This window comes from Amblyomma maculatum, chromosome 6 (assembly GCF_055883805.1).
Source record: "Amblyomma maculatum isolate TAMU_Amacu chromosome 6, ASM5588380v1, whole genome shotgun sequence".
Classification (NCBI taxonomy): domain Eukaryota; kingdom Metazoa; phylum Arthropoda; class Arachnida; order Ixodida; family Ixodidae; genus Amblyomma; species Amblyomma maculatum.
Window position 1 is genome coordinate 151,073,508 of NC_139349.1, and position 144,179 is coordinate 151,217,686.

The 144,179-nt window shown below is 45.2% G+C and overlaps 1 protein-coding gene, 1 long non-coding RNA gene and 2 pseudogenes across 2 annotated transcripts; 2 read left to right on the plus strand and 2 right to left on the minus strand.

Moving 5' to 3' along the window:
* Window positions 1–7,860: 7,860 nt before the first annotated feature.
* LOC146187051 (uncharacterized) lies at window positions 7,861–8,871 on the plus strand. The gene is made up of 2 exons (XM_084608170.1): window positions 7,861–7,993; window positions 8,621–8,871. The coding sequence occupies exons 1-2, from the start codon at window positions 7,891–7,893 to the stop codon at window positions 8,869–8,871; spliced, it is 354 nt and encodes a 117-aa protein (XP_084464296.1). The 5' UTR covers window positions 7,861–7,890.
* A 15,170-nt stretch (window positions 8,872–24,041) lies between these two features.
* On the plus strand, window positions 24,042–53,066 carry LOC146187052 (uncharacterized; annotated as a pseudogene).
* LOC146187053 (uncharacterized) lies at window positions 30,118–37,671 on the minus strand. The gene is made up of 3 exons (XR_014708213.1): window positions 37,565–37,671; window positions 35,542–35,691; window positions 30,118–30,694 (listed from the first exon to the last, which is right to left on the minus strand). It is a non-coding gene; the product is annotated as an uncharacterized LOC146187053 (long non-coding RNA).
* A 5,694-nt stretch (window positions 53,067–58,760) lies between the features above and the next one.
* Window positions 58,761–64,723, minus strand: LOC146187054 (uncharacterized; annotated as a pseudogene).
* Window positions 64,724–144,179: the final 79,456 nt, after the last annotated feature.

Sequence of the window (144,179 nt, forward strand, 5' to 3'; positions counted from 1 at the left end):
CTCAAAGGTGTGAAAGTGTTGATGCAGATAAACCATATAACACAACACTAAAGCCCACTCAGATATGTATGCAACCTCCAAGCATTCTCAAGAAAGGCAATCTCCCTGTCACTTAGAAAACTTTTTTTGCCTACGCAGTTATCTTGGTCCAATATAGAAATCCTCAACCAGTTCCTGTGTTGTCTAATCATCATGGGTGTAGTGCAGGTGTAGTACAAATTTCATTCATTTCATATTAATTCTTTGCAGGCTCTTACAAGAGCGCCGAAAAAAAGATGCGCAAATATGAATTCACATCTGCTGTGGAGACGTCAGCAGTTTCTGGTAATTATAATTCCTGGAGTTATAATTAACAAAAGATTATTTGCATACTGAAGATGATATTACTGTGCAATTCTTTCTTTAGGAAACGAGGGCCATGAAGATTGGCCCGTGGAAGTGGAGCTGCCATCACCTCGTATGTTATGAATTGTCATCGACATTTAATCTATAAGCTTGATTTTAGTTCAGATTGTGAATATATGGCAGTAGGTGCTTGCAAGAGCTGCAAAAAAAAAAAAAACTGTAGCTCATTGCACTCTCAGAGAAATAGAACACATTTACCGTATATTCTCATGTCAGTATACAGATGTCAGTAACCATTTCTTGGTAAACTGCCAGTTGCCCGCAGTTCTAGGGTAATTTTAGTTTACTCAAGAGGTAAAGATGCAGTGTTGAAATTTCTAGTAGACTGCTTGAAATTGGAATAATTAAATTTCTTGAGTTAGGCAAGTATGGCCAGATGTACACGTGTCACATGCTCTTTAAGTATTGAGTGATTTTGGCTCCTTGAATAAGGAAAAAAATAGTAATATCTTGTTAATTTGGCTTTCAAGGGATCAAGAAAAATTTTCGAATTATTGAATGATACTATATACTGCCAAAAACCTCCTGCATCACAGTAGTTTTCTGTGATGAATGCCAGAAATATGGTTGTCTGTACTTGAGAGGTAAAAACTTATTAACATTGCTCATTTTCCATGGCTACATCAAGTACTTTGCTTTGGGCACAATGTCAGGATTGTTGAAGAATTGCTATATGATGCCTGCATAGCCCTTTTCACAGTGCAGTACAGTAGCACTGGCACTGCTGTGTTTCACAAATGGCACTGCTGTGTTTCAAAAATGCTTGCATGGACCATGGCTCTTGATGGCAGCGGCAGAATGTTGTGAATTTAACAAAAGTGAAACAGTGCTGCTGGGATATATTTGACAGACGGGGGACTTTTTATCCTAGTCACTCTTCTGCTATAGTGTGCATGATTGATGCGTGTGCACGGGCGCCACTGTTCCATGCGACTCAAGCTGGGAGGTCTATTTTGGGAATTGCTGTCTTTCTGGGTTGCATAAATTAACACAACTTGGGGTTTGAAATAGGTGCCCTTTACTGTTACCTGGCAAAGAATGGTCAAACAAAAGCACCACCTTACTTTAATCTGGACAGTATGAAGGAGCACTGAACAGGGTAAATGGGGTACACCTCAGTTTGCAGGTCGAGCCAACGTTTCGACAAGTGAATTTGTCTCCGCCTAGACGAAGACAAGTCCACTTATCGAAACGTTGGATCGACCTGCGAACTGAGGCGTACTCCACTTACCCTTGTTCAGTGCTCGTTCATACCGTGTAAACCATCTTCTTCCTCTCGTTCTACCTTTAATCTGGACAGTTTGTTTATTATTTTTTGTGCCTCCTGCATTACCACTAATGATGTTCGTGTTCCAGCACCTCTGAATGAAGGCGCTGAAGTGCCAGCAGTGACGCTTTCTGAAGCTGTCGGCAGTGAAAGTGCAGCCCTGAGCTCCGAGGCTGCCAATGAAAGTGGGACTGTTGAAGGTGAAATTTTCACATTGTTTTCTTTTTTTACTGCAAAATAACCTAGAGCAAAAAACAGGAATGCTAGCCAAACATGGGGACAATGTGAGAGGATGGGACAAATGCTTGTCCTGTCTTACCAATTTTTCCCTGTCTGATTTTCACTCCTATTTCTCTGCTATCAAGTAATGCTCTCAGCTAGAGGTTAGACCTGTTTAGCCTTAAAAAAAAAAAACAGCAAATTTTATTTTCCTCAGTATATCCTATGCTAGTGAACTGAAGTTGGCATTGCCAGAAATATCTAGAGAATAAATATTTAGGAAGGTATTACACGGAGTTCACGATCAGACTGAAATTATGTTCTTTGAAAGTGATAACTCTGAAAATGTTTACTGGTATTCTTCAAAGACAGTCCCTACTGAACCAAAGTAATGCTAAAACATACAACCTAGTATTTCGATTCGCTTTCAGCTTTTGTCATTCATACTGCACTGGCTGCTGTAGTTAGTAACTTTTGTTGTCATCTTTTGGATCCTGGCATTGCTGCTGCCTCTCTCTGCCTACGATCACCAGAAAGCCATCACCATTAATGTACTGCGTGCAGTGGTCCCATGTTCTGTGCTTTTTCTTCTTGCAGAATAATTTATTCACTTCCAGGGGCATACAGGTGCGAATGCAGTGCCTCAGATGGAGTGTAAAATGTGGAACAAAATTAATTTGGACATCATGCAGCCCCTGTGCACTCCCTTATAAGGTACCCAAAACCAACAGGGTGGCACGCTCTCATTTAGGAAAGATCTCAGCAGTCTAACCACCTTCTGCAGCATCCGCTGCCATTCATCTTTTCTTGCATACAGCAAGATTTATGTGTGATAAGCAATAATTACGATCTTTTTTATTTCTCAAACATTCGCCTGTGCCTAGCAAGAAATGTCAGTTGGTCGGCAAAAAACAGCCCGCTTTATAGAGATGGTGCCACATTTTCTGACTTAAAATTCCATTTTTATTTGCATATTTCAACTTAAAGTGGCAATAAGCTGAACAGCATTTACCACAAAATGCTTTCATTTAGTGCACACAAAAATGCTTGCACTATTTATTCTAATACTCTCAGAGCGTCTCACATAGGACTGTATGCCATGTATGACGTCATGTTTATCTTGCTGACAGATGCCAACAATGAGTCACTAGATGATCATGTTTGACATATATGCTGGCACAAGTTTGCTATTTGAAAGAGGCAGTTGTTTCAAGCTGATTTTCCAGCGAGTTCGCTTGTGGATTAATATTTGGGCATCGTTTGAGGCATATGTCTGCTTTATGCCATTGTGATTGAATACTTCATTTAAATGTTGCCAGCATATTCATGGAACAGGAGATATTAAAAGGGAGTCTTCCCAGTTGGCATGCAATATATTTTCCCCCGCCCCCCCCCCCCCCAACCTCCTTCTCAAATCGCTATCATCTGGTGTTGCTTGATCATGAACCCACCCTGGTTTTTTTTGTTGTTTAGTTCCCTTTTGTAAGCACTTGTTTGTATTCTTGCTTTTGGCAACTACCTTTTTATTCAATGCCTACCTCTCACTTATACTGGCAACTATAGGCAAAATCCAGATGGCAAAACTAGAAACAGTAAACTAGTCACAAGACGAGCACTACATTCAATTCTCGTGTCCAACCCAGCTGGACTGTGCATAGAATCACGCAGCAGCTCACACAGGTTATTGGCTGCCCCCTGCTTCTGCATCAGTGCGGCATAGGCATACTTTTGCTCTTTGGCAGTAGAAGCTCGTGGAACCCCTGAGCTCTGCAGAACCCAGTTTGAGAACCCCTGATTAGTGCATAAACAAAAAGAAAGCCTAGGAGTGGTACCTTGCAGCTTGCGCAGTTACTTTGTAAAAGGTATGCAAAACAAGATTACCTGCTTAGAGGTCTGATCAGAACTAAATTTTCTGTTTAGTGATATTGCAGATGACTATAGTGTAGCTCCTAGCCTTTGAAACATGTTACTGTGCATCACCCTTTATGGACTGCATTTTGCATTGGAATGTGATGAATTACTGTGGCAAATTTTTCTTAGCGTTCTTTTTTCAGAATTCTGTGTTGTTCCTTTTTGTCATAAGCAATAGGCAACTGTGTGCAGTGTCTGCAGTTCGATAGTGCAGAGATGTATGAAGAAAGCCTGTATGAAATATTGAACATAATATAGGGGTGCCAGCAGAAACACAAAGATGCGTACACAAGAACGAAGAGGTAGCTACAGCACAAAAACACACATCTGACGCATGCACATCTGCGGTGGTGCTGCAGATGCGCATGTGTCGGATGTGTATTTTTGCGCGGCAATGCTTCTTCAATAAACCACAGTTGATAGTCCAGCATCCGTCTGTAGCTACCTCTTCGTTCTTGTGTACGCACCTTTGTGTTTCCGCTGGCACCCCTGTAATTATGTTCAACATGCACCAACTGGCCCAAGAGCTAATGTTATTGTATCTTATATATTTCCTGTATTTATTTACGTCCACATGGTGGTGGGCTTATCTTGGATTTAATCTTTACTTTGTCCTCTGATGTGGAACTTGACACATGATTCACCTTTTTGTTGCATTTTGTTTATCAGCCAAGGACAACAGTGCAATAGGGATCTTTGCTGCAGCAAGTGTAATGCATTAGCTCCCAAAAGTACTTGTAGTTACACAGAACAGACTGCTACCTCCAGAATTTTTCTAATATAATCTTGCCATGAAAAACACTTTTCAAATGATGCAAAGGTAAATTACAGGCGAAGGCCTGCTCTGCTTTCTGACTTCCTATTAGCATGTGCGTCTCATGAGAGTAGAAGAATACATTAATCCTTTCCGCAATGCAGTAGCAGTGGAAATGCTTCTGAAGTGCCATAACCATTGGCAGAAGCCCAGACTGAGGAGGCATTTCCAGAACAATATCGCAGCTCTTTTGCTATCTGTCACACGTAGAGGAGCTCTGTTTGACCTAAGTGTTCATCAGTGTGATGACATTTATAACTTTTACATTAGGCTGGCAAGGAATAGATGCATGTGTTATGAGTGTCTCTGTGAAAGCTGTAGAAAGTTAAGCATGTTGCTTCTTGCTGTTTACACTCATACTGTTTTATTGGTGCCTAGGGCATAAGTGATGCTATCGGCCTTAGGAAGCTGTACTCTCACTGAATTTATTATTGATTGCTTCAATTACAGCTGCAGTGCTCAGGGTGCTGAGGATTTTGCTTTAGGTCCGACAGCAGCAGCGTGAGCTGATCCAGCGCGTGCAGCGCATTGAAGATAGCCTGCTGCTGCGGTCGGACCGAGAGCCAGTCTACCCACCAGCACCTCCTCCCACCCTTGCTCTGCCCGCCTACACTACAGAGGAGCTGGAGGCAGCCGACGCTGCCTTGCAAGATGATGGTGTGGCAGCTGCACTGGTAATCTAATGCTTTTCAATAATTCTTAACTGAGAAAAATGAGTACCTAGTTAGGGTTTGCAATATAAAGTAATTCAGATGTTTGTGAAAAAGGTGCATGCCATGCTCTGTGGATAACATGCTCATCATATTCATAATTCTTACTGATTTGCTTGAGTATGTTGTCACTTCTGCATGTATTATTAATGTAAATATCTTGTGCATGAAAGCTGCATATACAGATTACTGGGTGTTTCAGTGAACATTTTCAAAAATTCTGAATAAGGGGAGGCTAGAAAAAATAGATTGTAGGAACGCATTTCCTGATGCAACAGGCACAATGTACGGCTAAACTTTAGTAATTACATGGTTAACTAAACTCAGCTATTAAATCTTTTATTTAATTGCGATTTGGTGGTTAGTGACAGTGGGGAGTTCAATTCCATCAATCGTGCCATACTTTTTTTCAATGAACAAGTTTCAAAAGCACTGCAGCATAAGGAAATCACACACTTTTTCACTTGAAAATGGAAATTATTGTAAGAGGCGTGGAAGCTCAGTGAGGATGGCAACGTTTGCTGAAGCTTGTTGCAGTGACCATGGCACTAAATTCGAACTGTGCTTTATTTCTCTTTATTGCTCTAAGAAAGTAACGTCTACACATTTGGCTATTACTGTCCTTTTCTTTCCATGTAAATCTGATGCAAAAGTGATTGTAGTTTGAACTGAGCGCTGCAACATGTCCGCAGTGGGTGTCACATCTGCAACGACACTCCTGCATGTCTAATGCATAAAGTTTCAGTTTTGCTTCAGGAAGCATTACAATTGCTCGTGCTGCAGGGGTTTTGGCAATTACATTTTCATTTCAGGAATTGATACTACTACATGGTCTTGTATATGGCCTCAAACCGCTTTTGACACTATACCACCAAACTGTGCAACAACACTGATGTTTGGGCCCATTGATGTTGATTCATCAACGTATAGTGCTCACAGCACAAAAAAAATGAGGACATGAAGAAACACACAACAGGACGAACTTCCAACTAAATGGTAGTCAACCGTGTTTGTCCAGAAAGGCCATTTCATTATCATACAGAAACAATGAGGGGGGCTGACACATTGATCTCCCGCTTTTCTGATATGATATACCTCAACACTATCTCTTTCAGTCTGATCTTTCTCGCACCCAAGAAACTTGGTTTTTCGAAAAATTAGCTTACACCTACAGTTTCTGCATTCAGTGGCAAGATTACTCCCTTTACCGTCTTTGACTTAATCATATTGCTCCCTGGCTCTCTCATTAAAACAGTGTCCTGTTTGACCAATGTAAACTCTATTACAAGTGGGTGGAACACTGTAAACTACCTTTGTAGTGCACCGGGTGAACCAGAGTTGGTGCTTGATACTACAATACGGCTTTTGCTCTTTCATCATCATTGGACAAATATTTTAGAGCTTACTTGATGCAGAGAAGAGCATGTTTACATTGTATCTTTTTGCAACCTTCTTAAGATTATGGGATACTTTGCGAATGCACGGAATGACTTGTGTTGTCAGCCTCTGATCTTGCTTATCTTGCTTTTTACTGATCTTTTTCTTTTTTAGCAGGCTGTCTGCAACTGCTAAGTATCTGGAGGATAGCCGGACATGTGCAAACGCTGTGCTTGTATTTTAACGCTCTGAGATATTTGATGACATGATTTTTCCAACGTGTAATTGAGGCAATTCATGGCAACTGCTCATTTTACTACTTTCCAATGAGCACTACTATAGGGGAGGAGTGCCTTTTGTGATCTAGGATTATACATCCAGCATATGTGCCCTTTCAAAATTGAAATTCTTAGGTCACGGAACTGTATGCTGTCTTCATGGGCAGTTAATGCACAGCCCATGAGTTCACAGCCCTGTGTTTTGTTTATGTTGTGGTGTCAAGTCCTTGTTTTCGAGCTGTTTTTTATCCCCACTTTTTCCTCTCGCCCATATCATGCTTTCTTCCATTACTTGATCTGCTGCCAAAAACAGGAATGGTTGCTAGGCATGCAGCTTTACTCATGTGCTTGGGGTACATAATATTAGATCATGCTCAGTTTCGGGGTAATGGGCCCCACGGCAGCAGCTCAGTCACTCAACTGCTGAACCCAAAAAGAGTTCAAACCTGGCTGCAGCAACCACTTTTCCATGGAGGTGAAAAGCAAGGTGCACGTGTGCTGTGCGATGTCAGTGCACGTTAAGGATTCCAGAGGGTAAAATTTGCAAACCCCTCTTCTACAGCATGCTCCTAGCCCGAATTCCTTTGGGACTGCAGCCCAAATACATCCAGCACACATATCTGCTAAAAGCCTCAAGTTATAACATGATAAGAGCGACCACTTTTGCTCAGCACCTAAATTTGTCTGCTCCTAGCAAATTAGAAAAAAAAATGTCTTTGTTTGCAGTGGTAGAGAGCTGTTGCATCATACACGAATGATGCATTAAATAGCAGGCACAATTGTATGAGCTGCTGACAATTGGTCACACAATCTAATAGCATTTGCGCAACTATGATTTTCTTTCTTTTCAGCGACAGCAGCTGCTCCGCCTGGGGGGGGAAAGGGTTAAAGGAGGTGGCAGCCAACGCCATGACGGCCATCATGGGGGTGTCCGTACAGCGTCTGTACAGTCTGCACGGCCGGAAAGGGAAACTTTCCTTTATCGGCCTAAGATTGTGCAAGGGGGTCACAGGTATATTTTTTATTAATTACAGTAGCTTTTAATTTTAAAACATGAGCGAAAGCACATGTAACAGGCTTTGCTGCACTTTGTTTTCATCTGTAAAATCTGTTACCACTTTACACAGCTTACGACTTCTTTTTTTATAACAGATGAATATTTTGTTACTGCAATTGTTTGTGGGGCTGGTTGCAGTTTTCCTCAGTGGGCATCTAAAGAATGAACAGCAGATGTATTTTGAAAAAGTCCTCAAACCAGTCAAGTCCATCTTTTCTCGCAGCATTGCAGTCATGTTGCACTGGCCAGCTATTTGTGTTCCCTCTCTAGTCCTTGAAAGGTGGACCATAGTGTCATAGTAGCTATATACAGTTGGTTAGAAGAGCTTTCTTGCGAGAGCTTTTTCTAAAGTTGCATTTGGTTGCCTATAGTCCTTGAATTATGAGGCCCATTCCGTGTAACATTTACTTGTGTGTCCTCTTCTGTTTTTTTCAATAAAACTTGTTGCTGGGCTGGTTCCTCTGTCTTCGTCCTTTTGCGCTACCTTTTATTCTTCTGTTTTTATTTCAGTGAAATAAGCTTGATTTCTGTGAGCCAACAAAGTGTTCCTGTTGGCCTAAAATGTCCATTTTTCTTGTGCAGATGTCATCTGCCAAAAGACAGGCGTGGATGTTGCTGAAGCGCACGGCTTCATTAAGAAGTGGTTGCCAGGGTCAGTGGATCGTGGTGGCGGTAGAAAGCGGCGCTTTGCCGAAACACTGAATACAAGTTCTGCCGGCAGCCTGGCAACCACACCGAACCCCTGTGCTTCGGCGACGTCCAGTACGGCACCCTCACTGCCTCACCCGGCCCACACCTCCAGTGCTGCCTTGCAGGGCCCTGCTGGCACCTGAGCCTGCTCATGAGTTGCCTCGATGTGCCAGCCAAGGAATATATGTTATTTTTAAATAAATGATAACACTTTGATTTTTGTTGCGCCTCATTTTATGCATGTGTATATAAAGGGTGCAGTTTGGCAGTAGTAAAGCATGTGGCTTGTATGCACTGAAAATGCATGGCCTGAATTCTGGGCCAGCTCTAACAGATAGGCTAAACAATGGTCTAATTGTGGCATGTCCACTTTTGGTAGACTGGCTGAATGCAGGTTCAATCGTGGCATGAATGTCGGGCCAATGATATCACATCGGCATAACAGTGGTCTAATCATGGGTGAACAGCGGGCCAACATGAATATATGGGCAGTACAGTGGTTCAATCATGGGTGAACGGCGGGCCAACATGAATATATGGGCAGTACAGTGGTTCAATCATGGTATAGTGTCGGACAAATGTAGGCTGGAGAGCGGTCCAATCGTGGTATGAACGTCGGCCCAAGGTTGGAAAAAGTCTCTTTTGGCCTAAATGCCAATGACGGTCCTACTTTCGTGCCGTTTTTTACCAATGTAACGCCAGCGCTGGTCCATTGTTGGTGTGCTGCTTGGGAATAGCATCATTTGAGGCAACTCGCTGTTTATTTCAAATTCGTGTGTGCACTCATATCTCGATTGTCTCGCCTCCCATATGCACAGTGCCAACTTCATACTAGCTGACTCGCAGTCGCATTCGCAAAATATTTTGGATGTCAAGCCTTTGCACCCACCTGATATTAAGTGTTTGAGGCCTTTCTCAAGAGTGGCTGCAAATTCTGGTTCTGGGTATGTGCTTCGGCACATGCATGAATGCAGTCCACGTGTGAAGCACAATAAGAGTGTATAGTCTTCCATGGTTTTCTGTGCAGTGGAAATGTGCATATTATTCGAGAAATGGTAGAAAGTATATGAGAAGAATATGTGTTATAAATGCACTCATACTTCCTGTTTGACTTGTATGAATATAATTTCCCATTATGGATCATGCGCGTGCAGTAGGCGAGGCGCCTGTATGCAAGGCCAGATTGTTGTAGCACGTAATGGATAATACCAGATTAGTGTGTTATAGATAATGACGTAACCATGTGGAGAGGAAAATAGGGAGATCTTTGATGAAAAGAGGAAAAAAAATTTGGGGGCCTGTGCACAGAACGAAAAAAAAAGCAGAAAGGAGGCGGGGCAGCTCTCAATGCAGCCTGCGACCAGGAACTGATAACACATTTGTTTCTGCCAGAGTGATGGAAGGAACGCTGACAAAGGCTCCCGTGGTGTTTTCTTTCTTCTGTGTGTCTGTTTTGTGCTGAATACCGTGTAATTATGTACACAAAGTACGCCAGCGTAAAAACTGATAGGAATCACGTGCGTATTTTTACTTTCAACTCTAATTGCAACAACAGCACGCCTCTGCAATCGAACGAGCTGTATATCACATAATAATTCGCACCTTTCATGGACGAAAATTTAGAATGAAGCGGTCCTCCAGTGATCCTCGCTGGAGCGCCCGCATGCCGCAGTTTTGATCGTTCGCAGTCCTTATGGCAGCACATATGCACCGTACCGCTTCTCTTTCAGCAGCGATTAAAAAAGAAAAACGATATCAGCAAAGGCACCCGTTCGCACTTTTTGCCATCGTGTCCGTAGCCAGTAGAAGAGTTCGTTGCGGCTGTTAACAAGTTCCTTTTTTAATACTTCGCACAATAACAGTTACACCCCGCAGCGGCGGCGCAGTGGTTAGGGTGCTCGACTGCTGATCCCAAGGATGCGGGTTTGAATCGTGGCAGCGGCGGTAACTTTTTGGTTGAGGCGAAACGGGAAGGCGCCGAGGTGTTCTGCGATGTCAATACATATCAAAGAACCCCAGGTGGTCGAAATTTCTTAAGCCCTCCGCTAAAGCCTCTCTCCTAGTCGGAGTCGCATTGGGACGTTACAGCCCATAAATGATAAAGATAGGAACGGCATTGAAAAGCAACCATAATTCGCCATATATTAAATATTTGGAACATTCGCACTCGCATAAGACAAGCAGAAGGCGCAAATACACGAGACAAAATAGCGCCCTGTATCACTGTAATGTATATGCACGCATCACATCAAAATTAACGCCCTCCTCCCACCCTAGTTTTTGTTATCTCATTCCCCTCTCTGGCATCCTGCCTTGGGTGTCTGCCCCTCTCCTACGGTCTTTAACCAATTGTTCCCCTCTCGCAACGTCAAATCCCGTCTTTTGTGTGTTTAGAGGATACCTTAAAAGCGGCCGCCTGCACGTCCCCCTTGAAAACCTCATTTAATCTCATTAACACTTTCTCGTACAGGTACACGCGGTACATTGCCTGTCCCCTCCAAACTATTTCGGTGGACCATTGCCTTTGAGTACTGTGCCGCGTTCGGCGGCAAGTACCGGCAAACGACCTGCGGGTTGGCCAAGCTCAGAGTCGTTGAACTCCGTGATTTCTTTTTTCTTTCTTGTCTCTCCACTTCCCCCTTGCGTCCTTATATTTTGCAACACACGAAATAAGCTTTCAGTTCCAAGACAGCGCTCTTGCCAGTTTTACTCGTCCCGACGCCAGGGTCATTCAGCAGCTTCCCTATCTAGCCCAACGTCCGCATGGAATAGACAAGCCATCAATCGTTTTTTGCCCGCAATGTGGTATGCAGTGCGCGATAAAATGGAATTTGCTGCGGCCCATGATCAATGTGGACAAGAATATCCCCGAACCAATGCAGACATGTGACGAATGCGACGAGAAGTTTTTCACCTTAAATGAGCTAAGATCGCATCTCATCACCGGACATGACTTCCAGGTTGCGTTCCAGCAACACTATTTTCCGACAATGACAGGTGAGACAGCATACTCCTTTCAACCCGGTAAACAGTGGTGGCAACAATCAATTTCATTTTGCAGCACTCTTCAGTAAGCGAAAATACAATTTGAAGCATTTTTCTTATGTTTTATAGCTTTAGACCGACACTCTGAAGGTATGCATTTTAGCAAACTGATGGCAATGTTAAAAAAACGTTATCGAGATGCATGCAGATCTAAACAGTGAGGAATTGTAGGCATTCGTTTTGACCAAACACGAAGATTTTTAATGCACCTTATTTGCCAATTACAAGAAAGCAGAATTTTTACTCTTAACTTTGGCACAGGTTCATTTTCTAAAGCGCCATAAAGTGTTGAGGACTGTCCACTTCATCGTTTTCCTTCAATTTACCTTTAGCGGTGTTTTAAACACCTAAAATAACCGTGGGAAATGAAAAGAAAATGTTATGCGGATGTGCTCCCCCCGTGTCCCGATCTCAAGTGGTTTCTTCAATAATCTCTCAGCTTGGTAGAGGCCGCGTTACGAAAAGCCGCAAACAGTACACAGACTATTGGTCACAACAACCGTCCGCTAACTCCGTACACTCTCTTAGTAGGACGACTTCGGCTACCGCGGATTGAGGTGCCGAAAGGCGGCTAAATTATCGCGAAAATAAAAGACATGCTACTGTGTTTACAATTCCCTGGCTACAATAAAATGGTCGCTCTGTATTGCATTCCGCCGTAGGCGTACAAAAGGTGGCAGGACTGTATTTATGCGGCTTGAGTTCTGTAGATATTGCGCTTCTAGTTTGTGCTCTGATTTACCTAGCGTAATAATGCGGTTTCACCGACCGTACCACATGGAAGTATAAACGACCTCTTGTTTATTCGCTTATATAATTTTGAGTCTTAAATGAGAACGTAGAGTGAAGGGCGCACGTTTTATCCGTGCATGAGCTCGAAGTTCGTGCTCGGGCATCAGACCGCTGACCGTGGCTCGTGAGCTTGCGTGGGCCATTGCGAGATACAATAATATCGAACGCTGAGCTAGTTGGTCAGGTTTCTCTTAGAAGAAGGCAGTAGAGCAGGTAACAACACAAAACGTAAGAGGCACACACACGCACACTAGGACAACGCTGCACTGACAACGCTGCACTGACAAGTTAGCAAGGGAGATTTATGAAGCATATGCAATCTGTGACTTGGGAGACCAATGTGTCAGTATGCCATCAGTGGTTTTGTTGAAGGAAGTAGAATTTTTGCGCAAACCGGCAGGATGTTAAAGACAAGGAGAAAGTTGGCTGCAGACGTGAAGTGAAGGAAGAATAATATAGTTGTCAGTGCAGCCTTTTCCTTGTGTGCGTGTGTGTGCCTCTTACGCTTTGTGTTGTTACCTGCTCTGCTGCCTTCTTCAAAGAGACATAGCGAGATGGTCAGAAATAAGTACTGGTGTAGACCGACGTATGCGGAATTGTAGTACGAATGTGACGGCCATCTAGATAGCAAACAGAGGTAATAAGCTACCTATCCAAATGCGCAATTTTTTTTAATTAGAAGAGTGAAATAACGCATCAATTGACTTGCGTTGAGGAGTATTCCTGCAATAAACTGTGACCCCTTAAAATTTTGAGGTGCACCGTAAGTCAGCTGTGGTTCGCCGATTGCTTCAGGTAAAATATGCATTGCTTCAGGAGCACCAAGTGCACTTCTTGCTATCAAGATACTTAAATGTTTCATGTTGGCTACTTACGCATCGCTGAAAAAGTTCGTGCGATATTTGTTTCAGTCTACGAATGAATTTCTTGCGCATAGGTCGATTTCATTCAGTTCAGAAAAACTTGCCTCTTTTATTGTAAGAGGCGTGCGCAGGGTTCTCCATTAGGGTAGCTAAGTTTCACCGCAGACCATACCCCCCCCCCCCCCCTTCCACACGCCCGCCCCAACAGAAGACAGACCTTACGCGTGCCGATGCTGTATTGACAATGCCCTTTGCGCAACCTATTAGATGGCGCTAGCTCTGCGTGTAAAGGAAAAACAAGCTTCAACATTGACGCAAAAATGATGAGGATGACAAACGATGATGATATTGATGAAACTGGCGCGACGACGTGCATCTCACAACAACCTCGCTTTGGTCCGGGTTCCCGTGGGTAAATAAGGCAAAAGAACAGTTCCTAGAACGGAACATCACGGGTCCTCGGCCGCCGGTGTAGCAAAAAAAAATAAAATAATAAACAGCGCGGTGACAACCCTGCACTTTAAACAATGACGACACAGGTGCAATAAAGTAAAGGTATAACATGATTAGCTTCCCATCCTCATTTTTCCCACGCCTATGAATGTCCTGCTGTGCGGTCTGGCTGTAACACGATAAACGAGTGTTTTAATTGAATTACGGTGGTAGATTAGATATCGCCGTGTCTTTGCCGACTATCCAACGCAAGGGGCAAGGGGGGGAGGCATATGTTTGTTATAGCCTACTCCTCACGTCGTAACAGTGAGGCCCACCGCAGATTTTATATGAATCAGTGTAGAATACATAACTTTCGTTTGTGTAAGTTTGTACTGATTCTTATTTTTTTGCACTCATCGGTACTGATTGATTGGAACATTACCTAAATACCTATCGATGCAACTAATACTTGACTATCAGAAATAAAGAGCGAGCGCCCCCCCCCCCCCCCCCCCCCCCCCCCTCGCTCACAGTGGTGGCATCAAATCGAGTTTTTTAGATGAATGATTCGTTGCAGATACCGGTGTTGCCCACGTCGAATAATAATTAGATAAAATACAAGCATACGGCCGTGCTAGTCGTGTGAAGTCGTAAAGCGGTGTCTAAACGCGACGGCAGGTATTTGTTTCTTAGATATGTTTCATTGCTTCACCTTCGCAGACAGTGCATTATGTTTTGTGAATCAAAAGTGCCAGAAAAGTACCACATATGCTCGCTGTACCTAGCACTCACAGTAAGCGGGAAATCCGCCTGGATACTGAAATCACAAGACGACGTTTCATTTTGGCGTAAAATTACGACCAAAAGCCATCATGCAACGCCAAGATGCCGCTAGGAGCAACGGTAGGGCCATCTGTTGTTTGCAAAGAAATGCACCAGGACGAAAAAAGCGCCGTGGCAGCATTGCATGACTTGCAAGTCCCATGAAAAAAGAGATGGCTCTCAACCACCATCGTTTGGTGGCGATCAACCCAGGCTCCAGCGTTTGAAGTTTTCGGCTCCTGGATCTCGGCACAGGCGATTACGTGTTTGCATGTCGCAGCGCAACCGAAAAAAAATGCACCACGACACTAAATAATCCACCAAGGCAATAGAAAATAATTCCCTCTCAAATGATGGCACTAAAATTCCAGTACGAGGCACACAATTACCGAAGTTAAATGACGGCGTTGTTTCATGCTACTGACTAAAGCCCGATGATTGCGCATTAGCACAAAAACAACGCATTCCCAATTATGAAAACGGAGCTCTCCACATGCGATATCTGGCTTATCGATTAATTTCCTGCATGATAACGGTATATTTTTTCACGTGGCACTTGCATGCGTTTTTTTTTTTGGCACCACACACTTTATAGCTGCTAGAAGATTTTTTGCTGTCCAACAACGTCTGCCTCCTGAATACAGGTAAACAAACATATTGCTCCCCAAACTCAGGAAAAATGAGCTGCTTAGATTTATCATTTTGTTCACCATCAATTTTCACCGATTTTAAATGGGACGTTCTCGACAACCCATATGGAAGTGATCATTTACCTGTCATAATAAGTCTAACATCCTCACCATCCATCACTCTAACCAAACCACGGCGATGGAAACTTCACCTGGCAGATTGGACACTTTTCCAGTCCAAAGCTGACCTCATAAAAGTATTTTCAGAAAATCTCAGCATAGATGAGCTGAATGAAGAGATTACGGCTTATATTATTGCTGCAGCACACCTAGCTATTCCACAGTCCTCGGGAAATGTACAGCAAAACCATAAAGTGTGGTATACACAAGAGTGCAAACAGGCAAAAAGAAAACAAAATAAAGCTTGGGGAATATTCCGGAGATATCCCACACATGAGCACCTTATAACTTTTAAAAAGGCCAGGGCTAAAGCACGGTGCATTCGCCGCGAAGCTGAAAAAGCCTCGTGGCAAAATTATGTGTCATCTATAAATAGCTCAACCACATCTAAAAAAATGTGGGAGCAGGTTAATAAACTAGACGGCAAATACTATCCTTTCACGATTCCACTTTTAACAACTCCTGGTACACAAACGAGTGTAGAAGAACAAGCAAACATATTGGGGGAACATTTCGCTACAATCTCTAGTTCGGCACACTATACACATTCCTTTATAAAGTATAAAACAGCAGCTGAAAAACAAAGACTCCCAATAGCTGGAGGCACAAATGAACCGTTTAACTGTTTAATTACACTTGAAGAAATAACTAGAGTATTAAATGCCGGCAAACAAACTGCACCAGGACCAGATGAAATACATTATGAAATGCTTGCTCATTTGACTCCATTGTTAGTAGATGCATTATTGAAATTTTTTAATAAAATATGGATATCTGGAACAATACCAGAAGCCTGGAAGACAGCCGTTATAGTACCTCTCTTAAAGCCTGGGAAGCCCCCGGACTCCCCAGGCAGTTATAGGCCAATAGCCCTGACGAGCTGCCTTGCAAAAGCTTTTGAAAGCATTGTAAATACAAGGCTCATGTTTGTTCTTGAATCCCGGAAACTTCTTGATACTCATCAGTGCGGCTACAAAAAAACATGTTCAGCTATTGATCACCTTGTCCGACTGGAAAATACTATCCGAGAAGCCTTTATCCATAAACAGCATTGCCTTGCCGTATTTTTTGACCTCGAAAAAGCCTATGACACCACGTGGAGGTTTGGGATCCTGCGTGATTTGGGAGAGCTTGGCATTCGCGGCAGGATGCTAAAATGTATAAGCGACTTTCTCTCTCAACGCTCATTTAAAGTACGTCTCGGTTCTATCCTTTCTAAAACCTTCATACAAGAAAATGGTGTACCTCAAGGATGTATTTTAAGTACTACTCTGTTTATAGTAAAAATTAACAGTATAGCTAAAATAATCCCAAAATCCGTTATGTACTCTGTCTACGTAGACGACCTTCAGATTGCATGTACATCCTCCAATGTGTCAACATGTGAGAGGCAAATACAGCTCACAGTAAACAGACTGGCAACGTGGGCAGATAGGAATGGCTTCAGGTTTTCTACTCAAAAGTCGGTAGTTGTTTTGTTCTCTCTCAGAAGAGGACTGCACATTGATCCCACCATCCACCTTAATGATGTTAAGCTACCTGTAAAGCACGAACATAAATTTCTAGGGCTAACTTTTGACAGAAAGCTTTCATTCCTTCCCCACATAAACAACCTAAAAAAGAAAGCTTCGAAATCTCTCAATATATTGAAAGTCCTTTCACATAAACACTGGGGATCTGACAGAACATGTCTTTTAAAAATTTACCGCTCTGTGGTTCGCTCATGTTTAGATTATGGCTGGATAATATATGGATCTGCAAGGCCGTCATATTTAAAACGACTGGACTCTGTACACAATTCAGGCTTGCGTATTTCAACTGGTGCATATAGGACATCCCCCATAAACAGCTTATATGTAGAAACCAATGAACCATCTCTTACAAGCCGAAGAAACATGCTCACATGCTCATACATTTTAAAGATCCGTTCACTGCCAAACCATATCTGTTACCCAATAGTTACAAAATGCCAGTCTCGAACACTGTTCATAAACAAACCTCAAAAAATAAAACCACTTCTGCTCCGCTTTGAAGAAAAATGTCAAGTTTTAGACTTAATAGACTCATTACCTAATATTACCCGAAAACCTGATCCACTTCCACCATGGTACTGCCTGCCGTCTATATGTGACTTCACATTAAACCAATTCCAGAAAAACCAAACACCACTGAACACATATTGCAGGAATTTTTAGCCCTAAGTGAAAAGTACAGAGAATATGTGGCATTCTATACAGATGGTTCAAAATCTGCACAATACGTCGGAAGCGCAGTGGTCCAAAACAATTGGAATAGAACAGTACGGCTACCACAGTGTGCATCCATTTTCACTGCCGAGTGTTATGCAGTCCTCATGGCCCTAGAAAAAATTAAAATTGAAAACATAGAGAATAGTGTCATTTACACTGATTCTTTGAGCATACTAACAGCATACAATCATAAAAATGCAGGCAAATCGCTTATTGGTGACATCATACACAGCATAAAAATAGCCACAACCCAGGGACATACTGTAAAGCTTTGTTGGGTTCCAAGTCACATAGGAATTGATGGAAATGAAAGCGCTGATATATGCGCTGCACAAGCTCGACATATAGAAATGAAGAAAGTGCACGTTCCCTACAAAGAAGCAGTCAAGTTAATGCAGTCTAAGCTAAGAGATAGATGGCAGTCTAAATGGAATAATGAAGAAAATAATAAGCTACACCTAGTAAAACCTGTCATGTCTGAATGGAAGTCATGCACACACCAAGAACGATTCACTGAAGTCATTTTATGTCGCCTCCGTATTGGACATACACACCTTACACATGGTTATATTCTTAGAAAAGAGGAAATACCAACATGCGACCTTTGCGGAGAAACTATTACAATTAATTACATTTTATATTCCTGTACAAAGCTAGAAGAACTAAGAAAGAAGCATTTTCCAATATTTTATTCAGAATATATTCCTCTTCACCCTAGCTTACTCATAGGAGAAAATGCTCTTGTTAATATATCATGCGTTTTTATGTTCTTAAAAGATGCCAACCTTCTTAACAAATTATGAGTTTTAATTACCATATTACCATCTGCTGCATGGACAGCAGATCTCATCATGTGTTTGGCGCATGATAGCCTTAGATGCTTATGCGCCATAAAACACACACAAAAAAAAAAAACTTTATAGCTGCAGTTAGGTGAAAGCCATGGCATGGCCCATGTAACTCGGAATACAACATCAGCAGCTCAATTTAACTTGGCGGTTTCGCATTTCAGCTATAATATCCTGATGGTGTTGCATGAAACAGTGACAACAGCAGGGAGGAAATATTCATTACTGTCCATCTGAGAGCAGCTTTATGGTCACATGGGAATCCAGACAACTTTTTATTGAAATTCACAGTTGAAGAAAGATTTGTCCTTATCCTGGGTTCAAACTCGAGGCTGCCCTCTTTCTTTGCCAGGTTTTGTACCAACTGTGCTAACAGGGACAAATATGTTGTCCTCTAGTGTAGGCAGACTTTACAAATGAGAAGTTTAAAGGAGAATAGAAGTGATAGCCAAACACTAACTATTATAACTGCCTTATTATTTTCAATGTCTGTATAGGGTTCAAGAAACAATGGACAATCCATACATATTATGCAAAAGCTCGCAGCAGGATCTCTATAACCGCACAGGTTTTACGGCTCGTTCGTACATCATAGGGGAATTATGGCTTTCTGCAACTTTCACACACAGTACCTGCGGTCTTTTCCAATGAAATACTCCTACTGTTGGTAGCACATGCAGAGTTCTCTATTTCTGTCATAAACCACAAGGCGACTATTTCTTTCAGCCATGCAGCATAAGGGCAAACATCAGGTTTACTTCATGGTATTACGTATTTAATATTTAACTTAAACCACCTATTGACGCTAACCAAGCTAAATGCGCTAATACTAATCTCTTAAACATTTTTTACCATTAAACTGTATTCACATGCTCCAACAAAAACCTTTTGTACACTACACAAATTACTGCTGAGTCCAGTTGCCTGAATGAAGGTCAAAATTTAAACCTCTCATGCAAAGGCAGTAAAGATAAAAGCAGCCAAAGCTGAGTCAATTTATAATATTGGATCAGTTATTAAAAGCATGTCACCATGACAGCAATATGTCAGCACTATGAGGGGTGGCTCATTCAGATCACACTAATGCCCTGCATTCATGGCCACTCACTCTTGTCAATTTACTTACAGCTAGAAGATCAAATCAGTCGATATTGTCGACCATAAACCCTGACTGCTCATTGGAGGGTAAAATTATAGTTAAAGCTCGGTTACTTTGGTCACCTGATGAGAAGAGAAGAGTCGCTGCAGAAAGATTTGATGTTGGGAAAGGTTGAGGGTCGACGGAGAAGGGGTAGGCAGCGAACGCGATGGTTAGATGGCATCCTCGAGGCACTGCAGATGAAGTTATGTGATGTTAGGAAGATAGTGAGAGACCGGAAAGCGTGGCGTGACATGGTCCATAGGGTCACGAAGAGTCGGACACGACTGAACGACTGAACTGAGACTGAGACTCATTCTTGTTAAACCACAACCAGTCACTCCCACTTACAACTCACACGCACTCACGATAAATCACATTCAAATTCATTCACTTACATCAAAAATGTGAGCTAGTGAGTGTATATAAGTGTATTCAAGAATTAGAGTGCTGACCTACGCATCAGAGTTATTAAACAAGATAAGTGTCGTTTACCTGCGCAAGCATCAAGCCCCTTAGAGTTGTCGCTTCTGCACTCAGTGTTCCTGGATTTCATCCAGGAAGAACATGTCTCAATGAAGGCTGTAGAAAAGCATGAATTGCGCATTGCCTGTGGTTAGCTGCTCACATGATATCGATAGACAGATAATGACACTGAGCTTCTAAAATACAAGGTATAATGTATCATTACAGCTGGAGCAGCTCCACAGATGTAGAACCTTTACGCATGATGAGCTTGCTAACCAAGCGGTTGGCCGTCCAGGCATGGATTCCAAGTCAAGCCTTATTTTCAACATATTTTGGCACTGATTTTCACTTGCGTTACTGCCAGTGGCCTGCTTGGCTAAAAGAAAACTGATTAGAAATAAGCACCCTCTCTACAACAATAAAATATTTATTGCCATATCTGCAAACATACAAACATGTATCATCAAAAGCTTTAGCAAAAATTGTTGTAAAATGTGTGGTTTATTTCTCAGGACCTTTTCTTATACTTGAAAATCAAACTTTACTATAAGTATAAATATAACCATAATTATAAATTTATACATAAAGCCTCGTTGACATGTTTTTTTTTAAGTTAAAGAAAACATATCCAAACTGCCTGGTTTTGGAAGAAATTAACTGCTGAACCAGGCACAAAGGCGTTAGAATTGAGACTGACTACATAAAAGTGTAGGTTCGCATATATAGATATCAAGTGCGAACAGTTCCTTTCTTTAGCTCTTACAGATTTTAATCCATATTTGCGTTGTCCTAAGAGTGGAAGAGATTTAGTAACAAATCCGGTTCGTAGAAGGCAAGCTAGAACCATTTCCTTGATTGCTTCCGGATGCTTCACGCTTTGACATCAATGACAAATGGAGAAGCCAATAAAACGGCGCGTTTTTGCTCATGCTGCATCACCCAAGCTCCGGCCCGCTCATAGCGAATGGAATAATTGTAGCTATCAAATCGTTCACGCCTGTACCCCTAAGGTACTGTAAGGAACCCACCGCCTTTCTCCTCATGAAGACGTGTTCCTGTGGGAACGGGGCCTCGTGTGTGTTGGCTTGTTGGCTTTCTTTCACGCTTTGCCCCTTTGCACCTAGGTAGTGCAGAAAAGCAACCATGGCGAGAGAGCGCCACTGTTCAGTTTTTCACGTCGCGAGTGCTTGTTAGCACAATGCCTAGGTGATCGCAAAAACGTATTATAAGACCCCAATTCATCGCAATTCTGAGCGTAGTATCCAGGAAATCTAATCTGGGAACGTAATAACTTGGAGGAAAATAATGTAACAGTATGGGAGATTTTTTGCTGCCTGCGATTTTGCGAGCCACACCATATGCCTCATTGTGCGTTCCCAGCAATCACCTAAAATAAGATTTTGGTCCCGCTCTTTTCAGAAATCAGTCTTCCTAAAATGCTTAGCTGCTAGGCTCAAGTGCAGTCTCTTTGGGCTCTAAAACCTTTGACAAAGACTGTGCATTCATACCGCCCTATTGCAAAAACCAGTGCCACTGGGTGCCAGCGCCCCAGCGCCATACCTAATTATGGTCCCAGTATGAGGCTGGAAACTGGGCGCACTGGGACGCGTCATACTGGGACGCTCCGCACTGGCGGCACTGTTCGCCCGGAGAAAAAAGGCGTGGGATAAAAATTAAAAAGCAAAAAGTAACGAAACAAGTTAGATACATAAAAAAAACTTAAAAAAGTAAAAAGAAAAGAAAAAAATTTCTGCACCAAGCGCACCTCTAACTCATTCCCTAGGCACATATCAATCACTAGCTAAGCACGCTAACCACTCGGCCATGCCAAGAACTAGGTTTTTTTGAGACATTTCTGCATTTTATGTCATGAACCGCATTTATAAGGTTGGGACTTCATGTTTCTCAATCTACAGGCCATTGCTACCGCTCTAACAATTGCAACTTCTTGATCATTTTAGCTTGCTGTCTGCTCTCACGACTTGCAACTAATGTTCTGGGTGCCTATGCGCGCTATTTTGTACATTGGAATCATTTTAACATGTGGAGTTTGACATCGCTGGCAAATTTACCAACGCCGGCTCTTGGATGGTGCTCTGCTACCGTGGGCGTAATTTTCGCTGAACACGGAACTTTAGTAGAAGCCTTCAAGGAAAAAAGTGCGACCAAGCTTCAATACCGGCAAGCGCCGCAGCGATGACCCTATAATTGCGTGTAACTAAACCTTATTTGTATGTAAACATTGCGGGAAGCGTTGCGATGACCGAGGGCTCGGCTGCTTGATACGCAGAGTAAGAAGGAGCGCAAAGGCTTGGGAAACACGCCAAATATTATGTATTACAAGCGCTGTATGTTGTTGCTTTTTCTCTCATGGGCCCATCGCTCGGTAAACTACTCTCTTCCTGGTTTTAGTTTTTCTTTCTGCTGTTTATACTGGGCCGTGGTGCAGGCTACGCTCGCCTGCGATTGAGCCCGCATTGAACATTTTGGCAGTAATCATTGTGTTAGAGTGCCCTTAAGATCAGCTGTGAAGTTGGTTATGCATATGGTAGCCCACATTATTCAATTCCAGCTTTAGTTGTGCGTTAATCGCCAGTGTGTCATGAGATCGAGGCGCGGCGGTCGTTGTCTCTCTCGAAACGCTCGAAACGACCTATGGAAACTTGGAAACTCTAGAAAAAAGATACCGCCTTTGTTTTCTTACAAATGCGCAACGACTTCGCAGCAAAAAGCGCTTGCTTGAACCATATTTTTCATATGCCCCCCGATGGTCGATTGAAAGTACGCTGTTGCCGTGTTGGCCCCTGAGGGATGCTACTCCGGCTGACGGCGCAGGCCGCACCGGCTATACTGGGGCACTGGGACCAGTGCGGCCCCAGCGCACATACAGCGCTTCTCCCAGTGCATCCGGATGCCAGCGACACACCCAGCGTCAAAAGGCTAATCCCAGCGTTTTTCTTCCATCGCACCAGTGCAGCCAGTGTCTTCCCGTTACTGCTCCAGTGAATATCGCAGACCTCCAGCGTGCCCAGCAGATCCAGTGCAAAACCAGCGCGAAAATCTTACTGGTTTCGCACTGGAGACGCTGGTTTTTGCAATAGGGCGTGCACAGCTACTGATGTGTGGTCACCCAGAGTGCAGTGAAAATAATCCTTATGTGCCCACAACCTTGTGGCGATTAACATTGCCATGTGTTGGCAACAATGCCATGGGCATAAAGAAGCAGACAGGCAAACTAGCACGACCCCACAGTTTTCTTGCAAAAGTGATTGCTCTCAATAATATTGAGCGCTGCATGATGCTTCATCTTTCACACGAGTGCACGAGCTGCTTCATCTTCATCCTTTTCTCAAAAATGGATTCATCGTCATCGCGTAGTGTGATTCGCTTCGATGTGTGACTTCAGGTCTCTAATAAATCTGGACTACCAAGCCCGTCCTCACAAATGTATATTTCACGTTTTGATTATTCTTACTTTGCAAGAGCTCTTTTCTAGTGAAGCTAGCAATTTGCAGTGGGAACACAATAGTCTAGTAATGCAAGCCAATTTCAATTTGTAGTTAGTGTCAGTGGCCAGGGCAGAAAGATGCAGTCACCCAGTCTGTTATTTCAGTCAGTCTGTGAATAACCCCTTTGGGCACAACTCATTTACCATCGTGTATAAAAATTCTACATGAATTCCTTACCTTTCGGGATTTTGCTCTGGTACAGCAATTTCAGGCCTCAACACTTGCTTTAAAAAATAGTGTTTGTATGCAATATTGTTCTGCCTCCTTTACGCGCAGAGAAACGAAATCTAAAACGACCTGGAAGTGTCCAGTGCGTTAAATGGTGTTTTGCGGGAATGAACATTACTAAGGAGAGCAAAGCAGTGAGTGTGGTCTTCCAAAGCAATCACCGTGGCCACGACATTGAACTTCAGCACATTCTTTTTTCGAAGACTGAAAGGTATGCCATCGCTGGTAAGAAGCCACTTTTTCTAGCAATGACAGAGGCTGCGATTCCACGAAAGTCGCAGTAACCAAAGAGTGCAGATAAAATGCAAATCGTGTGCATATTTTAAAGATGCTTTGTCTTATAAATTTATATTCCACTGAACTTGTATCACTCATAATCATATCATCGAGATCGCATGGTAATTTGATGTCAGAAATGGATTGCATAAGGAACCTAGTATAAGTGATTTCCACTGGTTACTTGGACCTGAGCGCCTGAACCGGAATTTATTGACCCAAACCGCTACAGGGCGAATCAGCCTTGTCGGCCAGAGGAACATGCATGCAGAGCACACCGCACAGGAAATTCTGATCCTGTTCGGGAAGTTTAAGTCGTGTTCTAAAAATATGTTGCGATTGGTATATAGATGAGAGTGAAGCCCTTTGCAGTTTGCTTTCATACGCTTGTAATAAAACCCCGCAGGGGGCACCTGTTAAAGCAGGTGTTTGTGTGTTTTGTGCGACACCACGGACCCCGAGCACCCACGCTTAGCCGTGCGTGGCATCGTCGTGTCTGGGGAAAAGGGGATCCTGGTGGTTGAGCCGATGCCGAGTGTTTGGACCTTTAAGGCCCCTCGGCGGAGGCAACACACCACTTTGGCCCACGCTTCCCATAGACGGCACCTCCGGGCTGACCCACCCGGGGGAAATCGGCAGTCACCTTTTCCTGTCCTCCTCTCCATCTTTCACTTTCCTGTCATCTATCCTACAACTCTCCTGTCCTCTACTCTCTTCTTGGTTTTTTCCTTACTTCCCGGCGGCGAGGGTTAACCTTGTGTGGCTGACTACCCTGAGTTGAGCCATATTAGGTTATAGTTAAGGTATACAGCTGGCGTGGGCAGGGCTTTTTTTAGGCACCTGTCCCGTCCCCTTGTTGGACTCCATGGTGGGTGGCTGGTACCATAACCGAACAATAAAATAAATTTTATGGCTTCTTCCCTTTCCGCAGCTGATCGCCCTCCCGCCAAGAGAGGGCGCACCGATGTGACGAACAAGTTTTTCACTAAAAATGTAAACAGCTTCCCCCGCTTTCATGTCATTCACTCTGAACAAGCAGAAAAAACTGCCCGTCAAGTCTCACCGTTCCTTGTGACAAAGACTCTCACAGACACAATAGGTCCAGGCTACAAAGTCAAAAAGCTACCAAATGGTGACCTCCTCTTAGAAGTGCTGTACAACCACCAGTGCGAAAAGCTAGCAGCTGTTACATCATTCGGTGATGTCCCTGTCACAATCTCACCACACCGCTCACTCAATACAGTTCGTGGGGTCATTTCAGATAATGACCTCAAGTTTCTGACCGAAGAAGAATTGCTCGAAGGACTCAAGGACCAAAATGTCATCAACGTTTACCGAATCAAGATCAGGCGAGACAACAAAGAGATCCAAACTAAGCACATCGTCTTGACATTTGCGCTGAGCACCCTTCCAGACTCCGTTGAAGTAGGATACACAAAGCTGCAACTCAGACTGTACATACCTAACCCACGTCGCTGTTATAACTGCCAGAGATATGGCCACAGCTCCCAGAGCTGCCGAGGCCGACTCACCTGCGCAAAATGTGCTTCAAATGAACATGCCACTGACAACTGCCAAACTGAACCAAACCTTTGCGTAAACTGTGAGGGCAACCACCCAGCATACTCAAGATCCTGCCCAACATGGAAGAAAGAAAAAGAAATTGTAACCTTAAAAGTCACTGAGAACATTACATTCGGAGAGGCGAGAAAGCGGCTTTCATTGGTCCAAAGCCCAACTTACTCCGTTGTGACGCAACAGGGCGCAGCGTCACAGCGTGCTTCGGCACCCGCCCAGGTCACGGGTAGTGACCCTGGTGTGGAGCCATCCGCGCCCACGGTGGCTGCAGCTGGCGCTGCTCCACCACCCCCAAAGCAGGCTTCGCGACCTTCCAGGTCTGCGGGGCCCAAGGCCTCTTCTCACACGGGGAGGCCTACTTCAAGCGTTCCGCTGTGTTGTCCGCGGTCATCCAGCGTGTCTGAAGACGCGATGGACACGACAACACAGGGTAGTCCTGTGCCGTCAAGACGGCGGGACTCCTTAGAGCGTGCAAAAAAGGACAAGCCCCGAATCACGGGGCCAAAAACAACGTAGTCTCTATTTTACTCATATAGCTTAAGATGGCTTTTGTAATAAACTGGAATTGCAGGGGACTGCTTAATAACTTAAGCGACATAAAAGACATTTTAGCAACATATTCACCTGTGGCCTTATGTCTGCAGGAAACAAACCTGAGTCCTCTACATGTGAATATTCTTAAAAAATACAAAGTCTTCCGCTGTGATCGAGAGCAGGCATGCAGGCTCTCGGGCGGTGTTGCCATCATAGTTAAAAACAATATTGCATGTCGTGAACATAGGCTCAAAACTCGGCTAGAAGCAGTAGCTGCCACACTTATCACGTATAAAACAATCACAATTTGCAGTATTTATATAGAGCCACACTTAAAAATAACACTCCATGATATCGAAGACCTTTTCAGCCAACTGCCAGATCCATGCGTAGTAGTTGGCGATTTTAACGCCCACTCTTCTTTCTGGGGCAGTGAAAAAACTGACACGAGGGGCCAAATTTTAGAAGACTTTATTCTGTGCAATAATATCTGCTTACTTAACACCGGAAAACCCACTTACTGCTCCCCGAGCTCCGGTAAAATGAGTTTTATTGATTTATCTTTCTGCTCATCATCGGTTCTTAGCGATTTTAAATGGGATGTCTTAGATAATCCGCATGGAAGTGATCACCTACCTACAACAATCAGTCTAACATCATCACCATCTATAATTCAAACCAAACCAAGATGTTGGAAGCTGCATTTAGCAGACTGGAAGCTTTTTAAAGAGAAAGCCGACTTGAGAAAACTATTTGCCGAAGATTTTAATGTCGACGAGTTAAATGAAAGATTTACCTCTTGTATTTTAGCCGCCGCACGCCAAGCCATCCCTCAATCATCTGGAGTTGTGAGACAGAACTGTAAAGTGTGGTGGACAAAAGACTGCAGGGAGGCAAAGAAAAAACAAAATAAGGCGTGGAGTATATTTCGCAGGTACCCCACACAAGAAAATCTCCTAATTTTCAAAAAGGCTAGAGCTAAAGCCCGCTATGTGCGTCGTACTGCTGAAAAAGCTTCATGGCAGCATTACATCTCTTCTATAAACAGTCATATAACATCCAAGGATATGTGGGCACAAGTAAATAAATTAAATGGCAAGTACTCCCCGTTTACAGTTCCTCTCCTTACAGACCCAAATACCCAGACAAGCATTCAAGAGCAAGCGGACATTTTAGGTGAACATTTTTTCATGGTATCTAGCTCATCACATTATTCAGAATCATTTTTAAAGTATAAAAGCCAAGCAGAAAGACAGAAATTACCTACTACTGGCAGCGTTCACGAATCATACAACAGTACCCTTACACTACAAGAAATAAACACAGTTCTCTCTTCCGGCAAACGTACAGCACCAGGCCCAGATGAAATACACTATCAAATGCTAGCCCATCTTTCTGAATCCTCAGTTGAAGCACTCTTAAAATTTTTTAACAAGGTATGGATGTCAGGAGAAATACCGCAGGCCTGGAAGAAAGCCATTATTGTTCCGTTACTGAAACATGGAAAGCCACCAACATCCCCAAGCAGTTATAGGCCCATAGCACTAACGAGTTGTATCGCTAAATCGTTTGAAAGTGTTCTAAATATCAGGCTCATGTTTACACTTGAATCTCGCAAACTTCTCGACACCCGCCAATGTGGATTTAGAAAAGGATGTTCGACAACTGATCATCTTGTGCGCTTGGAAAATACGGTACGAGAAGCATTTATACGCAGACAACACTGCCTTGCCGTATTTTTTGATTTAGAAAAAGCTTATGACACGACGTGGAGGTATGGAATCCTACGTGACCTGGGAGACCTTGGCATCCGCGGCAGAATGTTAAAATGCTTGAAAGAGTTTTTGTCCGACCGTTCTTTCCAAGTTCGTCTCGGTGCTACTCTGTCAAAACGTTTCACTCAGGAGAATGGTGTCCCTCAGGGGTGCATCTTGAGTACCACGCTGTTTATAGTAAAAATGAACTCCATAGTAAAAATAATCCCAACGACCATCATGCATTCAGTCTATGTCGATGACCTACAAATAGCATGTACATCCTCTAATGTATCAACGTGTGAGAGACAAATTCAATTAACAGTGAATAAACTAGCGACATGGGCAGATAGAAATGGTTTCAGGTTCTCTGCACAGAAATCAATAGCCGTTTTATTCTCACTTAGACGAGGTTTGCAAGTGGACCCTACAGTTTACCTCAATGACATTGCTCTCCCAGTAAAACACGAACATAATTTTCTAGGCATTACTTTCGACAGAAAGCTTACTTTCCTCCCCCACATAAACACCCTTAAAAAGAAAGCCTCCCAATCTTTAAATATACTCAAAGTGCTGTCACGTAAACGCTGGGGAGCCGACAGGACATGCCTTCTGCAGATTTATCGTTCAGTTGTACGTTCGATCTTGGACTACGGTTGCATAGTCTACGGTTCCGCAAGACCCTCATACCTAAAACGACTAGACCCAGTCCACAACCTAGGTCTGCGTCTTTCGACCGGGGCATACAGGACGTCGCCTGTGCGAAGTCTGTATGTAGAAACCAACGAACCATCTCTTGAGGACAGAAGAACCATGCTAACTTGTTCATACATTCTTAAGATCCGTTCGCTACCAACACACCTCTGCTACCCCATAGTAACAAAGTGCCCGTCCAGAACCCTGTTCAACAACAAACCGCAAGCAGTCAGACCCCTCCTCCTCCGCTTCGAACAGATGTGCGAAGAAATAAAAATACTCGATACACTCCCCGACATTGCACAATGCCCTGATCCATTACCCCCTTGGTATAAATTTCCCTGTGTATGCGACCTTACTTTAACACAGTTTGACAAACAACAAACTCCACACGAACACATATTACAAGAATTCCTGACATTAGAGGAAAAATACAAAGACCACAATACATTTTATACCGACGGTTCTAAAACTACCTCATATGTTGGTAGTGGTGTCGTAGAAAACAATCGCCAGAAAACAGTTAGGTTGCCCAATTGTGCATCAGTGTTCACTGCAGAAAGTTATGCCATATCCATAGCTGTGGAAAAAATAATAAAATGCAATATTGAAAAGAGTATAATCTACACTGACTCCCTCAGCTTAATCACAGCATTACACTCTAAAAATGCAACAGAACCTGTAGTGGGAAAAATAATACATTGTATAACATCAGCCGAAACACGAGGTTACAAAATTAAATTCTGCTGGGTACCTAGCCATGTCGGAATCGTAGGTAACGAGACAGCTGACGAATGTGCAGCAGCTGCCCGAAAAGCAAAAATAGAAAAAGTAAATGTACCACGCAAAGATGTTTTGAAATTCATACAAAAAAAGCTCAGGGAAAAATGGCAAGCCTCATGGAAAAATGAAATAAACAACAAACTACACGTCGTGAAACCAGTTGTCGAAGAATGGAAGTCCCCAAGCAGCACACCAGCATTGGTCCAACAATGGTTCATCACTGGAAAAGAATGGCATCAATATTGGACTGATATTGGCATTTGGGCATTTTACTACATTCTCCATTCTTGGACCATCTTTCGTTCCAAGATTGGTCCAGTGTTCAACCAAGCTGGAGCCACCAATGTAGGCACAATATTAGACTTTCCATTCATGCACCATGATTCTTGCCAATACTGTCCAGCATTATACCATCATTGCATTACCAATATTTGTTTAATACCAGCTATTCCATTGATGGCCCATTGTCAATGCCAATATCATACCAATGGTTAGCCATTGCAGGTGCACTGGCTACTCCATTCATGCCGAATATTGTCGATACCAATATTAATCCAATGGTTTGAGTACACCGGCTACTCCATTCATGTGCCATTGATGATGTCAAGATTACACATTTTGTGGCACTGCCTGTGCAGGCCATAAAATGCAGCCTTTTTCATTCTAGCCATATTCGTGACAGCACATCGAACTTGCTGGGACAATGTTGGCCTTTCAAATAGGAGTGGCCATATAAATTCAAATTGTTGCTCATGAGCAACCAGTAGATATTCACAAAACAAGGGCATGGTTCACAAAAAGATAATATTTATTGCAATTGTTACTATAGACGGCAGTTGTTACTAGCCAGCGCTGAGGGCACACACAGCAGCAGTTAGCGGGGCAGTGGCAGGGTTGGTCAGGGCAGGGCGGGCTCTCGGGAAGTGGAAGGGGCCAGGGAGCTGGAGGGCACATTCATAGGCGTAGTGAGGAGGCTGACCCTGCAATTGCATTCACAGGTGGCATGCCTGGTCCGCCAGGGGAGGTTTCAGCATAACGCCTTTTTCTTCCACCCCCCCTGTCACAGGAACCAGGCAGCCACCTGCGAATAAATGCGTGTGCCTCCAAATCGTCCACCCCAACTTTTTCGCAAATGGCACCTGCACAAAAACAATGAGGAAACAAAATTTACAACACTATTACGAGGCATATAAAATCGCGCGCATTATTTTAGGAAGATGTAGAAAATTCCAGGATTCATGTACCGAAATTTATGGTCAATGAGAAACACTATACTGATGAGTTCCAGACTAGTTTCAGCTGCCTTAGGTTTATTAGGATGAAAGACGCACATACATTGCATAGCATGTGCCCTGTTGCATTTTGATCGCCTCCACAGCAATACGGCTGAGACAGCCAGTGTTTCATCCCACACTAGGAATTAGTGCTTGATTATCGGCTGTCTCCGCATATGACTGGCGCGCTAGTTTTTTGCCGCTCCTACGCTTTCTGCGATGTGCAAACAGTTTATACTAATAATCGTTACCAAGAGAATGTTCGGCGACCATTTTCATTTTTTTTTTAAATGGCTAGATATAATATACACAAGCGATCTAAGCCCACGACTGCTGCACTGGCCGCTGGTTAGCTGATATACGCTTTTGACTGGTTTTGTGGGTAGTACACTTAAACGAGAGCTCACTTAAACGGGTAGCTCACAGGTGCATCATTTTTACACATATACTGCTTGTCCAAGCAAATTTGATCCAAGGGATAAAAAAAAACATTTCGGAGGCAGGCAAAGGAAACCAGATATATATTGCTGGAAGCTACCTTGAGCGCCACAGAAAAGGTTTTGTTTGGAATCCTTATTGACATTATTTACCTAAATTCCAGATTAATGCCTTACACAATAAATGGTGTTGCTACTTTGAAGAGTACCGGCACAATACACGTTTGAATATTTGTGATAAAGAACCCTCACGTCTGCATTTTGAACGCCAGATACAATAGAAAACCACGAAAATACAGAAATCTGATTCCCGGACAATACAATTGAGGACTTGGCTTGGCTCGACAGCCCTGTGTAGCGTTAGAACTACAAGTTGCCTATGGTTTCTTCGTCCGCGCCAGCACATCGTCCAACAAGACTGTATTTGTATTTTACAGCTGAAAAATACTGTTAAACTCATTTATATCCTTACCGCTTTGTAGTCATTAGCCGCATTGCAAAGTTCGGCGCGCTCATTGTAACTCGAGCCTTCATGTGCGCCAAAGGGCCGACGCGAAGCAACCATCGCCAGCATATCACCCTTACTCATGCATGGGGCTAGTAATCTTAGCGGCAGGTTGTTTTGTCCGCTCAAAATCATGTTGTGAGCAGCACAGTTGAGGTGCGCGAATGGGCTGGTAACGGTTTCGGTATCTACATAACCCGGAATTTATCTACAGCTGGAAAAAAAGGTACACATGAGGTTTCTAACCGCAAATATTGAAACAGGGGTTTCCGAACGTGCTCACCGACTCTGTAAGTCCTATTTATTGTCTAAAGTGAATATTTAGTACTTGAAGCGAATAACCTCACTTCCCCACGTAAAAAAATAAAAATTTTCTGCGCTGTCCTAAGTGGCTGCCAGCAATGCACCACCGGTTTCCATCGTCTGTTTCTAATGGTTTATTTATAACCCTTGGCTCAAGCTATGGGGCGCAGCAGGTGTACTGTAGCTTGAGTAAAACCTGCAAGAGATCATATATATGGGTAGATTTGTAAGGTTTACAGATTTCACTTACAAATTCTACAGGAATCGCGTCACTGCGGCCTTTCTTTAAAATTGACACGTAATAGCGCTATATTCGTGGCTAAAATAAAGTAATCAACGCATTAATTCAGCTTAGCAAATGCAGCTGTAACAGAAAGTGAGGGCTGGCTACACCTAAGGTGTGCCTAGCTTTCTAATTTTCTTAGATGGCACAACCGTTCGAAATATGGCATATTAAAAAAATGCCCTTGATATTGGCTTTCTCACAGCGTATTATGGGTGCCTTAGATAAGAAACATAATCGAGGTCCCATGGCCATCTTTCGTTTCCAATGAAATTCTTATATGTGGTGAGCAAGTATCTAGACACAAAAGAATTAACCTTAGTTTTTCAAGATACGCGTAGTTTCCTCGAAAAAAAAAACAATTGTATGGTACATCTCTAGAGGTAGAAAACGCTGTTTTTGCCATTTCAAAATGTTGCAAGTTTGGATACCATGATTTTGTCATCTGCTCTTTTTTACTCACTAAATATATGCATGTTTTATATTTACAAACACTATTAGAAACCTATTTTGTTTTTGCAGTTGTGTTATTAAAAAATCGCAAACTTTTCTTCAGGAGCGATACGCTGCAAAAATATTCATTTTTAACCTTATGTACTGGCATATGATGCATTAGGTTGGTTGCACTAAATATGTTTTCACTTCCTGACGCATGTTTTTAATTCCAGGCAGTATCTGGAGCTCCAGACCACTAGGTGTGTTCTCCACAACGCATCAAAATTGTTCAGAATTCGAAAACAGCAGTAAAGGGCAAATTTGCTGCAATTAAAAAAAGATCATCTTCGATTTTCATTCAAATCCGTCTCAAAAATCTTCAGTACCTCAAAAATATCACGGACTAAAAAGTGTTGCGTTATACTGTTTAAAAATATAACATTAAATATTAAACCAAGTGCTTGTGCTGAAAATGGCCAAACTCAGCCTGCATTCTTGCAAGATCCAATAATATCTTGGCACAGAAACTATTTTTCTACATTATCTAGGTTCCATTCATTATTTCTGAAAAAATTTGAAGCTCTAGATTTGTGTGTGTATCTGCATATTATTTTGAAATTGGACAAAAGTAAGAAAATGGTAAAATAAGGAAAACTGATTAGAATTGAAGAAACGGCCGCAACATCAATTTTTATCAAAATCTGTGGAAACAATGCAAAGTACTTTGTTAATTTGAGTCACTAAATATATTGAATTCTGCAAAATGTAATATTAGAAATATAAAAATGCTTGTTTTTGTTCTATAGATGTGCTTATATCGCTCCCCCTTATGGAATAGGCATCAAAACTTCAATTTAGTATTTGCTTAATTTAGTAACATTTTACCTTAAGTAAAATTTAAAACATTGTCAGCGCTTAACACCGTTTTTCTGCTTCTGGGACAAATACTTAATATAGCTTAAAATGGTATTAATTCACTATTTCTGTCAATTTCATGGCAGAACGCAAGTGAAGGCTGAACTTTTTCTCTTTCCTGCATTCTTTTTATTGCTAGGTGCAATAGTATTCAATCTAGGTTATTAATATATTATTCCATTTGTCAGCTTTGACCACCACTAACAATACTATATTTTTGAAGATGATTTTTCAATGTGTAGTTTTTATAATTACAATCTTAAGCAAATCGCTTTCCAGCATAACTTTTGGTGGCGTTACAGAGAACACACATAGCAGCTTAGAGCTCCAAATTCTGCCTTAAATTAACAATATGACCTGCGTAATAAGCACAGAATATTTTAGTGCAAACAACGCAATGCGTCACGCCAGTATGTAAGGTTGAACATTAACATTTTTGTAGCGCGTTGTTCTTGAAGCAAAGTTTGCGATTTTTTACTAAATCAACTGCATCAATGAAACACACTTTTAATACTTCTTATACAAGTAAACGTTACCCAAATGCGGTGAGTAAAAAACAGTGGATGACAAAATTTTACGCAACCAGCCGGCCTCCAAACGTGCAACTTTTTGAAACGACAAAAACGGCGTTTTCCAGCTTTAGTGATAGGCGTTTTTTTTTTTTTCGAGAATACTACGCCGCATCTGGCAAACCTAAGGGTCATTCCTTTGTGTCGAGACATTAGCCCACGACATATGAAAATTTAATTAAATAAATGGTCATGGCACCACGATTACTGTTCCTGTCCGAAGACATCCATATTTGTTTTCATTTCGTCTCTTCAACAGGCTGGTTTAGCCAATGCGGTGAATAAAAATATCATCGCATATATTAAACATTTTCGCGCTATACGTTATACCTAAAGCTACCTATATTGTCACAACTGTCATACATTATTTGTAGCTGAAACATTACAAAAGGGATTCGATTGCAAATTGTTCGCTAGTTAAATAGACGTACGAGATGACACACGTATACTTTGTAGAATACAATTTAGGAAAGAGCAGATACAAACTACAGGCGAATAATGCTATGATATGGAGCATATGTATTACTCCGGTTAACAGTAAAAACATCAACTTTTAGCATAATAATATATTCGACAAACTATTGCATGCTCACATAGGAACACAATGAGCTCATCCACGCATCTAATGTCTATGGGCATTAGACGTGTGGATGACTTCGTTTTATTCTAATTCGTGCGTCACTCAAAATAATTGAACGAGAAAAAAGTTAATGTCTACACAATTTTCAGTGAGTATACCACAAATTATACTAAGGTGCTTCATATATGTCACATCACCTAGCAAGTGAAATGGGATAACAGAAGTAATCAGACTCTAACCCTGATCAGAATTTCGCTTTTGCACCATCTTTGTAAGTTTTTAGGCAGGCTTTTCCACTGATTATCCGCTTCTTTATACCCCTGCCACCCACAAGACACAAATCTTCTGGGGGTATACCGAACTGTTGGTTTTCGCACCAGTGATACAACTTAAACCATCCATCTATACGTAGAAAACACTCTCGATGCGCACCTAAAAAAAATGAAAGCATGTATGTGTAGGTGAAATCATTCACCGGCGATTTAATAATATGATTTGAACAATAAAATCAAAGGATCACACTCCAAGTAACAAAAAAGTGGTGGAGAGATAGGAATTGAAGCAATGAAAGGCGGTTGCTTTCTGCAAAAAGCCAATAGCAAGAGGTCCACCGTCTATAAGAATAGGCAATAAAAATAAGGCATATTTAAAGGTGCATGCAGCAGTTACAGTGATGCAGTGCTACCTTTTTTTAGGCAGGCTTTTCCGCTGATTTTCTTCTTCTTTATTGCCCTTCCAACCACAGGACACATATCTTCTGGGGGTTGTCGGTTTTCGCACCAGTGATACAACTCAATCGATCCACTTCTACGTAAAAAACGCTCCCGATGCGCATCTAAAAAAATGAAAGCATGTATGTGCAGGCTAAATCATTCACACATGATAAAACAATATGATTTGAACAATGAAATCAAATGATCACACCCAGAGCAACAAGAAAGTGGTGGAGAGATAGAAATTGAAGCAATGAAAGACGGTTGCTTACTGAACAAAGCCTATAGTAAGAGGTCCTGCGTCTATAAGAATAGGCAATAAATTAAGGCTCGTTTTTAGGTGCATGCAGCAGTTAATGTGACGCAGTGTTACCTTTCTGTTTCACTGCAGTGATTGGTATAAATATTACAGCAATTGCTAGGCATCTCAGGTAACCCCATTGAAAACTTCCTCCAAGGTACCGAGGAGCAGTGGCGTGTTATTTGCAGCTGTTAACGGAAAGACAGGCTATCCTATGAGTGCATGCGCATTTCCTCCTTTTTGTATACTTGAATAAAAGCGACTGAACAGTGAGTGTTGTAAGAGGTGCAGCGTCCCTAGGAATGGGGAACGAAATTAAGTTTTAGTAATCAGAGGTACAAAAAGAAGCAAATATGCCTGCAATAATAGCATGATGGCCTACCTTTTGATCAACAGCTGTAAACAACCTGTCACTGCCAGTCGGTTCTTTAGATAGGCTTATCAATGCCAGAGCTTAAAGCTAAGAGCAATATGAGTAATGTTTATTGCGGTCACGGCCGTAAACAATTCTAGCGGAACACTCCATTACTGTAACTATTCAACCGTCCATTTGTACATATCGTTCATTAAAGAACCATGCACATCATATTAAGTTGCTCTTTTCTACTCCCAAATGATTTCCTATAGAATTAGAATACGTGGATCGCTGCTTCGGTTTCAACATTCTTGCACGATGGCTATGGCGTGCACTTCATGCATACGGTACGGCACGTGAGGTACAAAGAGCTGTAATTGCCGAACAGGCTGACCTGACTTCCTGTCCCATTTCGCCTGAAAGTGCGCGCCGTCATCGAGCGCTTCGCGAGCAATATATTTCGGACGATATGGTTGCCTCATACCGGCCGTCAATGTTTTGTACATTGTGTCCCGCGTGCACGTTGTTTACTTTGCAGTGACAGGGACGCAGTGCACACACGGCTGATGTGCCTTTTTGCTTGTATTGTTATTTTCCCCCGCCCTCGAAGGGCGTCTGCGAAATCGCTCTCCTATTGTCGCCGCTTTCTGATAACGCCCTCACCTGAAGGCACGTGCTCAGAAGGGGGGCGTCGATTAAGAAAATTTTGAAAAGGGGCTCACTTGCGCTGTTCACGGCTTTCAATTCCTCAATATGATATTAACCATTATAAAAGTGGAGGTTCATTATGACTTAATTATAGCCTAGTCATCAAGCGGCATCACGCACATGTCTGCCCCACTGTAAAATTCGCTTGCACAGACGGCACGAACAGTTTTCAAAACTTCGTTTGTACATCTGAAAACAAAAAACTGCCCTTAACTCTTAACAAAATCCAAAAACTGTGTGAACATGGCTTCCTGCGCGCAGAAGAGAGGCTGTCCAAAATATATGTACAAAGCCGGGCGCATAGTATCTGGTTACTAATTGATTGCGGCGCGCTGCACAGTCAAAAAACTGCGCAAATGGCTGCCTGCAGTGTTCTGTCACGTGTTGGTGGCATACACACCTGTTACGCACGGCTCCTCTATTTTCGGCGCAAATGCTATTCATATCGCAGCCAGCAAATAAGTCCACGCACTTGCTTGCATGTAACCCGGACGAAAATTCGCTTAGTTCTTGAAGTCATGCTTCGCGCAGTTGTTTCGAGGAGAATAAGGAAAGAGAACATTTGGGACTGGTAGGAGATTATATAGAACCAATTATGAAGCAATGGCATGCTGCAAAGATATATACTCACGGTCTAAGATGACGGCGTTCACTGAGTCTGATAATGCCGATGGTATCCCGCCGTTGCTGTAATCCGTACTCCGGCGACATTTCACAGCTCAGCTATTCACTGATATGTAGCAAGCACCGACCGGACCACATGCACATGTATAGGCGCAAGAGAAAATTATGCACAGCACAATGAAAAACAAAATTAAGCGTCTCCAACAAGCTCTGAAATGAACGCTTCGGGAGGAGGCCGCACAGCAGCGCAGCTGGGGATGCTGTCTGTTGTGTCTTGCACGTAGACGCGTAGGCGAGGGGGAACAACGACCCGCTCAACCAGCGCGTGATTCCCGCCGCGGTGTTGTGTTCGCAAGGGCTGCGCGTGGGAACGTAAGACCAACGACCCTCTCAACATTCCATTCGTCCTTTACCCAGCCCTCTTCTGCTTGCACCGGCCAGCCGTGACTTCGGACCGTGCCGATGAGCGGCCGCCAGCGCGCACCGCTCGAGTCGAGTTCTAATAAATAGTTTTGTTCTGTGTGTTCGCAAACGCATTGTTTCTTCAAGCCAACCACGGACAAACATTTTCTAAAAAAATAGAAAGCCTCCCCATCTACCATCCACATTCTTGCGTAAATCTATACAGCTGGTGCATCGACAAATGCGCGCGTCCCCTCCCTTTCGCCACCTATGATCGAACAAAGGATGGTCGTTCGACCTTTTATATCTACTTCAAAATATTATATACTGTTGCGTGATGACTGATTAATAATGTCAAAGAGGCGGAGTTCCGAGCTTCTCTTCTATTCTGGCCAAATTTGGTTATAGATTATACAAATTATGCTCAAGTTAGCTAGCTGAAAATTATCCGACTAAATATATACATGTTTTTATTTGTATTCAGTTAATGTTCGCTTTTCGGGTATGAGTAGATGTTTTTATAAAAATTCTAAACATCGGCCCAGGAAACGAAAATTTTCTAATTTGCAGGCCTTTATTTCAGAAAAGGTTCATGGTAGAGCAGCAATAATTCCACAATATGTTCTCAGCATAATTATCCGCAAACAGCTAAAGCTCATATTTTATGACATTTGGATACAGAGATACAATCGCGCTAATTTACAGAAAACAGCGAACATTGAAAATTTTTAGGAAAACAAAAACAGTTTTCACATTGTTTAAACTTTTTCCACCTATTCTACACTACCTCAGCTTTCAAAACCATTAAAACACCTTGCATAATTTTGTTGCGCAAGTAATTATGGCCACATCGATAAAGCCTTTGTCCAATTATAGCGCACTGCGCTGTTCTGAACATTCTACGGAATTTGTGAATTGTTCAAGGTTTTTAAATTTTGGCATATAATTTTGTAACAGGGAGAAATATATTTACAAAAGAGGATTAAAGATATATACATTGAGGAACAGCCAAGGAGCCAGGCTACGAGGGCCGCCCATTCGACGCACTTCTTTTTCTTAATCTTCCACAAACGAGAGCGCCACTTCGTCCTCATCATTCTCTAGCTGTAACAATATTTCTTCGCTCATGTTTTGTCTCGACTTCGCAAATCGACGGTGACAGACACAGCAATGAATGATTGAGAATCAATTTTGTGCGCGTCGAGGTGCTGAAGCGCTGTGGCATCAGGCAATACACAGACGTTTTTCGCAATCACCTTCACCTTAACGCGGATTGCACAAAAAGACGATAACGTTCAATGAGCAAGCAACGTATTCCAAATCATTTTAGTAGAATGAAAGAATTGGAAAGGGCATGGAAAACTGCCTCATTAAAACAGTGTTTGTAGGCTGCATTCGTTTTTTCGAATGACTCGACAGCGCACATTATTTTCATTCCTGTACAGTTTTTTTTTATTCCTTTGCCACCGCCTAGCGCGGTTGGAATGGTCAAACTCTAAACTAATAGGCGGAAAAAACTATTTTTTTTTTGTTTATTGGCGATATATATGTTGTGCGCCATATAAATGTACCGGGGCCTTCATGCTCGCAGTCTGCACGAAAAACTGTCATTTTTTTTTACCACCGCGTGAATGCCCAAAACTAATATGGTAACCTCGCGAGTCTTCCGGCTTTTCATTTTCCAGTGATTGCGTCTAGAAAGTACACACATCGTATTCGGTCCTTTCTCCAGGTAAACAGACGATGCTGCGTGTAGTTCCTTATGGATAATACAAAAGCACTAGAACAAAAACATCGCTGAGAAAATGGTCATTTGTTCCTTCAACTTGAGGCATCGTTTTCCTTCTCGGCAATGAAAAAGCTACCTTCTAATCACTAATTTAATGTCACATGAACATGCTATGGCGACACGATTTCGTTTTTATGCGCGTTCTCACTGACAACTGGATTTGTACTATAGGTTACGTATAGATGCAGGGATGTAATCGGCGTCCAATACAGGCATATTGGGTCGTGAGTGCTAGCCGGTCTGGGGTATACTTATGTGGTCGCACGGTCGTGCTATAATTAGATATAATTGTGCGACAAGCATATGCGCCTGCGACAAAATCTGCATGCATGCCAATAGGCTAAAACCATAAACACATATAGCTGACCCCCAAAAATGCGCCGCATATAGGCGCACCGAAAAGACGAATCCAGACAGTTGCAGCGGTACGTGCTTGAATGCGTTATATTAATTGTCGTCCCGTGCGTGGTACTTGGTGAGGTCCGAACGATCGGCTGAAATGTTGTCGGAATTAAATGCCGCGGTTTGGCGTCCAGCGCACGTGTATTCAACCATAAAAATGGAGAATTTGTTTTGATTGAATGGTCAACGGAAAATATTCACTTCGGCAGCCCATTAAAGCTGTGTTTTTAGGATGGCAATGACATTTGCGAGATCAGGGGAAAAAGTGGTCCATCGTGGGCAGTTTTCATACAGGGATAGCTAATACTGGAAAAACACAAGACAAATTGCAATGGTCCATTACAGCCAGTTTAAAACAACGGAACGGTCAACGTCGGAAGAACACAGGACACCTTGGTCCATTGTAGCCAGTTTTAAAAACTGAACGGGCAACGCCGGAAGAACACTGGACAACATGGTCCATTGTAGCCAGTTTTAAAAAAGGAACGGCCAACGACGGCGGAACACAGGGCAACTTGGTCCATTGTAGCCATCTTTAAAAACTGAACATCCAATACTGGAAGAACAGAGGATAACATTGTCCATTGTAGCCATGTTTAAAAACCGGAACATCCAATGCCGGAAGAACACAGGACAACTTGGTCCGTTGTAGCCAGTTTTAAAAAACGGAAAACCCAATGACGGAGGAAGGCAGGACAGCTTGGCCCATTATAGCCAGTTTTAAAACCCGTGCGACCATTATTGGAGGAACAACGGCAATCTCGGTCCAACATAGACATTCTGTATGTACGGCAGTGCCAATATCGGGAACTCACTGTACATCTTGGCCCAAGCTAGCCAGTGTTGGCTACTGGCAGCGCCAACACTGGGAGAGCACTGGCTAGACTGGGCCATTGTTGGACATTGTGTTGACTGGCATGTCCTATGTTGGGAGCATGCTGGTTAGGCTGGCCCAATGTAGGGCCACTGCTTGCCGTCGTACTTACAACATTGGCCCAATGCTTTGTGCTGCCTGGGTCATGCAGTCACCAGAAACGCTTCATGGAGGTAATATTATGTCGCCTTCGAATAGGACACACGCATCTTACTCATAGTTACATTCTCAAAAAAGAAAATGAACCCATATGTGAAGACTGTGGACATGGACTGACGATAAACCACATTTTAATTTCATGTAAAAAACTCGAAAAGCTACGGAAAAAGCATTTCACTCTATTTTACACCAAACAGATACCATTCCATCCATCACTTCTCCTAGGAGAGAATGCAATTGTAGACATTTCATGTGTTTTTAGTTTCTTAGAAGAAACATCCTTCCTGAACAAACTATGATATCTTAACACTTCATTCCTTTTTAAAAAAACCATAATATACCTTGTGCTTGGCGCATGATAGCCTGAGTTGCTTATGCGCCATAAAACACAACAACACAACAACACAGCTTGTAATAAAACGCTGTAGATGTTTTTCGACAGACGTACTTTGCCATAAACGGTCAAAAAATCATCATCATCATCATCAGCCTGACTATACCCACTGCAGGGCGAAGGCCTCTTCCATATTTCTCTATTTAACCCGATTCTGTGCTAACTGCATCCCACTTGAAAATAAAGAAAAATAACTAGATGGTGATGCCCAGTGTCCTGCACTGACATCTCTGAATGCATAAAAGCAGCTAAAAATACTTTGCAACTAGCGGAAGTTGCAACATAACAGACTAGACCTTCCGCCGAGAACGGACTGGTCGGCGGATCACGCTAGAACGCGCAGCATCATTCCAAACGACCAGCGGAATATGTGCAGCTTATCTTGGTTGACCAGTGGAGTTAAAAATCGCCATTCTGGAGCAAGAAAACCTGTTCCAGAATGAGCAGTGAAATCATCATAAGTATTGAAATATTTTCACAAGCAAGTTATCATTTTCAAAAACACTGTACTACATCTCTTACTGTCAAATCCCAGATGCCTATTTTCACAAGTGGTAAAACTTTACATTTCCCTTTAAACATATGCATTTTGTTTTTATACTCCAAGCCATGCTTCGAGAAGTGGTCTCCCTAGATGCAATCCTGGATAAAGTCAGAAGCAGCCTAAATGAAACCTTCCAGCGTGTTCACCTACTGACCAGTCAAGACCTACACAACATTTTAAGGGACAGGAAAATCAATAACCACGAGAGTCTCCATCCTGTCGACTACATAAGCGTGAAGCTGTGGGTGGAGCGGATGCACAACGAGACGGACAACCAGTAGTGTTCTTTAAACACCAAGGACAACAAGACATTGGAAATCTGCTTGACAGGACAGAGCAGGAGCTTCTCGACGACAGTGATTTCATGGTGGCAATAATTACCGTGCCGCAGCAGGATTTGCTAAAGAAGTTTGGCACTGATCGCATATATGTTGATGGGACACACGGAACCACAGGTAATCACTGAAAATTACTTTTACAGTTCTTTCTGTTCAATGAATAGAAAATATAAAACACTACAGAAAAGTTTTAATAGTATCTTTTGAACCAGAAATTTTCTGGAGCAATATGTTTTAGTCAAGCCTGAATATGCTGAACCCAGGCACCTTGAATTATGACAATATAGAAAAGCCAAGCTCTTGAAAATCCTGTTTAAGGGTACAGAAACGTGGCCTAGTATACGCCAGCAGCATATACTGGGTGTCCCAAATAACTTCAACATGGCTTATCTTTGCTTATCTATTTTTTGCAAGGCTAAAAAATTCGATATTTGAAGCAGGTGATTAAAACCATTTGCATACAGCTGCTGGCCAACTTGTGCACCATAGGCAACTTTTCTTTTGCAATTAGTTGATTCTGTTCATTTTTCTACATTATTCAGCATTGACATTGGACTATAAATAGGGTTTGCAAAACTGAAGTGAGCACCTTCAGGAACTCCAATTTCAATCATCATCATCATCGTCATCAGCCTGATTATACCCACGGCAGGGCGAAGGGCTCTCCCATATTTCTCCACTTAACCCGGTTCTGTGCTAGCTGCATCCACTTGACCCCTGCGAACTTCTTAATCTCATCCGCCCACCTAACTTTCTGCCGCCCCCTGCTACGCTTTCCTTGCCTTGGAATCCAGTTTGTTACCCTCAGCGACCATCGGTTATCCTCTCTTCACACTATATGTCCTGCCCATGTCCATTTCTTCTTCTCAATTTCCGCTAGAATGTCGGTAACTTGAGTTATTTCTCTGACCCACTCTGCACGCTTTCTATCTCTTAATGTTACCCCTGCCATTTTTCGTTCCATAGCCCTCTGAGTTGTCCTCAACTTAAGTAGAGGTCTCTTGGTTAGCCTCCACGTTTCAGCCCCATAGGTGAGTACAGGCAAGATGCAAGTGTTGTATACTTTCCTCTTGAGCGATACCGGTAAGCTGCTAGTAATAATCTGCGAGTGCTTGCCAAATGCGCTCCATCCCAACCTTATTCTTCTTGTTATTTCCTTTTCAAGGTCCGGATCTGCGGGTACTAGCTGTCCTAAGTAGACATATTCGCCTATTACTTCCAGTATTTCGCTACCCAATGTGAACTGCTGTTCCTTCCCGAGACTGTTGAACATTACCTTAGTCTTCTGCATATTGATTTTCAAGCCTACCTTTCTACTTTTCATGTCTAGGTCATCAATCATTATTGGCAGTTCATCCCCCGAGTTGCTTAGCAAGGCAATGTCATCAACAAACCGCAGATTACTGAGGTATTCTCCATCTACCCTTATCCCTAACTGCTCCCATTCCAAGTCTCTGAATACTTCCTCTAAGCAATCTGTGAATAGTACTGGGGAGATTGTGTCTCGTTGCCTAACACCTTTCTTTATGGGAATTTTGTTACTTTCTTTATGCAGAACTATGGTTGCTGTACAGCCACTATAGGTATATATCCTCCAGCACTTTCACGTACGGCTCGTCTACACCCTGATTTCGCAATGACTGCATTACCGCCGAGGTTTCAACTGAGTCAAATCCTTTTTCGTAATCAATGAATGCTATGTATAAAGGCAAATTTCAATGGTGCTTTGCAATCCATTTTTGCACACGGGGGCGGGTTGGCTGGGCAGCTTCAGACATCTGCTGGCAGTACTAGTGCTATGAAACCATGTGCAAGGAGAATGTGGTGCGTGATCGATTGTGGCAATAATACGAACCTGGTGTATCCATTTTATACGCGACAGTACTGCGGCACAATGAACCAACCTAGACAAAGCGTAGTGGCACTTCACTGGTGTGCTTCAATCGCTTCACTTAGAAAGTTCATATTGTACTAGAAGCAGGATTAAGCGTCACATAATAACTACTTCCAAAGCACTGTTCATTGTAGCTTTGATATGAAAAGGATTAAACCTAAAAACGTCTACCGCTGTGCTGCCAACACGCCGATGACAGCATGTTCGCGTTTTTTTAACATCCCAAAGCAACTCAGCCTATGAGAGATGCCGTAGTGGAGTGCTCCGAAAATATTGACCACCTGGGATGGCAGAATGACTGTGCAAGAAACACGTAAATAATGTGGGTGTAATATACCCTTGCTTGTAGGTTTTAAGAAAGCTTATATCATGCCTTATTTAAATACTGCATTATCTATATATCAAACTATTTTGTGATCCCGGTCGGGCTCGATGTATAAGGCTTCAAGTGTATTTTTGAATTTTGCACGTAATAGAAGTAATCAGTATTTTGTACTAAAAAACTGCACCTGAACTTGTTATCATAATTTCAGAAATAGAGCTGACACATACTTTTACAGCAGCTTTCTGAATGATCTGCAGACAATGGGCACCATAAGTGGGCACCACTAGGGTGTCTATCAAGTTACGTTTCTAAGTTCCCCGAGTTTTGCAAGTTTGCCGTGTGCTTCTTAAAATTCCCTGCATGACGCAATGCCGCCCGATGCTACCACTCTCTACTGTACTAAGCATGCTTAAACAAAATAAAAAAATAGATTTTTCAATACAATCACTGACCGAATTATTGGAATCGGCGGCACCTGAAAACAGCCGAAATGATCGAACAGACTTAAATAATGAGTAAGTTAAAACAATATTTTGAGAGAAATCTGTTTTAAAAGTCTCTCGGATCCCCATGTTTTGTTTGCATGTCGAAAACAGAATTCTAGCCTATAGATTGGAGTAGGCTTCAATGAACCACCTGTGTGCACACTGGCATGATCTGACAACGCAGGTCGCCAGTGCAGATGTGTATTATACGGGCCATTCAAAGTACATCTTCCTTGTATACACAAGACTTGCATCTTTCATACCCTTTACTAACTGAAGTACAAATTCCCCTCCCTAGTTTTTCCAGATAATTTGAAAAGCTTGAGAATTCTATGTGTAGAATTCTATGTGATATCTCCAAAATGCTTCTACCACTTGGGTAGCACTGTTTTCAGTTTGTGCAGCACTGTAATCATAGAGCTGAACTGCACCTGTAAAGCTGTTTCCAAGTAATGAAGAAACATCAAAGATGACTGCTTTGTCAGTGTCATAAGCCACATTACAGTAGTGCGTGCACAAGACCGGTTGGATCTGACATGACTGGACCTAACAATATAAAAGCTGTCATATGCACTGTGCAATGTACAACATTACGCAAGTTAACATATTGTTACGATACGGCAAGCCGATGAAAACAGGAGAACAGAGGACAGAGAGATGGTCGATGACAGTGAGATGACGTTTTATGAAAATGTTGCCGGGCCTAGCGCGAGCGCTCCTGTCCGCGCCACTGCCCGCTTCTTCTTCCTTGGTGTCGTCCGTAACACGACCCAGGGCCACAGAGCGATCGTCCCGATCGTGGACGAGGAAATGCACGATGTTGATGATTCCATGGCATGATGATGGGCGTGTCTAGATGCTTGAAAAAGAAGAGGAAGAAGGAAGAATAGAATGGCTTTCCGGCACAATGATTCGCGATGAACCTTGGCAGGACACTCTCGGGCCACACGTTACCACGACTCGATGGCGGAGGCCAAGGCACGCACCGCATGGCATAGGCAGGGGAGAATGTCTTGAAATGTAGCGGTGTCTTGGGTCGTAGGGTCCTTGGTCGGCACATCAGGTCAGTGGGGTCACATTAATTCATTCGGGTCTCTCCTTGTGTCTTGTGGTCATGTGTGGCGTCTCGGGTCAGTCTCTCCTTCGTCGTGTCTTGTGGTCGGGGCGGGGGGGACGGGGCGGAGGAACGGCAAGGTCTTGATGGGTCCGGCAGGCTGGGGAACAGCCATGCTGTGCCTCCTAACCTTTCGCCGACGGCGCAAGAAGTCGCAGGTCGCTGATGCTCCGGACCAGGATGGGGGGGTGATGATGAAGCACCCAGCACCTCCACCAAATGTTACGATACGGCAAGCCGATGAAAACAGGAGAACAGAGGACAGAGAGATGGTCGATGACAGTGAGATGGCGTTTTATGAAAATGTTGCCGGGCCTAGCGCGAGCGCTCCTGTCCGCGCCACTGCCCCTTTCTTCTTCCTTGGTGTCGTCCGTAACAATATTCTGGGTGGCTTAGCCTACAACTGTCTTCTTTCAGGGTTCGACTTTCAACTGGTCACGGTGCTCTGTGTGGAGGAATTTGGTGCAGGCTTTCCAGTGGCCTATTGCATCACAGAGTTGACCAAAAATGTATGGAAACCTTTTCTAAGGCAATAAGGTGCACGACAGGACAAACTGCAGCCAAGGCCTTCATGACGGACGATGCACCTGCCTTCTATAATGCCTGGGAACAAGCGATGGGAAAGCCCATGCCTCGACTGCTGTGGGCCTGGCACATCGACAAAAACTGGCGGGAAAACCTGAAAAAACATATTATACACAAAAGCCTCTATGCCTTCACATACAAGGTATGTTGTTTTGTTTAACTGAATCGCACAATAACAATAAAAATTTAGAGACATGAATAAAACAGCACGCGCGGTTCCCTGAAATGTTGCCTGCAACTCCACAAATTTGACCAGTATGACACTGGTATGAAAATGCCCTGAAGGCTCTGCCTGAATGCTTTACAATGTAAAGTGAATGAACTTTCATTACATAGACAGGTATAAAGAACTAATTGGCTACAATACCCTTTCATTCCACTGGAACTATAGTTGTACCACTGTACAACAGAAGCTAAGCACACCTCAAACAATGTTCAGCTAACAAGTGGTAGCTAGACATCAAAACATAGTAGAATCCCTTTAAAACGAGTTTGAAGGAAAAAGAATTTGTTCGCCTTAAGGTCCCTTCAAATTTATGTGAGCAGGCTAGGGCGTCCGAATATCTTGCACGAAAACAATGCCTACCCCAGAAATGATAATTGAAACACAGCATTTACTGCACAGCGTATAAGTAAGCTTCAGAATTTTTTGACTCATTTTCCTTTTTGTATCCCATAGCGGCTGCGATTTATGCGCTTTTCCTTGATGTTAGCTTCCCATCCTACTCTGAGCATTGTTTGAAGGTGTCCAACAGTATGTAGCAATGCGTCTCCATATTATCTGGCTTAATATGCAGGTATAGCCATTACAAAAACTACAAGCAGCACACTATGCACCCTTCCATATGCCGCAGGCAGTGCTCATAGTGACGATATGTGGTCGAATTTCTATCACGATAACTAGGGTTGTGAAGCACTGTGAGCTAGATATTCAGCTTCAGAGTTTTCAGTGCTCAAGACACTAGCTGGGCATATGTGCTTTTTGTCTGGGGGGCAATGCACTGCTTGTTAGGCATCACAATGACAAACTCTCAACATGTCAGACCTTCGCTAGTGCCGGCACAACGGCGCTTCCCTTTCAGTACTGGCAAGAAAGCTTCGCCTCCAAAAAGTGCGCTCCCGCAATACAGCATTCATACAGTTCTTGACAACGGTGCTTCGGAAGCAAGTCATTCACATATTCTTTTCTTCGCCTTAATAGTACCACGCGTACCAGTGCCACTAGTTACTTTACACAAGCATGGTGCAAAACCTCATTTGAGTCAGATTTTTATTTATATTGAGTTTTATGCGAAATCAACCAATGGTCTCGCAAAGTACATCTTATCAAAACATCCACCTTAACTGATTTTATATCAATGCGAGTCTACTGTCAAATTTTACCTCCTAGTTAAAGATGCTATATACTGAGAATAAGCGGTCTTCGTTCTGAAGTAGGAGCAAAAATCGGTAAGGTCATGTGAACTTACCGCGTCAGCACAAAAATAACTGGACCAAACGCACGCAATAGAATCTCAGTAAAGGTGCATCCACATTACGGACCAGGGACCTGTTTTGGTCCGCGAACCAAGCGTCACGTGACGTCTTACTTCCGGTTTATGAGGTCCGCGTCAGGTCCGCGTCTCGGAGCGGGCAAAAATGGCCAGGCATTTTTCCCGGATCGCGTTGGAGGGGCCGCGTTGGCTCCCGATGAAAGCGTGTGAGCTAGCCCTTATTAACGTAAACTTTGCGCACGTTTTGAAGAGCCTCAAATAACATAGGCACTAGGCAGTGTGTAGAGTTGCATCCGATGGCATATTTACACAGCCTTCGCGAACCGCGCACCACGGTACGTGTAGCGCTGCGTACTGCTGTCCCGTCACGTCCCGGACGAGTCTTTTATAGCTGCGTGTTAAGTAAAAAGTGTCAAAAAACGTCGGGTCCCCGCTGCATCATGAAAGAGAAGTTCTCAAGTGAACACGTGCAACACCGAATGCCGCGAATTTGCTGGAGAAGTGCCGCCGCAAACGCGGTGGACGACGGCGCACTGGCCGTGTCCTACTACCTAGTCGTCACTAGGCCTAGATTCTTTTGCATCAAAGCTACAGCGAACGGTGATTTCGATTTGACTGGCGCTGTTGTGAATGGCCTGCCCATTGAAAAACAAAAGGAAGAGGTCTACCGACTGTCTTGTAAAAAAAAAGGATATGGCCATATCAGCGAGGCCTTAGCAGTGGAGATAGCATACAAGAAGGCCGGGTGAGCTGGTGCTGCACAAGCGGCAGCTGCTATGCAGAAACTTGCTTGTAAAACACTATACCAGTCACTGTCTATAAGTTAGTGATCCTCACCAAGTGGTCAGTTCTGATACGCCTTTATGCAGAATTATTATTCTAGGAAAGGACAGTTTCACTACACACAATGCCGCAAGGTATATCCGCTGCTTCCGTAGCGCGCCCGGACGCGGCGCTAGGGACAGTGCACAGGACGATGTTTAAGCGTGCTATTGCCGCCCGAGAGCGAAGAGACTCCGCGCATGGTGCTATAAATAAACACGATATTTGTAACTGCAACTTCGTTACGCTGATCGCCTAAAGGGTTACGGTTGCGAGCTGTGCAGCAGTGGAACTGCTGCTCAGTTAAGTTAGATCCATAGTTAAAGCGTCTGCGTAATGTGGTCCTTATTACCTACATCTTTGCGTTTGGAATTAAATGGATTAAGTGGAACGCTGTAAACTTGGGTACGTTATCAGCGCCACACTTCGTCTAGGGGCGTCCGTGTTTATATGACGCCAGCCTATAAACGAAGGCAAGTATACTGTACCTCAATATTGCCCAATGTACACCAAATTCGGCATTGTGAAATAATGTAAAACAATAATCTGAGGCAGTGTGCAACGAGCGCATCGCGAAACGGTGAGGGATATAGTGTATCCATTCGGCCCGCCCCATGATCCGGCTTGTCGGCTGCTATTTTGGCCTTTCATGTGGAAGCTGTTGCGGGCCAGACCGTGCGCGGTTGACACCACGTGACCGGTCCGCAGCCTTGTCTGTGGTCCGTCGTGTGAATACACCTTAATATGAATCTCATGACATTGCAAATAAGTTTGTATCATCCAAAAATTTACATAATCAAGATAAATAATAATCATTGTGCAGAAACAAGGCAAAGGCACTCACGCAGATTTGTTTACAGCTCAGGAGATTTATTTACGGCTGCATGGCCACAGTCTGCCACTTGAGGCATGCAAAGTGCGACAGGAGATTGCGGCATTGGCAGTGCGCCCGTCATCAACTGCTTGCGGTTCAGTTTCACTGGCGATCGGGATGTTGGTGATCTGTGGGCTGCACAATACAGCAGACTTCTCGCAGCCTGTAGAGCGCAAGAAGAAATCACATTAGCTACGTGCACAGCACCAAAAACTGCTTGTTACAATTCCAGCAGAAAGGACTAATGTATGTTGAAAACCTCACTCAAAACCATTGCACCTGTAAGACCGTAATACATTCGCTTGTCATAACCTAAAAGGACTCCAAGATTACTCTAAGTTCAACAGCAACGTGTAGCTTAGTCAGCTGGGCCTGCACGCAAAGGTGAGTTAACTGCACTCAGCTAGAAAAACACATGGTGGAGGCAGATTGCATTCCATTTTGTGACCTGCAAAAGTATCTTGTTTATCATTGAATGCTAGGATATGTGGATAATGGTAAATTTCAATCTGTCCTTGGTGTTGTTCTGCACTAAAAAAAGCCATTATTTGAGTGGCACCCACATTAGCATCAAACTGAGAAGTCCTGCACCTGATCCCTTTTTTTGCACGTTTACTTTCTATAAGGGCTGCCACAGCATTACCTCTTAAATTGTTATAAGCCGCCTTTCAGTGCCCACATTATGCAACACACTAGGCATTTGCAGCCCATGGCCATTGCAGCCCAATGTTATTAAGAAGCTGCTCTTACCCAATAGCTAATGGGCTTTGCATTTAAGCTCTCTCAAAGGATCAAAAAACAAAAAAGAACATTTACGAAAGCGCTGATCTCGGACATGAAGAAATGGATACCTGTGAATTTAGTTTGTAACTAAAATAAAACACAAAAGCAGAGGCTGTAAGGATGCAAACATCTACACAACCTTTACGTATTCATGATTTTACCGTGCAGCTGAAAGCAAACAGCTGTAAATAATTTACTAAAGCAATAACTGGTGAGACAGATGCAGTGTACTCACTTTGATGGTTTGTTTGCAGGTACTAAGAACCATCATGGAGGCGCCGAATAAAGAAGCACTCAGGACTTGCCAACTTTTCTGAATGGGGTAAACTACAAGAAAATCAAATGAGGGCTTGAAAAAATTCGTGCACTATTTCCAACAATATTACGCACAGCGACCAGAAGTATGGGCAGGTTGCTACCGAAAACTTGCTGGCATCAACACCATCATGTGCCTTGAGGCACTGCATAGAGTAATAAAGGTTATTTTCATAGAAAACAAACAGAAGTGTGGACAAACTAAGTTAGGTGCTGTTGAAATTGATGAGAAACAAAATTTTTGACAGATGGATTAAGTTTGTTAAGAATTCAGCAACAGAATTTGAAGAAGAAACATCAGAAAGGCACAACATTGGCATACACATCTGTAAAGAAGACATCAAGCCCACGGGCTATCAGGAATGAAGCATACAGTCGCAGTCATATCCGGGGACAATTTACACGGTAACATTTGAAAGCACGTGCCAAAATTGTAATTTTTCTTGCCTTATCTGCAAAGTCTGTGTACACACAGCAACATGCAGCTGCACTGGCAATGAACTGCGCAGAAACCTGTGCAAACACATTCATGCTGTATTTGCAAATTTGGCTATTGTTACCTCTGAAGAGAATACAAACAGTGAAGACCTCATGGCTACATAAAGGAGGCTATGTTACAGAACTGACAGGAGAGGTAAGCACACAGATTCGTGGAAAACTAGGCATCTCTCCACCACCCTATGTGCAGTTTTCAGAAATGCATAGAGCTCGTAGTCATCATAATCACACTGTAGCACCATACTTCACGCATACTAAACTTTTAAATTTTTTTCCAAGTATGATGAATGCCCTGCCTGTATGAGTAATACCGGCTGTTGATTCTGACAATGCATTTTTTGAGCTATTTTAGATTATATATGCAAAACATTAGATAACTTTATTGCTCTCTTTGTTTTGCTATGCAGCTGCTACTGTATTGAGGGAATGCATTTTGCTGCCCTCTTTGCTTGGACCTAAATTATGCACTGCAGTATTGTGGAAATAATGATTTAGAAGCTGCGATATCTCGGGCGCCCATGATACACTGATTAGGCTTAATAAGCTAGCTTGGCGGAATGGAATACATACTAACAATCTAAGTGGTCAATTCCTAAAGATAACCTAGGCCCACATTCATAGCTGTGTAACCGATATGTAAGCAAATAAATTTTTTTTTTCATTTTCACGTCGGGCAAGGTTATTGAGAGGCCTTAATACAGATAATCCAGTTTTGCATCTTGCTGTTTCTAGTAAAAGAATGAAAGGCAGCTTTCAGGTGATGCACTTTAAAATTTTGAGTATGAAATATACTTGTTTATCTTTTCAAAGAACAGAAATGTAGGCAGAACTCTCTTTCCAAGCGGTTACAAAACAAGCAGGTAATTCATGCAAGACTGTCAAACAAAATAAATAAAATTTTGGCAACACAAAATTTTAGAAAACGATACCAATCTACTCTACAAGCAAATATGACAATAAAAGAGGCGCAAAATGTAGCGTTTACATTTCTGCTGCATGAAGTCTCTGCATACTAATAACAGCACTTGCACACTCGATCATTTTGCAAACGAGATGATGCATATTTAATGTTTAACATTGCAGTTTTTATACCAAAGCATGCCCTTCTGATACTTATCCACAGCCGTGAGGCTTGTGTGGCTGTGGGAGCATGAGATTAACTATCAAGATATTTACCGATTTCTGTGCAAAACCTTGCCTTGAGATCACTCATCACAGTGCCCTGTATGACTTGCATAGCATATATCTATTTATTGCTTTTTACAGGGCACCAGTCACAAAGAAAAACGAATGAAATGGAAGCTGACGCACTGGAGCATGCCACGGGGATTGCCCAGCAATGCTGCGAGCCCTATCCGGGCATCTACAAAATCCAGCAGCAGCGGAAAAGGCTGCCCCTTGGCTCAGGCCAGTGGTTGAAAGAGTGCTCGAAAAGCTCCAGAAAATGCCTGCAATTGCGAACAAGTTTCCTATACCTTCAATATCAGTGACCAAAAATATAAATAAACAGGTTTGTTTCAGTTCCAAGAAACGTTAATCTGCTCGCCCAAGGTGCGCACGAACAGCAAAGCCCAATGTCATTGAGCAGAAAGCTATACATGATATTCCATCAGCTGCCAGTGGTTCAGGCCAGCACACTACATTTGACCACATTTAATGTAACAGCAGCGCCACTAGAAAATAATGCACAAAGAAAGGCTAGCCTCAGCAGCCTTACACTTTACCATACTAAAGAATACTGCAGGCCATAACTGCTTTCTCTCTACAATAAGTACTGGCACACTTTAAACAATATAACAACGTAAGGGAACGGCATGACAGATCATTTATTGTACTAGTATGACTAGGTGTGGTATATTCGATTTTATGACCCAAAGCAACATGTGCTATGAGGAACGTTGTAGTTGAGGGCCCCTGATTAAATTTGACTGCCTCTAGTTCTTTAATGTAAACCGATATTGCACAGAAAACGTGCGTCTGGCTCTTTGACTTCATGAAAAGGTAACAAGGTAGCCACTGAGCCACAATAGGGGATATTCAAAAAGGCGCCTTATTTAGGATGAAAAACGCGAACTACTGCGCGCCATATTGTCAAGGGTGTCTTTGGCTGCTCTATTGGCTCCACAGAGCTTGTATTAGCTCTATAATTGGCTCCATGCTGCAATAATTAAGATATAGGGGGAAACAAATGACCATGATAGCAACTGCTACCACACCGTTTACAAGGGTACGCACCTGGATTCCATTCATCCATTCAGGCTTCAGTGGAACAGTCTTAGCTTCCTCCATGGGTCGCAGTCACCCTCCCTCCCGCGAATGATGCCGTCCCACTGCTGTGCCCCCTTGTGTACGCAGCGAGGCTATAGGGATGAGTCAGGGAACAAGTTAGGAATTCTTTTTTTTTCACGCGCCACATTGAAAAAAACAATGCTGTTTGCCAGTTGTTCGGCGTCATGTCAACCTTGATTTCTTTTGTTGCCGTCGTGCGTCACCGTGTCAAATATGCGCTGTGTATTTGTAGTGTACGTACACTTGATTTTGTTCGACACAAACTGCTTCTTATGCGTGACGTTGCATGCCCGTGTGCACCACACTTGAATGGCACCATAAAGCGCCTGCGTAACGCTTCGCCTCGTTTCTAAAAATATTCCTACGAGTTAAGCTTGTAACAGGGAGGGAGAAGCCAGCAGCGTATATTTCGTAAGTGAACTGCGTTCGTGTACATCGTGTTTATAGTGATGCGGTTTTCCCGCGAGAAAAACGCCATGCAAGCGAAAACGCTGGCAATTTCTACCGCAGCTCGTGCTCGTTCAGTTGTATTTTAGCTTTCTTCGTCCGGTGCTAAGTTCGCGCTACAGTTTCGGGGCTTTCTTCTAGCCATCAGAGCAGCGCAATATTAGAATCGTGTCGATAATGTGCCTTTTCATCGCTGCGAAACCCTCTTGTACTTATTGTTCAGGTTTCTTACCAGAGATTTCCGCGAGATGCTGCTCTCCGCAGAATATGGATTATTGCCATAAAATGGGATGGAGGCCCTTTATTTCAGGTCACCATGCTTACACAGGTATGCGCAAAACACTCTAAAAAAATGATGTTATACCAGGAGTGGCAAATGGCAAAAGAATGCTTAGAGATGAAGGGGTTCGCAGCGTGTTCTTGTTAGCGCGCAAAAATAAAGAAAAGCTCCGAAAGCACGCACACCTTTGCCGTCAAGAAAGACAAAGCCACAAGAGCAACAGACACTAAAGGTCGCATATTGCTCACAATGGAAGCAAATGAGGTTTTTCCCAGGGCTGCCAAGGTTTCTCCAAGCTCTTTCACTGAGCCGAAAACTTGGCAACTGTCATCACTTTGGCATTAAGCGTCGAAACTTTCAGTGGCTTGGACACACTGCATCCACCATCGTGCACCCGTTGCCAGTCAATAGTCTGCACTATAGTCTGAGTCCTGTTAGCCGAGGGCGTCTTCACTGCTGGGGTAGCTCAGTGCAGGGTAGCGCAGGAGGCGCCTCTTTGTAGCCGCCTTTTTGAAGGGGGGTGAAGAGCAGCAGAAGAGCTAGCACATGGCTGCAGACTCCGTTTCCAGCCGGACACTCACAAGTGCTGTCAGTTATTTCATCTGTATCTCTCTTTAGTGTGAGTGTCACAGAGTAGGGTGCTCCAGTCTTCTTCTGGCTTCTGTAGCAGATGCCACAGGCAAGAACATCGGCGCGGCAGTAGAAAGTGAACGATGCAAGCAAATTAAAGATCAAGCATTATGTAAACCATTGTGCTGTTACCAAATGCAGTACAGTTCTCTTGGAATATTATCATAAGTGCTCAGATGGACGTCAACCAACCACCATTCTCTCAAACATTACACGCCATCTTTGCAACTACGTAAAAACTTGTAGAATGGAATATAAAAAGAAAATAGAGAACTGTTGTTTTACCTTCACGGGTGGATGTAATGAACGCGCTGAGTATGCGATGCCTTCAGCAACACAATACAGGTTGTTGGCATGAGATATTAAAAGCATAGTATTTGCCTGTCTAGTTATCGGCCGACATTCCCCCAGTCCGCAGCAGGCGAGTAAACACAAAACGAAGGACGCGGCATCACTCGGAAAATATGAGAGCGTGTACGTCGTATCAGCGTGCCCAGGTTATCCAAGGCGACTTCTGAAAAGCCAAGTATCATGCCCGAAGTTTCAATCTTCGTTACGGAACAGTTCAGAGGTATCTGAAGCTAACCAGGTCTTCAAGTTTCGCACAGCCTTGCTCTATGGAGCGTTTTGGCTTTACAGAAACTATGAGCGAACGACGGGACGGTTAGGAAAGCTCGTCCGGTAACTTTTCGCAAAGGTCCAGTTGTTCGTGAGAGCAAATCCTTGAGTGCCTATTTGGTTCAAACGTTGACTTCCTTACTGCTGTCAGCGGGGAGCTAAACAGCAGCACAACTCTGAAACTGAAGACTAGCAACAAGCACTAAGCATTTGCTCTGGATGGCAAACAATCTATAAGTGGAGGCAATGATTTTGAATTGCTTACCTCAGCTCTGGCATGCACGTTGACAAAGAATATTCGGCGTACGCCTCAACGACGAAATTGTATGCCTTCTGCTGCTGCCTGCCGGATGCATCACTATGCGTGCAAAATGCTGTCAGGGATGCATCGATTAGCTTCGAAATCATACTGATGTCTGGTGATCATTTCAGAACTGACGCTGAAGGCGTATGCTGCATGGTGGAAAGCTAAAAGATCTTCCAAGGCGGCACCTGCTGAACCTACCACATTCACAGCATCCAACGGCAAAAATCTGATCGCGCCCCTTATAACATGGCAATCGCTACCAGTGTTGCCAGAACAGTAAGCATTTTGAATATCTCCTATAGTTTGGTTTGGTTTTGGGGTTTAACGTCCCAAAACGACTCAGGCTATGAGAGACGCTGTAGTGGAGGACTCCGGAAATTTCGACCACCTGGGGTTCTTTAGCGTACACTGACATCGCACAGCACACGGGCGCCTAGCCTTTCGCCTTCATCGAAAATCGGCTGCCGAGGCCGAGATTTGATCCCGCGTCCTTGGGCACAGTAGTCGAGTGCCCTAACCACTGCGCCACCCCGGCGGGGCGAATATCCCCTATAGTGGGATGGTTAATATAGCAAGTGCTGAGTCGCATTTATAAAACTATATGCTCAACTTCATAGGCAGCTTAAAGGTGCACTATCAGACCATAGGAAATGTGGCGTGACTTTTTGCCAAACAATATATATAGGTTTGATTCGGTTGGCTAATGGGGTTTAACCCCTATAATGCCGTAGTGGATGGCTCCAGAAATTTTCTACACCTAGCATTTTTAACGGACACTAACATCGCCTGCGTACTTATTATTTCACCTCAAGTTATGTAATAGTTGCACATGTAAATATATAGCACTCCCTCAATTCTCTTCTCTGATGTACTGTAGCTGGTAATGAATGTCCAACAAGTTGTGACATGCACGCTAGAAATACTGTCCTTCTTCAGTTAAACCAATTTTCAAAAACTTGGCATACTTTAATCACTGTTTTCAGTTTGAGCCAAAAGTAACCAATGCTTAATTATGATAAACAATGCTTGATGAACAAGTACTACAGCCACTGGAAGCCTGCTTGCAAGTTGTGTTGTAGAAAAGTTTCGACCTGCGTTAATGTATGATAAATAGTGTTCTCACGCAACTTTGTCCTCCTCCTGTCTCCTTATGGATGTTCACCACTTCCTTGTCTGTTGTCAGTCATGATTATCAATTCCATTCCAAAGCAACACATGGGTAAGAGGGGTGCTGTAGTGAAGTGTTGTAGATGAATTGCAACTGCTGCGGTTTATTTGAATTGCAATTGAATTCGCATAGTGCACTCATAACAGCTATAAAACACTGCAGGCAGGGTGCCGAAGATAAAATACTATTGTTTTCCTTGGACATCCTACGAAACAGAAAAGAGGGAGCGCTAGGTTCCAGCAGCACTCTTGCACATTATTTTGTATCCTCGATAGCTAAGCCCTTTTCAGTACCAATAAAAAGAAAGTAGTTTGCACTTCTGTACATTTATTTCTTGCAGTTAAAAACACAAAACCATCTCTGAAATCAAAATACATGCAGTAGGAAAATAGAACCAAACTGTTTCACAAGGACACGTGCTTCATAAGGACACGTGTTGAATTGTGGTAATAGTTTATTAAAGAAAACAAACAAAAAGAAAAGGAAAAGAATGTCTGTCGCGGCAATTGCTGTGTAGTATCTGAAGCACCCGAACTGCGACCCGCGATAAAAAAAAAGAATAGGGAGAGGATAGCGAGTAGAAATACAAGCATGAAATAAGAAGGTTAGCTTTGTACATTATTTAAAAACATTAATGCCCTTGGACATTCATTTAATTAGTGCTTTCAGGATATAGCTAAAATAAAAAATCATCTAACTTTGGTAAATACACAGCAAGAAACGCTTCGTTTTTTTCTGTGGTTAGAGTTATGCTTCTTTGAGGACAATACACAAAGCAAATCAGTTACAATTCTTAGGACATAGAGTGCGTGTTGTAAAAATCTGTTGTACGCAACTGTAATAGACCATTCACATAGCGGATGTATGGTAGGTGATTTTTGGTCTGCGGCAACCAGGCACTTATTCCTCTGAGGAGTCTTAATCTCAAACAGTTCAAACATGCTACCCGATTTCACAATGCTGTCTGCAGGAGGTAGGCGCCTCTTTAAGGCGCATTTACTTTTCAGAGTCACGTGTCGTAGGGCGGGAAGCGTGAAAAATGGGACGAAAGCAGTCACGCTGGAGAAGCAAGGCACTGAACAATCCCCTTCACCATTTATTTTACCAATAAAAAGGGGGGGGGGGGAGAGGTGTAGTCAACCATGGTACTCTTAGGACACACTTCTTTCCTGGGTTATCTTGCAGTCGACCGGAAACATTCGCGAGTTTACATAGAAATAGGAGCTCGCTCTTTTCGCTTCTCCAAATAATGCGAGCGTGCCCTCGGACAACGATACTCTTTGGTTGGGAGGAAAGGCTTGTGCGCCTGTATGCATATTTGTGCACTACGTGCACATTTGCACCTGTATGACCTCTTTAAACCATGATCATGGCTTAATCACGTTCAATAATGTTTTGGAATGTACAAACATAACATATGCCTTCAGTTCTAAATTCAACAAACAAATATGGCATTTCAATTTCAGAGGGCCTGAGCACAACACACATGGTAACAGGTGAGCGAACACACTGTCTGATATGTGCAGGAAATTCTATGGTGCCCTCATCAGCAGCCAACTTCTGACAAACGAAGAGAACTGTCCCGGGAGTTTCAGCATCTGCTTCGAGCACATGCAGAATGCGGCGAACAAGCAAAAATCCACACTTTGAAGCAAGTACAGCCGATGAGTCACTTTTTTTTGCCAGTCGATATTGCTCACTGTGAATTATTGTCCCTTTGAAGCTGACTCTCTTAAATTCATTTATAATGTAGATCGGCATATTGAAAATGTTGTACACTGCATTCAATTCTTCTGGCATCAAGGATGCTCTTACTGGTACCCCAAATTGGCATACATCCCCAACTCGATGTGCTTTTTTCGTTACCTCATTGCCCAACAAGTTGGAACAGAAAGACATCACATTATCTGGCATAGATAGCATCTGCAGTGCTAGCTGTAACTCCTGCTCCATGATGACTCTCTCTATGATTTGAGCTGGGGCCCCCGTGGCTGCATTCACCATTTTTATCACTTTACCATTCCGACTTTCAAATGGAAAGGCTGAGTGTGCCCATAATGGCCCTAGGTTTCTGACACTAGAAGTAAGGTGCAAAACCTGATAGAGATTAAGTCATGAAGCGGGCTCCATAGAGTTCTTCTGCTTTCGTGACAAATGCTTTTAGTAGGCTTTCTGAAAAAGAAGATGCGCATACTAAAAAACATGAACAAACCAAGCATGCATGTTTTTGGGAGATGCCTCTAGTGTGCAGTAAACAAACAGGTCTTCTTATAAACATTTCTATCCAGACCACGCAACCTATCTTCTCACATCAATATTAAAATGATGCAAAAAAGACACAGACTGAACAAGTACAACATGAGCGCTGACTCACAGCAACTCATTGTTGAAATGGTGCATCTTGAAAAACTTTCAAGTGTCTTGTTGCTTTAGTATCTATGAGGCCAAACTATAATTTGTTAATGAGCCACATAGTTTACCACAACGGCAAGAATCCAACACTCTCAGCTGCTTACATAGGAAACAGGATTTAAACACCTTTCTCATTGACTTCATGCACAACAAAAAAAAAAAAGGAAACAATAATCATGTTTCCCGTATATCAGTCAAAATTACTTGCATGCTGAAGACGTGCAGATGAAGAGTAATGTGTAGATGCCTTCAATCAACAAATCTGCATGTTTCCAATACCGTGATTGTAACACTCCTAGAGTTACTGGAAGGCAGTAAAAAAGAAGCCAGTTTTTCCACTCGCTTACCTTCCAGAAGCACCGGTCAGCCAAAGATCTGGGAAGTCGTGTGAAGGAGTGAGGCGGTCGAATGCTCAGTAATCGCTTATCTAAGCTGGCTATAGTTGATGGAGCACCTGCAAAAAGAGCAATTATTACCGTTTATTTCATGTTATATTACAAGCGTTGATTTCTACAGCAGGCAAAATTCACCTTGAAACATGTCATAAAACAAAGCATATGTTTATTTCAAGAAAAAAAAAGGGCTTTAAAACTAAAGCTTGGGTCCAGACAAGATGTTTCAGCTTCCCCTATAGAAGCCTGTTCACAAACTATGTGTTTACAGTGGAATAATTAAATGGTATATAAAGCAATCCATCCTTACCTTCCCTTTTTACTATATCTTCATTATGGCATCTAAAGGTTTTACTTGACATGTATCGCAGAGTCCTAAAGCACTATTTGTAGCACTACTTTTGCTGTCAGGGGAGAGGCTACCAAGGTTGTATTTGCATTCTGAGAATGCAGCTACTGACCCAACATATTTTGTTTCATTATAAGTTTTTCTTCTGTGTCTGCTGTTGACCTCTCAGTGAGAGACGTGAGAGATGTAAGTAGATGTGCCCATAGCATTTCCTCAAAAGACCAAGCATTTCAGTGAGCATTCCAAAATTTCTAAAAATTTAGAGACAGAAAGAGAAAAAGAAATTCTTGTCAAACTCTTGGTGCCGTCATTTAGTGCAAACGTGTTATAGCGAACTCTCAGAAAATAACATTTTAATCAACCAAGGTAGGGGTTTGGTGCAAAGCCGTGTGAAGTGTGAAGCTGTGGACAAGAAAATGCAACATCAGATTGAAATTAAGAAATACTTATCAGATAATGTGGCACTTTTTTAGGCTAAAATAATGACTACATGAGACACACAGGAAGCCTGAGAGAAAAGGCTTGTCTGCTGCTTACGTGTTGCGGGGAATACTGCACTAAAACAAGCTTTTTATGATGTGGCGTGCTCTCTTGTTTGTTCCATCACACTAAAATTTAATGACCACGGATCGGCATTAACGTTGGTTGGCATTAACTTTAACTTTCCTTGCACAAAGGGGCAATGCTAAACATTATTCTTATCACTTCAAACAGGTAACTTATCACTTACTAACTGAACTTACTTAGTAATCACTTGCTACAGGTGAAATACCTCAGGATTGGATGAAAGCATGTGTGATTCCTGTTTACAAAAATGATGACTGCTTGTCTACCAAATTGTCATCCATTTTCAATAAACAATATGTGCTGTAAGCTCTTAGAGCATGTCATTGCCACCTACATCCGGGAATTCTTAGAAAGCCACAAACTGCTATCACAGTATCAGCACAGTTTCAAGAAGCACATGTCCACTGTTACCCAAATTGTTGGTACTGCTCATGAATTTGCACAAGTTCTTGACAACAATGGCCAGCTAGATGTGCTTTTTTTGACTCCTCGAAGGTCTTCGATTAAGTGCCACATGGAAAGTTATTGTACAAACTGGATTGTGTTAGCCTTCCCTTCTGTATCTTGCAGTCAATTTATGCCTCTCTTTGAAATAGGCAGCAGTTTGCTGAAATTATGAATTGCTAATCAAAATTGCTGTCTGTAACTTCGGTTGTGCCCCAAGGCAGTGTCTTGGGGCCACTAGTGTTGTTGATCTATATCAATGACTTGCCTGATGTCATTTATGCAGACGTTTCTATGCGACTGTTCGCAGATGACTGTGGGGTTTTTTAAAAACATTACAGCACCTACTGATCATACAATATTACAAGCAAACCTACAGGCTATTCATGAGTGATGTATACAATGGGGAATGCAACTTAATGCAGAGAAAACATTTATGTTCTGGGTTACCTGGAAGAGAACTATCCGCACCTTCTCCTATTTATTTTATTACAACAGACATAGACATGATACTGCCTTGGTGTCACACTTGCAAATAAGCTAACCTGGTCTCCTCACATATCCACAATTTGCTCTTCTGCTCTTAGTAAGCTGTGATACCTAAAGAGGAAACTAAAAGGTGCACCTGTTGAAGTTAAACATATAGCCTATAATGCCTACATCAGAAGCAAACTTGAATATGCCGCCAGTTTTCGAGATCAGAACAGTGAAAAGTATATACTGCAGCTCGAGTGAATCGAAATAAAAGCAATTCAGCATATTTTTAATAAATATAAAATAAGTGATTCTCCTTCCTTCCTAATGTGGTAGCAAAACATAGATTCTCTGGAGCCTTGCTGAAACTTTAGCCATCTCGCCTTTCTGCATAAGGGAAATTTACCAGCTTTCATAAAGTCACATTGCACCAGAAAGACCGGACACACATATCCTCAATCCTTGGCTCCAATTTTTGCAAGAACAAACACATTTAAGCAGTTTTTCCCCAGAGGTATCACTTACTGGAATTCCTTGCCCTTGCACATTTTTTCAGCCAGAGTTGGAGCATCAATTCTTGTGTTTTTGCACTTTGCTGGTTACAAATTTCTTACTTGTATGTGATTTGTTTGCACAACCATATACTTGTTCTGTGTATATTTACATTTTTCATGGATGTCCCTCCTGCTTGGACAATGTACATATGTGGTCTGCAGTATAATAAAGTAAAATAAATAAAGTAAAGCTTCAAGTTAGTGAGTAGAAATTAATACTCGCCAATGCAGAAAAGCTCAAGTGAGTTTGCTGAATCCAGCCAATACTCTGTCATCTGCCTGGTGACTCCAAGTAAAATGCAATGCATGTATTTTACCACCAGGCCACTGACGATGTCAAAGTGACTGAGATTGACTAATGGTGATGGTCCTTTCAATCCATTCACAGGTACGCCGTGCCTCAACGCCCTGTCCATATCACTGAGCACACTGACTGCTGCCCTTAAATCGTTCACGCTTGTGTCACGGTAACACCGAGCACCTGAAATCATCAACATGGCATTAGTTCTGGTGTCAAAATTTAAAAAAAAATGGGGAAGATTAAAAAATGCCCATCATGAATGTTGGCACTTCCTGCAACTGTTGTACTATATGGTGATCACTCACTAGAAGCAATGCATTTTTAATAACTCGTTACTTGTGTGTTACAGCATTGACAAAGCACATGTAAATAGGTTATTGTGCGTATGCATTCCAGAGTTATTTTTACCTCCCAAGATAACTTCTTCCAAACAATTAACTTTATTTTCAGAGAATCTAAGTGAAACCTAGATGTGTTAACCTCAAGTTAGGTTTCACCGTGACCTATGCATCTTTGCATATGCCTCCATCCATTCATAAACAGCTGGACTGTCATGAGCAGCTGCTCACTAAGTCTCTGACAATAATGTGAAGTATCATGCAATAGAGATTTCATCAAAAAAAGGAGGCTAGTACCTTGAAGCATTTCTCCACATGTTTCACACCATGGGCAGCCAAACCTTCCATTGAACTGAGTTTGGTTGGTCACTGATGCACGAGCAGGGGCATCAAGGGAGCAGAAAATGACGTGAATAGTTGACCTTATCATTTCCTGCCCACATGTCCACACAAGTGTCCCGATGGCCTCTATCACTTCCACAAATTTCTCAATAAAGACATCCATGTTCGGGTGTTTGGGCCAAACCAAAGTCCAGCAAGTATTGGAGCTTTCTGGTGAAGTTTTGGAGGCAGTTCATTGATTATAATTTGTATTGGCCATACAGGCGTTTTTGAAGACTTGTAAAGTGGGCTTTCATCAGTATTGAAAGTTACGGTTAAGTCTTCAGAAGTGATGTGTCCCTGACGCCGGAGGTTTCGGTAGATGGCTCCACTAGTGATGTCCTGAATTTCGTCGCCAGAGGTTTGTTCAAACATCCTTATTTGCCGGAATAGCAGATGTTTGCATGTTTCGATCTTTAAAAGGAGCTGCTGTTTTAGGTTCATTATTGAAAAAAAACAACCTCGCTCCTTTAACTGGGATGTCCTCTGGCTTCTCTGACACATATCACACTGCATTTCGTCTTCTGTGCTATTTCCAGTGTGAAAAACACTGCCGCAAACATCGCAATAGTAGTGATGTTGAACGCTGCCTGTCACTTGGGGCGCCCACAGTTTTCTAAGCAACTATTTGCTTCGAGGTAGCACATCATTTTTAAATCCAAACAGCCCATTGATAAGGCGCAGAAGGCCGTCAACTGTTTCCCAGGGCAGTCCGTGCGCAACCACGAACGCTAAAATCATCACGATCGCGGCCGCTTTTGTGGTTGAGGAGCCTGGTAGGGTGTCGTCGCCGTACTGATTGAAAGGAGCAGTGAGGGTTTCCTCGTAGTGCAAGCGTGTTCACTGCTCGCTCAGAGGTATTTCACCCACGCCAGCGCCACCTGTGCTCTCGTCGTCTTCGAGCAATGATTGCACATCGTCTTCAGGGCTGCCTAAACTTAAAGAGCATGTGGTGATCGCGGCAGCGACTACGCAAGCTCCGTTGCTGTGATCGTTCGTTGCAGCAGCAGTTCCGTTGTCGTCTGCTAGCCGCTGCCTGTAGCGGCGAGTCGATGGCGGCACAGCAAAATCTTGACTTTCGTGGAGGTATTGCTTCCGCCTCTTCCTAGCAGAGCGGTCGCTCATTGTGCTTCAGAAATACTTTCACTTCAAAAGTCACAGTTCAAGTATTAAATAACGGTACCATTGACAACGCCCCTTTCTTCTATCGACGATCACTCAAAGGAGAAGGCGAATTCCAGTTTCCCCCAAAAAGCTGTTGATTGGGTCAGCGAATAGAGATAGCGCGCGAAATGTGTCACAATGAAAAGCAAGGTACCCCTAAGCGATCACGGCTTCGCAGAAAAAGACTCGCGAGAGGCGTTGCGCGCATCAGGAAAATATTTTTGCAGATCCTGGGTGCGTAATCACGTGACACAAAGGTGACGTCACATACGCGTACTATGTGAATTTTTGTTTGCTTTCTTGAGAGACGCGTACATGATTTGGGCGTGCCATATTACCCTTTCTTTAAGCCCTCTCCCCCACCCCTGCATGGAAGATTGAGAAGCCGCCCTGCAGGACATTGCTGGCTCGCCGTGCAGTTACTGCATGCAGCCACGGCCAACGGGACCCTGGACTAAGCCCCCCCCCCCCCTTCCCGCTGACTAAATAAATATAAATAAAGATGTTTTGTCCGCCTCCTCAGTCCGCGGAGGTGTAGTGTGAGCACCGATACTGTGCGTTCGCAATTCTGTGTTTTACATATCAGATAGCAAATACCTGTGCCGGCTAACACGTTTTCCTTCAGTTTTCATATCTAACAATAACTACATGCTACTACTTTTTCTTTTGGCTGTTTAATCAGGTTCGTATAAGAAGCGACGCCGGGATTCGGACTCTTGAGTCGTGCGCTAGGGATAGAAATGAGGGGGGGAGGGGGGGGGCGTAAAGTTGGCCCGTATATTTACTTTGTCGCACCTCTCCCAGCATTTTTTATTAGTGCAGGGTATTATGGGCCATGCAATTTTTTTAAGATACTGGCGGCCAAGGACCCGTGATGTTGCTTTCCCCGAACTGCATGCTTACTCAGTTGTGAGAACCGAGAACCATTGTGAGAAGTCGCGATCGTCATTTCAACTTTGCATCCATGGCGAAGCTTGTTTAGTTTTTAACCGCAAAATCGTTTGCATTGGAAGGAGAAAAAACAAGCGGTTGAAAAACACGCACGGAAGGAAGAAAACGACAGAACAAGATTTAACTCTTATGAGAGCGCATATTGTCTGTAATTTTCTTCCTCCCCTGTGCGTTTAAGCACCTTTGCAACGAGCGCTTCCTAGGCGTCAGCATACTGATCGCTGGGCTGTTGTGTGCGCCTGACGTCAACACGGTAGAGGTGACAGCAGAACCAGTTCGCAACAGTCCAGAGAGGAGGCGTTTAGACAACCTCCTCGCCTGATGCAAAGGTCTTTAACAGTGAGCTTGTTATTACCTTTCCAAAGCTCTATGTATACCATCCAGCCCAAATACAAGTTTTCTCAATATTTTTATGTGCTGCAATTTCATTGCATCAGAATAAATCTCTTACCGCCATTCCTCGCCATTGCTTGGCGTTTTGAAAGTGAGAATCGGGGGGCTGCACTACGGTGAAAGTTGGCTTTGCCTAATGCAGAACCATGCGCACATCGCCTATGATCGTGATTTGCTCCTTCGCAGCGCGCTGCAGGGATTGTATGTTTGCTTTAAAGCAAACACACAATGAAAACATGCAAGAGTATACTGACCGTATGCGGGGTCGCAAAAATATAGTGACTACGTACGCGTGAGTTCTTTTCACAGACGCGCGCCCGCACGCGTGCAATTTTGTAGTGTCCGAAAAGAGAACTGTACACTGAGCGCATATATCTTCTAAAGGGCGCGTAAATGTTTACGTTTGGAAATAAGCTGTTAAATTATACGAGATATGTTGTTTCACTCAAAGGCTGAACTTAATGTACAGACTAAGCAGCCGATTGACCGCAGTGCGCGGGCCCACAAGCAGTCAAATTCTTAATGGTCTCTCCGCTGTCGCTCAGACATCACTGCGTTTAAATGCACTGACACGTGAGAAATAAAAAAAAAGTCAAGTTCAACTTTCTCTGAAAAAAAAAGTTTCTTGGTGTTCAGTTCAGTTCAGTCGTTCAGTCGTGTCCGACTCTTCGTGACCCTACGGACCATGTCACTCCACGCTTTCCGGTCTCTCACTATCTTCCTAACATCACATACCTTCATCTGCAGTGCCCCGAGGATGCCATCTAACCATCGCGTTCGCTGCCTACCCCTTCTCCGGCGACCCTCAACCTTTCCCAAAATCAAATCTTTCTCCAGCGACTCCTTTCTTCTCATCAGATGACCAAAGTAGCTGAGCTTTAACTTCAGAATTTGACCCTCCAATGAGCAGTCAGGGTTTATGGTCGACAATATCGACTGATTTGATCTTCTGGCAGTCCAAGGAACTCTCAAGAGTCTTCGCCAGGACCACAATTCAAACGCGTCAATTCTTCGGCGGTCAGCATTTTTTACAGTCCAACTGTCGCATCCATACATCACAACTGGAAAGACCATAGCACGAGTTATACGGATCTTGGTTGGGAGACTAATGTCTGTGCTCTTTACTAGGCGGTCAAGGCTAACCATTGCTCTCTTTCCGAGAAGCAGGCGTCTCCTAATTTCATGGCTGCAGTCTCCTTCCGAGGTAATCTTAGAGCCCTAGAAGAAAACATCTGTCACACCTTCCACTTCTTGTCCATTAATGCTCCAGGACATGATAGGGCAAGACGCCATGATCTTTGTCTCTTTAATGTTCAGTTTAAGCCCAAACTTCTCACTCTCTTCTTGTACGCGCATCAGAAGTCTCTTGAGTTCCACTTCACTTTCTGCCATTAAAGTGGTATCATCCGCATATCTAAGGTTGTTGATACATTTTCCAGCAATCTTCACTCCAGCTGAAGACTCGTCCAGACCGGCCTTCCTCATGATGCACTCTGCATATAGGTTAAATAGGCAGGGCGACAGTATGCAGCCTTGACTCACTCCTTTCTCAATCGGAAACCAATCAGTAAGACCATGCCCAGTTCTGACTGTGGCCTCTTGTCCTTCATACAGGTTCCTGAGGAGACAGATCAGGTGAATTAGATCTGCCATCTCTTGGAGAGCTTGCCACAATCTGCTGCGATCTACGCAGTCAAACGCTTTCGCATAATCAATAAAACAGAAGTAGATGGGTTTCTGGAACTCTCTTGCTTTTTCCATGATCCAGCGAAGGTTGGCAATTTGGTCTCTAGTTCCTCTGCCCTTGCAAACCCAGCTTGCACGTCCGGAAGCTCCCGATCCACATACTGCTGGAGCCTACCTTGGAGGATTTTCAACATCACCTTGCTAGCATGCGAAGTAAGCGCAATCGTGCAGTAGTTGGAACAATCTTTGGCACTGCCTTTCTTTGGAATGGGGATGTAAACTGACCTCCTCCAATCCTGTGGCCACTACAGGGTTGTCCAAATCTTCTGACATAATGTATGCACAATGTTAACAGCGCCATGGTTGAGGTTTTGAAGCAACTCAGTTGGAATGCCGTCAATTCCTCTAGCTTTGTTCTTAGCACGGCTGGCTAAGGCCCATTCAACTTCGCTCTTCAGGATGCCCGGCTCGAGATCAGTAATCACAACCGTCCTATGTTGGATTTGCAGATTCGAGTCCTACTTGTACAGTTCTTTTGTGTATTCCTGCCACCTATTCTTTATCTCTGAGGCTTCAGTGAGGTCCTTGCCTCGTTTGTCCTTTATCACGCCCAGCTTAGCACAGAAGCTTCCTTTGATATATTTGATTGTCTTATACAGAGCTCTTGTGTTCCTTAATTGCCTGTTCTCAACTGCTTGGCACTGTATGTTCAGGAAGGCATTCTTATCTCTCCTTGCTATTTTCTGAAAATCCGCATTGAGAACCTTGTATCTTTCTCTTTCCCCCATAACTTTTGCCATCCTCCTTTCCTCAGCTATTTGAAAAACCTCTTCAGATAACCAGTTTTCTTTCTTGCATTTCGTTTGATTTGGAACTACTTTAGTAGCAACTTCTTGTATTATATGACGAACACCAGTACACATCTCTTCGGGCTCTCTGTCTTCTAGATCTAATTCTTGAAATCGATTCCTCACTTCCACAGCATATTCTAATGGAATCTGATCCAGATCATACCTGAAAGGCCTTCTAGTTTTCTGCGTTTTCCTCAATCGAAGCTTAATTTTGGCAACAAGAAGCTGATGATCGGTGCCACAATCGGCCCCAGGCCTTGTTTTTACTGCTTGTATAGCGCTTCTCCATCTCTGCCGGCAAAGAATATAATAGATCTGATTCCTGTACAGACCGTCCGGTGAAGTCCATGTGTACAGGCGCCTCTTATGCTGTTGAAAATGAGTATTCGCTATGGTCAGGTTGTTTTCTTGACAAAACTCTACTAGCCTCTGCACAGCTTCATTTGGCTCGCCAAGACCGAACTTGCCTATAATCCCGGATATTTCTTCACTCCCGACCTTAGCATTCCAGTCTCCTATGAGAAAAACGACGTCTGATGATGGGGTGCGGTCTAAAAGACATGGTAGGTCCGCATAAAATCTCTCAACGTCAGCTTCTTCAGCAGTAGTGGTCAGTGCATAGACTTGGATAACTGTTATGTTGAAAAGGTGACCTTGGATCCGAAGTGAAATCAATCGGTCGTTTTTGGGGTTGTACCCTTTGATGGGCTACATACCCCCCAAATAAAACGGAGCACAGGCCTGTGGGATAAGTGCTCTCCTTCGTCCGGGCTGCTGATGAGGCAAACACCATGAGGGACAAGCTGAATATCCTGGTATCCCACAAATACCTAAGCATCCGCTTGTAGGGCGCGTCGCGAAACGAGATATTTTGTTCCTTCGTCTGCTCCGTTTTATTCCGGGGCACTATGTATACATCAGCAGCAGCGTTCTTGTCCTTTGATTGTATAAAAGCTATACTTGGTTTACTACCTTGCAGGTTCAGTACTCTGCTACTGTTACGGTTTTATGTAGCATTCTAAACGAGACGTTCGAGCCTTGTTTTTTCTTATACGCCCGTCAGCACTTGAACTGATTTCCATGCATATTCTACCCTTTTTATTGTGCCAACTTTTTCGGTCACTTGGAATCGCTGATGATTTTTCGCTTACTTCTGCGTCGGCTGCCTTACTTGAATCTTTGAATCGTAAGTAAATGCATGCACTAAGCTGTGCGGCATCTCGTGCTCGCGCCCTAATGGTGATCCAGAATTAGAGTTGGACATCGCCCACTCATGAATTACCGCATTTTATCCTTCTCACAAGCTGCTGTAGTCATGAGTCTGCTTTGATGGTGCCGGACTCTGGTACGAAGACGACTAGCCGCTAACTGATGTTGGCTACCCTTCTTCGACAACGCAAGCGCGAGCCTTTCCGAAATTTGCGTAATTCATTGAAATGCGAGCTGCAATGTGCAGAATACTTTGCTTTTGTGCTTGGCTGCTATTTCTTTCTTCCAATTACCTTGAGCCATCTTTCCTGGAGCTAAACGTCGGCAGGAAATTCATGGGAAACTGAGGGCTTCTTGTTTCAATGACCATGACGTGCAAGACGGAATGTTGTATCAATGCGGTTGCTCGCTTTTCGCTCCAGCAACTACAATATTGCAAGGGGAACTGGTTAAGCGGTTCAGAACTCACAATACAAGCTAAATTAAAGAATCATCGCACTTAAAGAATCAGCGACTGCAACAGCAGTCGCAAAAAAAAAAAGCTTTGTTGTTTGCTGGAGGAATGTCTAGAGGATCACCCTGTTACGGTGCTTCCACACGACGTATGCGCGCTCAATGCTGGACCGAAGCGCCTGACGGTTAAATACAGCGGAGGGAAAAAAAACTTAACGATTAGAAATAAGCGCGGGATTTATCTGATTGCTAGCTAGAATAATCAAGGCTATAATAAGTCGAAAATATATTACCAGTTTTTTGCTTAAGTGACGTGTCACCGCCACCCAAGTAAGCTTAATAACAAAGAACAGTTAAAGATAAAAAAAAAATGGGGGAGGGCTATACAAAAGACTGGCAAAGCTGCCCACTTCACTTTATTCAGCAACGTAGACCCGTAGACTTGTTGAAGCAGAGAGTTGTCAGTCATTATTTGTCTACATCTCTATACATTCAAGGCGTTTATTCATCCACCCGTGGCATGCACATTCGCAAGTCAAGTGCTATACTGTTCTAGAATTCTAGAACACTATGCAGGTGCTCAGGACGTCGTTCCCTCCCCCATTTTTTCGCTTTCCGAGTTAGGTTTGATGCCGGTATGTATTAACGCGCGCGGCTACTCTGGTAGCCCTGGCGCGGGCGTGCGGCTGTCTGCTGTGGCGAGCATGGGTTACCCCGGTGCTGCGCGCGCGGCCGACCCCATGCGGCGCCGATTCGCATGCGGGCGCGCGCAGCTGTAGTGGAAAATAACCGCACGCTGTCACGTGGTCTAATAAACGTGAATGCATCAACAGTATTGCCTCGCGCTCCTTTCGCGCCTTTTTCTCCTCCGTGCTCGGGTCGGTTCGTCAAAATTCTTGCTGCGGTCGAGTCGGAGTCGAATTTTCTCGTGTTCCAGGAGGTTTACGATGGCATCGCGAAAGTATGCCTACGTAGAATATAAGGACGGCGGAAGAACCATTATCCCCGTCTCGATGGGGAAAGATTTCGCTCCGAAAGATGTTAGCGAAGTTCGCAAAAACATCAAGGCATACTGGCGGTCGGGCGATGGGTGCCACGAAGGAGATGAAGGGTTCTACGACGGTGATGTCGTGGTGCTAGGATGTAAGTACGCATTTCAAATGTCATTTATTCTAGTGTCCGCAAAATTACTCTTGCAGCACTGCGAAATTCAGGGGCGGCTTGTTTGCCTGCCCACGTACACAATGAAAGCACGGCTACGCAAACATGCAAGGACTGAGACGAGACGACAAAGCGCTTATCGCCTCGTTGTCATCCTGTCATATCTGTTTCAGCTGTTTTTAATAGAATGTGGTATCGTTTGATTTCATGATAATGTGTGTTTGTGAGATAATAGAGGCACACATTAAATTATTAGTAGCCAGGTGAGCAGGAAAGTGCATTTATGTGAGCAGTGATCCAGAAGGGGATCCAGCAAATGCGAGCCATTAGTATTGTCCCATCATATGCATAAAGGCAGAGATTAGGTGTCCCCCTGGTAGAACAGGTAGGCAGAATTGAAAACGACAAACCATTCCAAGGTGTGGATTACGCAGTGCTTCATACAGAGCAAGCGATCAGGCAGCCAAACAGACTTGTATATAAGACACACATGTGCGTAGTCACTAACAGACTTGTATATAAGACACACATGTGCGTAGTCACTGCTCAGCACAGCCTTGATGTGAACACTGCAGCACCTGGTGACCCAGAGGCAGCTTGAAACAGCACTGCATCATCTCACAAATTTTGTCATGACTGTACAAGCATGACGAAAATTCCAGCAAAAACTGCTAAGCAGTAATAAAGCAAATGAAGCTTTAGAGACTGAATATGGGTGTAAGACTCTTGCAGGGCAACATGCCATTTTATGACTGTGGGTCCTATGCTCTGATGTTTTGATTGCACCGTAGTCATACTAAAAATTGCTCCATGTTTACCTTGTGAGTGCATTTAAGAGCTTAGCCAGCCTGGGAGGTTATCATTGCTGTCATCAATCGTGCAGACAAAAGAGTCGATATTTTTAAGAGCAACTTGTCCATAATGTAACAGGTCTATGTGCCTCAATAATTTTGCATTGTGGGTTGTACTATGGTGCAAATGAAATGTAAAAGTTTTTAAAAAGGGGCAGTAAGCATGTCATGCATTCTCTTTAGCCGTCACCTGCTTTCTGGTAGCCTTCTCCAAAAAACATACCGAAGCAGTGGTGCACTGGCTTCCTGGCTCTGCATCTTCTACCATAGCTTTTCTAACTGTTGCTTTAAAAGCACCTTTACATTGAAATGCAGATGACCAGTTGCATTTAAATAGATTGCTTGTGCACACTTTGTGAACCATAAACGAGGCAGCCACATCTGAAAGTGAGCATGAAATGGTAAGGGTAATAAAAAATAAAGGCAATAAGTCATTATTTCACTTTTAAGATTATAGGTAATGATTCCATGACCTGCGCCATCTCATGGTACCGAATACATTGTCGGCGGGGGGGGGGGGTGCTAAGTTTCCAGGAGGAGGTGAGGAATTTCCTGCAGTAATTGTCATGGCTGCCGCAGAACACACGACCTTCTTTTTTGTATACAAGAAAATAGTAGAATGTTCTGTTTCTGAATGAAATGCATCAATAAGCCATTTTTTCGCACAGTCCAACAAATATTGTGACAAAATTACTTTATTACAGTGAACATGGCAGACCTCATCGATAAACTGACGAAGAAAAGGAAGGTGGTTCCTCGAGCTGTAATTGAGGGAGCTGGATACCAGGGCCCCAGTCAACCCTTGGAGGTAGCCCTATTAGTCATGTGGAGCGTGTAGCATTTGAATCAACATGCTAGTGTAATTTTGTTTTCATTTTTGCTTTCCTTTACCAGGCGGACCTCACCACTAAAGAAAAAAGAATACGAATAGCAAGAGCAAAAGAAAATAACAATGAGGCGCATTGCAAAAAAGCGGGCACGAGCTGCTGAGTCAGAAAGTGACAGTGAAGATGAGCTCGTGCCCGAAAGACTGCTCCGCAGAGCTAAAAAGAGAGTAGCCTCTCTTGAAGAAAGGCTGAGATTATCTGAAAAGAGCCGGCTTGAGGAGGTGAGACTGAATCATCGGCTCCAGGACCTTCTGGACACCGCCATTAGTAAGTGGCTGTTACCGCACAAAAATAGTCCTATCGAAAAGAGTAAAACATTTGAATTAACTATTGAATGCTGTATCCGCTAGATAGCACAAAAAAGATTCACCAGATACATGCCAGCACAAGAACGTGCACTACGTAAGGTTTGGTGAAGCCGGGCCATGTCTCCAGTACTGTTTTACTACTTATTTAGTTGTTCAATGCTGTCTAGAAGTGCATCAGGAGGACATTAAAGCACCCTTTTGTAGTGCAGGGGGAACCGCCTGTGAAAGCTCTTGCTGCATGGGGTTCGTGGTGGTGGTGGTGGTAGTTATTTATATACAGAAGAAAGAAAAAGATGTTTGCCAGCACCGGTATCTGCTATCTGATATTTAAAGCACCCGAACTGGGGCAGCGGGAATAAAGGGTTAGTGAGGAAGTGGTAGAGGAAATTAAAGAGGTGAGCGATTGGGAGAAAGGAAAGGGTAGGTAAAAAAAAAAGATATATACACACTATAGAACAACATACAGTAGTTTGCTTGAGGCCCACCCGCAAATGTCTTAGGTAACTGAGCACTCGGCACATCGGGCGGGCCTCCGCACTAGCTCTGCGTCAGTGTAAGTGTTTAAGACGCCCGGAGCTACATACATCACAAAGCAATGACTGCCAACGTGGGGCGATCGACCGTTATAGTCCAGAATAGCACACGCGGAGCGTACGGTCACAGCGCACACTATCCGGCGTGGATCAGGGTGCTGCATCCGGAGGTAGTGGGGTTTGCGGCTGTTAGTGATTACACTATTTAACGTGGTTGTTGGATCGTGTCAGGACATCAAGATATGACAGGACATGGCTGAATTGGCCTGAGTTGCCAAATTGGCTCCTGCTTTTAGATGGGAGGATGAATCGAATCCTTTAGTACCCTTGTATCAAGAGTCGATACCCATACGCTACACAGGCACATTTTTAAGGCTTGGTTAAGTAGGGCTTTGGCTTTGTATGTACTTGCTTGCACATCATGTGGTAGCTTACAACTTTGTGTTAAACAGCATGTGTAAGATAGTAAAAGATAAAAATTGAGGTTTGCTAATAAACAGCTAGCAAAGTCATCATCATCATCAGCAGCCTGATTATACCCACTGCAGGGCGAAGGCCTCTCCCATATTTCTCCACTTAACCCGGTTCTGTGCTAGCTGCATCCACTTGACCCCTGCGAACTTCTTAATCTCGTCCGCGCACCTAACTTTCTGCCGCCCCCTGCTACGCTTTCCTTCCCTTGGAATCCAGTTTGTTACCCTCAGCGACCATCGGTTATCCTCTCTTCGCACTACATGTCCTGCCCATGTCCATTTCTTCTTCTTAATTTCCAGCTTAATGTCGGTAACTTGAGTTATTTCTCTGACCCACTCTGCACGCTTTCTATCTCTTAATGTTACCCCTACCATTTTTCGTTCCATAGCCCTCTGGGTTGTCCTCAACTTAAGTAGAACTCTCTTGGTTAGCCTCCACGTTTCAGCCCCATAGGTAAGTACAGGCAAGATGCAACTGTTGTATACTTTCCTCTTCAGCGATACCGGTAAGCTGCTAGTCATAATCTGCGAGTGCTTGCCAAATGCGCTCCATCCCAATCGTATTCTTCTCGTTATTTCCTTTTCGTGGTCCGGATCAGCGGTTACTACCTGTCCTAAGTAGACATATTCGCCGACTACTTCCAGTATTTCGCTACGTAATGTAAACTGCTGTTCCTTCCCGAGGCTGTTGAACATTACCTTAGTCTTCTGCCTATTGATTTTCAAGCCTACCTTTCTACTTTTCCTGTCTAGGTCATCAATCATTATTTGCAGTTCATCCCCCGAGTTGCTTAGCAAGGCAATGTCATCAGCAAATCGCAGATTACTGAGGTATTCTCCATCTACCCTTATCCCTAACTGCTCCCATTCCATGTCTCTGAATACTTCCTCTAAACAAGCTGTGAATAGTACTGGGGAGATTGTGTCTCCTTGCCTAACACCTTTCTTTATGGGAATTTTGTTACTTTCTTTATGCCGAACTATGGTTGCTGTGCAGCCACTATATATATCTTCCAGCACTTTCACGTACGGCTCGTCTACCCCCTGATTTCGCAATGCCTGCTTCACCGCCGAGGTTTCAACTGAGTCAAATGCTTTTTCGTAATCAATGAATGCTATGTATAAGGGCTGATTATATTCCGAGCATTTTTCTATCACCTGATTGATGGTATGGATATGATCGATAGTAGAGTACCGTTTCCAGAACCCTGCTTGATCCTTTGCTTGATTGCAGTCTAAGGTTGTCCTGATTCTATTAACGATTACCTGTAGCAAATCAGTAGTTATCTGATCCTCTCCAGCTGATTTCCCCCTTTTCATAGTTTCTAGTGCTTTCTTGACCTCGTCCTTCGTCACTGGTGGAACGTCTGACTGTTTTTCCCTACCGCCAATCTCATTACCGTCCTGACTACTTTGGCTACTGTAGAGATCTGTATAGAACTCCTCGGCTACTTTGACTATCTTTTCCATATTAGTGATGACGTTCCCGCCTAGTCCCTTATCGCATACATCTGGTTTTTGCCTATGCCCAATTTCTTCTTTACCGCTCTAAGGCTTCCCCCGTTCTTTACAGCATGCTCAATTTTCTCCATGTTATACTTCCTTATATCGGCCACCTTGCGCTTATTGATTAGCTTTGGTATCTCGGCCAATTCGATCTGGTCTGTTGGATTGGAAGCTTTCAAACTCTGGCGTTTCTTAATCAAATCTTTCGTCTCCTTAGACAGCTTGCCGGTATCCTCTCTAACTTTCCTACCGCCTATTTCTACCGCGCACTCAGTAATGATATCTCTGAAATTATTGTTCCTTGCCTCTAGGGTAACATTTTGAAGGTAGCGCGAAAAACGAGGACCAAGAGTAGAAGGACACAACACGAGCGCTTTTTCACAACTAAACTTTTTATTGAAAAACACGGAATAAATACCCATCTCGCGAAACTAAAACACAAGAAACAAAAGTGATAGCATCAAGTACAGGAAAAGTGTAGGGCATGATACAGCTGATGGGGGTGCTTACTGGCTAAGATAAGATGTAAAAGCAAAAGCACAAAAGCCTCATAGTCACGAAAGCAAACAGGACTTACCAAAAAAGATGAAGGAAGCGATGGGAGATATTAGTTCCTTGCGTGATCCAGATATGCGAGTTCTTTTTTTGTTAGAACAATCGACGGTGCGCTTATGCATGTACTCCCTTGTCTTGATATGTAAAAAGCCTCCGTGATTTCACGCTGAAGTCGTTCCTTATGAGTTGACAATATTTCTGCTTCCTCGTAAAGGGGCTCACATTTTTTCTTGCACAACGGCTTACACTCCGGCTTACAGTACGGCTTACAATCTTGACATCCCTGGCAATGGTCAACCAAATGCGAGGACTTTGACCCTGATAGCGATTTTTCGTGTTCCTTTAGCCGTACATTTACACAACATCCTGTCTGACCTATGTAGGTCTTTCCACAGGAAACTGGCAGCTCGTATACCACCCCCGTTTTGCAAGGAATGAACCATGAAGCATGGCATACTTTAGATCTTTTCTTATTTTTGTTTTGTCCGTTCCGATTAGCCATCATTCTGCCTACTAAGCCACACACTTTCTTGAGCTTGTTTGGAGCGGAAAAGATTACCTTTACACCAAAACGCTTGGCCACGTTGCTGAGATTGTGTGAAAGTCGATGCTTGTATGGTATCACCACCATTTTCTTTTTTGCCATATCGTCAGATGACTTCTTTGGTGCGTTACCTTTTACCCAGCGGATAAGTTTATCACATGCGAACCTGATTGCGCTGTCCGGATAACCTGATGTCTTTATTCTATTCGCCTGTTCATGAAAGCTTTTCACCATGTCGTGGATGCAAGATTTTACCAGAACTGAACGCAGACAAGAAAGAACAATTCTGTTTTTTACAACTTTCGAGTGGGCTGAGGCGTTATGTAGTAAGGGTTTGATTGATCTCGGATGATAGCACCAGCAAACATGACTGTGGTTGAAGGATATCAGCAAATCTAAAAACTGCAATTTGTCTCCGGTTGGCAACTCAAAAGTAAAATCGAGACCTAGACCACACATGGAACTAATATCTCCCGTCGCTTCCTTCATCTTTTTTGGTAAGTCCTGTTTGCTTTCGTGACTATGAGGCTTTTGTGCTCTTCTTTTTACATCTTATCTTAGCCAGTAAGTACCCCCCCCCCCCCCCAGCTGTATCATGCCCTACACTTTTCCTGTACTTGATGCTACCACTTTTGTTTCTTGTGTTTTAGTTTCGCGAGATGGGTATTTATTCCGTGTTTTTCAATAAAAAGTTTAGTTGTGAAAAAGCGCTCGTGTTGTGTCCTTCTACTCTTGGTCCTCGTTTTTCGCGCTACCTTCAAAATGAACCAGATTGAACTCGCCCAACTTTCAGCCTTACTACTCTAGGGTAATGTCGCCATCTTCAGTTAGAGCTGAAAACCTATTCTGTAGCGAGATCCTGAACTCTTCTGCCCTCCCCCTCAACGCTAATTCGTTGATGGGTTTCTTTCTTACTAATTTGTTGCGTTCCTTCTTCAGATTTAGGCCAATTCGGGACCTCACCATCCTGTGGTCACTGCATCGCACTTTCCCGATTACCTCTACATCTTGCATAATGGCGGGGGTTGAACACATTATGAAGTCGATTTCATTTTTAGTCTCTCTCCGTTAGGACTTTTCCATGTCCATTTCCGGTTCTTCCGTTTGCTGAAGAAGGTATTCATCATTCGTAAGGTATTGCGCTCTGCAAACTCAACTAGTAACTCCCCCCTGCTATTCCTAGAACCAATGCCATAGTCACCTACTGCCTTCGTCTCCTGCCTGTTTTTTCCCTACCTTGGCATTGAAATCGCCGATTAGTACAGTATACTGCGTCTTTACTTTTCGCATTGCCGATTCTACATCGTCATAGAAGCTTTCAACTGCCTGGTCATCATAACTACATGTAGGTGCATAGGCCTGTACAATCTTCAGTTTATACCGCTTATTAAGCCTAATTACGATGCCTGCAACCCTCTCATTAATACTATAGAATTCATCTATATTACCCGCTATGTACTTATTGACAAGGAAACCTACTCCTAGTTGCCGCCTCTCTGGTAAGCCTCGATAACACAGTACATGCCCATCCTTCAGTGCAGTATATGCCTCATTCGGCCTCCTGACCTCACTAAGCCCTATGACATTCCACTTCATGCCTTCTAGTTCCTCTAACAGCACTGCTAAGCTAGCTTCACTAGCTAGGGTTCTAGCATTAAACGTTGCCAGGGTCAGTTTCCAATGGCGGCCTGTCCAGCGGAGCCAGGCTTTCTTAGCACCCCCTGCTGAGTCACAGGTCTGACCGCCACCGTGGTCAGTTGTTCCGCAGCCGCTGGTGACTGAGGGCCGGGGTTTTATGGAGCTTATCATAGGAGGTTGCGGCCAATTACTGCACCAGGGTGGCCAACTCCTGTTCTGGCGAGGGAGTGCGTTGCCGGAGGTGTTCACCCGCATCAGGTCGCACCCCAAACCTGCTTATGCAATTCCATCGACACGCGGATATTTTTTTTTCATCCGGTGAAGAATTGCGCGGCACCGGGATTTGAACCCCGGTCCTCTTGCATGTGAGGCGGATGTTCTACCTCTACGCCATCGCTACCATACCTTTAGAAAAAAACTGTATGGTGCAACACCATTAATAGCTCCTTCTGTGTTTCTCTTGCAAATCCTCATTTGCCTATGAGTACTTTGCTAGCTGTTCATTAACAAACCTCGATTTTTATCCTTTACTATCTCACACATGCTGTTTAACACATAGTTGTAAGCTACCATATGATGTGCAAGCACTCAGTAGATCCAAAGCCCCAATTAACCAAGCCGTAAGTGACTCCCTAATTAAAACATGCAACATTTTCTATAGTTGCATATGCTTTGCACTCTGCAAGCCATACGCGGTTTATTTCTGTGCGAACCTCGGATTGATCTTATTCACATTACCGATAACAATGCTTAGAATACATTGGTCTACTTAAGTGTTCACTGTGGTGTGTTTGAGTTGTCGGTGCTTTGGCTGCTTGTGCAGGAAAACTGGATGAAAACCTTTCGGTTGCCGTCGAGTGCATGAGCAAGTGCACAGAACCAAGACAGCCATCAGAGGTATTCTTAATTTTTTTTTATAGCTGAAGATATAAGTTTGTAGTGAAAGCTATTGGAGGACATGTGTAGGGCATTTGAATTTTCAAGTACGATTTGTTTTCTTATCATTTGTGAACCAGAAGGTGATTTCATAAAAGGGTGCAGAAAATCTTGCTTACTGTTGAACAAAGCTGAAGGTGCTGCACGGGAATTGCTGGATGTCTTCCACGTGTTCTAGAGCAATGTTCTCTCTTTTATTTTTTTTCTGAGGCTAATTTTCAGAGTCAGACTTTAATAAAAAGACAAGTTAAAAGTATGCTTTGGAATCTTCAGACCAAGACAAGGAGGCTTACCAAACTCTTTCTTCAAGTGTACAGCTTTCATATCTTTATCATACAGCATGGTGACATTGCATTCAAATAATTTTCATTTGCTTTTTGATGTGTGCAAGGCTTTCTGATACTGCTTTCAGGATGCTGTATATGGCAAGCTCATGCCAGGCAAGGACAGAGAAATGGCGAGGTCTTTGTCATTGTTTGAAGAGCCATGTGGAGGGAGCTATCTTCCGGAGGCCCCTGTCACACCTGGACCACAGACCCCTTCAGTGCCTCTTGCATGTGCAAGCAGAGCTGCAGGTGTAGCTACAGGGCAGCAAAATGCCACCTTGCCCTGCGTGCTGCCCTCCATAGATGGAAATGGCAGGCAGCATAGAAGTCAAGAACCTGAGGAGTACCACTCCCCACCCAGGACACAGACTGAAGTAAGCACTCCTGTTTTGAAACATCTATGGCTTGCTGTATTTTTGTAAGGCTGTTAAACACCTCATTATGGCATACCTATATATATATATATATATATATATATATATATTGATCAACATTTTACTAGAATTCCCATAGGTGCAGTAGATGTGTAATAGGGGTAATTACTTGAGCATCCACTTCAGAGCAGCTGTGCATGCCTCTGTAGAGGAAATAAAATGTATACAGCTAGCGTTCTCATGAAATTTGCAGTTGAAACATGAAATGATACCTCAAACCAGGACGAATTTTTAAACCGTAAAGTTTCCAAGGAAGCTGTATACTTGCCCTTTGTAATCGTATGACTGCTGTTGGGTGGATGACAATGAATAATTGCTCCCTTATTGCAATATATGTACCGTATTTTCCAGAATGAGCCTGCATGTTCATTCAGAAAAAGGCAGATGACATAACAGTGATGCTGTGTAGCCAGCTTGCCCACTTAGAGAAAAAACCTTCTTGACATGAAGCTGCGCCAGTGCTATCTTTTTTTATTTATAGATATCTTGCAATGGGGGGGGGGGGGGGTCAATAAATACCAAGGGCAAGCTGGCTGTTTTTGAGGAAAACAATGTTGTGTTAGCAGTTTACATTGCCAGCAGCCTGGTCCACCCTCTTACACTGTGATGCTATAAAGAAAACAAAAAAGCTCAGTGAGGGCTGTGGTAAGAAGTGAGGACAAAGTATCACGTCGCGTGCTTTGAAGACTGTTCGAAGCTTTTGGGCCAAGTGGGCAGTGCTCTAAAATGTGTAATTGTACAGTACTGTAGACAGGGTCGAGGCCATTTTCTTGGGGTTTGCAAAGGTCAAAGACCTTTTTGCTATGAAAACCAGACAGGTGTTAGATCTGTTTATCGCCACTATTAACTGTTTCTGAATTGCACATGCTGCTTGGCTAGGTAATGTTTTCCTTTCCCAGGTGAAACTGACATGGATGCGCTATGCCCTGCAGTGCATATAAAACTGAGCATAGGCTTCGGTGCAGAGTCATGTTCGTAGAGCTGTGACGAGCCTTAGACCTCTTCCATTTATGTGAATCTTCTATAATGTGCTGCATTTGGATGAAGTTAGCACAAAATAGTGCTACTGTACTAAGCTAACAAGGGTTCTGAAAAAGCTGCAAATAAAGAAGTAGGAAAGCACACATAGTTGTGGCCGCTTTTTAAATGCATTCCTAAATGCCATTACTAAGTTGGAAGTTTGTTGCCCTAATTGATGATGCTCTTTCCTTATAAAAAAACCAAGACAAGAATTTCTTTGTATTATACCTATACCAATCACCATCTATTGTGCCACCATTAATTTGCCACCTTTGATCACCCAATTAAATTTCATAGACATAGGTATACGTTCATAGACTGAACGTATACCACCTAATGCAGCGGATGCAACTAGCACACAACTGGTTAATATGAGAAATGTGGGAGAGGTTTTCGCCCTGCAGTGGGTATAGTCAGGCTGATGATGATGATACCTTCTAATCAGTACAGTAGAGTCTAACCAATTTTTTTTTGTGGCTGTTGAGAAACAATGGGAAAAGGGAAAACAGGAAAGGGGGTTGGCATTTCCACAAAAATAAAACAACATTGAGAAGTAATAAGGGGGGAATGAAAGCATAAGAATGTTCTGTGGTTAATACAGGTAAACCTCGATACAATGAAGTAGGTAAAATCCACAGTTTACTTTGTCAAATTGAAATTTTGCAGTCAAAAATTCTCTTGGCACATAGATCACCCTTTGGAAGGTTTCATAGAGTGTTCACAAGGAAACTTTTAATTGTGGGGGAAAAGGACATTATGTGCGTGTTAGGGTGATGAGTCTGTATTAGTTTTCGTTTCAACATCGCCGTCAGCCTTTTGAACTGTGTCTCTGATAATTTCGCCAATTCGTTAGCATTGCCAGTGCAGCCATGTAGGAAGGAGTCAGGGAAATGAAGGCCGGCAACAGTAGGTGATGCCTGCTTTCCTACCTCGCTTTATTCATGTCAAAAACATTGAGAACTGGCTACCATCACACTAGAAGCACTAAAACATGGTTCAGTGTGAGCATCATCACTTTGCCGCAGGCATGAAAATGCTTGTGTTTGCTCATGTGTCCATATATAGTCAGTGGGTCTACCTGGGGTAAACTGCTGGAACATGTTATTCATAAACACATTATTGAATGCTTAGCTAATGACATCCTTTCAAAGCATCAGCATAGTTTTCGTGCAGGTTTTCTACTGTTACTCAGTTAATTTGAAAGGGGGTGTTTCTGTCCTTTAACAGGGATAATAGCCCTCTCCAAGTTGCACAAAGAACCACACAAGAGCACAGCCAGTCTAGGCCTTCCACAAGCGAGCTCGAGCAGCGCAGCGGCACTTTGTCGTCCTTATCCTCGTCTTCGTGGTATTCTCGCCTACTTCATCCTTGTCTTCGTATATCCTCGTGTAGTTCACTACAATTTCCCCCGGGGCGAGGTGGAGCCATCCTGGCGACCTATGGTGAGGGCAAGAGGAGCGGATCGTAGTACGTTTTAAGGCGGCTCACGTGCACAGTTTCGCGGCCGCGATGACGCATGTCCGAAGAGGTAGTGAGTGGCTCCACGATGTAATTCACAGGAGAGGTTTGACGGATAATGCGGTAGGGGCCGTGATACTCGGTTCGAAATTTTGATGACAGTCCCGGTGGGGTGCCGGGAACCCAAAGCCAAACAAGGGATCCTGCAGGAAAAACGTGTGGCGTCTCATCTTTGTCGTGGTGATGCTTTTGGCGGCCTTGAGATTCCGATGTAAAACACCGGGCCAACTGGCGACATTCCTCCGCATGTTTGGCAACGTCTGAAAGGAGAGTACACTCGGAGGAGTCAGGACGATATGGTAAAATAGTGTCCATCGTGGACGACGCCTCACGCCCATAAAGGAGGAAAAAAGGGCTAAATCCAGTAGTTGACTGCGTGGCGGTGTTGTAAGCGTATGTCACGAAAGGAAGAACAGCGTCCCAGTTCGTCTGATCGGCGGCAACGTACATCGTCAGCATATTTCCGGGAGTACGATTGAAGCGCTCAGTCAGCCCGTTAGTTTGAGGGTGGTAGGCCGTTGTGGTCCGATGTATGACGCGACATTCGGCCAGTAGAGCTTCAACGACGTTGGATAGGAAGACGCGTCCTCGGTCACTTAGCAGCTCTCGCGGTGCGCCGTGGCGAAGAACAAAATGATGGAGTAAGAACAGGGCAACTTCACGCGCAGTAGCGGCGGGTAAAGCGGCGGTCTCGGCATACCGGGTGAGGTGGTCGATGCCGACGATAATCCACCGGTTCCCAGAAACCGTGCAGGGAAGTGGCCCGTAAAGGTCAACGCCAATGCGGTCAAAAGACCGGGCCGGGCATGGAAGTGGTTGTAAGGGGCCAGAAGGACGAGGTGTGGATGACTTCCGGCGCTGACAGGCGATGCAGGAGCGGACGTATTTGCGAATATAACCGTACATGCCGCGCCAATAGTAGCGTTGAGAGATTCTTTGAAACGTCTTGACGACACCAGGATGGGCACACTGAGGGTCGGCATGGAAAGAGGCGCAAATTTCATGTCGTAAATGGCGAGGAATGACGAGAAGCCATCGTCGACCATCAGTCATATAATTGCGGCGGTAGAGAAGACCATCTCGTAGGGCAAAGTGTGGTGCTTGACGGCGTAAAGCCCGAGAAGGTGCAGCAGCGTTAGAAGTGGACACGACGTCGATAAGAGAGGCGAGCCACGGGTCTTTGCGCTGCTCCGCAGGCATGTCAGCGATGGTTAGAGAGGAGAGGACGGGATCAGCCGCCGTAGAGCAAGCAGGTTCGTTGGAGAGGGGAGAACGAGACAGTGCGTCGGCGTCCATGTGTTTACGGCCAGAGCGATATATAACGCGGATGTCAAATTCCTGTAGGCGGAGAGCCCATCGTGCGAGGCGGCGGGACGGGTCTTTAAGAGAGGACAGCCAACATAACGCGTGGTGGTCCGTGACGACGTCAAACTGGCGACCGTAAAGGTAGGGTCGGAATTTCGTCAATGCCCACACAATTGCCAAACACTCCTTTTCCGTAACTGAGTAGTTGCATTCGGCTTTAGAGAGGACACGACTCGCGTACGCGACGACGTATTCGTGAAAACCGTTTTTCCGTTGTGCCAAGACAGCTCCGAGGCCAACGCCACTCGCATCAGTATGGACCTCGGTGGGTGCTGTCGGGTCGTAGTGGCGAAGGATTGGTGGCGAAGTCAAAAGACGGCGCAATGCGTTGAACGCTTCGTCGCACTCGACCGACCACGCAGTTAAGTCATTGTTTCCTCCGAGTAGTTTTGTCAGGGGTGCAATTATTGAAGCAAAATTCTGCACGAAGCGCCGAAAATAGGAGCATAGACCTATGAAGCTTCGAAGTTGCTTGAGCGAAACCGGCTTAGGAAACTCCGCCACTGCGCGCAGCTTGGCCGGATCAGGGCGAACACCTTCCTTAGAGACGATGTGCCCCAAAATAGTCAACTCCCTGGCATCGAAGTGGCACTTCTTGAGATTCAGTTGCAGGCCGGCGTCAGTAAGGCAAACCAAAACTTGCCGCAAGCGCTCTAGGTGCGTAGCGAAGTCGGTGGAAAAGACAACAATGTCGTCCAAGTAACAGAGGCAGATGTGCCACTTGAACTTCCGCAAGATGTTATCCATCATCCTTTCGAATGTGGCGGGCGCATTGCACAGACCGAAGGGCATCACATTAAATTCATAGAGGCCATCCGGCGTCACAAATGCGGTCTTCTCTCTGTCACAGGCGGCCATTGGTACTTGCCAGTAACCTGAACGTAAATCAAGAGATGAAAAGTACTCGGCACCTTGGAGGCAATCAAGAGCGTCGTCTATACGCGGAAGGGGGTAATTGTCCTTGTGGGTAATCTTGTTGAGGTGCCGGTAGTCGATACAAAAGCGAAACGAGCCATCTTTCTTTTTCACTAGCACCACTGGTGAAGACCAGGGGCTTTGTGATGGACGGATTACACCACATTGTAGCATGTCCTCAACTTGCTCATTGATCACGCGACGCTCTGCCGCTGACACACGATAGGGGCGCTGTCGAAAAGGCGAGTTAGAGCCGGTCTGAATGTGATGCGCGACTGTGGAAGTACGGCCGAGAGGTGTGTGGGCGGCGTCGAAGGCGAAGCGAAATGTCTGTAAAAGGGCCACAAGCTGAGTCCGGTAGGTGGAAGGAAGAGCGTCATCGATGGCGGTTCGGAAGGAGTCGTCTGGCAACGAATCAGGTGTCGGATCGGACTGCAGAGCATCAATGTAGTTGCTGCGGTAGGTCTCGGAGGCGTCCAGGTCAGAGAGAAGGTGGGCTGGTTGAATAGAACCCGGAGATTCCCCACGTAGCAGAGTAATCGGGTGCGGAGACGGATTGTAGATGAGTAGCTTCGTGAAGCCACCGTGAACATCGAGAACAGCAGATGGCAGCGGTAGGTGCTTGCGGTGGATGAAGGATGCAGACGGCGTAAATAAAACACTAACGTCTGACACAGCAGGACACAAAAGAGGCACAAGGGCACAAGCCTCTGGTGCTACGTCGACATCTTCAGCGATGGTGAGCTTTTGAGGACACACTGAACGGTTGTCGTCGGGCAGTGCGTCTCACAGTACAGAAAATTCTACTTCAGCTCGGGCGCAATCGATCACGGCGTTATGTTTAGACAAGAAGTCCCATCCGAGGATCACGTCGTGGGAACAAGATGACTAAACGACGAACTCGACACTGTACAAAATACCTTCAATGACGACACGCGCTGTACATGCTGCTAAAGGTGCAATTCTCTCTTCACTGGCAGTGCGGGGCGACAAACCGTTAAATGACGTCGTAACTTTTCGTAATCGTCGGCGGAGTTGCTCATGAATCACTGACACTGCAGCACCCGTATCGACCAGCGCATATACGGACAGACCATCGATAGAAATCATTATAACGTTCGTGGGAGAAATATGAGGCCTTGAGCTTTTCGCAGAGTACGCAGTTCTTGCCTCAGGAACCGCGGAGCTTAGTTTCCCTCATCAGCAGGGGGTGGTCGCCGGCGCATTGGTGACAGTGACCTGCGACGTGGAGAAGGAGAACGATTGGTCGTGTACGAATGCTGTTCGGCGGCGTATGCAGGAGAAGACGGAGCAGAACGAAGCAGCGGTGGGGAGTACTCTGAAGACGCAGGCTCGGGACGCGCAGCCATGCGGCGACGGCACCGACGGGCCACGTGTCCAGGGCAACCACAGTAGTAACAAATTGGGCGATTGTCAGAAGTACGCCACGGGTTGTAATAGCGCGGAGTCGCAGGATGAAGCGGAGCCGTTTGAGGAAGCGGTGCATGGCGTAGGACAGGCTGCACGGGTGGTAACGGCTCAGGCGGAGGCCGCGCAGCCACTGCCGCGTAGGTCAATGGGGCTGGGACAGACGGTTGGCTATATTGTAGTGGTGCTCCGACGTATGTCAAAGGAGCGACGGCAGGAGCTTCAGGAAGCGTAGGAAGTGCTTCTGCGACTTGTTTCTGCGACTGTGCTTCTGCGACTCATTCAAATCGTTTCTAGCGCTCCTGTTATGCTTCGTTCGTACACTGATGGTTGTGTTCTGTATTCCAATGTTTATGATGTCAATGATCAGGCTCTACTAAATTATGATGATGACCTAGACAGGAAAAGTAGAAAGGTAGGCTTGAAAATCAATATGCAGAAGACTAAGGTAATGGTCAATAGCCTCGGGAAAGAACAGCAGTTTACATTAGGTAGTGAAATACTGGAAGTAGTAGGCGAATATGTCTACTTAGGGACATGTAGTAACCGCCGATCCGGACCACGAAAAGGAAATAACAAGAAGAATACGATTGGGATGGAGCGCATTTGGCAAGCACTCGCAGATTATTACTAGCAGCTTACCGGTATCGCTCAAGAGGAAAGTATACAACAGTTGCATCTTGCCTGTACTCACCTCCGGGGCTGAAACGTGGAGGCTAACCAAGAGAGTTCTACTTAAGTTGAGGACAACCCAGAGGGCTATGGAACGAAAAACGGTAGGGGTAACTTTAAGAGAGAAAGCGTGCAGAGTGGGTCAGAGAAATAACTCAAGTTACCGACATTCTAGTAGAAATTAAGAAGAAATGGCCATGGGCAGGACATGTAGTGCGAAGAGAGGATAACCGATGGTCGCTGAGGGTAACAAACTGGATTCCAAGGGAAGTAAAGCATAGCAGGGGGCGGCAGAAAGTTAGGTGGGCGGATGAGATTAAGAAGTTCGCAGGGGTCAAGTGGATGCAGCTAGCAAAGAACCGGGTTAAGTGGAGAAATATGGGAGAGGCCTTCGCCCTGCAGTGGGTATAATCAGGCTGATGATGATGATGACTAGATTATGTGTTCTTTTCTTTTGACGACTGGAGTAAAACTTGGAAAATCGAGATTAAATATCAGAAATAGGTGACGATGGCCTTTACAAATACAAGCAACAATTGCATTTCAAGTACACCAATGCAGAACACACATTAGAAAGTGTCCACAAATTCAGGTACCTTGCCGTAGTATTCTTCCCGAACCTAAAATGGCATAAGCATAAGCTTTTCCACGAAAGGGTTACTGCTCTAAAAAATACACAGACAAAAGAAGTGGACAGGACGTGCAGAGACTCACAACTGAAGCTTAATGGATGAAAGATGACATATATACGTTGAACAAAAAGACATCATGCCGCCGGGAATCAAAACGCAAGATCAGCGCTGTTGTCACATGTTTGCATCCAAATATTTTACTTCACTCCCACCTTCATCCCTTCCCTTACGGCGCGGTTCAGGTGTCCACAGAGCAAGTGTGACAGATACTGCGCCTTTCCCTTCCTATGAACCAACCAACCAACCAACCAACCAACCAACCAACCAACCAACCAACCAACCAACCAACCAACCAACCAACCAACCAACCAATCTGCAAGTGAGCCGAAAGATCATTAATACACCCACGTGCTCTCTTCTTAATAATGTACGCCTCGAAAAGGTATCGTGTGCAGCGGTCCCACGACGGTACAAAGCCCTTGTCTTCTCTAGAAGCCGAGGGTATACCTTGTTTGTCTTTTTGTAGGCCCTACAATGTTCTGCCACGTTGGAATGCTCATGAGATCACCGGCTGTTAGAATGTTCCTGTAAACGCATATTAATATTTCCTGTGGGCGTGTATATGTTGGGCAGACGGGACGTTGTGTTAATGTGCGTTTACAGGAACATTCTAACTACCAGTGATCTGATGAGCATTCCAATGTGACAAAACATTGCAGGACCTGCAAAAAAGAGACAAATAAGGTATACCCTCCGCTTTTTGAATACAAGGGTTTTGTACCGTAGTGGGACCACCACACACGAGAGCTTATCAAAGCGTACACTATCAAGAAGAGCATTAGGTTGTATTAGCTATCCTTCAGTCGCACTTGCAGATTGTTAAGTTGAATATTTGGACGCAAACATGTGACAATAGCGCTGATTTTGTGTTTTGATTCCCGGCGGCATGATGTCTTTTTGTTCAATGTATATATGTCATCTTTCATTCATTAAAATTCAGTTATGAGTCTGTGCACATCCTGTCCACTTCTTTTGTCTGTGTATTTTTAAGAGCAGTAACCCTTTTGTGAAAAAGATAAACATTAACCAATTAGCCCAGCTTATCGCTCTATGGCATAAGCATGTTTATAATATGTACGCAAAATCATTACAAAAATTAGGCGGCCTAAGAACTTTACAAGGTGCTACTAAAGAATGTAAACAGCTTATAAATCCCTGGTCAGGCCACTTCTTGAACGCGTGTCATTCATGTGGTCACCTCACCTTGTGCATGACAAAGATAAACTTGAGTAGATACAGAAAAAAAGCAATTAGATATATTTTTAGCCGGTATCATCACAACTTTTTTCCTTCACAACATTACCATGTTTCATCATTGAATTTTCCCTTAAGCATCAACGAAAATGTGACCAGCTTGTAATGGTACACAAAATTGTGCACAAACCCGTTTCTTTAGCTGCCCCCATTTCATTCATTAGTCGTTCTGCACGTGTGACCAGCCGGACGGATCCCGATGAACATCACACCATTCAGATCTTTCCTCGATTGTCATAAATTTTTCTTTTTATTGCGAAAGCAATACTTCTCGAGGCTTCGAGCCTTTAGCGTAGCGCGGCCGTTAGCCATGTCTTACCCACACGACACTGTGACGTCACATCCCACATCACACTAGGGTGAGAGCTGGGCTACCAACTCAAGTGGTCAGCAGGAACTGCCAACTGGGGTCTCTCGTTCCACATGGGATGGTTATGTCAGAGTCATCCTGCTAGGACCCTGGCATTCACATTACCCCTATATGCCACTAAGGCAAGTTCATAGGGCGTGGTTAAAGGGGGGCTTTATATGTGGGCTGAGGAAGCAGAAAAAGAGAAGAATGCTCGGTCATCCGCAGCTAATGCTTTTGCTCAGTATTTGGTTTTCGAGTAATGAAAAATTTTGCTTGTAGTTTTGTTTCCCATACATAGTTGGGATGTGGAATTCACTTGGTGGTGCGTTGCAGCAGCTTCCAGCGGTGCAATTTCTCAAACAAGTGCCTTTTCATGGGTTATGATTTCCTTTTTTTATATGTTGACCACTCCTGCTACGTCTGAAACCTGAGACAGCAGTATCTGTAAATAAATAAATAAATATTTGCATAGTGTCTCAGCGGAAAAGGTTGTCAGGCACACCCATTACCCTTACAGTTCTTTTACTGAGCTTTATAGGAATAAATAAATGCAATAATTGCAGTGCGGTTTCTTTTGATCATAGGCAGCACACCACAACTGGCACCTATTTGTAGCGAGATTGCAGCACACTGAGAGAGCTGCTTCCAGTCTTGCCAGGTGCATGTTGCAAGATACTTGTGTTTAAAGTGACATCCTTGAAAGTTGGACTTCCTGTTTCATATGCTCTGCATTATCTTCAACCCTGATAGAGGGTTTTGCGAAAGGCATATGAAGTACATTCATATTTGAAATCCAGAGCTCAGAATTTTATGTGTTCTTAGTGTCAGTCATGCTGACAAACCTTTCTATATATAATTATTTGCCACAGGGTGCAGCTATTGTTTGCATTAAAATTGGTGTAATGTATTACAGACACCTCAACCCCAGCCAGCAGCTCCTGGAGATGCGGTGGTTAATGCGGCAGAAGCCCCACTCTTTGTGGCTGTTGATGGAAAGGCAAGTTCACTTTTATACTCCTTAGTAAAATGCTTTCTACATATTTATGCTATGGGTGATGGTAAAAGATCTAGGGTTGAAACAGATATCGGTTTCTTATTTTCTTCTTGGCGCATCATTATGTGCAAGAGAATACTATATATGCACATATGAAGGTGCACTGAACAAGGGCAGCTTGTAGTTCAAGCCACCGTTTCAACAAGTGTACTTGTCTTCATCTGGGCAAAGCGAACATCACTGGCGGTGGTTAAAATATGCTCTTGCATCCGAAGAAGAAAAACTGGGGGGCGAAAAGTGAGTGGGAAGAAAGTAGGTCAAGGAATGTGGAGGGGGCGATGGGTGAGAAGAAAGTAGGTCATGAAGGGAGAAAAAAAATGTTTCTTCAGTATATATTTCTCAGCCTGTGGCCTGGAAAAAAAACTGCAGTACCAGGAAAAACTACAAGCAGAGACACCTTCTTACAAAGAGACAGGCTTTGCAAAGGGCCCTGAGAAGGAATATATCTAAGGGGAACAATTCTTAAAACATTCTGCAAAGGGGGGGGGGGGGGGGGGGGGGGCGAAGAACCAGAGAGAGAGGGAGAGAAGGCAGAGAGGTTAACCAGGAAAGCTTCCGGTTTGCTACCCTGCACTGGGGAAGGGGAATGAGGAGTTTAAAGGAGAAAGATAGAAGAGAATGATAGGAAAGGTAAGGCGGCGAAGAGCACAGTCACAGTTTCTCAATCAAGTTTGTGTCTCTCATAAAACACATAAGTGCTTTGAAGGCTTTGCCGTTAGACGCCTTCTGTGGCCATGGGCCAAGGATTTTCTCCTCTGTGAAAGGACGGCTGTCAAGATGGTCTAGAGCCGAACGCAGAGCATATCTTTCGCTTGAAAAAGCAGGGCACTCGCAAAGGAGATGCTGTGTGGTCTCTTCGCAGCCGCATCTTTCACAGTTGGGGCTATCCGCCATTCTCATCACATAAGCGTATTTTTTGGTGAATGCAACACCGAGCCACATAAGGCACATCAGTGTTGTTTCGCGCCGCCCTTTGTTAGGGGGAACATGAAGGCGCAGCCCAGGGTCTAGTTCCCTGAGGCGTTGATTGGAAACTTCTCCTTTGTTCCAGGCTGAAAGCGTTAGCTCCGCCGCTAAGGAACGAAGTCGACAAGCTGCGTCAACTCTAGATATAGGAATGTTCACTGTAGTTCCGTCGTTGTGTGCAGAACGGGCAACTGGGTCTGCCTGGTGGTTTCCCTCAATACCGCAATGTCCAGGTAGCCACTGGAAAATTATATCATGACCTTGTGATGTAGCGTCGTGGTATAGCACGCGGATCTCTGCAGTTAGTTGTTCATGTGATCCACGACGTAGCGCAGCTTGAACGCCTTGAAGCGCTGCTTTCGAGTCCGTCAAAATGGACCAGACACCTGGAAGTTCCTGGCCTATGTATTCAATAGCTGCACGTAAGGCAGCCAGTTCCGCACCAGTTGAAGAGGTGGGGTACGTCGTCTTCATCCTCAGCACGATGGACCTCGACGGTATCACTACGGACCCCGCGGAGCTTGTTGAAGCAACTGAGCCATCGGTGTAGACGTGTTCACGATTATTGTACATAGAATACAGGTGACCCAACGTCATTTACTTCAAGGCAGGCAATGGTACACCCGTTTTCTTTTTTACTCCGGAATAGATAGGTAAACTTTCGGTTCATGTAGGCTCCATATGGAAGAACCAGAATAATAACCACACAGTGAACCACAACTGACATGCAAAAAAAAAGTTCACGGCAAACTTGAGTAGCAAGTGATATGGAGGAAATGTGTTTGGAGAAACATGTGCAGCTTTTGCTATTGCAGAGGGGAATAGAGTGTGCATGGGCTGTGAATAAACTACAATGTGGGATTGTTCTCCCGAATAGTTATGGTGCAGAGGGAATATACTTAAGGGATTCTAACATTCCTTTAGAGATATTTATTCCTGCTGTTTCCAATGTTCTAAATTGATGAATTAGATATGTCTCTCTATATCTTCTGTCCCTTGAAAATTTAAAGCCTGACTGGAGAATGCATAAATTAATTTCCTCAAACTTATTGTCTTTCTGATTGAAATACTGGGAAATGGCTTTCGGGAGGTTTTCGCCTCTGTCTGTCCGATAGCCATTAAGGTTTATGTTCACTGGTGGCCCTGTCTCTCCAATGTGCTGTTTATGGCAGAAGGAGCATTCTAGAACGCGAATTTAGTATATTAGATTCGAGAACCCCCATGAATATATTCGTGTAAGTCGGCATGAATGGAGTATCTATAATGGTTCCGAATACAGTTAAATCTCGTTACAAGACACTGTTACATGAGATACTCGGTTATAAGAGACATTTGAAAATGGTTTGGTTGGTTTTCCTGTCTGCCATGTTAACAACATTGCATACAAGAGACATGGTTACAAGAGACACTCAGTTACTAAGGACAACTTTTTCAGGTCCGTGGAGTAAATTCTTCACTATTTAGAAGAGACACAACCCAAGTATGCTCATGCAATGCAACTGAAGCGTACCAACTCATACATGATGCACTTCAGATTCGCTTAGCTAAATTCTGTTCCATATCAGCGTCCTTTCTGTTGCGTATGTCAGGAACTGAGGAGCGCTTCTCCATGATTGGAAAGTCAAAGTGGCATCGCATTACTGTTACCTATGAAGCAAATCAAAATGCATAAATGACATCCAGCATTTTTAACTCCTCACTGTTAAAAATTGATCACAAGGTGAAAGCTTAGAATCATGATGTCTTTCTCTTTGTGAATCATCTGAGGGTGACGAACATGTAAGCATCTGAGGTTGACGAGCATGTAAGCGTGCCTCAAAGGTATTAGAGCAACAGGAAGGCTTGCAACGTGAAGTGCTTTACCTCCAGAATTTGGGATGGAATACACGCTGCACTCACAAAAATACATACTAGTATGAATAACTTGTTTAAGCTTTCCTTAACAATTACCTGTTAATGCATGTGAATGCATTTATATACTGATGCGCAGTAAACTGATCAACACGGTGATTTTAGAACTTTTGGTTACAAGAGACTTGCTTAAAAGAGACATGTTTTTCGGGTCCCCTCAGTTCCTCTCGTAACGAGGTTTTACTATCTTCAAATAATAGGATGAATTAAACTCAAAATACCTTAAAAGTTCTTATTATATGCAGATATTTGGAACCAGTATGGGTACTCAATTCGCGACGATTTACGCGAGTATATTCATGGAAGTTCTAGAATCCAATACACTACCGCGAAACCTTCGAAACTGTATTTGTTGTTTTTTAAGAGCCGCCGGCATACATGCTTATCACTCTGATTCTGGACCTCGTATCAGGTCCGTAATCTTTGTTTGTTAATGCTCGATGTCGCGAGTCACACCTTTATCAGTTTCGTTGTAGCGCAAGGTGCACCAAGATCTGTCTCGAAGGTTCTGGCCACTCGGGTGTCTTTCCACAATGTTCCAGCCTGTGCTGGTAGCTGTTTGCGACGTTATCTAGACTGCTCTGTGCAGCCTTTAAGTTGATCGTTGACGAGTGTGACGGGCATTCTTTGTTCGACAATCGACGAGCACGTTTGTTTCTATCGCCGCCGCCGAGTTGCTTAGTTCTTTTGCGGGCGCAAGAGAGCCCAATAAAGAGTTTCTTTAGTGCAATCATCTACCCTTCATTTGTGTCGTCGACCTTTTCACCCCTACGTTACATCTGGTGGAGATGCGGCCTTTGATCCTTCAAGCGAAGACCCAAGCTGTGTTCCTGTCGCCCTGGAGGACCAGCCTACAGGTCACCGAGCCAGCCGCCGACTTCAAGGCCTACAACCCGAACACGGTCTGCTGCCTGACCCCATTCAATCTCGGAAGGCATCGACGCTGACAATGGCCCAGCCTACAGCACTGGTTGTTTTCGTCCAACCCCGTGAGCCCCCCTGCTTCCATGGACGACCGGATGAAGATGCTGGAGACTGGATGGACCTTTTCGACCGTATGGCAGAATTCAACAGCTGGAACGACGCTGCGAAACTCAGGCAGGTCTACTTTGTTCTCCAAGGGTATGCCCGAGTTTGGTTCGAAAATCATGAGGCAGCTATGAAGGATTCGGACATTTTCAAGGAAGCGTTTTTGAACACCTTTTCACGCGTCGTCCGAAAGGAAAGAGCCCAGGCCCTCCTTCAGTCAAGACTTCAGCTTCCTAACGAGCCTGTCCTGGCGTACGGTGAAGAGATGAAGCGCCTCTTTCGCCGCGCCGACCCTAACATGACTGAAGGTGAGCGAGTCAAATGTTTAATGCGAGGCGTCAAAGAATCACTTTTTGCAAATCTTGTTCAAAATCCGCCAAAAACCGTGGCGGAATTTGAAACGGAAGCGTCTGCCATCGAGAAGACGTTGTACACCCGGATGCGCCACTACGAGCGACCACTTCAGCCAGACCACTCAAGCCACTACCCCAGCGCATCTGCAAGTGGAAAGAACCTTCGCGACCTCATCCGGGAGATCGTGCGAGAGGAGCTCCGCCGATTGATGTCATCATCGCAACAACCCCAGGTGGCGACGCTCGCGGACGTCGTCCGTGAAGAAGTCCAGCAGGCGCTGGGCGTTCCTCAAGTGACGTCTGCGACTGTTCCAGCACAAGAGGCAACAGCAATGAACTACGCTGGTGCATTACTTCGCCCTGCGCCCCGACGTGATGACTTTCCGAGCCTTCGCCGCTACCATCCTGTTCCTGAAAACCGCCCCTTAGCCCCCGCCCGCCAGCCTACCAACGACCCCCAAACCCCAGGAAGTGCGACGCCTGGAGGACTGCAAACAACCGGCCATAATGCTTCCACTTCGGTGAGGCCGGCCACATTCTGCTCCACTGCCCGTACCGACGAATCGGTCTCCGCGGATCTGCAGTCGACGCTCCACGACCACGCCCAGGTGAACGACCACAAGAAATTGACAACTATCTGCGTAGCGGTGAGATTGCGCCACCAAGCCGTCGGTTCAGATCTCCATTGCCGTACAGGGCCTACTTTGCGTCGCCAGGCCGTACCTATGATAAGAGTATGCGCGGAAGGTCCCCAAGCCCGCGCAGAGGAAACTAAACAGCGCAACCTTTGGAGGTGAGGTTGCTCAACGGCGAAAAGACGAACATCCTCCGCCGCCGACGACCACTAACGACCACGCAGCCATTTCACCGCCGCTCCACACGACGTCAGCGACAACACGACCAGAGTGCAAGCAGACACCGCCGCCCAGCGAAGTAACAACGGTATGCCCCGGCCATGACCTGAAGAAACGACAGAGCCGAGATCGGACACTAAGGCCCACGTGCAATGCGAGGACGCCAACAAGTGTCCTTGAAGTTGATATCGAGGGTCGCAGAGTCACTGCCCTAGTAGACACCGGAGCTGACTATTCAGTCATTAGTGGACCATTAGCCTCTCAGCTCAGAAAAGTTACCACCGCTTGGGATGGCCCGCTGATTCGCACCGCAGGTGGCAACCTGATTACTCCATCGGGACGATGCACTGCAAGAATAACCGTAAATGGGCGTACTTACCCCACCAGCTTTGTGGTCTTGCAGCAGTGCTCCCGCGACGTGATTTTAGGCATTGACCTCCTAAATGAAAATAGGGCTGTCATCGATCTCCGATCCAAGCTCATCAAGCTCTCTGCAGACAAAGCCATACCTGCTACGACGACTTCGATGCAACACGTCGCTCTAAACGTCCTCGACGGAGAATTGACCGTGCCGCCCCGATCAAGCGTCGCCGTCAGCGTAGGTAGCACAGACATCGAAACCGCCGAAGGAAATATCCAATTGCTCTTGGAACAAGGTATTGGCATCGCAAGAGGCATCGCGAAATTCCGGAGAGGACAAGCTCAGGTGCTGGTAACAAACTTCACTGAAGAATACCGGCATCTCAACAAGGGCACGACCATTGCTTTTCTCCACAAATTAACGGACCTTAAAGATGTATTCACCCTCCACGATCAAACGCTGGAAGACGCACAGAACCAATTCCGTCAGCCCACATTTGACATCAACCCAGTATTGACCCACAGCAGGAAAAACCAGATTCGCAGTCTTCTTCGAAACTACAGGGAGTGCTTCTCGTCATCATCGAAGGTACGACAAACCCCACTGGCCAAGCACCGCATTATAACGGACGAACACGACCGGCCTCTGCGCCAAAGCCCTTATCGTGTATCGCCGCGAGAACGGCAGGCCATTCGCGATCAAGTTGAGGAAATGCTGCGTGATGACGTAATCCAGCCATCGAACAGCCCCTGGGCGGCACCAGTCATTTTTGGTCAAGAAGAAAGATACACTGCGCTTCTGCGTTGATTACCGCCGCTTGAATAGCATAACGAAGAAGGATGTCTACTCGCATCCCCGAATCGACGACACTCTCGACAGGCTCTGCAATGCAAGGTACTTTTCATCGATGGGCCTGAAGAGCGGATATTGGCAAATTGAGGTCGATGAAAGAGATCGCGAGAAGACCGCATTCATCACACCGGACGGCCTTTATGAGTTCAAGGTGATGCCATTCTGCTCCGTACCAGCCACGTTTCAACGAGTAATGTACACAGTTCTGGCAGGCTTGAAGTGGCAAATTTGTTTGGTGTATTTGGACGACGTTGTTGTCTTCTCGTCAAACCTTGAAGACCACCTAAAACGACTACAGACAGTGCTGGAAGACATCAAGTCATCGGGACTAACGCCAAAAGCAGAGAAGTGTCACTTCGCCTACGAAGAACTCCGGTTCCTAGGTCACATCGTTAGCAAGGACGGTATTCGCCCAGACCCGGAGAAAACAGCTACAATTGCACAATTCCCACCGCCTGCCGACAAGAAAGCTGTGCGCCGATTCCTTGGGCTGTGCGCTTATTATCGACGATTTGTCAGAAACTTTTCGCGGATCGCCGAACCGTTGACGCAGCTTACAAAGGCTGACGTACCTTTTAAATGGGAAGCACCGCAAGAGAAGCCTTCAACAAACTTAGGCGCCGCCTGCAATGCCCTCCTGTACTTGGCCACTTTGATGAAAACGCCGAGACCGAAAATCACACCGACGCGAGCAGTGTGGGCCTAGGAGCCGTTCTCGTCCAGAAGAGTGCCGGACAGGAGAAAGTAATCGCCTACGCGAGCAGGTTCCTCACAAAAGCCGAAGTCAATTACTCGACGACCGAGAAGGAGTGCCTCGCGATCATCTGGGCCACTTCTAAGTTTCGTCCATACCTATACGGCCGACCATTCAAGGTGGTAAGCAACAATCATGCGCTCTGCTGGCTGGCTAATTTGAAAGATCCCTCCGGCCGCCTTGCCAGATGGAGCCTAAGACTTCAAGAATTTGACTTGGCTGTAGTTAAGTCGGGCCGGGAGCATTCCGACGCAGACTCCTTATCACGCGCTCCCGTCGACGCTCCCCCGAAGGACGATGACAATGACGCCTTTTTAGGACAGGTAAGCGCCAGCAGTTTCGCAGAACAACAGCGAGCAGACCCTGAGCTGAAAGCGCTAGCCGATTACTTGGAAGGAAAGACCGCCTCCCCTCCTGGTGTGTTCAGGCGACATTTATCATCGTTCGCGTTAAGCAATGGCCTCCTCGTGAAGAACTTCGCACCCAACAAGACCGCGCAGCTTTCCGCAGTGGCTAAAACCCTCCGGCAGGAAATTCTGCAGGCGTTGCACGACGAGCCCACAGCAGGTCACCTCGGATTTGTGCGCACGTTGCATCGAGTCCAGGAGAAGTACTACTGGCCGCGACTGCCTGCCGAAGTTGCCCACTACGTGAAGACGTGACGTGAGTGCCAACGACGCAAGACGCCGCCGATCAGACCAGCAGGACTGCTAAACCTGATTCCGCCCCCAATCATGCCCTTTCAACAAATTGGGATGGATCTCCTTGGCCCCTTTCCAGCTTCTTCTAAGGGTAACAAGTGGATCATCGTGGCCACTGACTACCTTACCCGTTACGCCGAAGCAAAAGCACTACCAAATGGCACCGCGGCAGAAGTCGGTAATTTTTTGTCGAACAAATTCTCCTGCGACATGGCGCCCCAGAAATGCTCATCACGGACAGGGGAACGGTTTTTACGGCAGAGTTGACGGAAGCCATTTTAGAATACAGTCGTACAAGCCATCGACGAACAACTGCGTACCATCCCCAGACCAATGGCCTTACGGAGCGCCTGAATAAAACGATCGCGGACATGATCGTCATGCACGTCGACGCTGAACACAAGACCTGGGACGCCATCTTGCCGTACGTGATCTTCGCGTATAACACGGCAGTCCAGGAGACGACCAGAGCGACCCCGTTCAAGCTTGTGTACGGTAGGGAGCCCACGACGACGCTCGGTGCAATGCTGCCGCACGTAACCAGCGAGGACAACCTCGACGTCGCCGCCTACCTGCAGCGTGCAGAGGAAGCCCGACGACTCGCACGGCTACGTATTAAAGACCTACAGCGCACCGACAGCCGATGATACAACTTACGACGACGCCACGCAGAGTACAATCCAGGAGACCAAGTGTGGGTTTCGACGCCAATTCGCCGTCGCGGATTAAGTGAAATGTTGTTGCGCCGATACTTTGGGCCGTACAAAATCATTCGCCGCGTCGGACCACTGGACTATGAAGTCATTCCCGACGGAACGTCAGCATCACAACGGCGACATGCCCGCCCAGAAATTGTACATGTTGTACGACTGAAGCCATATTACGCGCGTTAAAGAATCTTTGGTGTTTAAACTTCGCACTGTTTATGTTTAGGTTGCTTTGTTTTGGAACATCGAGGCGATGTTTTTTTAAGGGGGGAGTAATGCCGCGAAACCTTCAGAACTGTATTTGTTGTTTTTTAACAGCCGCCGGCATACAGGCTTATCACTCTGATTCTGGACCACGTATCAGTTCCGTATTCTTTGCTTAGTTCTTTTGCGGGCGCAAGTCAGCCCAAATAGAGTTTCTTTAGTGCATTCATCGACCCTTCATTCGTGTCGTCGACCTCGTCACCACTACGTGACAATACAGAGATTATTTCCATGAAAGCCACTTATATACCTTCGCTATATTGACGATATCTTCATGATACGGCAGCATGGATCAGAATCACTCCAGTCGTTCGTCTCTCATCTTAATAATCATCACACTAGCATTAAATTCACTTGTCAGTCACGGTTAAAAGTTGACTTTTCGACACTATGATGTCAGTGGAAAATGGAAAACTTAAAACTTCTTTGTACAAAAAGCCAGTGGGTAGGCAACAATACTTAGATTTTACGAGTCATCATCCGAGACATTGTAAGTAAGAAATATATGTAGGATAGGCGACACGGGTTAGAAGAATATGCAGGGATGATAATGACTGCCTAAACGAACTACATTAATTGAAAGCAACTCTAATCTAGAGGAACTATCGAAGTAACTTCCTTAATATGGCCCTCGAAAAAACAAGCACATTAAACCACAACGATGTGCTCACGAAACGACCAAAGCCCAACACTGAACGCCAGCCTTCTTTTGTAACTAAATACTGCAGTGCCCTTCCAAACCTAAACAATTCCCAGCTGAGTTTAAATAATATCTTCTGCTTTTTTTAGGTACACATTGGCGATGGCTGTTTCGTCGACGAGGAAAGGTGGAAATGGATTTGTGCAGCAGCCACCGACTCACAGTTCACAAGAGAATTGATGCGGCACCTGTGCGACACGATGACCCTCAAGACCCGCAGTGTTACTGGAAGGGCTTGCCAGTACAAGTTAAAAGAGGGCGCCCAAGCGAAGCCAGCTTTGACGCCAGAAAAGCTGAATGCAGTGCGGAGTGAGTACCCTTCCTGCTTGCAGAAAAGCTCAGATATTTTAGTACCTAATGAGTTTCGCGGAAGCTACTGATTTGTCACTCTGCCACAGCTGGCTACAGCATAGTGGCCTGTGCTCATATGCCACTTTCCTCCAAAAAGGGACCAAAATTGCAGTATGTTCCTAGAAAATTTTGCTGTCTTATAATAAAGCGAAGTGAAGGAAAATTGTAACTATAGTGCTTGATTTTCACTTTCCACATTTGTTTTTAGTGCGCTGTGCATGATTGACAACTGCTTGATGTTAGAGCATGCCATTTTGCTGTACCATGAGAGCAGTACAAAATATGTTTTACGTTTGACCCTCTGCTGTGTACAGCTGAGCCACAGGTGCCAATCTCATTTCTTAGCATGCAGGATATTGAGACCACTTTAATCTAGTGAATCATATTCAGTGGCTGGTGCCTAACACTTAAAATGTTTGAGTTAAAACTATCGCTAATTAAAAGCAAAATATTTGCAGAATTTCAGTTGTGCACACAGCTAGATTAGGTCTTCAAGCAGTTAAAGTAAGCACATGAATTTGTGCACAAAAGCCTTGTTTGCGCTTGATAAGAAGTTGAAAAAAAACGCTATTGAAAACTACTAAAAGGTTCACTGCAACACCTCGGTTGTGGCAGTGAAAATACTCTTTCTGTTGTAACTTGTTGCTGATGTAAAGCAGCGAAGCCAGCATTGAGGAGAAAAGACAGTGCTTCAACCAGTCCTAATTGTGGCTGACACAGTGGCCTGACACATCATGGGCACTGCTCCTCTCATATCTCATAGCTGCTTTGAATGCTTTCACTGTGTTTTAATAATTTCATGACCATTTCCTATTCTTGATTTCTTCACATGTGAAAGAGGAACGATCAAGATTGTTCAATAGTAAAATTGATTTGCTTGCCATTATTTGACATGCATGCCCCTTCTATTTTCTTTTAATTGCATGCGAATATTTCTTATAATTCGATGTAAAATGACTAAAATTAGCTTTCTGTTTTGTATTTTTCATTTGCAGAGGCATATGGTGATTATGTACACAATCACCCAAGCGACAAGCGTCCGGAGGGAGACCGGCTGAAATCACTGAAGAAGCACCTAGCTTCTATGCTTAGAGATTTGGAATAAAGAGAAAGGATGCATTCAATGGAAGCTTTGCAGTCTTTCAAGCTAAGCTTTAACACCACTATCTTTTACACACCTGTCATGCAACAGTACTATAATACATATTTTCAAAACATAATGATGCAAATCAAAAATTGTAACGCTGACTGAAAGTTCCTCCAGACATGCATTGTGTGACATTCCACTCCTGATATGTATTAAGGTTCACACTTGATAGACTATGTCGAAGTCATGACAAAAGGAAGCGCATCTTCCTGATTCAACCTGGAAAGGTGAAGGTCAGAAGAGGCGGTGATAAACTGATTAAACTTTGGCATGCAGCAGACCTCAAGAAGCAGAAGAAAATAGGACGGGAAACATCTGGCCCACAGACCAGTGGCAGCTCTTAACATACAGCTCTACATATATACGCGTTTAGTTTTGTGATGGGATTACGCAGTCATGCATGTCATGTATGTCTCGTACACTTCACGTAGGTTGTACGGCTACGTTGGGTGTACGTTCACCTAGGCTGTACGTTTACCTAGGCTGTACGCAGCAATAATTGCGTACAAACAGTCTTGTACAAATCTCGTACAATTTTTCCAGTAGGGAAACCCTCGACGTCCTAGTAATTTGCGTCCAATCGCCCTGACTTCCCATCTCTGTAAACTCGTCGAGCGCCTGCTGCATACCCGAATTATTCACTACATTGAATACGTGTCCTAGATTTCATCCAGCTCAAGCCGGCTTCTGCCCTAACCTCGGAACGCATGACTGCCTTTGGCTTTTGCGAAGAGTTCTGAATAGAGCTCATCGTAAAGCGCTGTCTGACTATCTCCTGGCTGTCGATATACACAAAGCCTTTGACAATGTTCGCCATGAGGTTATCCTGGAGGAACTCGCCATACGCTTTCCTAGTGCTCGTGCCAAATCTGCATCCGCAATTTTTTGACATCTAGACCCATTCAGCTACATGGCAAAGCTCCTGGATGGGTGCCCAAAACCTATTACTTGGATAGGGGTGTACCTCATAACTACATTCTCGGACCCATATTGTTCAACTTGGCCATGACACGCATCGCCTAGAATCTGGAAATCAGCACAAGCGCAAGATTCGCTATATACGCCGATGATAATGTTGCGTGGAAGATTTACAGTCCCAAAGCTGTCCGCACAACTAACGTTGATGAGGGCACCGATTTCACAACACTCAGTGTCGTCGCCTTCTCGGAGTCTGTTGCACTTCTTCATCCTCATCACGAACGGCGAATACAGCTAAGTAACACTACCCCCCCCCCCCCCCCGCGGGAAAAGCACAGTCGCGGTGCGGTCTATGTTAGCGAAATAGAACGTTGATAATAGGGCTTTATACGGGACACATGCACTATTTCGGAGGTTGGAGCTGTGGACGGGGACTTCGGAACCACAGATTAAACTTCGTAGGTGACGTCGGTCACGGGGCGCCAAACACTGTAAGGGCCGGTGTAACGAGGCAAAAGTTTTTCACACAAGCCCACTCGACGGCACGGGAGCCACCGCAAAACGAGAGATCCAGGAGTGTAGTGCACATCACGGGGGCGGCCGTCGTACCGCATCTTTTGGGAGTCTTGGGATGCAGAGAGCCTGGCATGAGCTATCCGGCGGGCATCATGAGCGCGGGTAACGGCATCACTGGTGTAAGTACTGGTGGCGTCTGCTGCGGGTAGAGAGGTGTCGAAGGGTAGTAACGGGTGTCGGCCAAATAATAAATAAAATGGGGAGTATCCAGCGGTAGAATGGACAGATGAATTGTAGGCGAATGTGACAAAGGGGAGATGAACGTCCCAATCTCGATGGTCGTCAGACACGTACATGGCCAGCAAGTCTGTGAGGGTACGGTTTAGACGTTCCGTGAGGCCGTTGGTCTGGGGGTGATATGCGGTGGTGAATTTGTGGCGGACGGAGCACGAACGGAGAATTTCGTCAACCACTCGCGACAGGAAACAGCGGCCACGGTCAGTTAGTAGTTCACGAGGAGCACTATGATGAAGAATTACGTTTTCTAGAAGGAAGTCAGCGACGTCTGTGGCGCAGCTGGTCGGGATGGCTCGGGTAATAGCGTACCGAGTAGCGTAATTGGCGGCGACGGCGATCCATTTGTTCTCCGAGTTGGAAACTGGAAAGGGGCCAAGGAGGTCAACGACTATACGGGAAAACGGGTCAGTTGGTATGGGTATCGGCTGCATATGACCTGAAGGCAAAATTGTGGGCTTCTTCCGACGCTGACACAGTTCACATGCAGCAATGTACTGCTGGACAGAGCGGTAGAGCCCCGGCCAGTAGAAACGTCGGCGCAGGCTGTCGTATGTGCGAGAGACACCCAAGTGGCCAGCCGTGGGAGCATCATGGAACTGTTCAAGGATGGTGGAACGCAGGTGTTGGGGAACGACGAGCAAACGGTCTGTGCCATCTGGTCGCACATTACGTCGGTATTGGGTGTTGTCGTGGAGCACAAATAAGGCGAGAGATGGGTCAGGGCGGTTGGAGGTAAGACGGAGGATAATGGAATGCAGAGAAGGATCTACGTGCTGTTCCTTGGCAATGTTACTAAAGGCGGAGACAGACAAGACACATGCATGATCGTCAGAGTCTGTAGGACTAGGGGAGTCGACGGGATGACGTGACAAACAGTCTGCATCTTGGTGAAGCCGGCCGGACTTGTAGACGATGGAAAAGGTGTATTCTTGTATTCGTAGCGCCCAGCGCCCCAAACGGCCAGTAGGATCTTTCAGAGAGGAAAGCCAGCACAAGGCAGGATGGTCTGTTATCATAGTAAAATGGCGGCCAAATAAATAAGGGCGGAATTTTCTAATAGCCCAGACAAGCGCCAGGCACTCTCGCTTTGTAATAGAATAATTTTGTTCGGGTGTTGAGAGGAGACGGCTGCCATACGCAATCACCCTTGTACGGCCGATTTGCCGCTGAGCGAGTATAGCTCCTATTTTATGGCCACTTGCGTCGGTACGGAGTTCAGTATTGGCGGAAGGGTTGAAGTGGGCCAAGACTGGTGGAGTAGTTAGAGCAGCAATAAGCTCTGAGAAAGCTGTAACTTGTTCAGGCCCCCAATAGAATGAAACGTCTTTCTTGAGGAGTTAGGTGAGCGGACGAGCAAGGATTGCGAAGTTCGGGACAAATCGTCGGAAATAGGAACATAGGCCAATAAAGCTTCGGACATCGCTGGATGAACGCGGAGTGGGAAAATCTCTGACGGCACGTATCTTGTCAGTGTCAGGCTGAACACTGGAAGCATTAACCAAGTGACCAAGCACTTTGATTTCCCGATAGCCGAAACTGCATTTATTTGAGTTGAGTTGAAGGCCGGCGCGGCAGAATAGCTCGAGAATGGTAGAAAGGCGAGAGAGATGGCTGTCAAAAGTGGACGAGAAAACAATGACGTCGTCTCAGTAACAAAGACAAGTCGCCCACTTGCAGCTGCACAGCAATGAGTCCATCATCCGTTCGAAAGTTGCAGGGGCGTTACATAGGCCAAAAGGCTTGACTTTGAATTGATGAACGCTGTTTTTTCACGGTCTCTCTCGTCGACAGAAATCTGCCAGTAGCCGGAGCGAAGGGCGATGGATGAAAAGTAGCTGGCTCCGTGCAAACTATCAAGCGCGTCGTCGATGCGCGGAAGAGGATATACATCTTTTTTGGTTATTTTATTCAAATGACGGTAGTCAACGCAGAATCTCCAACTGGTATCCTTCTTCTTGACCAACACGACAGGGGATGCCCAGGGGCTACTGGAAGGCTCGATTATGTCGTTCGCTAACATCTTTTCGACCTCCGTTTGAATGACGCGTCGCTGGGCAAGCGAATCACGATAGGGCCGCCTGTGAATAGGACTGGCGTCACCGGTGTCAATGCTGTTGGCGACAACTGTCGTTTGACCCAATGGGCGGGTACCGAAGTCTAAAAGGTCACTGTAGGTAAACAAAAGCTTGTGTAATTCAGCGGCGAATTCAGGTTGCAGATCAGCTGCAATCATGCTGTTAAGTGGATCAGGGCACGATGTGGACGACGAGGGGTTGTTGGCAGGGACGACAGTTGTATGATCTGTAGACTGAGCTGAAATGGCACAATCGGTAATCAGGGACAGGGCAGCTAATGAAATTCCCTCGAGCAGAACTTGAGTTGAAAAGCTGAAGTTAAGGACAGGGAGAGTGGTGCGGTTCTGGGAGATGTGCACAATGAGATGAGGAAGGGTGACGTGCCGCGGCAGCATGACATCAATAATGGGACAAGCGAGATAATCGCCATCTGGGACGGGTGGAAATGGCGACATAGAGATGTAAACGGCAGTTTCAGGAGGAAGGCATGCCTTGGTCGACTTTGCTGCATAGAGACAGGACGTCTTGGATGTAAGTGAGATAAGGCTCCGTAGACGTTTGGGCGCGAGAGGCGAGCGCTTTTTTGGCGGCAATGTGGCGGCCAATAGGCTTTCCGAATAGGTCGTGGAGATTCTGTTTGCAAATATCCTAAGATGTTAGCTCGTCTTCGTAGGTATCAAACCACACCCGCGCGGTCCCAGCCAAGTAAAATATTACATTCGCGAGCATGAGTGTGGCATCCCACCTGTTGTACTAGCTCACGCGCACGTAGGGCTAGCCAGTCGTCTATGTCGACGTCGTCGGTTTCGCACAAGGTTCCGGGGTTACGGGGGTTGGCCATTACAACAGCAGGTGCGGCGGCTGTAGAGGTAGAGGCGTCTGTGGTCATTGTGGTGGCTCCGATGTGGCGGCCGCTGCGGAGATCCAGCTTGTGACAGGGGTTCGAATAGATTCACTTCCACCAAGAGATGTTACGTGGAAGATTTACAGTCCAAAAGCTGTCCGCACAGCTAACGTTGATGAGGGCACCGATTTCACAACACTCAGCGTCGTCGTCTTCTCGGAGTCTGTTGCACTTGTTCATCCTCATCACGAACAGCGAATACAGCTAAGTAATAATATTACCGTCTGGACTGAGGCAGCGGATTACGTAGACAAATATTCTATGCAGACTGAACTTCAGACGGCCCTTTGTCTTGAAGATACACTAACCAAAATTGGCCTCGAACTCGCACCACATAAAAGAGAATTGATTAGTATCGACGGAAAACATAAAACCAATTGCCCCAGTATGTAGATCCATCTTCACATCGGAGGACACATCATCACCTCCTCAAATGGGGAAATCCGCATTCTTGGCCTGCCCATCTCAAGCTGCAACAGTTCCCAGAAATGGGTTCATCAGCTACAACGCCTTTGGCTAGCACTGCTACACACTATTCGTCGCCTGTCCAACCGGCTCGGCGGTGCGCGGCAACATGCCTGCCGTGCGATGGCTCGAGCAGCGGCGGTCGGAAAAATCCTCTATGGCACACCCGTCCTCCACCTGTCGAAGACTGACTTCGCTAAGGTCGAACGCCTTCATCGCGCAACACTACACACTATTACCGGTCTACCTAAGCACACTCCTATAGCCGAACTTGAGCGTTTGGCCGCTCTTCCACCGCTCACTACCATCGTTACCGAGTCACAGACGCGTCATCGAATATGTCTAGAGAACACTGTCCAAGGGCGTCGCCTATTGGCCTGAGATGAACAGCGTAACGACAAAACACCAGCCCTATATGCATCTCTTCCTCCTTGGGAGATGCCAGTAGTCACACGCCTCCATCGCCGACCTATAAACCACGATTTTGTCATTCCCCGAGAGCTCCTCGCTGTCCATTACCGACAAGAGCGAATCCTTGATACGACTGACATATACACCGACGCATCGATTACAAGCGAATTAGCATCCATGGGCTGGGTATGCAATGACAACCCTTCCATTTCAGGCGCTTATGCCTGCCACCTACCTCAAGGTACCCCTGTTCATGCTAAGTCCTCGCGATTTGGGGAGCCTTTTCCGAAGTGCCTTGCACCGGAACTGGTTCAATACGTATTCTTACTGATTCCTATGAAGCTTACAAGGAAATCGCTACTCCGGGTTTACAAGATGCAACAGCTACGGCCATACAGCGCCTCCTTAAACGCCACCAACTCGCGACCAGAACTGTCACTATTCACTGGACCCCACGTCACTCGGACGAATCAAGGGGCAATGCGGCGGCACAGGCCGCGGCTGCCTTGGCAGGTGGGATGTCCACATTTACTTCCCCACCCCCCTTGATTAATGCTTACTCGACCTTGGCCGGGCAATTCGCCCATTGTCTTGCCCTTATGCACTATACTCGGACCAGTCTTCGTAGCCTCAGTCAGCATCGCATGTAGGTGGGCCCACCAGACCCATTTTTTACGAGAAAAACCCACCTCACCCGAAGTCAAGAAGTCTTTTTGAATAAGCTTACACGGCGGCTTACACGCCACGTATTATGACCCGCTGGCGTCAGTATATAGAGAAAATGATTACGTGCCCCCACTGCACGACTCTAACTCGCGGCGGCATATCTCTCTACTCTGGGATTGCCCTGCTTTTTCTACTGGACACTCAGAGATCAAACCCTACCGCCTGAACTACCGTTCCGTTCTAGAAACTGATGCTAACACACAGATAATATTTGCCAAGTTTGGCTCGCTTAGTGGCTTCATGAAAGCAATGTGATTTGAGTAACGACCTAAGCTATGAAGATTCTGTCTACTCCCCTTTATACCCATCCATGGCCATGAGCCTTCCCATTCCATAAAGGACATTCAATTAATCAATCAATCGCTGCAGCCAAGTGGCCAGGCACACAGTATACAGCTTTGAGATCGTTGACCCGAGGGCAACGGGGCGCCAGTTCGTGACGTCCTCCGGAGGTCCTTTCTTGTGGATCAAGATGGTCCCGGATACCTTCCACGTGGGGGCCCGTTCTTGTTCTTTCAGGCAGGTGTTGAACGCCGCTGTCAAGAAGGCCGCTTAAGGGTCTGTCATTTTCCAGCACTGGATATACGAAGGTTTTGACAGCGTCCAATCTCTGCCAAGGGGCGAGCATTGAGCTAAGCTGGCGGCGGCCGGTGTCGATGGCCTTGGCCGCGGTGGCTGTGTCGGGGAACGCGTTGACTCTCACAGGGCGGCCCAGGAACGTCTGCCTCTCCTGGATCATGGCGATCTTTCAGGACTTGCCTCGGTCCATCTTCTGCTGGAGATTTAGTAGGGAATTGGTACAATGTTGAAGCCAGGTATGCCAAGTACAGTAGCATTATGAATCATTTCAAGGAAGCATCTCTCAAGCAGAAATACAAAAAAATCTCTTTCGCCACGCTGGCTTAGAGTGTTTCGTACTTGAAGCAAGGCTTTTCTGGGTTTTCGCGTGTGCAGGGCACGACTCGTTTTCAATTTTGAACCCCGTGAAACACGGTAACTCGAACCACTTTTACAGGCTGATGTGTTCAAAACTATTTTGCCCCAGAAGGAGCGCAGCGGGGTTTGCGGAGTCTCTTCCAAGCGCACACTCCTCTAAGAGCCGGGCGCCAGGCCGGGGGACGCTTGTACCCATTTTTACCGGTGGGTGTACGGCGGAGAGTTTCGAACGAACCCGCCGCAGTCGAGACCGACGCCCTAACCACAAGGCTATGACTGCGGCTAATGAACCTCATGCCCTTTTTTGCTTGTTGTCCGCTACTACCTGCTTACGATATGATTGGCTCAGGCAATGACTTGCTTTGGTCTGTACGTCTAATTCTGGTTATTTGTCCACAACCGAATTTGCTTCGATGGCTGCGCCGCTATTATGTAATTACTATCGCCTATTTAGCATACCTTTATTTGCAGCTAGCATCAGTATACGTCTTCTAGTCACGCAATTAGGTCGACGACTAATCTCATCCACGAGTTCCTTCCTTACACCCTTAAGCTTAAGAGCTTTAGTGGTATGGGGAGCTTGCTATCTCGCAATCAAAGGGCCTGAGTTCGACTCCACTTACCCGTCCTAGATACCAATTTATTCTTCGATATTCTTAGTTCTAGTTCGCACGATTCTCCTCACTAAATATGACATCGTTTGGATGGGCATTTCCCTGTTCTGTTTTTAGGGTTTTCACGCGTTGACATCCAAATACCTTTCTTTTTGGAAGGAACCTTTGAAAAGGACATCGAACCTTCACCCGTTGAGCACGTCTTCTCAATCGTGGCATATGCCATAGACGAGTGTTCCCACAAGGCCATTAGTAGGCTGCTGAAGCGTCAGCACGAGCACTAGCGAATGGCATCTGCCGCCGCGACTAATTTTCTTGGGGTTAATTTTCGCACCCGCTTTTTCTTTTTGCTGGTAGGCTCCACCGCGTATGAATCTGTCGAAAAGTTATGCCGGTCACACCCAGAAATAGTGCCACTGGCCTCCCTCAGTTCCTCGCCAAGCCGTAGAAACGAAGCTGCTCGGATTTGCAGTTAAAGCATGAAATTTCTTCTTAGTGGTCTTGCGCGACGATAAGTCGCGGGGATTGAGACCGAGGGGAATTGACCTACGAGGTTCTATCTGGGAGACTGGACTTCGTTGTCCATTGTACAACCCGCTGGAAATGCTTTTTAGGCCAGCATTGACCGCCTTACATGCTCAGACTTCGTTTTCTTTTTAATTATTATCATTTTACTGTTTCCCAAAAAAACCTGGGAAAGCAGAAAAGAAAAATAACACTGGCTGTGAAACATCGACCGGTGGTCTTTGAGACGTAATCAGGATAAAAGCAGCTGCATCAGACTAAGAAAGGTGCGACTAAATGAAGTGTGGATATTACATTGCAGTGAATTGGAGGCGTTGCATAGTTTTATGAAAATAAAATTGCCGCCATCGTCGGGAAGAATGAGCTTTGAACGCTCATTACTTCAACGTAGCTGCTAAGAGTAGAAAAAAAAAGACAAGCACGATATTACGTTTCTTCCGCCCATCAGGCTCGTCATAGCGATTCCGGCTTCCGACAATGTTCTATTCAACTTTACTTGGGATAGGGGCACCTATACCAATTCGATGTATTATCTTTGGTTAAAGCTAGCAAGAGACCCACCGCTAGCTCGGTCGCTAAGGCTAACTTCGGGGTCCTCGGCACAGAATGATTGACAGCGCCGCTGCTAAATTTGGGTGGTTGTTGGCTCCGCCCATCCGTCAAACTCTCTCGAAGGGGATATACGGCTCTGCGCATTTCCTTCCCGCTATTCCGCTAATCCCGCAATCACCGCAAAGCCCTCTAAACTAAAGCTCTCTATTATCATTTTACTGTTCTCCAAAAAAAAGAAAAAGCCTGAGAAAGCAGAAGGAGCAAATAACACTGGCTGTGAAACATCGACCAGCAGTCTGTTGAGACGTAACGAGGATAAAAGCAGCTGCTTTGGACTAAGAAAGAAGCGACTGAATGAAGTGTAGATATTGCATTGCAGTAAATCGCAGGGGTTACATAGTTTGATGAAAATAAAATTGCCGCCACCGTCTCAAAGAAGGAGCTTTGAACGCTGATTACTTCAACGGAGCTGCCTAGAGTAGAATAAAAAAGATAAGCACGATATTACGTTTATTCCGCTCAGCAGGCTCGTCATGGCACTTCCGGCTAAGCCGCCAATGTTCCATTCTGCTTTTTTTTACAGTTCTGTGGTTAAGCGTCAGCGTTACGCATCGCTTCTCATTTCGGAATCAAATTGAAAACACATCGCAGCAAAGAGAAGCTTACCAGTCATATGAATTATATTTGTACGGTAGTAGCCACCACGATTATTTTTGTCGCCTTCACAAAATCTTCATACAACGAAGTTTTCAATGTCCAGCGGGTTGACGCATTGTGTCCCCACGGACGACATAATGCTCGCTGTCGTGCTCAATGAGCAAGGACGTGAACGTCGTAGCTGCAACAGACACCAAGCACAATGGCGACTGCACTGTCCTGATCGCGTCGAACAGCGTGGCATCGACCTTGGCGAAAGGGTGTTGCGTAAAAAGGGAGAGAGCATCATCAATTTGAGATCCATGCACTAATGATCTTATCAACCAGCTAGAAATGACTCAGAACAACGCAGCTCGCTTCATGTTCTCTATCACCGCACTGCCAGCGTATCCACGATGAAATCTAATCTCAACCTGCTAACTCTCGCAATTCGTCGAAAGCTCGCACGTATATGCCTCTTTCATAATATATTTTATCATGATGACCTACGCAATAAACTGCTCAATCCGCCTTCTTATATAATCTCGCATAGACCACATTCACAAAATGGGCATAACTGCATGCAATAGTAGAAGTTTGCTTGACTCATTCATACCCCGCACATCGAAAGAATGGAATCTCCTGCCCACTTCTATTGCAACCATCAGTAATTTTTCATTATTCCAGTCTGCGGTGCGCAATGTCGACCATGCAAATTTTCGTTATTACTGTATAACGTTTGCTTAAAGGGCCACTGTCCAGGGAAGGCCCTTTTAAGAAAAAGAGCCCAGTGTTTTGATCAGGTACCGGAGATAGTCTGTGCAAAATTCTACAGCGACACGCGCGCCGCAAAGCATCGAAAATACAATTCAAAGCTCCCTCATGCTCTCCTTTGAGAAGCCAGCTTTACCGCTTCCTGCGCTGGCCCGACGGGCCCCCGATAATGACGTACGTATCGGGAACGACGTCCATTGGTCCGTCTCGCTGACTGACGGGAGAAGGATGGGTGTCTACCGCTCGCAGCGCGCTTTTCCCTCGCCACGGCCAGACTGAATCCAGCGGCGCGCGCTCCCTCGACCGTTTTTTTTTTCGCGCTCGCGGAGAGCCACGCCCCAACTCCCGCCAAACGCGGAGGAGGAAGGGGAATTTGTATTGCGGAGGCTAGACGACCTCGGGCAGGAGAGTGAAAAACCTTTGCGAGGGAACGGAAGGAGAGAGGCAGGATAGAATCGGGTGATTGCGGTGGCTGTAACTGCGTTATTAGTTACTCTTTTCAAAAAACATTTTGCGGCCTTGCGTTCCAGGGGCGAAGTCTCACAGTCACCGGGGACGAAAATATTTTCGACCGGAGGGTGGACAGTGGGCCTTTAAGTTTTCTGTGTTTACCTCAGACTACCGTGAATTTAAACATTTTCGCGAAAATAGTGTTTACATATTGTTTAATAATACTTTGTAATATATTTTTTTGAGTCCGAAACAATACTTGTGCAATATTACGCAATTCTTAACTATGCTGACCTCTTAGATTACTTATATATTGCCTGTATACGTTTTATGCTGGGCATATTTTGCATTCTTGTCCTCCACCCACTCCTCTCTGTAATGCTCCTACCCTGAGGGTAACAATAAATAAATAAATTGTAAAGAGGAAGATGGGTTTCGGAGGCATGCGCACCGCGAACGCATGGCGCGAGATCGTGTTGTGGAAGAAACCTCGGACTAACGCTTCAGCGAGATCTTTCTCTCGGATACCCAGGCTAAGAAACCACGTTACAACTTGGTGCAGTGTGCTGATTTGACCCTTCATCTACCATCCTGGAGCTACGCAGTCGCACCATCGCACCAACAATGACAACCGATGTGAACCAGCCCTCTGCTTCTTCGCCAAACCCCGTCGTGTGCCCAGGAGCGCTCCGACAGTGGGACCCGGCCGTATTCAGCGTTACTGATGATCACGAGGTGGAGGATTTTCTTGCCTCTTACGAGCGGGTAAGCGGCCACAACCGTTGGGACGAAGCCCTGAAGCTCAACAACGTCGTATTCTACCTGACGGACGTTGCCAGTCTGTGGTGCCACAACTACGAAGCAGAGTTCACCATCTTTGGCCGCCCTGCTGTCCGAAAGCTGCGCGCCGTACAGCGCCTGAAATCTAGCCGCCAGCAACACGGTGATTCCTTCACCAGCTATACAGAAGATGTGAGTCTGTGCACACGTATCGACTCGTCCATGCCGGAAACTACTCGTATCGGGCATATTTTAAACGGCATCGAAGCAGACGCCTTTCATATGCTTGTCGCTCGCAACCACAACACCGTTGCCCAAGTCTTCACGCTTTGTCAGACATACGATGAGCTCCGCAAGCAGCGCATTCCAGCCCCACCACCATCCATACAGCCCGATTCACTATTAAGCTTGACTGTGTCGGCGACCAGCAGCTCGCTGCTCGACCAGATCAAGGACTTTGTGGGCGAGGAGGCCGCCCGAGAATTATTCTTTCTGCAAAGCGTTCAGGGCCCTCCTTCTAACCTAGCCCCAAGCATTCAAGCTGTGATTCTGGATCAAGTGGCTGAGGCACTACCAATCACTCCTCAGCAAGTTCCAGTCGCAGTGACCACTACGTACGCCGACATCCTCAGACGCCCCAGCACCGAATCGCACATCTCATTCCGCCCTTCTCTTCTCGCTCGCCCTCCACCGCTGCCAGCCCCTTTCAATCCTCCACGGCCGACTTCTATTTGTTCGAACCCTTGGCGTACTCGGGACAATCTACCAATTTGTTACGCGTGTGGTGCTTCTGGACACATTATGCGTTACTGTCGTCGCCGCGTCGTCCCGCCTACAGATTATTCACGACCATACGCTTACGGGCCTGCTGAATATACGCCACGTCCCTCTTCTGCCGACCTTGATTCCGCTACCGATCGACCACCTGCTCGCTGCCGCTCTCCATCACAGAGGCGCTCGATTTCACCGATGCGTCGCTGCACCAACAAGCCTCGGGAAAACTAATTAGCGCAGTTCCCGAGGCAAGAACTGCGAGTGCGTCGAACAATATAAGACCTCATTTCGTCCCTGCGAATGTGATTGAAGTTGTTGTGGAGGGTGTGACTGCCTTAGCCCTTGTGGATACTGGCGCTGCTGTGTCTGTGATGAGCCAAAAACTGCCGCAGGCTACGAAAAGGGACGACGCCTTTATCTGACCTTTCGCTTCACACCGCTAATGCGCAGCGTGTCTTGCCTTTGGCGGCTTGCACAGCCAGGGTTTTCATACAAAGCTTCCTATAACCATAGAATTTGTCGTTCTGTCGTCATGCTCACATGACCTTACTTTAGGGTGGGACTTTCTCCGCGACCATTACGCCATTATGAACTGTGCTCGCGCCGAAATCGAACTTCTCCCATCCAACGCCCCTTCGGATATCGATTTGTTCCCTGCGCCCAGCAAGCTGGCTGTGACTGCCGACATCGAGGTCCCTCCGCGCTCATCTATTACCATTCCTGTTTCCTGCCTCTCCGCACCTGACGGCTCCGTCATATTCTCCCCTTCCGAGAGCTTCGCATCTCGCCACGCCCTGCTTCTATCCTATGCTATGCTCAGTGTCCAAGACGGCTGCCGCCTAATTCAGTTTTCCAACGCTTTGCTGAGATCCTGCTCTTTCCTCCGTGGTGAGTGCCTTGGTATTGTACAGCTCATCGATGGCGTGATCATCCCGGATATTTGCACTGATTCCTCTCTTCCTGTCGTCTCACTAGCTTTACCTGAGCCTACTTCTTTCGATGCACCCGTAGTTTTTGTTGCTTCTGTTGACGCTAGCCTCGCGCCACAACAGCACTTCCAACTTCTTCACTTACTGGAGAAGTATCGCTCTTCGTTCGATATTTCAAAAAGCCACCTCGGCCGCACGACTACCGTCACCCACGAGATTGATACCGGTACCCACAAGTCGCTACGCCAGCGCCCATACCGTGTCTCGGCAGCTGAACGACAGATTATTGAAGACCAAGTCGACGACATGCTTCAGCCGTCTAGTAGTCCGTGGGCCTCGCTTGCCGTCCTTGTCAAGAAAAAAAATGGCACTACACGGTTTTGCGTCGATTATCGGTGCCTTAACATCACACGCGAAGCAGTCTATCCATTGCCTCGAATTGATGACGCCATAGACTGTTTACAAGGAGCTGAATTCTTTTCGTCGTTAGACCTACGATCAGGATATTGGCAAGTACCTCTAGCGAATACCGCACGCGCCAAGACTGCTTTCGTAACACCTGATGGCCTATACGAATTTAACGTCATGCCCTTCGGACTTTGTAACGCGCCGGCCACTTTTGAGCGCATGATGGATTCGATACTCAATGGCCTAAAGTGGAAAACTTGTCTGTGCTATTTAGATGAGTAGTCTCCTCTTCTGATTTTGAGCGCCACCTTCTCCGTTTGGAGTGCGTGTTCAACTGCTCGACCCAAGCTGGGTTCCAACTTGACCTAAAAAAGTGTCGCTTTGGCGCTCGTGAACTCACGATTTTAGGCCACGTAGTTTCCAAAGATAGCGTACTTCCTGAAACTTCAAAGCTTCGCGCCGTTGCTGAGTACCCGAAGCCCTCCACTATGAAGGAGCTCCGGAGCTTTATCGGCCTATGCTCTTATTTCCGACGTTTTGTCCGAAATTTCGCCACTATTATCGCTCCTCTGACGAACCTCCTGCGCGGCGACAACGACCTGACCGGTTGGTCGAACGGCTGTGACATCGCCTTCACAACACTGCGCCGTTTCCTAATCTCTACTCCCATTTTACGGCACTTTGATCCAACTGCTCCGAGTGAAATTAATACCGATGACAGTGGCGTTGGCCTCGGCGCTGGTCTTGCGCAACGAAAACCCGGTTTCGAAGAATACGTCGTTGCCTACGCACCCAGAGCCACACCAGTGTGTCCGGGAGATATGGCGAAGCTTCGCCGGTATCACGGAGGTATTTTTGTTGCCACTGATTTTCTGTTGTGAGAGAGCGGGCGAGCTGACGGCATTCTTCTGCGTACGTGGCGGCATCGGATAGCGGGGAAGATTCGGAAACGTCAGGGCGGTAGGGAAAAAGTGTGTCCATAGTACAGGGTGGCTCGCGCCCGTAAAGGAGAAAGAATGGAGAGAATCCAGTAGTGGCCTGTGTCGCGGTGTTATATGCGTAAGTAACAAACGGTAGAACTTGGTCCCAATTGGAATGGTCGGTGTTCACGTACATAGCCAGCATGTCACCGAGAGTGCGGTTAAAACGTTCTGTCAGTCCATTCGTCTGAGGGTGGTACGAGGTAGCGGTGCGGTGTATGATGCGGCATTCTTTCAGGAGAGCCTCAAGAGCGTCTGATAAGAAAACGCGTCCGCGGTCACTGAGCAGTTCGCGAGCGGCACCATGGCGAAGAACCAGGTTTTTCAGAATAAAGACAGCCACGTCGCGTGCGGAAGCAGAGGGCAATGATGATGTCTCAGTGTAGCGGGTTAGATGATCCACTGCCACGATAATCCAGCGGTTGCCAGCTGAAGTTGTAGGAAGGGGACCGTATAGATCTATGCCGACACGATCAAACGGACGGGCAGGACAGGGCAACGGCTGCAACGAAGCAGAGGACTTGAGAGGAGTTTTTCGGCGTTGGCAAGACTGGCAGGAGCGGACAAAATGGCGGACAAAGCGGTACATTCCACGCCAGAAGAAGCGTAGACGCAAGCGCGTGTAGGTTTTCAACACTCCGCCGTGGGCGCACTGGGGATCAGTATGGAAAGCAGCACAAATTTCGGCGCGGAGATGACGGGGGATTACTAAAAGCCACTTCCTTCCGTCGTGAAGATAATTGCGGCGATAGAGCAGCCCGTCACGAATTGAAAAATGGTGAGCTTGGCGGGCAAGCGCCCGAGACAGACGACCTGGAGAGTGACTTGAAAGAAAGTCCAGAAGTGTAGATATCCACGGGTCGCGCCGCTGTTCCGTGGCCATGTCAATAGTGGCAAGCGAAGACAAATCGTAGGCGCAGATCTCATCAGGCAACGAAGAGGGAGGCAGCGGTGAGCGCGAAAGAGCGTCCGCGTCAGTATGCTTGAGGCCTGAGCGATATATGACACGAATGTCATACTCTTGGAGGCGAAGAGCCCAGCGAGCAAGGCGGCCGGACGGGTCCTTGAGGGACGCCAGCCAGCACAGAGCGTGATGATCAGTGACCACATAAAATGGTCGGCCATAGACATACGGACGGAATTTGCCGATGGCCCAAATAATGGCCAAGCATTCTCTTTCCGTAACAGAATAATTGGACTCTGCCTTGGTCAAGGTGCGGCTTGCGTACGCCACCACATAGTCTCGGATACCAGGTTTGCGTTGGGTGAGAACGGCGCCTATCCCAATACCGCTAGCGTCAGTGTGAATCTCAGTTGGCGCATTCGGGTCGAAGTGGCGGAGGATGGGAGGCGAAACCAAAAGACGGCGTAAAGTGTTGAAGGCGTCATCACAAGCAGGTGTCCATGCGGAGAGGTCGGAGCTACCGGAGAGGAGCTGGATGAGAGGAGCAATAATAGAGGCGAAATTTAAGATGAAGCGGCGAAAGTAGGAGCATAGGCCAATGAAACTTCGTAGCTGCTTCAGTGATTTTGGGCGTGGGAATTCGGCAACTGCACGAAGTTTGGTGGGATCGGGAAGAATGCCATCCTTAGAAACGACATGACCTAGAATTGTTAGTCGGCGAGCAGCAAAGCGGCACTTCTTCAGATTCAGTTGGAGGCCGGCGGTAGCGAGACAAGTGAGAACGTCCTTCAGTCGGAGCAGGTGGGATTGAAAATCGGTAGAAAAGACTACGATATCATCGAGATAGCAAAGACAGGTTCGCCACTTGAATCCACGAAGCACAGTGTCCATGAGGCGTTCAAATGTGGCCGGGGCGTTGCAAAGCCCAAAGGGCATGACGTTGAATTCATATAATCCATCTGGTGTGATGAAGGCAGTTTTAGAGCGGTCAGCGTCAGCCATTGGCACCTGCCAGTAGCCAGATCGTAAATCCAACGAGGAGAAAAACTCGGCGCCCTGCAAGCAGTCTAGTGCGTCATCGATGCGTGGCGGAGGATAGACGTCATTGCGCGTGATCTTGTTGAGCCGGCGGTAGTCGACACAAAACCGGAAGGAGCCATCTTTCTTAGGTACCAACACAACTGGAGACGCCCAGGGACTGTGGGATGGCCGAATGACACCCCGACGGAGCATGTCGTCCACATGATCAGCAATTACTTGGCGCTCCGAAGCCGACACGCGATAGGGGCGCTGGCGCAAAGGTGCAGTTTTACCGGTGTCGATGGTGTGCTCTACGACAGACGTGCGGCCCAAGTCAGTTTGAGGAAAGTCGAATGAAGAAGCGAAGTTCTGCAAGAGCGCGACAAGTTGATCACGTTGCGCAAGTGGAAGATCAGCATCAATAGCATGTTGGAAAACGTCGGAGGGCGTCGAAGCGGTCGCAACATCGCAAGAGCACAGACTAACGTCGAAGGAGGGGGTTGAGTCAGCAAGAGTGGTGATATGACTGGGATCAAGCTCTTCAAGACGTCCAATGCATTCGCCACGGAGCAGGACTGCTGGGCAAGAAAATGGGTTCGAGGCGTAAAGTGCACTCTTGCCGTCTTGAATTTCGAGAACAGCGAACGGAAAAAGGAGGCAGGGATGACGGGAGGTGGCTTCGGAAGGTGTAAAAATCGCAGTCAAAGGAGTTACCCACTCACAAGACAGTGGTACGAGGGCAGCAGAGAACGGAGGAATGTCGGTGTCATGGGCGACGAGAAGTTTTGCAGTGCGGGGAGGGGTATCACAGAAGGGGGCATCACAGAGGGGGGCGAAGGCAATTTGTGCACGAGCACAGTCAATAACGGCTTGATGAGTCGATAGAAAATCGTATCCGAGGATGATATCATGCGAGCAGTTCGGCAGAACAATAAACTCGATGGGGTACAAGACGTCTTGAATGAGCACACGGGCTGTGCAAGATGCGGAGGGGTGAATGTGCTGTGATGAGGCGGTGCGGAGCGAAAAGTCGGAAATCGGAGTGGTCACTTTGCGAATTCGACGGCAGAGCGCTTCACTGATGACGGAGACGGCTGCACCGGTATCGACGAGAGCGAGAACTGTGGCGCCTTCTACAGAAACTTTGATAACATTAGCGGGACGGCATGGAGGACTTGAGGAATTCGAAACAAGCGCAGTTCTTGCCCCCGGAACTGCGACTGTTAGTTTCCCTCAACGGTGCTGGTAGAACGTCGCAGCATTGGAGAAAGCGATCGGCGCCGAGGAGAATGTGATCGACGAGTGGTATAGGTTTGGCGATCTTGTGGGACAAATTGAGAACCGGGCGAAATCATTTGCGAGCGTGAGTCGGTATCGTACGGGTAAAATCGAATGTCAGGCTGTGAAGGTTGGAGGCGCTGGCGACAAAGGCGCGCAACATGGCCCGGCCGACCGCAGGCATAGCAAATCGGAAGGTTGTCCGTAGTACGCCAAGGTTTCATAGGATGTGGGCGGAACCTTGAGGGTGGGGCTTGAAACGAAGGCTCAGCATGCGGCGGTGAACGGTAGGCAGGGACCTGCACATAGGAGCCAGACGTGGGCGAAGGTGGTGGCCTAGCCGTTACTTGGGCATACGTGAGAGGTGCCGTCACAGGCGGCACCACGGGGTTGGACGGCAAGGCATCAGCGACGTGTTCTTGCACGACACGGCGTATAGCAGGGGCCAAAGATGGAGCCAGTTCAGGAACGAGGCGGCCCGAGTCTTGAAAATGGGGAAGGAGTGAGATTTGACGTGCGACCTCTTCACGAATAAAATCTTTGATCTTTTGATTCAGCGGGCTCCCTTCAGAAGTTGGCGAACCACCCAGGGCTAATGCGGATACGCCTTCGTCGCACACACTGGAGCGGCGCCTAGAAGCGCGCCGCTTGCGGAGCTCGTCGTAGCTCTGGCAAAGCTTCACGAGTTCACTAACGCTGGTGGGATCTTTCGCTACCAGCATCTGGAAGGCGTCCTCAGAAATGCCCTCGAGGATGTAGCGGATTTTGTTTGCTTCCGGCATGGCCGGGTCGACTCGTTTGCAGAGATCAACGACGTCTTCTATGTAGCTGGTAAAGGTCTCATCAGCGCGCTGAACACGATCGTGTAAACGTTGTTCGGCACGAAGCTTACGCACTGCCGGGCGGCCGAACACTTCCGCGAAATTCTTTTTAAATGTCGACCAAGATGACAGGTCAGCCTCATGGTTGCGAAACCAGAGGTTCGCCACGTCCGTCAGATAGAATATGACGTTACTGAGCTTGTATGAGTCATCCCACTTGTTGTAGGTGCTTACTCTTTCATAGGATGACAGCCAGTCGTCGACATCTTGATCGGCCGTGCCGCTGAACAGGCAAGGGTCACGCTGGCGCACGACGCCAGCACACATGATCGTGGGTGGAACGGCCGGCAGCGTCGAAGTGTCTTGCATGGCGGTCGTAGAGGGTAGTGTACGGCTTCGCAGTTCCAGTTTGGGTGGGATCGTTTCCGGCACCTCCGCCAATTGCAATAGGGCGTTTATTGACGCTCAGATGGAGAGCTGTGAGGACAGGACCTTGCAACGGCGAGCCCAGCGTACTTCTTCGTCTTCGTCGCACAACGCACAGGTGCATGTCGATGGCGATGACTATCACAGTACATTTTGAAAAATGGTGAGCTTGGCGGGCAAGCGCCCGAGACAGACGACCTGGAGAGTGACTTGAAAGAAAGTCCAGAAGTGTAGATATCCACGGGTCGCGCCGCTGTACCGTGGCCATGTCCCGGCAAAACCCGGTTTCGAAGAATACGTCGTTGCCTACGCGAGCCGTTCGTTGACGAAAGCGGAATCGAATTACTCCGTCACAGAAAGAGAATGTCTAGCCATCATATATGCGATCTCCAAGTTTCACCCTTACGTGTACGGCCGCCCTTTCGACATCGTCACGGACACCATTCCTTCTGTTGGTTGTCCTCCTTGAAAGACCCTACAGGCCGGCTAGCCCGATGGGCCCTCCGTCTCCAAAAGTATCTTGTTCTCGAGTCGAGCCTGTAGTATCATGCGTACTCTTTACATGACAGCCACTGTCGCAATAATGTAACAACAGAATAGGTAAAACACGGGAATTACTGTCGCATGCAGCAGCATGTTTAGAAGCATGAATCCAGTTTAGGATAGTGGAGATAGGATTTTGACAAAAGATGTTACGGAAGCACAAGGTAGAAAATGGGTTTATTTCACACCAGTTAATTCTTGAAATACGACACTTCAAATCGAGTATAACTCATAACAACATTCACAGTATTTATACAGCATTTATACAACACCACTTATCTAACTGCTCTTCATTTATACAATTAAAACCAATATCAATTGGGCTATTTACAAGCAGGGCATAATATTTATAGAATAAATGTGCATGCATATTTTTCACTCACCCCCCTCCCTCCTCTCACACACACACACACACACACACACACACACACACACACACACACACACACACACACACACACACACACACACACACACACACACACACACACACACACACACACACACACACACACACACACACACACACACACACACACACACACACACACACACACACACACACACACACACACACACACACACACACACACACACACACACACACACGCACGCACGCACGCACACACACACACACACACACACACGCATACACACACACATTTGGAAGAAATGCTTATATGACAATTCAGTAATGCGCCTCTAACATATCTACTCTCAAGAGGAATTTGAGAGATGTTGTTTTGTGTTGGTTTCTTTTGGCGCATAAGCAACTAAGGCTATCATGCGCCAAGAGCAAGGTTATTTTTTGTGTGTGAAACAAAGGGGGAAAACGCGTGTGTTCTAACTAGAGTTTGTTTAGAAGGTATTTATGAAATGTGGTTGTGCTGGCTCTTATGGCGCATACGCTGCTAATGCAATGATGTGGATAGCATGAGGTTTTAATTTGTTTACTGATGCACACTTCATTTATTCTATAGTTTGCATAAGACATTTGCTTCTTTTAGAAAACTGAAAACGCAAGATAAATCTACATGTCCATCTTCACCTAAAATCAGTTTTGAGTGAAAAGAAATGTGTTGTTTGTAAAATGGGGTAAAATATTTTTTCTTGGTGTTTCAAGACCTGTGCATGATAATAAGACGTGGTTAATAGTTAGTTGTTCTCCACATTTTTCGCATTGAGGTTTGTCTGTTTTTGTCAGCAGAAAATTGTGTGTCAGGTGTGTGTGTCCAATGCGGAGGATGTCATAGTATTACTTCTATGAAACGTTCCTGATGCCGGCACGACATCCAATCTCCCAAAATGGGCTTTACTAGGTTTAGTTTGTTATCCACTCTACTATTGCAGGAGGACTGCCATTTGTCTTTTAGTTTGTGGTGTGCAAGTTTCATACAGTCTTGGTAAGGCATGTTTATACTCTTTATTGGCTTGTCACGGGCTTTAGCAGCACGTGTGTCTGCTCTCTCGTTGCCCTTAATGCCCATGTGACTCGGGACCCAACACAATTTTATGTTATATCCTCGAGCAATGGCTGTTGTTATACTGTGTATTATGTCTCCGAGTAAAGGAGCGGCTGCATTTCTTGGATTTAGAGCTGTGAGGACGGCTAGGGAGTCTGTGTAAATAATGCTGTTTGTGACATTCTCTTTCATTATTTTCTCTACGGCAACATAAATGGCGTGGGATTCAGCAGTGAAAATAGATGCGCAGTATTTAAGTCTTATTATTTCCTCGGAATCTCCTCGCACGACTGCACTTCCCGTGTACACAGCTGTTTTCGATCCATCGGTATAGAACTCTGTGAAGCTTCTGTATGTTTCCTGAAGATTAAGGAATTCCTGAATAATGTGCTCCTGTGGGGTTTTAGTCTTTGGAAACTTTGTGAGAGTGAGATCACAGATTGTGGGAAGACTGTACCATGGCGGTAGAGGGCTGCTGTTTTTAGCGATATCAGGTAATGTGTCCAGAATATGGAGTTCGCAACATATCTCTTCAAACCGCATTATCAATGGCCTCGTTGACTGAGGCCTATTTGTGAAAATGACTCTGGAGGGACAAGCTGTGACTATTGAATAGCACAAGTGTTTTATCTGTGACTTTATTCTGAGGACATATGCACATGTAAGTAAAGCTCGTCTATCTTGCAGTGAAGGTTCGTTAGTTTTAACATAGAGACTATGCACAGGAGACGTTCTGTATTCACCACAATCAAGGCGGAGGCCTAAGTTATGCACTGGATCTAATTTCTTTAAATATGATTGCCTAGGTGGTCCATAAACTATGCTTCCATAGTCCAAGGAGGAGCGCACAACAGAGCGATATATATGCAAAAGGCATGCCCTATCAGATCCCCAATGTTTGCGTTAAAGGACTTTTAGGATGTTTAGGGATTTGGAGGCTTTCTTCTTTAGTGCTTGTATGTGAGGGAGAAAATTGAGTTTTTTGTCAAAAGTAATTCCCAAGAATTTATGGTTATTGTTTATGGGCAATTTGATTTAATTTAGGTGTAAGGTAGGATTGGGCTGTATGCCTCGTTTGAGCGAGAACATAACTGCCACTGTCTTCTGGCCCATTTTGTTAGCATATTTATTGTTAATTGGATCTGTCTCTCACATGTGGACATGTTGCATGATGTGTAGGCTATTTGAAGGTCGTCCACATGGAGTGTATACATTATGGAATTTGGTATTACTTTACTAATCGCATTCATTTTTACAACGAAAAGTGTGGTGCTTAAAATGCACCCTTGGGGCACACCATTCTCCTGCAGAAAGGTTCTTGATAAAGTGGTCCCAAGACGTACTTGAAACGACCGATGTGACAAAAAGTCACTAAAAACCTTTAGCATTCTGCCACATATGCCTAAATCTGCTAGATCGCGCAATACTCCATACCTCCAAGTTGTATCATATGCTTTCTCAAGGTCAAAGAAAACGGCAAGGCAATGCTGTCGGTGTATAAAAGCCTCTCTGGTAGTGTTTTCAAGACGCACGAGATGGTCAGTTGTTGAGCATCCTTTTTTAAAACCCCACTGATGAATGTTTAAAAGTTGATGAGATTCTAAAACAAAAGTTATTCTGATGTTTAAAACACTTTCAGATGATTTTGCTAAACAGCTGGTGAGAGCAATGGGCCTATAACTACCAGGAGATGTCGGCTCCTTTCCGAGTTTTAAAAATGGTACGACAACAGCTTTTTTCCACGCCTCTGGCAATTTTCCTAGGACCCATATTTTGTTAAAAAAATTTTAATAGTGCCTCTATGGCAGGTTCGAATAAGTGGGCGAGCATTTTGTAGTGAATTTGGTCAGGACCAGGTGCAGTTTGTTTACCGGCAGCTAGGACATTTTTTATTTCTTGTAGTGTAATTAAGCTATTATAGGGCTCTTTTTTACCACTACTTTTGGGAACTTTTTGTTTCTTTGCTGTGTTTTTGTGTTTTAGGAATGTTTGAGTGTAGTGTGCTGAACTGGAAACTTCAGAAAAGTATTCACCTAAAATGTCGGCCTGTTCTTGTATAGCTGTGTGTATTCCGGGAAGGGGAATGGTAAATGGAGAGTAGCTGCCATTTAGCTTTCTAGACTGTTCCCACATTTGTTTTGATGTTGTTGAGCTGTTTATAGAAGTTACATAGTTCTGCCAGGACGCTTTTTCGGCGCGGCGGCGGATGTACCTGGCTTTTGCTCTTGCTTTTTAAACTTGATGAAATTGTCCTGTGTTGGGTAGCTGCGAAATATTCCCCATGCTTTGTTTTGTTCTTTTTTTGCTTGTTTACATTCTTTTGAATACCAGGTTTTGTGATTTTGTTTCAGCACTCCTGAGGACTGAGGAATTGCTATATGTGCTGCAGTAAGGATACAATTTGTGTAAGCATCATTTAGTTCACCTATATTATATTTATCTGGAGTAATTGTTTCTAGGCTGGCCTTCTTTCGGAACAGTGCTCAATCGGCTAAATGCAGCTTCCAGCGTCGCGGCTTGGATGGGATGATTTGTGGTGAAGATGTTAAGCTGATTAGTATAGGTAAGTGATCATTTCCGTATGGATTATCTAAAACGTCCCATTTAAAATCTGTAAAAACTGATGGTGAGCTGAGAGATAAATCAATACAGCTCATTTTTCTGAACTAGATGAACAGTAGGTTGGCTTCCCGGTGTTAAGTAGACAGATAATATTACATAGTATAGAATCCTTGATGATTTCGCCTCTCGTATCTGTTTTTCTACTGCCCCAAAGGATGGAATGTGCATTAAAATCTTCTACTATTAAAAATGGCTCTGGAAGCTGCTTTAAAAGATCTTCTAATTCATAACTACTAAATTTAAGGTATGGTTCTAAGTATATGCAGCACACAGTTATAGTTTTAAAAGCCTGTAAGAGAACCGCTATAGCTTCAAACTTAGTTTTTAGTTTGTGTCCTTGAACTGCTACTCCATTTTTTACTATGATGGCAACGCCACCTGAGAGCCTGAGAGCTTGTTCTCGGTCGCGACGGAAGACTGTATAGTTTTTGAGTACGTTCTTATGTTTGGGACCTAAATTTGTCTCTTGCAAGTACAGGGCTAATGGTGAGTGAGTGGTCAATAAGCGTTGTATGTCATTCATATTAGTTAAACGCCCTCTGCAGTTCCATTGTAAAAAAGCCATTTTGTATTAAATGAGTAGAGAAAGCTTTGTTTTCAGGCCCTCTGATTCGGGGCCTTTCTCGTTTTTGTCGATCCAAGGAGCTGCGCCGTCCGTCTGACGTCTACGGCACAGGACTGTCTTGGCTTGTGTCCATCGCGTCTTCTGACACGCTGGACGCCCGTGCGGACCGCACAGGAGTGTTTGTATTTCCCCTCACCGCGTGGTGAGAGACCTTGAGGCCGGCTGACCTGGGGGTCTGTGCAGCCTGTTTTTCTGGTGGCGGCGCAGCGCTGGCCGCAGCCACCAAGGGCACGGATGGCCCTGCTCCCGGTTCACTGTGTGAAACCTGGGCAGGTGCCAGAGTCTGTTGTGGCTCAGTGCCCTGTTGTGCCACAACAGAATAGGCAGGTTGTTTTGGCTGAACAAGATTTCGTGCTTCCCGGAAAGTTACGTTTTCTTTGACCTTGATGGTAATGATTTCCTTTTCTTGTTTCCATATTGGGAATGTGCGTGAATAGGCAGGATGACTACCCTCACAGTTGGCACACAAATGTGGCTGAACCTCATATTTCTGGGAATCGTGTTCATGGGAAGCACATTTTGCACATCTCGGCTGGCCGCGGCAGGTCTGGCAGCCGTGACCATAGCGTTGGCACTTGAAACAGCGGCGAGGATTTGGAATATATTTCCTGAGTGGAAGTTTCACATAGCCTATTTCGACTGATTCGGGGAGGTTACTTTGTGCAAATGTCAGGACAAGGTGCTTGGTCGGAATCTCTTTGTCATGACGCCTCATTTTTATTCTATAAACATCTGTTACGTTTTGGTCTCTGAGGCGTTCTAGAAGTTCTTCTTCGGTTAGGGATCTGAGGTCATCGTCAGAGATAACTCTTCGGACAGTGTTCAGAGAACGGTGTGGACAGATAGTCACTGTGATTTCTCCAAAAGACTTTAATGTGGGCAGTTTTTCATGTTGATGATTATAGAAGATTTCCAACCGAAGGTCTCCGTTCGGAAGTTTCTTCACGTTGTAACCCTGACCTATTTCTTCTGTCAGTGTCTTGGTCACTATGAAAGGTGAGATTTGTCTAGCCGTTTTCTAGGCGTTGTCACTGTGTACTGTATGAAATCGTGGGAACCTGTTTGTGTTTTTCAGGAAGAATTTAGAGGTTTCGTCGATATGACCCCTTTTTCGGGATCGATCATGTGAGAGTAAAGAAGCCATAAAATAATGTTGATGTTCGGCCAGGGTGGCGGCCGCCCACCACCGAGCCCAACAAGGGGACGGGACAGGAGCTTCCGAGAAAGTCCAGCCCACGCCAGCCTTACACCCTGACTATAACCAAATATGGCGTAACAAAGGGTGGTTAGCCACACAAGGTTAACCCTTGCCGCCTGGAAAATGAAAAAAACCAAGAAACGAGGAGGAAACAGGACAGTTGTAAGCAAGAGGACAGGAAAGCAAAAGATGGAGGGGAGGACAGGAAAAGGCGACTGCCGATTTCCCACGGTCGGGTCAGGCCGGAGGTGCCGTCTATGGGAAGCGTGGGCCAAAGTGGTGTGTTGCCTCCGCCGAGGGGCCTTAAAGGTCCAAACACTCGGCATCGGCTCAACCACCAGGATCCCCTTTTCCCCAGACACGACGATGCCACGCACGGCTAAACGTGGGTGCTCGGGGTCCGTGGTGTCGCACAAAACACACAAATATCTGCTTTAACAGGTGCCCCGCGGGGAATTTGAAAGAATATTACCATATCGTTTTCAAGTCCTTATATATTTACGGGGCACAATATTACGAGTGAATAAAGTGAAAAGCACATTTTTAGAAAGCTATTTATATTGTAAGGTAACGCGATGGTCGGACTTAGGGGATCAGGTTTTATCGCAGACCTGAAGCCTTGGTCCCACACTGCAGCTAACCACAGTCCGCGATGACGATGGGAACCTACAAGAGGGAGCAGGATGAAGATGAAACAGCACGTTCAGCCGTGTGGAAGATGAAGCGCCACGCAGTGCTCACACTATTTCGCCCGCGCAGTTGAAGCGGCCAGCCTGGCCGCCATTAGTCCACAGGATTGCGCCGAATAAAAGGCTTCGTGCGTGAAATGTGGACAACTTCAGTGCCACGGTCACGACTGTCCGGAGGAGGGTAAACAGGGGAGACGCGATAGTTGACCGGGGAGGTTTTTGCAAGAACTGTGTAAGGACCAATGTAACGGTGCTGGAACTTGTCACAAAGGCCAGGAGTGTGTAATGGGGTCCAAAGTAACAGCTAGTCGCCGGGACGGAACGAAACTTGGCGATGGGTTGCATCATAGTGGCACTTGCGGTCTTCGTGGCTAGCTTCCGTGTTGACGCGAGCAAGCCGGCGAGATTTAGCCACTCGGGAAAGGAACTGGTCATGAAGAGAGGATGAGGGACTGACATGTGTAGAAAGGAAAGAGGCATCAAGAAAGGTAGCGGGAGAACGGCCGTAAACGAGGAAAAACGGGGTGTAACCTGTGGTCCTCTGTACAGCCGCATTGTAGGCGAACGTAACAAAAGGAAGTATTGCGTCCCAGTTTCGGTGGTCCTTGTGGACGTACATAGACAACATGTCAGAAAGCGTGCGGTGGAACCACTCAGTCAACCCATTGGTCTGCGGGTGATAGCTAGAGGTGAATTTGTGATCTGTGGTTGAGGCCTCAAGAACTTCGGCTACAATCGTCGACAGAAATGTCCGACCACGATCGCTGAAAGGCACTTGAGGGGCCCCATGGCGCAGTACGAGCGATTCCCAAAAGAAGGCCGCGACCTCATGCGCTGAGCCATTAGGCAGGGCAGCGGTCTCAGCGTAGCGTTTTAGGTGGTCGACGGCAGTGACGATCCAGCGATTACCTCGTGCGGACAAGGGAAGTGGCCCGTATAAGTCTATGCCAACAACGGCGAAAGGAGTAGCAGGTCAAGGTAGCGGCTTTAGTAGGTCCGCAGGAGGAGAAGTCGGCCGTTTGCGGCGCTGGCATGGCAGACAAGAGGCGACGTATTTTGCCACGCTTGAGGCGAGGACTGGCCAGAAGAAACGGATTTTCACGCGGTGGTAAGTTTTATGAACTCCTAAGTGACCGGCTGTAGCGTCATCGTTGAAAGCCGCCAGGTTACGGGTGCGAAGCGCTCTGGGAATAACGGAGACCCAACGGGTGCCTTCAGAGCAATAAATATAACGGGAGAGCACGCCGTTGTCAAGTTTGAACTTTTGGAGTTGCCTGCGCATCCTAGCGGTAGGAGGATGAAAAGCAGCGGTGAGAAAATCGATTAGGGAAGGACAGTAGGGATCTGCTTTCTGGTGTGAAATAATGGCGTAGCGATCTGGAGCAGCGGCAGGAGTAGCACATGTGATGTTTGGAGCTCTGGACAACATTGGGACGTCGAGGGTGCACGCAGGAAGGCGCGAAGAAGCACTAGGTGGGGATTCTGGGAGCGGGCAACGGGAAAAAGCATCGGCACCTCGATGTTTGCGACCCGATTTGTATATGACATCAAAGTGGTATTCCTGCAAATGCAGAATCCAACGGCCAAGGCGTCCAGTCAAATTTTTGAGGGTAGATAACCAACACAGAGCGCGGTGATCGGTAACGATCGTGAAATGGCGGCCGTAGAGGTAGGTGCGGAATTTCTGAACGGCCCAAACGACGGCGAGGCACTCTCGCTCAGTGATGATGTAGTTGCGTTCCGCTGGTGTTAGAGTTCGACTGGCAAACGCAATTACCTTTTCCCGAGAAGCGGTATCACGTTGCAGAAGTACGGCGCCAATACCGAGGCTGCTGGCATCGGTGTGGAGTATGGTAGCAGCAGTGTCATCAAAGTGAGCGAGAACAGGCTGGAGAAATATTCGGCGCCCTGAAGACAGTCGAGGAAGTCGTCAATTCGTGGCATAGGGTAAACATCTTTGCGAGTGACTTTTAGTGCGCGGTAATCAACGAAAAAACGCACGGAGCCATCCTTCTTTTGGCCAAGATGACCGGAGATGACCAGAGGCTAGCTGAGGGCCGAATAATGTCTCGTCGGAGCATATCATTCACATTATCGTCTATGATTTTACGTTCTGATAAGGGAACACGGTAAGGGCGGCGGCTAACAATAGAAGTGCCTTCTGTAATAATGCGGTGCTGTGCAGAAGAGGTTCAGCCCAAGGTTGGAGAAGTGACATCAAAGGAGGCTTGGTGTTTTCGAAGTAATTCCTGTGAAGCTTGGCGATGAGTCACAGGAAGGTCAGGATTGATGGTGTCAAAGAGAACACAGAGAGAAGCATCGGAAGAAGCTGCTGTCAGGAAGAGGGTGCGGTAAGGGTGGTGAGGGACACCGGGTGAATGTCCAGGGCACAAGGAAAACATATCCCTTTAGACAGCACGATGGGCTCTGGGGAGGTGTTCGAAGCACGGACAAACGCTGTGCCATGCTCAAACCGAACAAGACTTGGTGGTAGCGCGATTCACGGGTTAGATGGCGATCAGAAGGCACGATTAGCACATCTCCGTTATCAATGTCAGCTGAAGTAAGTGCGACAAGTTGTTCGCATCCAGGGGGAACACTGAGTCAGTAGCGGCAAGCAGGCGATGACGGGGCTCTGGAGGTTCAGAAGACGGGTCGCTCTCGTTCATGTAAATGACCCTGTCACGCACGAAATGCTGGCTGATGCGGCAGACAGAAAATCCCAGCCTAAAATAATTGGGTGCGCGCACGGTGACATCACGGCAAATTGTACATGGTGGCGGACACCGTCAACAAAAACTCGCACAGTACACTTAGCATAAGCCCGAATTATTGCACCATTAGCTCCACGGAGTTCATGTCCATCATAAGGCGTTTTCACTTTTCGCAAGCGGGAGCACAAGTCAGTGTGTGTCACAGAAACAGCGGCCACCGTGTCAACCAAAGCCTCAACAGATAATCGTTCAACCCAAACTAGAATAATATTCCAGGGTCGTTCCGGGGGATTTTTGGGATGACCGAAGAATGCAGTTTTCCCTCCTAAAACTGCAGTGGTCAGTTTTCCGATAGGCGGGGGGTGGTCAGAGAAGCTTGGCGGAGAGGCGAGGTTGAGCGGTGAAAAGGCGAAGGAGAATGGCGTCTTAAGGCCTGTAACCACCAGAAGGTGCGGGGCTTTCTGGCGGGGGTGATGAACGTCTGGGATAATCAGGAAATGAGCGGTGGTTAGAGCCGGAGAAGCGAAGAGAGTAGTCTACTTCAAATGAGTCGTAGCCGCGGCGTTCATTCTGGAGCCTGCGACGACAGAATCGGGAAATATGACCTCGGTACCCGCAGTAATAACAAACAGGGCGGGCTGGGCGCCAGGTGAGGTATTATGTCGGCGCCGCGGCATTTGGTGCCAATTCGGCGACATGAGCAGTGGTAGGCGCCGGTGGCGTAGGTGCTCCAACTGCAGGCGGCAAGGACGTGACCTGGGCGTACGTTGGCACCTGACAGATGGTAGGAGCGACCGGTGTTGGGGGGGGGGGGAAAGGTCATTGAGGCCAGCTCTTTGACAATGCTACGCAGGCCGGCACTTGAAGGATGTGGCTCAGATCCAGGGCGGCACAAATTACCTTGAGCCGAGAGCTCTTCACGAATTAATCCGCGAATAAGCGCACGGAAGTCAGCGCCGGCAGTGAAACCAAATGAAGTGGGATCAGGCTGCAGGCGTATTGACTGTAGTTCGTCAAGGCGTTGACACGGTGATATGATGGCGTCGATCGTGGTAGGGTTCTGCACGGCCAGGGCGTTATAGGCGAGTGGCCCAATACCTTTAAGGACGTGCCGAACCCGCTCGGCCTCTGGCATGGTGTCATTTATGCGCGGACAAAGAGCAAGAACATCTTCTATGTAAGCGGTGTAGATCTCATTGGATCGCTGAAGCAGGGCTTCTACCTTCTTCTTGACGGACTCCGTGCGAACAGTAGGAGTGCAGAAAATATGGCGTAACTTTTGTTTAAAGGTAGCCCAGTCCGGAATCGTCGATTCATGACTTAGGAACCACGCTTTGGCTACATCCCGGGCAGCACCAGCCATCGGCCCAATATTGGGGATTGACTAGGGATTACTGGCCCACAAGTGGCCCAATGGTGCCAATGAGCTACTAGTAATGTGCAGCCGTGCTTTAACATAATTATTATTGGCCCAGTGAACTTCACCCATATCCGTTATTGGCATTCAACCGGCTATACGCGGTCAAGAATGCCAGTGCATATTGAACAGCTTGTCATTATTGTATACACATTGAGACAACCTGGTCATTATTGGCCAACCAGCTACAATGGTTTGCCAATATCATCCACATCATGGAATAACCTGGTATATATTGTCCGGTAAATAACAACGGCTTCTCAATATTGAATTTAACTAGGCATACAGTGGTCAATAATCTGAAACCAACTTTGGCGGCTTCCTAATATTGTAATATCTTGGTTTCTACTAGTCGATATTGTCTAAAAAGCCTTGATGGCTGGCCAGCATTGCACATATCATGGCATAGGTTGGGCAATAATGTCCTGCCAATATGGCTGCCTCGTCAACATTGAATATATATTGCATGCTTTGGTCAATATTGTTCTGACAGTCATGCTGGCATGCCAACAATGTATACACATCGGCTGTTAGTGGTCAATATTGTTTGATGGACTGTGATGGCTAACCAGCATTGGACATATCATGGCATAGCATGGTTAATATTGTCCGGCCACTTTGGTTGTCTAGTTAACATTGACTATATCTTGGCATGCATTGGTCAATATTGCCCCACCAGCTTTGGTGGCATCCCAACATTGCATATATCTTGGTTTGTAGTGGTCAATATTGTGTAATGAGCTTTGATGGCTAGCCAGCATAGCGCATATAATAGCATAAGTTGGTTAATATTGTCCGGCCATTATGGTTGTCTTGTCAGCTATAGATAAATCTTTGCATATATAGTCAATAGTGAGCTGCCTGTCATGGCAGCCTGCCAACAATGTATACATATTGCATTATATTGTTCAATATTGTTCAATGGACTGTGATGGCTAGCCAGCATTGCATCCTAATGGCATAGGTTGGGCAATAATGTTCTGCCAATATGGATGGCTTGTCAACATCAAATATATCTTGACATAGTTTGGTCAATATTGCCTCATCAGATTTGGTGGCATTCCAATATTGTATATATCGTGGTTTCTAGTAGTCAATATTGTCTAATGAGCTTTGATGGCTGGTCACCATTGCACATTTCAGGCTGCGGCGGCGATAAAAAAAACAGTAGACATAGCTCTGACCGACACAGACATTTTTCAATGTGCATGTATCCCAATATAACTGATTTTGGACTAATTTCGTCCCAACTAAATTTTTCGCTGGCCCGGACATCAGTTTACGTTCAACTGTAGAAAATATTCATACGCCATACGTAATTTGGGCCGCCATATATATAATGTTTTTGGGATTAATGTACAGATTGCTTTAAAATTGTTTGACCGAGCTGACCGCACAAAATGCACACAAGCATCCATCACGGAAATTATAGAATATATTTTTCAGAATATAATTTCCGTGATTCACTAATTGCTGCAGATGACCTGCGATTATATTTGACAATTTTGGTAGAGTACTCTTTTATTTACGATTTTAGGCACGATTAATAGTTATGTAAAATTCTGCATATAATATCTTCGAGACAATTCCCTGCAGACTAGAGGGCCGGATGTCGATCACACGTGGACGTAGCTAGCACAGATAGTGTTCCAAACTTTAGCCAAGTGTTGAAAAATTCTGACAGCACGTGGAATCTACACTGCAGAAATTTGCGAAGGCGAGATTAATGCTGCTGTATACGGTGCATCATGTATCATTATCGCTATCAACTAAACGCAGCGTCATTACCATTGATACTGTCATCATTGTCATTATCACTAATTGCAGCGTCATTCTCGTTGCTATCATCACGGTATAGACATGGTGAATTACGTAAGGTGCTAGTTTCGCCATCCAGGGTTTAGCGCAGTTGGTTAAAGCGCTAGCTAGGCTAGGAGTACGATTCCCAGTGGAGACGATTTGTTTTTCTGATCTCGCCAAGCCAGGATGATTAAAAGTGATAGACACACCAGTGCACAGATCCTGAACACATCTCGACAACAACTCTCGAGCATGGCATTTCGTTCCATGGGCCTATATATACGCATACGAGTGCACAAGCATACGCAAACGCTCGAGCACACATGTGACAAGCAAACTTTTAATAGATGCGTGTCCGCGAAAAACCACCTGCGCAGTCAAGAAACGCAAGGTATACTCAAATGCAAAGAGCGCAACAGAACGTGTGAGTCGCTTGAACAAACACCAGTGCCTACGTTTGGATAGCAAACGCAGAAACGATTGAATATATCCGGTTAATCCACATCCTACACGTTTGTCTATGATTGGAAACATGCACGCGTAGCATAATTATTTCTGCCTTGTTTTACGCAATAGAGAGAAACCCTACATATGTTCAAGCGATAGCAGAGGTGGGAGAGATCGATCGCGCTAGCCAATCAAACGCTCACTGCATGATTCGCCATTACGCTAGCTGTTTCCAGCATTCAGCATCAGCACCGACTATACCACGCCTCAGTCCTAGCTGTTCTTATAGACAGATATGTTGGGCTGCTTTCAAGGCCTTCGAGTTCTATTATCTACTAAACACAAATTTGTACCTTATTCCTGTACTCTTTAGCGCTCTGCTGTGGGCTTCAGCAGTAGACAGATAAAGACTGCACGACTTCGGCCATCGGTGTAGCAGCGCATAAAATATTTCATCTCAAAGAAAAAATACAAGCAACATATATTCTACGCTATCTCTAGCTAATTCACTTGACAAGAAAAGAAATCTGAACTGTACTGGAATGGTTCGTATTCTAATGCGACGTAAATCGCACACTGCCGAAACGTTGTGTGCATGTGGAAGATAATAAAAAAAATCAACAGCACTACATGTGGCAAGGCAAGCCAAAAAAATAAAAATTTAAAACAATTACCTACAGCGAAATGAATGCGCGCTCATGTGTCGCCACCATATATGGTAACAAAATTGAAATTGCATTCTATGGAAGTTATTTTTGTTCGAAAGCTGCAATACATGCCTCATAATGATGCATTTGACTGCAGCGTTTGACAGCGTTTTCCTAAGCACTGATCAGAAACTATTCTTCAGGCATTCTATTCCTTATTACCGAACCATATAATCACCGCACCGAAGGCGTTTCCCTCCAGAGAACTAAACAATTCTATACCATCGTGTCAACTAGATATATATGAATTGCCATTAGCTATTAAAAGTAGTGCGAGTGCGTTATTTAAGCAGTTTTGGGGCATTTTTAGAGAACATCACTGTCGAAGAATCTAACACATGATTGAGAATTAGGTTTCCTCTGAAATATTCTGCCGCTTTCACAAGCACAGCTTCCGAGGCCTGAAAGATGATTTCACCAGGCTTCTTTCTGAGGACTACACCTTGTCCCAAGTTCGTAGATATAGTTTCAATGTTGACCCTTGCTTTCTTTCTATTCTTTCTTTACTGCCAATTTAGTTCTTCAGATCTTAGCTCGTCGAGTATTTTGTATTTCTTGCTGCTTTATATGCCCACGCTTAGTTCTATGCGGATTTACTCTTGCTCTAAACGTCGACCTGATTTGAAAAAAAATGAAACTAAATAACAAGGGAATTTTAACCTTGAAGTACCCGTAGTTATGGTCGTTTTCGCTTTTCTTTTCATTAATAGGAATACAGCAAGTATACGGGCTGCTGCATCGCTCAGTTGCGCGTGATGACGTTTCAAGAGCACTCCGTCATGAACCTGTGTGTCATCTTTAGTAAAAAATTATGTCCATTTGTTCGAACCGAGAATGCTTCCGTGAAAACTGAAGATTGCTTTACGTACGTGATTATTACTGAAACACATAGGTAATACGCATTTCGAATTAACAAAAAAAAATGTAGCGAAATTATCACGCCACTGAAAACATTACCGAGCCAGCAACTGAGGCGACCAAAGAGCTCCGAACGCACTTCTCGTTGTTTTAGCCAAGCCGAGGGCAAAACTCTGTGCATTCCTCCTCAAATGCTTGGCGCAAAGAACATATGGTTTCCATTCTCTCGTCCTTTTGTCGCCTCTCCGCCCGAGGGCCTTGACTAAAGCAATTTTCCAAATTGCTTTCAACTTCACGTCTTGTAGCATTTTCTCCCCGTGAAGCAGTCATCGCGGAAGGACAGCGACCTTCACTGCCCTTTCTTTCCTCCCGGCTGGGCATGCGTTGCTCACAATGCCCCCCCGTCTACTCCCACGCACTCTTCCCTTCCTTCCCGCCAACTTCTTCTTCTAGGATCTGTGGGATATACTTGGGGGGCGGGGGGGATACCGGACGCGGGTTATGCCGGCCTAATGTCGCGGCGGCACTCTTGGCGTCCGGGGGAAGGGGAGATGGGACATGGGGAGGGGTGGGGGGGAGCCAACTTTCGTGGCTGGCAGCCTTCTGTGTTCGCGCGGTCCCACGGGACGCTTTCATTTCTCTCACCGCCTTTCGAGCTTTATGCCTCCTCTTTCGACAGATCTCAAGCAAAAAAAGAGAGAGAAAACACAACGACCCTTCTGCCCCCTTCCAACCGTGCCTCGAAACTCGATACAAGTGGTTGATTCAGAGGCATCCGGCCGGCCACACAATCCCCACCCGCTCGAGCTGCTCGAGCTCCCGCAGCTTTGGACAGCAGAACCGAAAACCCAAGCCTTGTGAAAGTTCCAATTCGTTTAAATGACCATGCCTGAAAGAGGATATCTGTGAGTATCACCAGCATTTTAAGTTGTTTGTTCATAACTGAACTGAGCTTTCTGAGATTATTTCTTGCTTTGTCTTGTTGTAAGATTGCTACTTTTTCTTACCAGGTGTAATAAAGCATCAGATCGCTGGGATGTACTTTGCCTGGCAATATGCATTTTGGTCTGTTGCAACTGAGGTCTACGAACCTGCTCTAGCCTTACGGTAAGATACCTTTTTTTTGCATGATTTGGTGCTGCATGTTGTCAGCCTTGATCATCATGTCAATAACTGATTTGCTTGCAAGAACGGAAAGCCATTTATTTGGACTGCACCATGCTAGTCAATTCTTAACTGTATTTTCAGCGCACTATTTTGTATTCATAAACTCAGGTCACAAAGACAAAATATACAGCGCAGAGGTGGCCAATTGGTATTGCAAAAGAAAAATGTGGCCCTGCAAAACATGATGCGTGTTTTGTGTGGTTTTCAGGTTACAACTTCATCGCGCGTGTTGTGTGTCTGAAGAGATCAATTTCCTTTACATACTATATTCAAAACTCATGGTTAAGTTGAGCATTCTGGAACATGATTTTTAGTGGCGAGCGAATATTTAATACTGTAATTTGCCGTTATAAATGAGCGTTTGGAATGGTCTAAACCACTTTTAGCTTATTCACGTGTTTGATCTTTCTCCTGCGCTAATCCCGAGTAGTAGAAGTGTCATAAAATAGCCAGCAGGGGCAGTTTTACTATCACTTGTAGAAAACTAAAAGCGTCCGGAAAGAAGATCTGCCGAAGCATTTATTCTTAATGCTAAATTAAATTTTTGCAAAAATAATAAAAAAAAATTTCGTTCAAAAATGTACTTATCCACAATTATTGATCGTTATATCGCGCAGAAAAAATGGGCTTGCCTGCAACATGACACTTTATCTTCTACGTGCAAGAGCTTCTACTCTCCGCGCGAAGAGCTCTATGAAAAAAATATTCTGAAAAGGGGATTCTGATTTATAGTTGCTACCATAGTTCTTATACCTTACCACATGTACAAACTTGTTTCCACAACAAACGTGATGCTAAGCTACGGATTTCTTTATTTTTTAAATTTGAGTATATCATACAAACCCCAAAACATCTGTGTAGTACGTTGTTTTGGCTGCAGCTTTGACATATTTTAAAATGTTCTGTTTGCAGTAATGACGCGGTGTACACTAACTTTAGCAGCCGCGCTCGGAGTGCGACTGCCATTTTTTGCGTCTCTTTTTTCTTTGTAGTCTCTTTTAGTTCTTGCTGCAATCTGCCCTAACGAAAACTATTCAAAGGAAAGCTATTGATCTGAAGCATGCAGTTATGACAACGTCTTTCTTCTACAGGTGTTCGATCACAAAGGCACTACAAGTAGAAGGGGGCAAGCACTGACTACAGTTTAACGAATAGATAACGGAATGATTTGTTTTATGTTTTCAGCGTCAACAACACATCCACATGGAAAGCCGTGCACTGCCAGATGTCGAAACCAATGTAACCAAGTTAATATGGCCGGCCTCACCGAGTATGCAGCTTATTTCAACCCAAGTAAACCAGACAAGAAAGTTGCCTGATGGCCAACAGGTGGTGCTTTATTTTGCATTTTTACTCCACGGTCTAGCTGTACTTCCACTTTCCAAAAGTTTTCTCTCTTAATGGGATTTATGAATGTTGCTTTTATTTCCAGGTGCCATCTGCGAAAGGAAATGCATTGTTATGCACGCTGCTCAAGTCGATATCTTTAAAGGCTGCTGGGAGCTGCTGCCCCCTACAACCGACCACAAAAGAAGCTGCGATGAACTCAGCGCCTTCCTCCAACCTGGGACCTGAGAACACCTTGCCAAGTGACGCAAAAACAGGAGGAGCACTGAAGTCTAAGAGTTCTGTCTAAATATTTCTATGCACTGTAACCCATGCACACCTAATAACTCACCATGCAATGAACCTTTCAGCTGTATTATTTTTTTGTGCATGGATATTCTCAGCATGCTTATTTCAATAAAAAGCTACATGAAAAATATCAGCACTGCATACGCATGGGATGGCTTTGTAGTTGGCTATTAGCCATAGCACGAAATAGCTACTAGCCGTAGTACTGATTATTGAAACATTCAGCACTATAATGTGCCGGATTGCCAACTGCTGTGGCTGGATGCCAATAATGCAAAACCACTGGGCAAGATTGGATTGGAAATATTGATTAGCCGATAAATCTGGCTGGATGCCAATTGTAAATATCCGGTGAATAAGCATGGAAACAAGATATTGGATGGCCAGTGAGCTTGGCGGGATAGCCGTGATACAGCAACCAGTGAGTGAGCTTGGGTGGATGATATTGAGTAGCCATTGAATGCCAATAAACAAGGTAGTATAGCAATACAGGTTTTGATAGGAGAGCCAATCAAATTGGTTGGCATATATCTTGGCTCTTTGTGCGCCCCAATCAGACGCCAATATTGACCAATATTGGGACCAATGTATCCCTATATTGGACCAGTGGCGGTCCATTGATGGCGTGCTGCTTGGGATCCGTCAAATAAAAGGACACATTAATTAGTTTAAGAGAATCGTCCCAGCGGTTGAAAGCACAGACCCGGTCGTAGCTGTCGAGCCAATCATCTGCGTCGTCGCCGCGGAGACCGGCGAACATCTGTGGGTAGCGATGATGGTTACTGACAGTCGTAGTGGCAAGGGGAGCTGGGGTCGAGTTGGTAGAAGCCAGAACAGCGGAGTGGCCCTCTTGGGTCATGACTATGGTGGTTGGGGTCAAACGGCGGCCAGAACGGAGCTCCAGTGGATGCAGGTAACGAAGCAACGGGGAAATCAAGGCTCACCTCCACCACGTGTAAGGTAACGCGAAGGTCGGACTTGGGAGATCAGGTTTTATCGGACCTGAAGACTTGGTCGCACCCTGCAGCGAACCACACTCCGTGATGACAATGGGAATCTACAAGAGGGAGCAGGATGAAGATGAAGCAGCACGTTCAGCCATGTGGAAGTGAAGCGCCACACAGTGCTCACAATATTACCAATTATATGAAAATTGCTCACAGCAATGTCTGGTAAATATGGCAGATGCGGATAACACTCAAGCTTCACGTCTATTATCTTCAGGGCAAAGAATTTTGCAGGTCAGAGAGAGTGAGTAGACTTTAATTGTTTAACGGAATAGTGTGGCTGGTTTCCTCAGTGCAGGATACCATTGGCCTGGAGTATCATTCGCCACAGACAGTGGTAATGGTCCTTCATGATATGTGCTTCTACAAGATTGTAGGTTTTTTTTGTTCCAAAAGAGGGAGCATAGTCTTCCCTGCTGATATCTGGGCTCGGAAAATTTCTCGTTAGACATCACACATTTGGCAAGCTCTTGAATTTGACACAGCCTTCACCACACTGCACCAGGACCATCTTTCTGTGATGCATTTAGATTATTTTCCCAACTTTCACTATTCAGAATCCAAATCACCGAACGTTATTCCTATGTGGGCGATGGGGCTACTGAGGTAGCCATTTTTATACTTCCCTATACCGATGCTTTTGCACCAGCACAATGCTAACAACTGCCTACTAACTTACAGACCACTGGCCCCATGTTTTTTGTTGTTTTTATAGTGTGCTTGCACTACCGAACTCGGTCTGATGATAAACAAGTGCATGTGTTGGTCTGTAGCCAGTGATCCAAAGAAAGAAATGAAATAAACAGAGCCGAACTGTATCGATCATGAATTTCGAACCCGCAGTGATGGAAACAAATTTGTTTAATTGCCCAGTGTACCAGAGCAATACGCTATTGTTACAACCAATCACTCCTTTTGGCTAACTGCCACTCTATAGTGCTATGCATTGCATTTTGCCATCTTCAACTTCCATCCATGAACATGGATCCAGAAAGCACTGCTATTGCATTGCCCTCCTAAGGTGTGCTCAGTTCAGTCGTGTCCTACTCTTCGTGACCCTATGGTCCATGTCACGCCACGCTTTCCGGTCACTCACTATCTTCCTAACATCACATAATTTCATCTGCAGTGCCTCGAGGATGCCATCTAACCATCGCGTTCTCTGCCTACCCCTTCTCCGGCGACGCTCAACCTTTCCCAACATCAAATCTTTCTCCAGCGACTCCTCTCTTCTTATCAGCTGACCAAAGTAGCTGAGCTTTAACTTTAGAATTTGACCCTCCAATGAGCAGCCAGGGTTTATGGTCGACAATATCGACTGATTTGATCTGGCAGTCCAAGGAACTCTCAAGTCTTCGCCAGCACCACAATTCAAACGCGTCACTTCTTCGGCGGTCAGCCTTTTTCACAGTCCAACTCTCGCATGCATACATCACAACTGGAAAAACCATAGCACGAGCTATACGGATCTTGGTTGGCAGACTAATGTCTCTGCTCTTTACTAGGTGGTCAAGGCTAACCATTGCTCACTTTCCCAGAAGCAGGCGCCTCCTAATTTCATGGCTGCAGTCTCCTTTCTAGGTAATCTTGGAGCCCAAGAAGAGAAAATCTGTCACAGCTTCCACTTCTTGTCCCTTGATGCTCCAGGACTTGTTAGGGCAAGGCGCCGTGATCTTTGTCTTTTTAATGTTCAGTTTAAGCCCAAACTTCTCACTCTCTTCTTGTACGCGCATCAGAAGTCTCTTCCCAGTAAACACCAACCCATCTATGAGACGGCTATAAACTGTTTTGCCAAGACAAGCAAGATGCCCGATAGATGTCTCAGTAGACCTCTGAGATGGCTACTAAACGTATATAATATGTCTCGACAAGATATGCAAGACATTGCCAGACGTCTTGATATTTCTTGTAGTGATCTTGTAGCTCAGCTAATGCACCCACTTTTTTAGGCTACAAGACGTCTTGCAAGATATCTCCTAGATATCTGGAAGACAAATAACTTACTAAACGTAAGTCAGTCTAGCAGATAGCTATAAGGCATCTTGCCCAAGATAAACAAGTAACCTTATAGACATCTGAAGTGGCACCCAAGACAGCGGATAGTCATTTAAAAGATGCTTTGACAAGATATGAAAGATGTTTTTATATATCTTGGTACTTCTTGTAGCTGCCTTCTAGCTCAGCTAATGCACCCACTTTTTTAAGCTGCAAGACGTCTTGCAAGTCATCATCTAGAGATCATTAAGATAGATTCTGAATAAAATGAGCTCTAGAATCTCCTGCAATGCTCTAAATTATTTATTCCCTGCTATTTCTCGCAAAACTGTCTGAAATGCTTATGTATTTGCAGAGGTTTTCAACACCACTGCCAGACAAAAAATAGTCTCATCAGATGCTACTACGACTAAAGCTGCATTGCCGTCACACACCCACAGTGCTCTTTCATACATTCAGTTATGATGCAAGCTAAACTGATGTACAATTGTAAATCATTAATTCTCACGCACTACAACTGTTGTCTAGTAATGAGAACTGTATGTTTTTATTACAAAGCGTGCCACATTTCACTGTTAATGGCCATCAGGTGCTCTTTAGAAAGTTTGGTAGTAACTGCACTCAATGCTAGAAAATGAGATGAGTAAACTACAGAACTCTTTTATTTCCTCAACATTATACATTGCAAATAGGCAACTTAAACAATCTCATGCATGTTAAAAGCAAGGAAAGCCACAAGCAACAGTATGCAAATGAAAAAATGTGGTTCTCTGAAGCCTAATATTGTACCAAGGAAGAAAACACCAGAAAGAGCCAACTCATGAACAGATGACATGTAAAGAATGATGCACATTGTCATTCATTCTCACAGACATTAAAACTGCAAACAGTAAGTGAGAACTGTACACATTCTTTGTTACAAAACATGCCACACTGTACGGTGGACAGCCATGGTTGGGTGCTCTTTGGGAGATTCGGCAATAACTACAAAAAGTGCTAGGAAACAAAATGTGTAAATCATATATTTGATTTTTTTCAACAATGCACTACGAAGTTACAAGCACAGAAACTAGACACCACAAGTGGTATGAAAATGACAAAATAATAATGCAGTTCTCTCCAAGCTTAAAATGATCTGTTTACAAAAGACTGACAACATCCATACTCCAAACAAGAACAGAAAATGACTAGAAATAAACAGGGATAGGTGTGCAAAAGTGTACAAAACTGGTTGAGTGGTTGAACGAACTATCTGCATAATGTTTGTACAAAATAAAACAAAGCAACAAATTCGAATGAAAAGGCTTCAGTATACAGAAAAAGGCGCTTTCACAAAGGACCATCATCACGTGTTGCATTTCATACTATATGTGCATGCATGTCACCAACTAAATGCTGGTCATACATACATCTTGTAGAAACTGCACAAACACTTGAGCAATAGGCACGACATCAAATCCATTAAAAATCTACACTACAAAAAAGAAGCCAAGACTGCTTCACTGCTGCTGTTCCTGTTAGCATGACTAGGTTCCTGTTAGCATGACTAGAATGCACTGAAAAAAAAATGCAATGGCTGCATGCCTGTCATAGTTACATTCTACTATCATAACTAAAAAGTGCTAAGGAAAAGGTAGCAGGTAAGGGTCATACATCACTCTACAAGAAACACTAGAAGGCACCATAAGGAAAAAAAAAGGAAGGAGCAAAAGGTTTGCATCCCTGTCATTGTACATACCAACCCCTATATTCCATATCAAAAGCTGTTTGCAGAACTACAAAAGATAAGGGCAGCATGAACCAGCCATGATGGCACAAACTGCCCTTACCTTTTGTAGTGCAGCAAACAGCTTGCGAGGAGTACAGAAGGCACAGCAAAAAAAAAAGAGAGAATAAGATTCAGTGTTGCACACAGTGCTGCTCTTCACATTCTTCTGGTATAAAAAGAAGGAAGTTAACTGCTGAGATAGTTGGTTTTCAGAAATAAAAAAGGTATTTAGCATAACACAGACACACACAAGAAAGAAGACACCACGTGTACTAAGTACAACTGTTTATTTAGGGGAAAGCAGTCAATGCATAGCTTTCACTGCTGATGTGCACATGTACAAGGCAACAGGAAAACAGCACCAATCTTATCAAAGAAGGTATGATAAATATCTGTTCAGCCTCAAAGAAAAGCTGGAGTGTCACTGACACAGCTCAAACCTGCTTAATGTATAGATTGTATCCTCTGCTCCCTGAAAGCTTGCTCAGCTAAGCCATCACATAAGCTACGAAAGCAAACAGGTCGGCTGTCAGAAGAGACATGGCCAGCATTCCGTAAAGTGCAACACCGTCTATAAAATTCTACTGTCATGTAGAAAAATCTTATTTTGCACAAGCAGGATTCTGCGTCAATGGCCAACTTAGGGAACATGCAAAAGACATTAACAATGAAGGTGAGCGACTTCTCTTGCACCGTAGGGTTTGCACCAATTGTGAAAACTGTGGGTA

Excerpts from the sequence above, each read along its gene's own strand:
- LOC146187051 (XM_084608170.1), top strand. The coding sequence starts at position 7,891 with ATGACGGCCATCATGGGGGTGTCCGTACAGCGTCTGTACAGTCTGCAC. Across the intron at positions 7,994-8,620 it reads ATTGTGCAAGGGGGTCACAG|ATGTCATCTGCCAAAAGACA; the intron begins GTATATTTTTTA and ends TTTCTTGTGCAG.